Here is a 129,021-nt window from a genome sequence, read left to right on the forward strand (position 1 = left end):
TATTGTCTGTCGTCTCTACTGGACCCCATACTTGCCTAACTCACGACCTCCTGAAAGAGATGAAGGAATCCACAGTCTGGTGGGATAAAGTCTTTATTCTGCCAAGTCTATAGACTTGGACAAGAAAGTCCTATTTTATGTGTCTCAAACTTTTCATCTGTGAATGTTAGTTATTGTTCTGGGAATGATGTTATCAGTGAGCTCATCATCATAATTCTCCTCTGCATTATATTTGATAAAGGCATTTCTTCCATGGTTGTGTATTATTTGGTTTCATGGTTTCACGATGACGAATATGCTGCAACCATCATTATTGGACGCACACCTCTGACCACTCGTGCAGGTGTTTCCATAGCGTAGAGAACTGGAAGTGCAAGTGCCACCTTTAGTGTTGCTATGCTTCTAATGTCGGTAAATCCTGCATATTTGCCCTCCACAGAAGTGGGACTGAATCATACTCCATTTTATTTTCCATTCTTTCAATGTCCCTTTCTTCATTTACTTGCCAACACAGCAATCTTTCTGTACATCTCTCTATGATAGTCTAACTAATAAAGGGAGCAGTGCCCTCCCGACATAACTAAGGGGAAGGACAGCAGAGGGACGTTGTGGGCATTACACAGAGATATTCTCTTGCATATGTTCGAAAACTAAACATTCCACGTTTTTAAAATCCTCCAATAACTGTCATTGTTTTCTCTGCTGACCTAAGTCAACAGGGTCCAGAGAAGACTGCCCAGAGTGACCTCTTTGATAACGTCCTGCCAAGCAACTTATCCAAAGAGAAGAATCTCGCTGATCCCAGAGGTTTTTTCCTTCTCCCCTTTTCTCTTTCATTTATAAAGTTTGGTTATACTTTTAATTTGATGACAACAATCTAATGCCTGTCCTTCCTCCTATAAAATGGGGAATTAGCATGGGAATAAGTGTTTCTATGCTATTCCTTGACAGTTTTGTGTTTGTTTGTTTGTTTGTCTGTTTTTTGGCTGTGACTATAAAAATTAGCCCATCTAAGACACATCGTGGGAGCCAACAGAATCCTGCCCCCCACAGGTTCCTGCTTCAGACCTGGACCCTTAGAGTTATTAGCTCATGTTTGCTCTGTTCTGTTAAATCTCATGTGCAGAAATTGAGCATTTTGGCTTTTTCATACTGTGTTGTTACTGGACAAGGATTTTCTCTCTCTCTCTCTCCCTCTCATTTGTGCATCACTAATTTCTCCTCTCAGTGCGGGATTGTGGTTTTAATTTTAGGAAGTGAACTTCTGGGGATAATCCCTGTTGGGTGGTGGTTGACAGGGATCTATTCGCTTAAGTAGAAGATGACAGCTAATCCGGACCATGAGTCTTTTTTCTCTGATGCTTGTCCTGAGGATTCTGCTATTTCCTGGTCTGTGACACTGCAGCAGCAGTGAGAAGCTGTCCAACTCTTTGTCTTTCCACTATTTGGTAAAAACCACGTGGGCCCAGGCAATCCTTGTGAATAAAGGCAAATGTGTAGTAGTTACAATAAGGATGATCTTAATATGCAGTGGTTTCCTCATAAGGAGCTCCACATTAATAAGGGGGATTAGTACAGGAAGAATATTGAATTTTTAGCATGGAATAGGCAGCTTTCTTTCATTGGTATACTCAACTTTCTAAATAACTGAAAAAATGCAAACAAATGTCCTCTAGGGATTGCTTAAATCAGACTACAGAAAGCAGAGGAAAGACATATCATTGCAAACAAGCAACAAAGTCAGCAACGTGAGCACTTGTGACAGCCCTACAAGTCAAGATTTAAACCTTCCTGAACTGTAAGCCAGTTCGGTCCTTAATACAGATGGATGAGGAGCAATGACTTCATGCACAGATACATACCCTGGAGACTCAATAGCATATCACAGAAGTACTCTGATTTTCATTAATGAGCTTCCTTCAAGGACCTAATGTGGCTCACGTACTTCATTTTGTTTCCCTCACTGTCACTTGCTCTTAATACATATCGTTGCCTCTGCTTTCACCTTAAATAAGGCCCACTAGTGTGATGAATTTTTTTCCCTTTAAATATATTTTCTCAGAAACAAAATAATATACTTTCTCTTCCTTGGGAGAGAATAGACAAATCAGGCCTCTAAAAATTTTAATTAATTAAAAACTAATTCCCCAGGTAATTTCGGGAAAGTAATAATCACTTATATAAATTTAAAATAAGAAAATTAAGAATTTCCTGAAATAATGCTTTGCTACTTATGCTGTCAATGTGGTATTTATATAAGGAAAAATTTTGTTGTTGAATTGGTGACATGGAACAACAACAGATTTAGCTCTAGATTAAATTAATGGTCTTGATTACTTGCAACAACAGTGAGAAATGAAATGAAATTGATTACAAAGATGACCCTTAATACTTTTAAGCAATTTAAATAATTTATACATTTTATATATAATGACATTTAAAATGTTTATGTCATGTGGTGTGTTTTTATCGAGGTTACTCAGAAAACTTAGAGTGGTTTAATAATTTTGGCCTACAAATGACTATATAAACATTTTCAGATTATCTTATAATATAGACAATAATAGTGGTATAGTATTCTGGTATGTAAGTCTTGGCTTTATTTTGGCTTGAACGTCTGACTTAAGTTGGACTTCCTCAATTTCCTATACTGGTTGTACCGGTTAAATAAGCAAACATATCCAATAAGTTTTCAACGTCTAAACATTTAAATTTATGTGTTGAAGTGTATTAAATATACTAGTCAAGTACATTAAATATACTAAAATCTTTAAAGAGGAATGAATACTTGTAATTCTAGAAACCAGACGACTCCATTATTCCACTTACAATTTTTGTGAATATTTTTAGGTGTCATCTAACATATGATTCCATATATACCAACATATGATCCCAGCATTCTCATGTTCCAACATGTGTCAGCTTAAATTACAAATTCAAGATCCTGAGTTAACTTTAACCCTTTGACTAACATTAAATCGATTTAATTAACGAATCATCTTTGGTTGCCTGCAAATTCTCTCTGTCTTTGTCCTTCCCGTTTCCCCTACTTGCCTGATCGTTTGGCTGACAACAGCGCTTTTGTTGGGGAATGCTGCTGTTTTCTGCGTTCACATGCATTTCTATATTTTGTAGGTTTGTGGCTGGTGCTGTGGCTATTCTATGTGTTCCCTTGACAAAAGTGCAGTAGAGTGGCTTATGTTTTCACTGCTCTGACACTTCAAAATCATCACCTTAATGCTGAGCACGGCACAGCTTCTGAAACCGTCTCAAAGTGCCTCCTTGCCTCTTGTTACACGTTCATTTTTTGCATGGCACTTGCTTTTTATCACAGCAAGCACCAAAATCCAGCTTTGCAAAGAATGATATCATTGGAAAGAATGTAGAATAATCTAATGTTGGCAGACTTAACTGTTTAAATTACACCTCAATAAAGCTTACTTTTAAGAAAAAAGGACAAACAAAACCAAATGTTGACAGGATGGAGAGCACTGGAAATTCTTATTCATTTCTGGAAAGGGTATTAAAAAAGTTCAACAGGTTGGAAAAACATTTGACAGCATCAACTGAGGGTCATACATACACAGTTATATGCTGTGGCCCAGAAATCGTACTTTTAGCTGTACTATACCTTTTTCCTGTGCTCTCCAATATGATAGGTACAAGCCACATGTAGCTATGGAACACTTGAAAGTTGCTAGGGATACGGGTTGTAATGATAGTATTTTGATGTAGTAAGTCTCCTAAAACATTCAAGTAGATTAAACTAGAAAATTCAAAACTCCTTGTGACAGGTTTGAAAACTAATAAAGGGAAACGTCACTAAAAGGAAGTTGGGAGACCAGAAGTGGGAGCTTTCATGGGGTACCACTCAAGTTCAAAGACAGGAAGAATCATCAATTACAGACCCCAAAAGAAGAGGCATCAATAGGAAAGAATCATCGATTACAGACCCCAACAGAAAAACATCTACGTTGCATCTCCTGCAAGAAATCACCAACTTGGCAATGAGAAAACATCATCACCCTGAACTTACACTTGTGGGACTTGCCTATGGATTTTGCTATAGCTTGCTTGTCCTGAATTGCAATTCTTCCACTATTCCTGAATAAAACCTTTTTGCTGGAAAAAAACAAAAAACAACCCCCCCAACTTTTATATACTTTTATATATATAATTTTTTTACATTTATTTTGCTTATTTGATTTGGCTGTGTTGGGTCTTCGTTGCTGGGCGAGGGCTTTCTCTACTTGCAGTGATTGGGGCCTACTCTTCATTGTGGTGGTTTCTCTTGTTGCGGAGCATGGGCTCTCGGCACGCAGGCGTCAGTAGTTGTGGCATGAGGGCTCAGTAGTTGTGACTCACGGGCTCTAGAGCGTAGGCTCAGTAGGTGTGGTGCACGGGCTTAGTTGCTCCACTACATGTGGGATCTTCCCGGACCAGGGCTCGACCCCGTGTCCCCTGCCTTGGCAGGCGGATTCTTATCCAATGCGCAACCAGGGAACCCACAAAAGTAGTATTTTTATAGTCAACACTGGCATTATTCTGCTGAAATGGGGTGCCCTAGAAAAATGTGTATGTCCACCAAAAGTCATAAAAAAATGTTCGTACCATTTCAGAATATCCTCAACTGGAAACAACTGAAATGTCCAACAGTAGAAAACTACGTAGAGTTATATTCTTACAAGGAATACACACAGAGACAAAGAATTACGTGAAAAATAGGGTTAAATTTTATAGACGTAATGTTGAGTGAAAGAAGTCAGACCCATGCCCCTCCATCCCCCCAAACCCAGTGCATGCCCTGTGATCCAATTTATGAGAAAGTAACAGGCAGAGAGGTTGGGAGGGGTATGTGTGTGATTACTCTGAGCTCTTGCATGGCAAGAGTCATGAGGAAGCCTTTTGTGGTCTGGTAATTTTCCATACCTTAGTTATTCAGGTTGCTTCATCAGTTATTCACGTTGGTGTACACTGTTAATGGTTTTGGGACTGTACACTCTTTGTACTTTATGCATATTATGCCTCATTGTTTAAAAGTTTAATGCCACTTGGTTATTGTTAAAGTGATGTTGATACTTTTTCTTCTGCTTTGTCCTGGGCTAGGAGGAAAAGTAAGTTCAAAGTAGTTACTGGGATATTTTTGTTGTCCTCAGATTTTTGGCTTCCCTTCGGTATCGGATATCTGACTACTTACTTATAGGCTGCTCACAACCATTACCCTAAGCTGACATTCCACTCTTAATACTGTGTCAAAGAGAGAAGCAAGTGTTCATGATCAAATCTTGCTCTCTTAAGAATCAATATGAGTCAAGGAGGGGGGAGGGTATATGAAATTGAGAAGTTCTGATGAGGAAAGTAGTTCCATTAGGCTTAAGTCACTCAGAGGTGCCAAAGGGAGGACACTGGCAGGTAGTACACAAAGAAAAGCCGCCACATTCATTTCACCACTAAACTCTGAAGAATTTTTGGAGCATCCACACATAGCCCAAATCGTTTAGCTGATTAGTTCGGTACTTCACTAGATTAACCCGTCCAGACTAGGTGTTTGATGGCTTTCAGCTATCTGTTCCTCAAGGAAAGGGAAAACTCCCCTTTCTCATGCTGTGTGTGTGTGTGTGTGTGTGTGTGTTTCCTCTCTTCTCTTTTCTGGCTCTTTTATAAACCCTGTCTTTGTTTAATGACAACATGCTAATAACTGTTTCCCATTTTTATTAGTAACCATGTGAGCTAACTCATTCAGAATCTCTTTACGACTTGAAGTAAGTCAGAAAGAGGAAAACAAATATCGTATATTAACGCATACATGTGGAACCTAGAAAAATGGTTCAGATGAGCCGGTTTGCAGGGCAGAAAGAGAGCCACAGTCGTAGAGAACAAACATATGGACACCAACACGGGGAAAGTGGCAGAGGGGTTCGTGGTGGTGGGGTGAATTGGGAGATTGGGATTGACATATATACACTAATATGTATAAAATTACTAATAAGAACGTGCCGTATAAAACATAAACAAAATTCAAAAATAATCTCTTTACTACTAATGTTGAAGTATGCTTTTCATATTCACATCTGTATACACTATATTGGTAGCTTTGAAATGTATTCTTGGGTGGAGACTGCCATGGAAAGGGAAAGTTTAGGCCTTAAATTGTTGGACGATAGGTCCTTCTTAGTCTTTAAATAGACAGTTTCCAGTTAGTGTGTGTTTAACAAACGCATCGTCATCCTCTCTGCGTCTAACGTCGTTGCTTCTCCAAAGGTCCTGTTTACTCTTCCTCTTCTTCTTCTTCATTTCATTAGTTACTTTGTGGAGTTTTGTAGGCCTGCCTTTCAATCTTCTTTTCCTTTTGAAATCTTGGAGGTTGAACAAGGAAGCGATGCAAAGCTCAGTGAAGTTTTCTCAGTTACCCGTGAGCATGGTGGCCAAGGCGAAGGGCTCTGGAGGCAAAGTGCCTGGGTCTGAGTGCTGGCTGTCACTGTCACGGGGGTGAGACGCTGAAAAGGTTAGCTCAGCTTTTCAGTGCCTCAGTGTTCTCATCTGCAACAAGGGGTGGTAATGTCCTACACTGTCTTCCAGAGTTGTTATGTGGACTTAGTAAGTTATTCCACAGGAAAGCACTGAGGAACAGTGCTGGTCACTCAGTAAAGGTCGAGAAAGCTGGTATTATCGTTATTATGAAGTCTTTTATTTCCCCTTCTAACTGCACCACTGCTGACTTTCAACGTTCCCCAGAACAAACTACGATTGTTTAAATGTTTAGCTGACCTCTTCTCCCTCATATTAGTGACCTGCATGTGGAAGATTGGTTGGTTTGGATGGTGATCTAACTGGTGATCTAAAGGCAGTGGGGGACTGGATCCAACTTCATCAGATTCTTGGACCTTGGGCAGGCATGACGATTGTTTAGCTCATGGTAGACAATCTCTTGCACATGTTCCTCCAGCAAGAGCTTTTCACAGACAGTCAGACATACCTTAAGTATTATAAGACATGTGCAAGTATGTACCAGTGACCTGTCTTTTTGGTTGTTGCTGTTTGAAGAAACCAAAGGAAGAAAATAGAATTTACCTGGAAGTTGTAGATTTCCTCCTTCAGTTAGGACGGAGTGTTTGTAGCAAGCTAGCATTCACCCTGAAAACGACTAAGTCAAGTGTGGATTAAAGGAATTCTGTTTGAAGCCTTTGGAGGAATGCAGCTAGGACCCACAGGATCAGCTCCAGAGAGAGAGAAGCTCACTGGCATGAACCTAATTCTCTCCCTTTTCCCCTTAGGCCCAAAGGGCACTTGCACGAATCCCCGGCTCCCGCGGCTTCTGGGAGCGGAGGAGTCAGCAGGGGCGACCCCTGCAGTCGGGGGCATAGCTGTGGATCCGAGGACTCTGCGGTCGGTGTGGGAGCCCAAAGGCCGACTGTGGGAGGCTCGGGGGTCCTCCGTTCGGGGCAGGCTCGGAACCCTAAAACCAGGGCCTCTCGGAAGCCGCAGTCTCCTTGCCTGAGAGATCTTGGGGCTTCAAGGTTCATTCTTCAGTTTCAAAAGTTGGCGACTTTTTCAAGGATAGCGGTGGCAGGACCTACGGATTTCAGGAATGTGTCACCAAGCTGTCGCACCCGCCGTGTTTCCGTAGTGTAGCGGTTATCACGTTCGCCTCACACGCGAAAGGTCCCCGGTTCGAAACCGGGCGGAAACAAGCGTTCTGCCTTCCTGCGCTTTTTACCTTCGCATTCAAACAACCAAAACGGGCGAAAGGCAGGGGGTGAGGCAGCGGGCGCAGCTGCATTTTCCATCCCCAAGGTACAGGGCAGGAGTTCCGTTGCTGCCTGAGAGCCTGCGCAGCACTAGGAGGCAGCCCTCCTTTCTCCGCTCTGAGTCACTGCGGAGTCCAGGCCACAGCCAGCTGAGCCAAGTGCGCAAAGGACAAGGCTGACTTCGGGTCCTTTTTACATCCGGAAATCCCCTCACCTCCTAAGCGGGAGCCGAAATCTCCTGCACATGTTCACGCGAGTTATGTCTCTGGACACCAAGGAGTTCGTCCCTGGCTTGGCTTCACACAACTTCATCCCCTCACACTTGGCTTTCCCCCACCTCGGCCCACTCACGCAACAGTTTGCTGTGCGTGACGGAACAAAAGAGACCGAGCCCAACTGTGCACCGGGGACTCGAGCCAAAGACACGGAAATGAACAACGTCAGGCTCCACGAATTGAGCTGGTCGCGGAGGGGCAGGAGCCCGTACCGGTGCCGTTAACCAGGAGAGCCCCCAGAGCCAGGGCAGACAGCAGGAAGCGGACGGATCCGCCCATCACCTGCTGACATCCCAGTTGGCACCGGACTCAAGAGAAAACCGAGGTTCAGAAAGAGAGCATGACCTTGGCTCGGCAGCACACAGCGCTGAAGTTAGACCAGGACGGACCTTGTGTCCTGTCTCAGAGCCCAAAGCGTCGCCCAAGACTGGAGAGGTGAAGGGTGATGAGCAGCCGGGCAAGGGCTGGGAGCCTTGCACAGCTGCATTCAGCCCTGGGCTTCTGGGAAATCTCCGCGCCTGCTCTCCGGGTCTCTGAAGTGTAATCTTTACTTTTACGATTTTCATCCGGAGACGCTAGGTCGGGGCTCCTCAATGGTTCCCTGGTGGTCTAGTGGCTAGGATTCGGCGCTTTCACCGCTGCGGCCCGGGTTCGATTCCCGGTCAGGGAAGCCTTTCTTTTCTTTTTTCTTTTTTTTTCCCCTTTTTTCCCCGCCTCAGCGTCTCCACTGGCAGGAGTCTTCCTCTTCCCGCCCCGCCCAGAGCTGTGTTTCACTTCAAGGTTCAGATGCAGAAGAGCTTCTGCACTGAGTCCACAAATACCGGGGAGTTCTGGCCTCAGGGTCCTTGACATCGCGCAGGCTGGAGGAGGTGAGATGTAATGAACAGCCTGGGCTGGCCAGCTCTCGCCTCGGCTCTTTTCTCCCTGCGTGTTACAAACCCGAAGACTTATTTACAGAGTTTTCATCCCAAGGGCATCGGGGACCCGAGTTCCAAAAATTCATTAAAAACCAAAACCAAAACCCTTTGAAACGTACAAAAAATTTGCAAGAGTCATAACAGCGTATATTCTATACGTAAGTGCACAGTAAACATTTTCCCACGTTGGGTTTCTCACTCTCTCTCCGTATAGAAGAATGGCGACACCACTTGAGAGTTCCTTGCAGACGTCTCCACTCAAGAGTGCTCCTTTCGTTTGGCGTGTCTCTCAAAGCCAACTTCTGCGGGACTTGTCCTCCAAGACCAGGGGAAGCCTTTGTCCTCGCGAGGAGGCGCCCTTGCCCTTTCAGGACCCTGAAATCCGTTCTCTTCAGGCTGTAGAGAAGCTTCAGGAGGAGTTTTATTCAGCTCCCCGCGAAGTGCAGGCCAGGCACGTTCTGTGCTAGTAGGAATCCCCCCGGGCCGGCTGCCCTCCGGTCTCCTTCCGGTTGCCTTGGCGGGCAGTGGGGTCTTGGGTCAGCCCGAGCGCTGGAACCGCCTACCTCGGGAAAGGCCCTTCAGGGAAGTGCAGCTGCCCCTTGGCTGTTGCCTGGATCTGTGTGCCCTGCAGGATGCGTAAAGGGTTCTGACAGGACACAGAGGGGACGAATCCTTCCTGTAGTGAGTGGGAGGATGAGAGGACCAGATGGGAAATGCGTCAAAGGGAGGGGGAATATTCTCAAGTGCTTGTCAGAATTGTCTGCATGGGTGGCTGCCCTATGATAATAGTGCTTAGTGTTGTCTTTTCCCGACCTTGACCCAGTCTCAGATCCAGTGTGATTAACTGCTCTAAACCTTCCGTTTTTCCGAGGCTTTGGAACTGGTACCATTTTCCTGCGAGAAAGGCGGCACATCCTGGGAATTAGTAAGTGTCTTCTCCACAGAGAGTCCAGGAGAGTCACGTGTCGCTGTCTCTGTGGCGCAATGGGTTAGCGCGTTCGGCTGTTAATCGAAAGGTTGGTGGTTCGAGCCCACCCAGGGACGGTGGGAGAGGTTTTAGAACCCATTCAGCGTTTTCCGTGTTGATTACCGTTCCCGGTGTTCCATGCTGATTATTACCTGGATATCTGCTCCCACAGAGTTTACCGAACTGCGTTCAGGGGTCCTATCCACCTCACGACTGCTGCCAGTCTTGGGCCACACTCCCCTTCCCAGCTCTATTGTCTGTCGTCTCTATTGGACTCTATACTTGCCTAACTTAAGGCCTCCTGAAAAAGACCGAGGAATCCATGGTCTGGTGGGATAAAGTCTTTATTCTGCCAAAGCTATACACTTGGACAAGAAAGTCCTATTTTATGTGTGTCAAACTTTTCACCTGTGAACGTTAGTAATTGTTCTGGGAATGATGTTATCAGTGAACTCATCATCATAATTCTCCTCTGCATTATTTTTGATAAAGGCATTTCTTCCATGGTTGTGTATTATTTGGTTTCATGGTTTCACGATGACGAATATGCTGCAACCATCATTATTGGACGCACACCTCTGACCACTCGTGCAGGTGTTTCCATAGCGCAGAGAACTAGAAGTGCAAGTGCTACCTTTAGTGTTTCTATGCTTCTAATGTTGGTAAATCCTTCAAATTTTCCTTCCACAGAAGTGGGACGGAATCCTATTCCATTTTATTTTCCAGTCTTTCAATGTCCCTTTCTTCATTTACTTGCCAACACAGCAACCTTTCTGTACATCTCTCTATGATAGTCTAACTAATAAAGGGAGCAGTGCCCTCCCGACATAACTAAGGGGAAGGACAGCAGAGGGACGCTGTGGGCATTACACAGAGATATTCCATTGCATATGTCTGAAAGCTAAACATTCAATATTTTTAAAATCCTCCAATAACTGTCATTGTTTTCTCTGCTGACCTAAGTCAACAGGGTCCAGAGAAGACTGCCCAGAATGACCTCTTTGATAACGTCCTGCCAAGCAACTTATCCAAAGAGAAGAACCTCGCTGATCCCAGAGGTTTTTTCCTTCTCCCCTTTTCTCTTTCATTTATAAAGTTTGGTTATACTTTTAATTTGATGACAACAATCTAATGCCTGTCCTTCCTCCTATAAAGTGGGGAATTAGCATGGGAATAAGTGTTCCTATGTTATTCCTTGACAGTTTTTTGTTTGTTTGTTTGTTTGTTATTTGGCTGTGACTATAAAAATTAGCCCATCTAAGACACACCGTGGGAGCCAACAGAATCCTGCCCGCCCCCCACAGGTTCCTGCTTCAGACCTGGACCCTTAGAGTTATCAGCTCATGTTTGCTCTGTTCTGTTAAATCTCATGTGCAGAAATTGAGCATTTTGGCTTTTTCATGTTGTGTGGTTACTGGACAAGGATTTTCTCTCTCTCTCTCTCTCTCTCTCTCTCTCTCTCTCTCTCATTTGTGCATCACTAATTTCTCCTCTCAGTGTGGGATTGTGGTTTTAATTTTAGGAAGTGAACTTCTGGGGATAATCCCTGTTGGGTGGCGGTTGACAGGGATCTATTCCCTGTTAGGTAGAAGATGACAGCTACTCCGGACCATGAGTCTTTTTTCTCTGATGCTTGTCCTGAGGATTCTGCTATTTCCTGGTCTGTGACACCGCAGCAGTGAGAAGCTGTCCAGCTCTTGTCTTTCCGCTATTTGGTGAAAAACCACGTGGGCCCAGTCAATCCTTGTCAATAAGTGCAAAAGTGTAGTAGCTACAATAAGGATGATCTTAATATGCAATGGTTCCCTCATAAGGAACTCAACATTAATAAGGGGTTATTACAGGAAGAATATTGAATTTTTAGCATGGAATAGGCAGCTTTCCTTCATTGGTATACTCAAGTTTCTGAATAACTGAAAAAATGCAAACAAATGTCCTCTAGGGATTGCTTAAATCAGACTACAGAAAGCAGAGGAAAGACATTTATATCATTAGAAACAAGCAGCAAAGTCAGCAACGTGAGCACTTGTGACAGCCCTACAAGTCAAGATTTAAACCTTCCAGAACTGTAAGTCAGTTCGGTCCTTAATACAGATGGATGAGGAGCAATGACTTCATGCACAGATACATACCCTGGAGACTCAATAGCATATCACAGAAGTACTCCGATTTTCATTAATGAGCTTCCTTCAAGGACCTAATGTGTCTCACGTATTTCATTTTCTTTCCCTCACTGTCAATTGCTGGTAACACATGTCGTTGCCTCTGCTTTCACCTTAAATAATGCTCACTAGTTTGATGAATTTTTTTCCCTTTAAATATATTTTCTCAGAAACAAAACAATATACTTTCTCTTCCTTGGGAGAGAATAGACAAATTAGGCCTCTAAAAATTTAAATTAATTAAAAACGAATCCCCCAATTAATTTCGGGAAAGTAATAATCACTTATATAAATTTAAAATAAGAAACTTAAGAATTTCTGGGAAAAATGCCTTACGACTTATGCTTTCAATGTGGTATTTATATAAGGAAACATTTTGTTATTGAATTGGTGACAAGGAACAATAACCGATTTAGCTGTAGATTAAATTAATGGTCTTGATTACTTGGAACAACAGTGAGAAATGAAATGAAATTGATTACAAAGATGACCCTTAATACTTTTAAGCAATTTAAATAATTTATACATTTTATATATCATGACGTTTAAAATGTTTATGTCATGTGGTGTGTTTTTATCGAGGTTACTCAGAAAACTTACACTGGTTTAATAATTTCGGTCTAAAAATGACTATATATATTTTTTCAGATTATCTTATAATGTAGAAAATAATGGTGGTATCGTATTCTGGTATGTAAGTCTTGGCTTTATTTTGGCTTGAACATCTGAGTTAAGTTGGACTTCCTCAATTTCCTATACTGGTTGTACCGGTTAAATAAGCAAACACATCCAGTAAGATTTCAACGTCTAAACATTTAAATTTATGTGTTGAAGTGTATTAAATATACTAGTCAAGTACATCAAATATACTAATATCTTTAAAGAGGAATGAATACTTGTAGTTCCAGAAACCAGACGACTCCATTATTCCACTTACAATTTTTGGTAAATATTTTTAGGTGTCATCTAATATGTGGATTCATATATACCAATATATGATTCCAACATTCTCATGTTCCAACACGTGTCAGCTTGAATTACAAGTTCAAGATCCAGAGTTAACTTTAATCCTTTGACTAACATTAAATCGATTTAATTAACGAATCATCTTTGGTTGCCTGCACATTCTCTCTGTCTTTGTCCTTCCCGTTTGCCCTAATTGCCTGATAGGTTGGCTGACAACAGGGCTTTCGTTGGGGAATGCTGTAGTTTTCTGGGTTCACATATATTTCTATATTTTGTAGGTTTGTGGCTGGTGCTGTGGCTATTCTTATGTGTTCCCTTGACAAAAGTGCAGTAGAGTGGCTTGTGTTTTCACTGCTCTGACACGTCGGAATCATCACCTTAATGCTGCGCACTGCACAGCTTCTGAAACCTTCTCAAAGCGCCTCCGTGCTTCTTGTTACGCGTTCATTTTTTGCATGGCACTTGCTTTTTATCACAGCAAGCACCAAAATCCAGCTTTGCAAAGAAATGATATCATTGAAAAGAATGTAGAATAATCTAATGTTGGCAGATTTTACTATGTAAATTACACCTCAATAAAGCTTACTTTTAAGAAAAAAGGACAAACAAAACCAAATGTTGACAGGATGGAGAGCACTGGAAATTCTTATTCATTTCTGGAAAGGGTATTAAAAAGGTTCAACAGGTTGGAAAAAAATTTGGCAGCATCCACTGAGGGTCATACATACACAGTTATATGCTGTGGGCCAGAAACCGTACTTTTAGCTGTGCTATACCTTTGACCTGTGCTCTCCAATATGATAGGCACGAGCCACATGTAGCCACTGACCACTTGAAAGTTGCTAGGGCCACGGGTTGTAATGATAATACTTTGGTGTAGTAGGTCTCCTAAAACATTAAAATAGATTAAACTAGAAAATTCAAAACTCCTTGTGACAGGTTTGAAAACTAATAAAGGGAAACGTCACTAAAATGAAGTCGGGAGGCCAGAAGTGGGAGCTCTCATGGGGTACCGCTCAAGTTCAAAGACAGGAAGTATCGTCCATTACAGACCCAAACAGAAGAAGCATCAATAGGAAAGAATCATCGACTACAGGCCCCAACAGAAAAACATGTACGTTGCATCTCCTGCAAGAAATCAGCCACTTGGCACTGAGAGACCGTCATCACCCTGAGCTTTCACTTTTCTCCAATGGACTTGGGTTCAAAACAAGCTCCCTCAGCTTCCTCCTCTTTCTCTGTAAAGCAAGGTTCCTTCCTGTCCTTTGTTTGTGGGACTTGCCTACGGCTTTTGCTATAGCTTGCTTGTCCTGAATTGCAATTCTTCCGCTATTCCTGAATACACCCTTTTTTGCTGGAAAAAAACAAAAAACAACCCCCCCCAACTTTTATATATTTTTATATCTATACATTTTTTACATTTATTTTGCTTATTTGATTTGGCTGTGTTGGGTCTTCGTTGCTGGGCGAGGGCTTTCTCTAGTTGCAGTGATTGGGGCCTACTCTTCATTGTGGTGGTTTCTCTTGTTGCGGAGCGTGGGCTCTCGGCACGCAGGCGTCAGTAGTTGTGGCATGAGGGCTCAGTAGTTGTGACTCACGGGCTCTAGAGCGTAGGCTCAGTAGTTGTGGTGCACGGGCTTAGTTGCTCCACAACATGTGGGATCTTCCCGGACCAGGGCTCGACCCCGTGTCCCCTGCCTTGGCAGGCGGAGTCTTATCCAATGCGCAACCAGGGAACCCCACAAAAGTAGTATTTTTATAGTCAACACTGGCATTATTCTGCTGGAATGGGGTGCCCTAGAAAAATGTGTATGTCCACCAAAAGTCATAAAAAAATGTTCGTACCATTTCAGAATATCCTCAACTGGAAACAACTGAAATGTCCCACAGTATGTAGAGTTATATTCTTACAAGGAATACACACAGAGACAAAGAACTGCGTGAAAAATAGGGTTACATTTTATAGACGTAATGTTGAGCGAAAGAAGTCAGAACCATACCCCTCCAGCCCCCCAAACCCAGTGCATGCCCTGTGATCCAATTTATGAGAAAGTAACAGGCAGAGAGGTTGGGAGGGGTATGTGTGTGATTACTCTGAGCTCTTGCATGGCTAGAGTCATGAGGAAGCCTTTTGTGGTCTGGTAATTTTCCATACCTTAGTTATTCAGGTTGCTTCATCAGTTATTCACGTTGGTGTACACTGTTAATGGTTTTGGGACTGTACACTCTTTGTACTTTATGCATATTATGCCTCATTGTTTAAAAGTTTAATGCCACTTGGTTATTGCTAAAGTGATGTTGATACTTTTTCTTCTGCTTTGTCCTGGGCTAGGAGGAAAAGTAAGTTCAAAGTAGTTACTGGGATATTTTTGTTGTCCTCAGATTTTTGGCTTCCCTTCAGTATCGGATATCTGACTACTTACTTATAGGCTGCTCACAACCATTACCCTAAGCTGACATTCCACTCTTAATACTGTGTCAAAGAGAGAAGCAAGTGTTCGTGCTCAAACCTTGCTCTGTTAAGAATCAGTATGAGTCAAGGAGGGGGGGAGGGTATATGAAATTGAGAAGTTCTGATGAGGAAAGTAGTTCCATTAGGCTTAAGTCACTCAGAGGTGCCAAAGGGAGGACACTGGCAGGTAGTACACAAAGAAAAGCCGCCACATTCATTTCACCACTAAACTCTGAAGAATTTTTGGAGCATCCACACATAGCCCAAATCGTTTAGCTGATTAGTTCGGTACTTCACTAGATTAACCCGTCCAGACTAGGTGTTTGATGGCTTTCAGCTATCTGTTCCTCAAGGAAAGGGAAAACTCCCCTTTCTCATGCTGTGTGTGTGTGTGTGTGTGTGTGTGTGTGTGTGTGTGTGTGTTTCCTCTCTTCTCTTTTCTGGCTCTTTTATAAACCCTGTCTTTGTTTAATGACAACATGCTAATAACTGTTTCCCATTTTTATTAGTAACCATGTGAGCTAACTCATTCAGAATCTCTTTACGACTTGAAGTAAGTCAGAAAGAGGAAAACAAATATCGTATATTAACGCATACATGTGGAACCTAGAAAAATGGTTCAGATGAGCCGGTTTGCAGGGCAGAAAGAGAGCCACAGTCGTAGAGAACAAACATATGGACACCAACACGGGGAAAGTGGCAGAGGGGTTCGTGGTGGTGGGGTGAATTGGGAGATTGGGATTGACATATATACACTAATATGTATAAAATTACTAATAAGAACGTGCCGTATAAAACATAAACAAAATTCAAAAATAATCTCTTTACTACTAATGTTGAAGTATGCTTTTCATATTCACATCTGTATACACTATATTGGTAGCTTTGAAATGTATTCTTGGGTGGAGACTGCCATGGAAAGGGAAAGTTTAGGCCTTAAATTGTTGGACGATAGGTCCTTCTTAGTCTTTAAATAGACAGTTTCCAGTTAGTGTGTGTTTAACAAACGCATCGTCATCCTCTCTGCGTCTAACGTCGTTGCTTCTCCAAAGGTCCTGTTTACTCTTCCTCTTCTTCTTCTTCATTTCATTAGTTACTTTGTGGAGTTTTGTAGGCCTGCCTTTCAATCTTCTTTTCCTTTTGAAATCTTGGAGGTTGAACAAGGAAGCGATGCAAAGCTCAGTGAAGTTTTCTCAGTTACCCGTGAGCATGGTGGCCAAGGCGAAGGGCTCTGGAGGCAAAGTGCCTGGGTCTGAGTGCTGGCTGTCACTGTCACGGGGGTGAGACGCTGAAAAGGTTAGCTCAGCTTTTCAGTGCCTCAGTGTTCTCATCTGCAACAAGGGGTGGTAATGTCCTACACTGTCTTCCAGAGTTGTTATGTGGACTTAGTAAGTTATTCCACAGGAAAGCACCGAGGAACAGTGCTGGTCACTCAGTAAAGGTCGAGAAAGCTGGTATTATCGTTATTATGAAGTCTTTTATTTCCCCTTCTAACTGCACCACTGCTGACTTTCAACGTTCCCCAGAACAAACTACGATTGTTTAAATGTTTAGCTGACCTCTTCTCCCTCATATTAGTGACCTGCATGTGGAAGATTGGTTGGTTTGGATGGTGATCTAACTGGTGATCTAAAGGCAGTGGGGGACTGGATCCAACTTCATCAGATTCTTGGACCTTGGGCAGGCATGACGATTGTTTAGCTCATGGTAGACAATCTCTTGCACATGTTCCTCCAGCAAGAGCTTTTCACAGACAGTCAGACATACCTTAAGTATTATAAGACATGTGCAAGTATGTACCAGTGACCTGTCTTTTTGGTTGTTGCTGTTTGAAGAAACCAAAGGAAGAAAATAGAATTTACCTGGAAGTTGTAGATTTCCTCCTTCAGTTAGGACGGAGTGTTTGTAGCAAGCTAGCATTCACCCTGAAAACGACTAAGTCAAGTGTGGATTAAAGGAATTCTGTTTGAAGCCTTTGGAGGAATGCAGCTAGGACCCACAGGATCAGCTCCAGAGAGAGAGAAGCTCACTGGCATGAACCTAATTCTCTCCCTTTTCCCCTTAGGCCCAAAGGGCACTTGCACGAATCCCCGGCTCCCGCGGCTTCTGGGAGCGGAGGAGTCAGCAGGGGCGACCCCTGCAGTCGGGGGCATAGCTGTGGATCCGAGGACTCTGCGGTCGGTGTGGGAGCCCAAAGGCCGACTGTGGGAGGCTCGGGGGTCCTCCGTTCGGGGCAGGCTCGGAACCCTAAAACCAGGGCCTCTCGGAAGCCGCAGTCTCCTTGCCTGAGAGATCTTGGGGCTTCAAGGTTCATTCTTCAGTTTCAAAAGTTGGCGACTTTTTCAAGGATAGCGGTGGCAGGACCTACGGATTTCAGGAATGTGTCACCAAGCTGTCGCACCCGCCGTGTTTCCGTAGTGTAGCGGTTATCACGTTCGCCTCACACGCGAAAGGTCCCCGGTTCGAAACCGGGCGGAAACAAGCGTTCTGCCTTCCTGCGCTTTTTACCTTCGCATTCAAACAACCAAAACGGGCGAAAGGCAGGGGGTGAGGCAGCGGGCGCAGCTGCATTTTCCATCCCCAAGGTACAGGGCAGGAGTTCCGTTGCTGCCTGAGAGCCTGCGCAGCACTAGGAGGCAGCCCTCCTTTCTCCGCTCTGAGTCACTGCGGAGTCCAGGCCACAGCCAGCTGAGCCAAGTGCGCAAAGGACAAGGCTGACTTCGGGTCCTTTTTACATCCGGAAATCCCCTCACCTCCTAAGCGGGAGCCGAAATCTCCTGCACATGTTCACGCGAGTTATGTCTCTGGACACCAAGGAGTTCGTCCCTGGCTTGGCTTCACACAACTTCATCCCCTCACACTTGGCTTTCCCCCACCTCGGCCCACTCACGCAACAGTTTGCTGTGCGTGACGGAACAAAAGAGACCGAGCCCAACTGTGCACCGGGGACTCGAGCCAAAGACACGGAAATGAACAACGTCAGGCTCCACGAATTGAGCTGGTCGCGGAGGGGCAGGAGCCCGTACCGGTGCCGTTAACCAGGAGAGCCCCCAGAGCCAGGGCAGACAGCAGGAAGCGGACGGATCCGCCCATCACCTGCTGACATCCCAGTTGGCACCGGACTCAAGAGAAAACCGAGGTTCAGAAAGAGAGCATGACCTTGGCTCGGCAGCACACAGCGCTGAAGTTAGACCAGGACGGACCTTGTGTCCTGTCTCAGAGCCCAAAGCGTCGCCCAAGACTGGAGAGGTGAAGGGTGATGAGCAGCCGGGCAAGGGCTGGGAGCCTTGCACAGCTGCATTCAGCCCTGGGCTTCTGGGAAATCTCCGCGCCTGCTCTCCGGGTCTCTGAAGTGTAATCTTTACTTTTACGATTTTCATCCGGAGACGCTAGGTCGGGGCTCCTCAATGGTTCCCTGGTGGTCTAGTGGCTAGGATTCGGCGCTTTCACCGCTGCGGCCCGGGTTCGATTCCCGGTCAGGGAAGCCTTTCTTTTCTTTTTTCTTTTTTTTTCCCCTTTTTTCCCCGCCTCAGCGTCTCCACTGGCAGGAGTCTTCCTCTTCCCGCCCCGCCCAGAGCTGTGTTTCACTTCAAGGTTCAGATGCAGAAGAGCTTCTGCACTGAGTCCACAAATACCGGGGAGTTCTGGCCTCAGGGTCCTTGACATCGCGCAGGCTGGAGGAGGTGAGATGTAATGAACAGCCTGGGCTGGCCAGCTCTCGCCTCGGCTCTTTTCTCCCTGCGTGTTACAAACCCGAAGACTTATTTACAGAGTTTTCATCCCAAGGGCATCGGGGACCCGAGTTCCAAAAATTCATTAAAAACCAAAACCAAAACCCTTTGAAACGTACAAAAAATTTGCAAGAGTCATAACAGCGTATATTCTATACGTAAGTGCACAGTAAACATTTTCCCACGTTGGGTTTCTCACTCTCTCTCCGTATAGAAGAATGGCGACACCACTTGAGAGTTCCTTGCAGACGTCTCCACTCAAGAGTGCTCCTTTCGTTTGGCGTGTCTCTCAAAGCCAACTTCTGCGGGACTTGTCCTCCAAGACCAGGGGAAGCCTTTGTCCTCGCGAGGAGGCGCCCTTGCCCTTTCAGGACCCTGAAATCCGTTCTCTTCAGGCTGTAGAGAAGCTTCAGGAGGAGTTTTATTCAGCTCCCCGCGAAGTGCAGGCCAGGCACGTTCTGTGCTAGTAGGAATCCCCCCGGGCCGGCTGCCCTCCGGTCTCCTTCCGGTTGCCTTGGCGGGCAGTGGGGTCTTGGGTCAGCCCGAGCGCTGGAACCGCCTACCTCGGGAAAGGCCCTTCAGGGAAGTGCAGCTGCCCCTTGGCTGTTGCCTGGATCTGTGTGCCCTGCAGGATGCGTAAAGGGTTCTGACAGGACACAGAGGGGACGAATCCTTCCTGTAGTGAGTGGGAGGATGAGAGGACCAGATGGGAAATGCGTCAAAGGGAGGGGGAATATTCTCAAGTGCTTGTCAGAATTGTCTGCATGGGTGGCTGCCCTATGATAATAGTGCTTAGTGTTGTCTTTTCCCGACCTTGACCCAGTCTCAGATCCAGTGTGATTAACTGCTCTAAACCTTCCGTTTTTCCGAGGCTTTGGAACTGGTACCATTTTCCTGCGAGAAAGGCGGCACATCCTGGGAATTAGTAAGTGTCTTCTCCACAGAGAGTCCAGGAGAGTCACGTGTCGCTGTCTCTGTGGCGCAATGGGTTAGCGCGTTCGGCTGTTAATCGAAAGGTTGGTGGTTCGAGCCCACCCAGGGACGGTGGGAGAGGTTTTAGAACCCATTCAGCGTTTTCCGTGTTGATTACCGTTCCCGGTGTTCCATGCTGATTATTACCTGGATATCTGCTCCCACAGAGTTTACCGAACTGCGTTCAGGGGTCCTATCCACCTCACGACTGCTGCCAGTCTTGGGCCACACTCCCCTTCCCAGCTCTATTGTCTGTCGTCTCTATTGGACTCTATACTTGCCTAACTTAAGGCCTCCTGAAAAAGACCGAGGAATCCATGGTCTGGTGGGATAAAGTCTTTATTCTGCCAAAGCTATACACTTGGACAAGAAAGTCCTATTTTATGTGTGTCAAACTTTTCACCTGTGAACGTTAGTAATTGTTCTGGGAATGATGTTATCAGTGAACTCATCATCATAATTCTCCTCTGCATTATTTTTGATAAAGGCATTTCTTCCATGGTTGTGTATTATTTGGTTTCATGGTTTCACGATGACGAATATGCTGCAACCATCATTATTGGACGCACACCTCTGACCACTCGTGCAGGTGTTTCCATAGCGCAGAGAACTAGAAGTGCAAGTGCTACCTTTAGTGTTTCTATGCTTCTAATGTTGGTAAATCCTTCAAATTTTCCTTCCACAGAAGTGGGACGGAATCCTATTCCATTTTATTTTCCAGTCTTTCAATGTCCCTTTCTTCATTTACTTGCCAACACAGCAACCTTTCTGTACATCTCTCTATGATAGTCTAACTAATAAAGGGAGCAGTGCCCTCCCGACATAACTAAGGGGAAGGACAGCAGAGGGACGCTGTGGGCATTACACAGAGATATTCCATTGCATATGTCTGAAAGCTAAACATTCAATATTTTTAAAATCCTCCAATAACTGTCATTGTTTTCTCTGCTGACCTAAGTCAACAGGGTCCAGAGAAGACTGCCCAGAATGACCTCTTTGATAACGTCCTGCCAAGCAACTTATCCAAAGAGAAGAACCTCGCTGATCCCAGAGGTTTTTTCCTTCTCCCCTTTTCTCTTTCATTTATAAAGTTTGGTTATACTTTTAATTTGATGACAACAATCTAATGCCTGTCCTTCCTCCTATAAAGTGGGGAATTAGCATGGGAATAAGTGTTCCTATGTTATTCCTTGACAGTTTTTTGTTTGTTTGTTTGTTTGTTATTTGGCTGTGACTATAAAAATTAGCCCATCTAAGACACACCGTGGGAGCCAACAGAATCCTGCCCGCCCCCCACAGGTTCCTGCTTCAGACCTGGACCCTTAGAGTTATCAGCTCATGTTTGCTCTGTTCTGTTAAATCTCATGTGCAGAAATTGAGCATTTTGGCTTTTTCATGTTGTGTGGTTACTGGACAAGGATTTTCTCTCTCTCTCTCTCTCTCTCTCTCTCTCTCTCTCTCTCATTTGTGCATCACTAATTTCTCCTCTCAGTGTGGGATTGTGGTTTTAATTTTAGGAAGTGAACTTCTGGGGATAATCCCTGTTGGGTGGCGGTTGACAGGGATCTATTCCCTGTTAGGTAGAAGATGACAGCTACTCCGGACCATGAGTCTTTTTTCTCTGATGCTTGTCCTGAGGATTCTGCTATTTCCTGGTCTGTGACACCGCAGCAGTGAGAAGCTGTCCAGCTCTTGTCTTTCCGCTATTTGGTGAAAAACCACGTGGGCCCAGTCAATCCTTGTCAATAAGTGCAAAAGTGTAGTAGCTACAATAAGGATGATCTTAATATGCAATGGTTCCCTCATAAGGAACTCAACATTAATAAGGGGTTATTACAGGAAGAATATTGAATTTTTAGCATGGAATAGGCAGCTTTCCTTCATTGGTATACTCAAGTTTCTGAATAACTGAAAAAATGCAAACAAATATCCTCTAGGGATTGCTTAAATCAGACTACAGAAAGCAGAGGAAAGACATTTATATCATTAGAAACAAGCAGCAAAGTCAGCAACGTGAGCACTTGTGACAGCCCTACAAGTCAAGATTTAAACCTTCCAGAACTGTAAGTCAGTTCGGTCCTTAATACAGATGGATGAGGAGCAATGACTTCATGCACAGATACATACCCTGGAGACTCAATAGCATATCACAGAAGTACTCCGATTTTCATTAATGAGCTTCCTTCAAGGACCTAATGTGTCTCACGTATTTCATTTTCTTTCCCTCACTGTCAATTGCTGGTAACACATGTCGTTGCCTCTGCTTTCACCTTAAATAATGCTCACTAGTTTGATGAATTTTTTTCCCTTTAAATATATTTTCTCAGAAACAAAACAATATACTTTCTCTTCCTTGGGAGAGAATAGACAAATTAGGCCTCTAAAAATTTAAATTAATTAAAAACGAATCCCCCAATTAATTTCGGGAAAGTAATAATCACTTATATAAATTTAAAATAAGAAACTTAAGAATTTCTGGGAAAAATGCCTTACGACTTATGCTTTCAATGTGGTATTTATATAAGGAAACATTTTGTTATTGAATTGGTGACAAGGAACAATAACCGATTTAGCTGTAGATTAAATTAATGGTCTTGATTACTTGGAACAACAGTGAGAAATGAAATGAAATTGATTACAAAGATGACCCTTAATACTTTTAAGCAATTTAAATAATTTATACATTTTATATATCATGACGTTTAAAATGTTTATGTCATGTGGTGTGTTTTTATCGAGGTTACTCAGAAAACTTACACTGGTTTAATAATTTCGGTCTAAAAATGACTATATATATTTTTTCAGATTATCTTATAATGTAGAAAATAATGGTGGTATCGTATTCTGGTATGTAAGTCTTGGCTTTATTTTGGCTTGAACATCTGAGTTAAGTTGGACTTCCTCAATTTCCTATACTGGTTGTACCGGTTAAATAAGCAAACACATCCAGTAAGATTTCAACGTCTAAACATTTAAATTTATGTGTTGAAGTGTATTAAATATACTAGTCAAGTACATCAAATATACTAATATCTTTAAAGAGGAATGAATACTTGTAGTTCCAGAAACCAGACGACTCCATTATTCCACTTACAATTTTTGGTAAATATTTTTAGGTGTCATCTAATATGTGGATTCATATATACCAATATATGATTCCAACATTCTCATGTTCCAACACGTGTCAGCTTGAATTACAAGTTCAAGATCCAGAGTTAACTTTAATCCTTTGACTAACATTAAATCGATTTAATTAACGAATCATCTTTGGTTGCCTGCACATTCTCTCTGTCTTTGTCCTTCCCGTTTGCCCTAATTGCCTGATAGGTTGGCTGACAACAGGGCTTTCGTTGGGGAATGCTGTAGTTTTCTGGGTTCACATATATTTCTATATTTTGTAGGTTTGTGGCTGGTGCTGTGGCTATTCTTATGTGTTCCCTTGACAAAAGTGCAGTAGAGTGGCTTGTGTTTTCACTGCTCTGACACGTCGGAATCATCACCTTAATGCTGCGCACTGCACAGCTTCTGAAACCTTCTCAAAGCGCCTCCGTGCTTCTTGTTACGCGTTCATTTTTTGCATGGCACTTGCTTTTTATCACAGCAAGCACCAAAATCCAGCTTTGCAAAGAAATGATATCATTGAAAAGAATGTAGAATAATCTAATGTTGGCAGATTTTACTATGTAAATTACACCTCAATAAAGCTTACTTTTAAGAAAAAAGGACAAACAAAACCAAATGTTGACAGGATGGAGAGCACTGGAAATTCTTATTCATTTCTGGAAAGGGTATTAAAAAGGTTCAACAGGTTGGAAAAAAATTTGGCAGCATCCACTGAGGGTCATACATACACAGTTATATGCTGTGGGCCAGAAACCGTACTTTTAGCTGTGCTATACCTTTGACCTGTGCTCTCCAATATGATAGGCACGAGCCACATGTAGCCACTGACCACTTGAAAGTTGCTAGGGCCACGGGTTGTAATGATAATACTTTGGTGTAGTAGGTCTCCTAAAACATTAAAATAGATTAAACTAGAAAATTCAAAACTCCTTGTGACAGGTTTGAAAACTAATAAAGGGAAACGTCACTAAAATGAAGTCGGGAGGCCAGAAGTGGGAGCTCTCATGGGGTACCGCTCAAGTTCAAAGACAGGAAGTATCGTCCATTACAGACCCAAACAGAAGAAGCATCAATAGGAAAGAATCATCGACTACAGGCCCCAACAGAAAAACATGTACGTTGCATCTCCTGCAAGAAATCAGCCACTTGGCACTGAGAGACCGTCATCACCCTGAGCTTTCACTTTTCTCCAATGGACTTGGGTTCAAAACAAGCTCCCTCAGCTTCCTCCTCTTTCTCTGTAAAGCAAGGTTCCTTCCTGTCCTTTGTTTGTGGGACTTGCCTACGGCTTTTGCTATAGCTTGCTTGTCCTGAATTGCAATTCTTCCGCTATTCCTGAATACACCCTTTTTTGCTGGAAAAAAACAAAAAACAACCCCCCCCAACTTTTATATATTTTTATATCTATACATTTTTTACATTTATTTTGCTTATTTGATTTGGCTGTGTTGGGTCTTCGTTGCTGGGCGAGGGCTTTCTCTAGTTGCAGTGATTGGGGCCTACTCTTCATTGTGGTGGTTTCTCTTGTTGCGGAGCGTGGGCTCTCGGCACGCAGGCGTCAGTAGTTGTGGCATGAGGGCTCAGTAGTTGTGACTCACGGGCTCTAGAGCGTAGGCTCAGTAGTTGTGGTGCACGGGCTTAGTTGCTCCACAACATGTGGGATCTTCCCGGACCAGGGCTCGACCCCGTGTCCCCTGCCTTGGCAGGCGGAGTCTTATCCAATGCGCAACCAGGGAACCCCACAAAAGTAGTATTTTTATAGTCAACACTGGCATTATTCTGCTGGAATGGGGTGCCCTAGAAAAATGTGTATGTCCACCAAAAGTCATAAAAAAATGTTCGTACCATTTCAGAATATCCTCAACTGGAAACAACTGAAATGTCCCACAGTATGTAGAGTTATATTCTTACAAGGAATACACACAGAGACAAAGAACTGCGTGAAAAATAGGGTTACATTTTATAGACGTAATGTTGAGCGAAAGAAGTCAGAACCATACCCCTCCAGCCCCCCAAACCCAGTGCATGCCCTGTGATCCAATTTATGAGAAAGTAACAGGCAGAGAGGTTGGGAGGGGTATGTGTGTGATTACTCTGAGCTCTTGCATGGCTAGAGTCATGAGGAAGCCTTTTGTGGTCTGGTAATTTTCCATACCTTAGTTATTCAGGTTGCTTCATCAGTTATTCACGTTGGTGTACACTGTTAATGGTTTTGGGACTGTACACTCTTTGTACTTTATGCATATTATGCCTCATTGTTTAAAAGTTTAATGCCACTTGGTTATTGCTAAAGTGATGTTGATACTTTTTCTTCTGCTTTGTCCTGGGCTAGGAGGAAAAGTAAGTTCAAAGTAGTTACTGGGATATTTTTGTTGTCCTCAGATTTTTGGCTTCCCTTCAGTATCGGATATCTGACTACTTACTTATAGGCTGCTCACAACCATTACCCTAAGCTGACATTCCACTCTTAATACTGTGTCAAAGAGAGAAGCAAGTGTTCGTGCTCAAACCTTGCTCTGTTAAGAATCAGTATGAGTCAAGGAGGGGGGGAGGGTATATGAAATTGAGAAGTTCTGATGAGGAAAGTAGTTCCATTAGGCTTAAGTCACTCAGAGGTGCCAAAGGGAGGACACTGGCAGGTAGTACACAAAGAAAAGCCGCCACATTCATTTCACCACTAAACTCTGAAGAATTTTTGGAGCATCCACACATAGCCCAAATCGTTTAGCTGATTAGTTCGGTACTTCACTAGATTAACCCGTCCAGACTAGGTGTTTGATGGCTTTCAGCTATCTGTTCCTCAAGGAAAGGGAAAACTCCCCTTTCTCATGCTGTGTGTGTGTGTGTGTGTGTGTGTGTTTCCTCTCTTCTCTTTTCTGGCTCTTTTATAAACCCTGTCTTTGTTTAATGACAACATGCTAATAACTGTTTCCCATTTTTATTAGTAACCATGTGAGCTAACTCATTCAGAATCTCTTTACGACTTGAAGTAAGTCAGAAAGAGGAAAACAAATATCGTATATTAACGCATACATGTGGAACCTAGAAAAATGGTTCAGATGAGCCGGTTTGCAGGGCAGAAAGAGAGCCACAGTCGTAGAGAACAAACATATGGACACCAACACGGGGAAAGTGGCAGAGGGGTTCGTGGTGGTGGGGTGAATTGGGAGATTGGGATTGACATATATACACTAATATGTATAAAATTACTAATAAGAACGTGCCGTATAAAACATAAACAAAATTCAAAAATAATCTCTTTACTACTAATGTTGAAGTATGCTTTTCATATTCACATCTGTATACACTATATTGGTAGCTTTGAAATGTATTCTTGGGTGGAGACTGCCATGGAAAGGGAAAGTTTAGGCCTTAAATTGTTGGACGATAGGTCCTTCTTAGTCTTTAAATAGACAGTTTCCAGTTAGTGTGTGTTTAACAAACGCATCGTCATCCTCTCTGCGTCTAACGTCGTTGCTTCTCCAAAGGTCCTGTTTACTCTTCCTCTTCTTCTTCTTCATTTCATTAGTTACTTTGTGGAGTTTTGTAGGCCTGCCTTTCAATCTTCTTTTCCTTTTGAAATCTTGGAGGTTGAACAAGGAAGCGATGCAAAGCTCAGTGAAGTTTTCTCAGTTACCCGTGAGCATGGTGGCCAAGGCGAAGGGCTCTGGAGGCAAAGTGCCTGGGTCTGAGTGCTGGCTGTCACTGTCACGGGGGTGAGACGCTGAAAAGGTTAGCTCAGCTTTTCAGTGCCTCAGTGTTCTCATCTGCAACAAGGGGTGGTAATGTCCTACACTGTCTTCCAGAGTTGTTATGTGGACTTAGTAAGTTATTCCACAGGAAAGCACCGAGGAACAGTGCTGGTCACTCAGTAAAGGTCGAGAAAGCTGGTATTATCGTTATTATGAAGTCTTTTATTTCCCCTTCTAACTGCACCACTGCTGACTTTCAACGTTCCCCAGAACAAACTACGATTGTTTAAATGTTTAGCTGACCTCTTCTCCCTCATATTAGTGACCTGCATGTGGAAGATTGGTTGGTTTGGATGGTGATCTAACTGGTGATCTAAAGGCAGTGGGGGACTGGATCCAACTTCATCAGATTCTTGGACCTTGGGCAGGCATGACGATTGTTTAGCTCATGGTAGACAATCTCTTGCACATGTTCCTCCAGCAAGAGCTTTTCACAGACAGTCAGACATACCTTAAGTATTATAAGACATGTGCAAGTATGTACCAGTGACCTGTCTTTTTGGTTGTTGCTGTTTGAAGAAACCAAAGGAAGAAAATAGAATTTACCTGGAAGTTGTAGATTTCCTCCTTCAGTTAGGACGGAGTGTTTGTAGCAAGCTAGCATTCACCCTGAAAACGACTAAGTCAAGTGTGGATTAAAGGAATTCTGTTTGAAGCCTTTGGAGGAATGCAGCTAGGACCCACAGGATCAGCTCCAGAGAGAGAGAAGCTCACTGGCATGAACCTAATTCTCTCCCTTTTCCCCTTAGGCCCAAAGGGCACTTGCACGAATCCCCGGCTCCCGCGGCTTCTGGGAGCGGAGGAGTCAGCAGGGGCGACCCCTGCAGTCGGGGGCATAGCTGTGGATCCGAGGACTCTGCGGTCGGTGTGGGAGCCCAAAGGCCGACTGTGGGAGGCTCGGGGGTCCTCCGTTCGGGGCAGGCTCGGAACCCTAAAACCAGGGCCTCTCGGAAGCCGCAGTCTCCTTGCCTGAGAGATCTTGGGGCTTCAAGGTTCATTCTTCAGTTTCAAAAGTTGGCGACTTTTTCAAGGATAGCGGTGGCAGGACCTACGGATTTCAGGGATGTGTCACCAAGCTGTCGCACCCGCCGTGTTTCCGTAGTGTAGCGGTTATCACGTTCGCCTCACACGCGAAAGGTCCCCGGTTCGAAACCGGGCGGAAACAAGCGTTCTGCCTTCCTGCGCTTTTTACCTTCGCATTCAAACAACCAAAACGGGCGAAAGGCAGGGGGTGAGGCAGCGGGCGCAGCTGCATTTTCCATCCCCAAGGTACAGGGCAGGAGTTCCGTTGCTGCCTGAGAGCCTGCGCAGCACTAGGAGGCAGCCCTCCTTTCTCCGCTCTGAGTCACTGCGGAGTCCAGGCCACAGCCAGCTGAGCCAAGTGCGCAAAGGACAAGGCTGACTTCGGGTCCTTTTTACATCCGGAAATCCCCTCACCTCCTAAGCGGGAGCCGAAATCTCCTGCACATGTTCACGCGAGTTATGTCTCTGGACACCAAGGAGTTCGTCCCTGGCTTGGCTTCACACAACTTCATCCCCTCACACTTGGCTTTCCCCCACCTCGGCCCACTCACGCAACAGTTTGCTGTGCGTGACGGAACAAAAGAGACCGAGCCCAACTGTGCACCGGGGACTCGAGCCAAAGACACGGAAATGAACAACGTCAGGCTCCACGAATTGAGCTGGTCGCGGAGGGGCAGGAGCCCGTACCGGTGCCGTTAACCAGGAGAGCCCCCAGAGCCAGGGCAGACAGCAGGAAGCGGACGGATCCGCCCATCACCTGCTGACATCCCAGTTGGCACCGGACTCAAGAGAAAACCGAGGTTCAGAAAGAGAGCATGACCTTGGCTCGGCAGCACACAGCGCTGAAGTTAGACCAGGACGGACCTTGTGTCCTGTCTCAGAGCCCAAAGCGTCGCCCAAGACTGGAGAGGTGAAGGGTGATGAGCAGCCGGGCAAGGGCTGGGAGCCTTGCACAGCTGCATTCAGCCCTGGGCTTCTGGGAAATCTCCGTTCCTGCTCTCCGGGTCTCTGAAGTGTAATCTTTACTTTTACGATATTCATCCGGAGACGCTAGGTCGGGGCTCCTCAATGGTTCCCTGGTGGTCTAGTGGCTAGGATTCGGCGCTTTCACCGCTGCGGCCCGGGTTCGATTCCCGGTCAGGGAAGCCTTTCTTTTCTTTTTTCTTTTTTTTCCCCTTTTTTCCCCGCCTCAGCGTCTCCACTGGCAGGAGTCTTCCTCTTCCCGCCCCGCCCAGAGCTGTGTTTCACTTCAAGGTTCAGATGCAGAAGAGCTTCTGCACTGAGTCCACAAATACCGGGGAGTTCTGGCCTCAGGGTCCTTGACATCGCGCAGGCTGGAGGAGGTGAGATGTAATGAACAGCCTGGGCTGGCCAGCTCTCGCCTCGGCTCTTTTCTCCCTGCGTGTTACAAACCCGAAGACTTATTTACAGAGTTTTCATCCCAAGGGCATCGGGGACCCGAGTTCCAAAAATTCATTAAAAACCAAAACCAAAACCCTTTGAAACGTACAAAAAATTTGCAAGAGTCATAACAGCGTATATTCTATACGTAAGTGCACAGTAAACATTTTCCCACGTTGCGTTTCTCACTCTCTCTCCGTATAGAAGAATGGCGACACCACTTGAGAGTTCCTTGCAGACGTCTCCACTCAAGAGTGCTCCTTTCGTTTGGCGTGTCTCTCAAAGCCAACTTCTGCGGGACTTGTCCTCCAAGACCAGGGGAAGCCTTTGTCCTCGCGAGGAGGCGCCCTTGCCCTTTCAGGACCCTGAAATCCGTTCTCTTCAGGCTGTAGAGAAGCTTCAGGAGGAGTTTTATTCAGCTCCCCGCGAAGTGCAGGCCAGGCACGTTCTGTGCTAGTAGGAATCCCCCCGGGCCGGCTGCCCTCCGGTCTCCTTCCGGTTGCCTTGGCGGGCAGTGGGGTCTTGGGTCAGCCCGAGCGCTGGAACCGCCTACCTCGGGAAAGGCCCTTCAGGGAAGTGCAGCTGCCCCTTGGCTGTTGCCTGGATCTGTGTGCCCTGCAGGATGCGTAAAGGGTTCTGACAGGACACAGAGGGGACGAATCCTTCCCTGTAGTGAGTGGGAGGATGAGAGGACCAGATGGGAAATGCGTCAAAGGGAGGGGGAATATTCTCAAGTGCTTGTCAGAATTGTCTGCATGGGTGGCTGCCCTATGATAATAGTGCTTAGTGTTGTCTTTTCCCGACCTTGACCCAGTCTCAGATCCAGTGTGATTAACTGCTCTAAACCTTCCGTTTTTCCGAGGCTTTGGAACTGGTACCATTTTCCTGCGAGAAAGGCGGCACATCCTGGGAATTAGTAAGTGTCTTCTCCACAGAGAGTCCAGGAGAGTCACGTGTCGCTGTCTCTGTGGCGCAATGGGTTAGCGCGTTCGGCTGTTAATCGAAAGGTTGGTGGTTCGAGCCCACCCAGGGACGGTGGGAGAGGTTTTAGAACCCATTCAGCGTTTTCCGTGTTGATTACCGTTCCCGGTGTTCCATGCTGATTATTACCTGGATATCTGCTCCCACAGAGTTTACCGAACTGCGTTCAGGGGTCCTATCCACCTCACGACTGCTGCCAGTCTTGGGCCACACTCCCCTTCCCAGCTCTATTGTCTGTCGTCTCTATTGGACTCTATACTTGCCTAACTTAAGGCCTCCTGAAAAAGACCGAGGAATCCATGGTCTGGTGGGATAAAGTCTTTATTCTGCCAAAGCTATACACTTGGACAAGAAAGTCCTATTTTATGTGTGTCAAACTTTTCACCTGTGAACGTTAGTAATTGTTCTGGGAATGATGTTATCAGTGAACTCATCATCATAATTCTCCTCTGCATTATTTTTGATAAAGGCATTTCTTCCATGGTTGTGTATTATTTGGTTTCATGGTTTCACGATGACGAATATGCTGCAACCATCATTATTGGACGCACACCTCTGACCACTCGTGCAGGTGTTTCCATAGCGCAGAGAACTAGAAGTGCAAGTGCTACCTTTAGTGTTTCTATGCTTCTAATGTTGGTAAATCCTTCAAATTTTCCTTCCACAGAAGTGGGACGGAATCCTATTCCATTTTATTTTCCAGTCTTTCAATGTCCCTTTCTTCATTTACTTGCCAACACAGCAACCTTTCTGTACATCTCTCTATGATAGTCTAACTAATAAAGGGAGCAGTGCCCTCCCGACATAACTAAGGGGAAGGACAGCAGAGGGACGCTGTGGGCATTACACAGAGATATTCCATTGCATATGTCTGAAAGCTAAACATTCAATATTTTTAAAATCCTCCAATAACTGTCATTGTTTTCTCTGCTGACCTAAGTCAACAGGGTCCAGAGAAGACTGCCCAGAATGACCTCTTTGATAACGTCCTGCCAAGCAACTTATCCAAAGAGAAGAACCTCGCTGATCCCAGAGGTTTTTTCCTTCTCCCCTTTTCTCTTTCATTTATAAAGTTTGGTTATACTTTTAATTTGATGACAACAATCTAATGCCTGTCCTTCCTCCTATAAAGTGGGGAATTAGCATGGGAATAAGTGTTCCTATGTTATTCCTTGACAGTTTTTTGTTTGTTTGTTTGTTTGTTATTTGGCTGTGACTATAAAAATTAGCCCATCTAAGACACACCGTGGGAGCCAACAGAATCCTGCCCGCCCCCCACAGGTTCCTGCTTCAGACCTGGACCCTTAGAGTTATCAGCTCATGTTTGCTCTGTTCTGTTAAATCTCATGTGCAGAAATTGAGCATTTTGGCTTTTTCATGTTGTGTGGTTACTGGACAAGGATTTTCTCTCTCTCTCTCTCTCTCTCTCTCTCTCTCTCTCTCTCTCTCTCTCATTTGTGCATCACTAATTTCTCCTCTCAGTGTGGGATTGTGGTTTTAATTTTAGGAAGTGAACTTCTGGGGATAATCCCTGTTGGGTGGCGGTTGACAGGGATCTATTCCCTGTTAGGTAGAAGATGACAGCTACTCCGGACCATGAGTCTTTTTTCTCTGATGCTTGTCCTGAGGATTCTGCTATTTCCTGGTCTGTGACACCGCAGCAGTGAGAAGCTGTCCAGCTCTTGTCTTTCCGCTATTTGGTGAAAAACCACGTGGGCCCAGTCAATCCTTGTCAATAAGTGCAAAAGTGTAGTAGCTACAATAAGGATGATCTTAATATGCAATGGTTCCCTCATAAGGAACTCAACATTAATAAGGGGTTATTACAGGAAGAATATTGAATTTTTAGCATGGAATAGGCAGCTTTCCTTCATTGGTATACTCAAGTTTCTGAATAACTGAAAAAATGCAAACAAATGTCCTCTAGGGATTGCTTAAATCAGACTACAGAAAGCAGAGGAAAGACATTTATATCATTAGAAACAAGCAGCAAAGTCAGCAACGTGAGCACTTGTGACAGCCCTACAAGTCAAGATTTAAACCTTCCAGAACTGTAAGTCAGTTCGGTCCTTAATACAGATGGATGAGGAGCAATGACTTCATGCACAGATACATACCCTGGAGACTCAATAGCATATCACAGAAGTACTCCGATTTTCATTAATGAGCTTCCTTCAAGGACCTAATGTGTCTCACGTATTTCATTTTCTTTCCCTCACTGTCAATTGCTGGTAACACATGTCGTTGCCTCTGCTTTCACCTTAAATAATGCTCACTAGTTTGATGAATTTTTTTCCCTTTAAATATATTTTCTCAGAAACAAAACAATATACTTTCTCTTCCTTGGGAGAGAATAGACAAATTAGGCCTCTAAAAATTTAAATTAATTAAAAACGAATCCCCCAATTAATTTCGGGAAAGTAATAATCACTTATATAAATTTAAAATAAGAAACTTAAGAATTTCTGGGAAAAATGCCTTACGACTTATGCTTTCAATGTGGTATTTATATAAGGAAACATTTTGTTATTGAATTGGTGACAAGGAACAATAACCGATTTAGCTGTAGATTAAATTAATGGTCTTGATTACTTGGAACAACAGTGAGAAATGAAATGAAATTGATTACAAAGATGACCCTTAATACTTTTAAGCAATTTAAATAATTTATACATTTTATATATCATGACGTTTAAAATGTTTATGTCATGTGGTGTGTTTTTATCGAGGTTACTCAGAAAACTTACACTGGTTTAATAATTTCGGTCTAAAAATGACTATATATATTTTTTCAGATTATCTTATAATGTAGAAAATAATGGTGGTATCGTATTCTGGTATGTAAGTCTTGGCTTTATTTTGGCTTGAACATCTGAGTTAAGTTGGACTTCCTCAATTTCCTATACTGGTTGTACCGGTTAAATAAGCAAACACATCCAGTAAGATTTCAACGTCTAAACATTTAAATTTATGTGTTGAAGTGTATTAAATATACTAGTCAAGTACATCAAATATACTAATATCTTTAAAGAGGAATGAATACTTGTAGTTCCAGAAACCAGACGACTCCATTATTCCACTTACAATTTTTGGTAAATATTTTTAGGTGTCATCTAATATGTGGATTCATATATACCAATATATGATTCCAACATTCTCATGTTCCAACACGTGTCAGCTTGAATTACAAGTTCAAGATCCAGAGTTAACTTTAATCCTTTGACTAACATTAAATCGATTTAATTAACGAATCATCTTTGGTTGCCTGCACATTCTCTCTGTCTTTGTCCTTCCCGTTTGCCCTAATTGCCTGATAGGTTGGCTGACAACAGGGCTTTCGTTGGGGAATGCTGTAGTTTTCTGGGTTCACATATATTTCTATATTTTGTAGGTTTGTGGCTGGTGCTGTGGCTATTCTTATGTGTTCCCTTGACAAAAGTGCAGTAGAGTGGCTTGTGTTTTCACTGCTCTGACACGTCGGAATCATCACCTTAATGCTGCGCACTGCACAGCTTCTGAAACCTTCTCAAAGCGCCTCCGTGCTTCTTGTTACGCGTTCATTTTTTGCATGGCACTTGCTTTTTATCACAGCAAGCACCAAAATCCAGCTTTGCAAAGAAATGATATCATTGAAAAGAATGTAGAATAATCTAATGTTGGCAGATTTTACTATGTAAATTACACCTCAATAAAGCTTACTTTTAAGAAAAAAGGACAAACAAAACCAAATGTTGACAGGATGGAGAGCACTGGAAATTCTTATTCATTTCTGGAAAGGGTATTAAAAAGGTTCAACAGGTTGGAAAAAAATTTGGCAGCATCCACTGAGGGTCATACATACACAGTTATATGCTGTGGGCCAGAAACCGTACTTTTAGCTGTGCTATACCTTTGACCTGTGCTCTCCAATATGATAGGCACGAGCCACATGTAGCCACTGACCACTTGAAAGTTGCTAGGGCCACGGGTTGTAATGATAATACTTTGGTGTAGTAGGTCTCCTAAAACATTAAAATAGATTAAACTAGAAAATTCAAAACTCCTTGTGACAGGTTTGAAAACTAATAAAGGGAAACGTCACTAAAATGAAGTCGGGAGGCCAGAAGTGGGAGCTCTCATGGGGTACCGCTCAAGTTCAAAGACAGGAAGTATCGTCCATTACAGACCCAAACAGAAGAAGCATCAATAGGAAAGAATCATCGACTACAGGCCCCAACAGAAAAACATGTACGTTGCATCTCCTGCAAGAAATCAGCCACTTGGCACTGAGAGACCGTCATCACCCTGAGCTTTCACTTTTCTCCAATGGACTTGGGTTCAAAACAAGCTCCCTCAGCTTCCTCCTCTTTCTCTGTAAAGCAAGGTTCCTTCCTGTCCTTTGTTTGTGGGACTTGCCTACGGCTTTTGCTATAGCTTGCTTGTCCTGAATTGCAATTCTTCCGCTATTCCTGAATACACCCTTTTTTGCTGGAAAAAAACAAAAAACAACCCCCCCCAACTTTTATATATTTTTATATCTGTACATTTTTTACATTTATTTTGCTTATTTGATTTGGCTGTGTTGGGTCTTCGTTGCTGGGCGAGGGCTTTCTCTAGTTGCAGTGATTGGGGCCTACTCTTCATTGTGGTGGTTTCTCTTGTTGCGGAGCGTGGGCTCTCGGCACGCAGGCGTCAGTAGTTGTGGCATGAGGGCTCAGTAGTTGTGACTCACGGGCTCTAGAGCGTAGGCTCAGTAGTTGTGGTGCACGGGCTTAGTTGCTCCACAACATGTGGGATCTTCCCGGACCAGGGCTCGACCCCGTGTCCCCTGCCTTGGCAGGCGGAGTCTTATCCAATGCGCAACCAGGGAACCCCACAAAAGTAGTATTTTTATAGTCAACACTGGCATTATTCTGCTGGAATGGGGTGCCCTAGAAAAATGTGTATGTCCACCAAAAGTCATAAAAAAATGTTCGTACCATTTCAGAATATCCTCAACTGGAAACAACTGAAATGTCCAACAGTATGTAGAGTTATATTCTTACAAGGAATACACACAGAGACAAAGAACTGCGTGAAAAATAGGGTTACATTTTATAGACGTAATGTTGAGCGAAAGAAGTCAGAACCATACCCCTCCAGCCCCCCAAACCCAGTGCATGCCCTGTGATCCAATTTATGAGAAAGTAACAGGCAGAGAGGTTGGGAGGGGTATGTGTGTGATTACTCTGAGCTCTTGCATGGCTAGAGTCATGAGGAAGCCTTTTGTGGTCTGGTAATTTTCCATACCTTAGTTATTCAGGTTGCTTCATCAGTTATTCACGTTGGTGTACACTGTTAATGGTTTTGGGACTGTACACTCTTTGTACTTTATGCATATTATGCCTCATTGTTTAAAAGTTTAATGCCACTTGGTTATTGCTAAAGTGATGTTGATACTTTTTCTTCTGCTTTGTCCTGGGCTAGGAGGAAAAGTAAGTTCAAAGTAGTTACTGGGATATTTTTGTTGTCCTCAGATTTTTGGCTTCCCTTCAGTATCGGATATCTGACTACTTACTTATAGGCTGCTCACAACCATTACCCTAAGCTGACATTCCACTCTTAATACTGTGTCAAAGAGAGAAGCAAGTGTTCGTGCTCAAACCTTGCTCTGTTAAGAATCAGTATGAGTCAAGGAGGGGGGGAGGGTATATGAAATTGAGAAGTTCTGATGAGGAAAGTAGTTCCATTAGGCTTAAGTCACTCAGAGGTGCCAAAGGGAGGACACTGGCAGGTAGTACACAAAGAAAAGCCGCCACATTCATTTCACCACTAAACTCTGAAGAATTTTTGGAGCATCCACACATAGCCCAAATCGTTTAGCTGATTAGTTCGGTACTTCACTAGATTAACCCGTCCAGACTAGGTGTTTGATGGCTTTCAGCTATCTGTTCCTCAAGGAAAGGGAAAACTCCCCTTTCTCATGCTGTGTGTGTGTGTGTGTGTGTGTGTGTGTGTGTGTGTGTGTGTTTCCTCTCTTCTCTTTTCTGGCTCTTTTATAAACCCTGTCTTTGTTTAATGACAACATGCTAATAACTGTTTCCCATTTTTATTAGTAACCATGTGAGCTAACTCATTCAGAATCTCTTTACGACTTGAAGTAAGTCAGAAAGAGGAAAACAAATATCGTATATTAACGCATACATGTGGAACCTAGAAAAATGGTTCAGATGAGCCGGTTTGCAGGGCAGAAAGAGAGCCACAGTCGTAGAGAACAAACATATGGACACCAACACGGGGAAAGTGGCAGAGGGGTTCGTGGTGGTGGGGTGAATTGGGAGATTGGGATTGACATATATACACTAATATGTATAAAATTACTAATAAGAACGTGCCGTATAAAACATAAACAAAATTCAAAAATAATCTCTTTACTACTAATGTTGAAGTATGCTTTTCATATTCACATCTGTATACACTATATTGGTAGCTTTGAAATGTATTCTTGGGTGGAGACTGCCATGGAAAGGGAAAGTTTAGGCCTTAAATTGTTGGACGATAGGTCCTTCTTAGTCTTTAAATAGACAGTTTCCAGTTAGTGTGTGTTTAACAAACGCATCGTCATCCTCTCTGCGTCTAACGTCGTTGCTTCTCCAAAGGTCCTGTTTACTCTTCCTCTTCTTCTTCTTCATTTCATTAGTTACTTTGTGGAGTTTTGTAGGCCTGCCTTTCAATCTTCTTTTCCTTTTGAAATCTTGGAGGTTGAACAAGGAAGCGATGCAAAGCTCAGTGAAGTTTTCTCAGTTACCCGTGAGCATGGTGGCCAAGGCGAAGGGCTCTGGAGGCAAAGTGCCTGGGTCTGAGTGCTGGCTGTCACTGTCACGGGGGTGAGACGCTGAAAAGGTTAGCTCAGCTTTTCAGTGCCTCAGTGTTCTCATCTGCAACAAGGGGTGGTAATGTCCTACACTGTCTTCCAGAGTTGTTATGTGGACTTAGTAAGTTATTCCACAGGAAAGCACTGAGGAACAGTGCTGGTCACTCAGTAAAGGTCGAGAAAGCTGGTATTATCGTTATTATGAAGTCTTTTATTTCCCCTTCTAACTGCACCACTGCTGACTTTCAACGTTCCCCAGAACAAACTACGATTGTTTAAATGTTTAGCTGACCTCTTCTCCCTCATATTAGTGACCTGCATGTGGAAGATTGGTTGGTTTGGATGGTGATCTAACTGGTGATCTAAAGGCAGTGGGGGACTGGATCCAACTTCATCAGATTCTTGGACCTTGGGCAGGCATGACGATTGTTTAGCTCATGGTAGACAATCTCTTGCACATGTTCCTCCAGCAAGAGCTTTTCACAGACAGTCAGACATACCTTAAGTATTATAAGACATGTGCAAGTATGTACCAGTGACCTGTCTTTTTGGTTGTTGCTGTTTGAAGAAACCAAAGGAAGAAAATAGAATTTACCTGGAAGTTGTAGATTTCCTCCTTCAGTTAGGACGGAGTGTTTGTAGCAAGCTAGCATTCACCCTGAAAACGACTAAGTCAAGTGTGGATTAAAGGAATTCTGTTTGAAGCCTTTGGAGGAATGCAGCTAGGACCCACAGGATCAGCTCCAGAGAGAGAGAAGCTCACTGGCATGAACCTAATTCTCTCCCTTTTCCCCTTAGGCCCAAAGGGCACTTGCACGAATCCCCGGCTCCCGCGGCTTCTGGGAGCGGAGGAGTCAGCAGGGGCGACCCCTGCAGTCGGGGGCATAGCTGTGGATCCGAGGACTCTGCGGTCGGTGTGGGAGCCCAAAGGCCGACTGTGGGAGGCTCGGGGGTCCTCCGTTCGGGGCAGGCTCGGAACCCTAAAACCAGGGCCTCTCGGAAGCCGCAGTCTCCTTGCCTGAGAGATCTTGGGGCTTCAAGGTTCATTCTTCAGTTTCAAAAGTTGGCGACTTTTTCAAGGATAGCGGTGGCAGGACCTACGGATTTCAGGGATGTGTCACCAAGCTGTCGCACCCGCCGTGTTTCCGTAGTGTAGCGGTTATCACGTTCGCCTCACACGCGAAAGGTCTCCGGTTCGAAACCGGGCGGAAACAAGCGTTCTGCCTTCCTGCGCTTTTTACCTTCGCATTCAAACAACCAAAACGGGCGAAAGGCAGGGGGTGAGGCAGCGGGCGCAGCTGCATTTTCCATCCCCAAGGTACAGGGCAGGAGTTCCGTTGCTGCCTGAGAGCCTGCGCAGCACTAGGAGGCAGCCCTCCTTTCTCCGCTCTGAGTCACTGCGGAGTCCAGGCCACAGCCAGCTGAGCCAAGTGCGCAAAGGACAAGGCTGACTTCGGGTCCTTTTTACATCCGGAAATCCCCTCACCTCCTAAGCGGGAGCCGAAATCTCCTGCACATGTTCACGCGAGTTATGTCTCTGGACACCAAGGAGTTCGTCCCTGGCTTGGCTTCACACAACTTCATCCCCTCACACTTGGCTTTCCCCCACCTCGGCCCACTCACGCAACAGTTTGCTGTGCGTGACGGAACAAAAGAGACCGAGCCCAACTGTGCACCGGGGACTCGAGCCAAAGACACGGAAATGAACAACGTCAGGCTCCACGAATTGAGCTGGTCGCGGAGGGGCAGGAGCCCGTACCGGTGCCGTTAACCAGGAGAGCCCCCAGAGCCAGGGCAGACAGCAGGAAGCGGACGGATCCGCCCATCACCTGCTGACATCCCAGTTGGCACCGGACTCAAGAGAAAACCGAGGTTCAGAAAGAGAGCATGACCTTGGCTCGGCAGCACACAGCGCTGAAGTTAGACCAGGACGGACCTTGTGTCCTGTCTCAGAGCCCAAAGCGTCGCCCAAGACTGGAGAGGTGAAGGGTGATGAGCAGCCGGGCAAGGGCTGGGAGCCTTGCACAGCTGCATTCAGCCCTGGGCTTCTGGGAAATCTCCGTTCCTGCTCTCCGGGTCTCTGAAGTGTAATCTTTACTTTTACGATATTCATCCGGAGACGCTAGGTCGGGGCTCCTCAATGGTTCCCTGGTGGTCTAGTGGCTAGGATTCGGCGCTTTCACCGCTGCGGCCCGGGTTCGATTCCCGGTCAGGGAAGCCTTTCTTTTCTTTTTTCTTTTTTTTCCCCTTTTTTCCCCGCCTCAGCGTCTCCACTGGCAGGAGTCTTCCTCTTCCCGCCCCGCCCAGAGCTGTGTTTCACTTCAAGGTTCAGATGCAGAAGAGCTTCTGCACTGAGTCCACAAATACCGGGGAGTTCTGGCCTCAGGGTCCTTGACATCGCGCAGGCTGGAGGAGGTGAGATGTAATGAACAGCCTGGGCTGGCCAGCTCTCGCCTCGGCTCTTTTCTCCCTGCGTGTTACAAACCCGAAGACTTATTTACAGAGTTTTCATCCCAAGGGCATCGGGGACCCGAGTTCCAAAAATTCATTAAAAACCAAAACCAAAACCCTTTGAAACGTACAAAAAATTTGCAAGAGTCATAACAGCGTATATTCTATACGTAAGTGCACAGTAAACATTTTCCCACGTTGCGTTTCTCACTCTCTCTCCGTATAGAAGAATGGCGACACCACTTGAGAGTTCCTTGCAGACGTCTCCACTCAAGAGTGCTCCTTTCGTTTGGCGTGTCTCTCAAAGCCAACTTCTGCGGGACTTGTCCTCCAAGACCAGGGGAAGCCTTTGTCCTCGCGAGGAGGCGCCCTTGCCCTTTCAGGACCCTGAAATCCGTTCTCTTCAGGCTGTAGAGAAGCTTCAGGAGGAGTTTTATTCAGCTCCCCGCGAAGTGCAGGCCAGGCACGTTCTGTGCTAGTAGGAATCCCCCCGGGCCGGCTGCCCTCCGGTCTCCTTCCGGTTGCCTTGGCGGGCAGTGGGGTCTTGGGTCAGCCCGAGCGCTGGAACCGCCTACCTCGGGAAAGGCCCTTCAGGGAAGTGCAGCTGCCCCTTGGCTGTTGCCTGGATCTGTGTGCCCTGCAGGATGCGTAAAGGGTTCTGACAGGACACAGAGGGGACGAATCCTTCCCTGTAGTGAGTGGGAGGATGAGAGGACCAGATGGGAAATGCGTCAAAGGGAGGGGGAATATTCTCAAGTGCTTGTCAGAATTGTCTGCATGGGTGGCTGCCCTATGATAATAGTGCTTAGTGTTGTCTTTTCCCGACCTTGACCCAGTCTCAGATCCAGTGTGATTAACTGCTCTAAACCTTCCGTTTTTCCGAGGCTTTGGAACTGGTACCATTTTCCTGCGAGAAAGGCGGCTCATCCTGGGAATTAGTAAGTGTCTTCTCCACAGAGAGTCCAGGAGAGTCACGTGTCGCTGTCTCTGTGGCGCAATGGGTTAGCGCGTTCGGCTGTTAATCGAAAGGTTGGTGGTTCGAGCCCACCCAGGGACGGTGGGAGAGGTTTTAGAACCCATTCAGCGTTTTCCGTGTTGATTACCGTTCCCGGTGTTCCATGCTGATTATTACCTGGATATCTGCTCCCACAGAGTTTACCGAACTGCGTTCAGGGGTCCTATCCACCTCACGACTGCTGCCAGTCTTGGGCCACACTCCCCTTCCCAGCTCTATTGTCTGTCGTCTCTATTGGACTCTATACTTGCCTAACTTAAGGCCTCCTGAAAAAGACCGAGGAATCCATGGTCTGGTGGGATAAAGTCTTTATTCTGCCAAAGCTATACACTTGGACAAGAAAGTCCTATTTTATGTGTGTCAAACTTTTCACCTGTGAACGTTAGTAATTGTTCTGGGAATGATGTTATCAGTGAACTCATCATCATAATTCTCCTCTGCATTATTTTTGATAAAGGCATTTCTTCCATGGTTGTGTATTATTTGGTTTCATGGTTTCACGATGACGAATATGCTGCAACCATCATTATTGGACGCACACCTCTGACCACTCGTGCAGGTGTTTCCATAGCGCAGAGAACTAGAAGTGCAAGTGCTACCTTTAGTGTTTCTATGCTTCTAATGTTGGTAAATCCTTCAAATTTTCCTTCCACAGAAGTGGGACGGAATCCTATTCCATTTTATTTTCCAGTCTTTCAATGTCCCTTTCTTCATTTACTTGCCAACACAGCAACCTTTCTGTACATCTCTCTATGATAGTCTAACTAATAAAGGGAGCAGTGCCCTCCCGACATAACTAAGGGGAAGGACAGCAGAGGGACGCTGTGGGCATTACACAGAGATATTCCATTGCATATGTCTGAAAGCTAAACATTCAATATTTTTAAAATCCTCCAATAACTGTCATTGTTTTCTCTGCTGACCTAAGTCAACAGGGTCCAGAGAAGACTGCCCAGAATGACCTCTTTGATAACGTCCTGCCAAGCAACTTATCCAAAGAGAAGAACCTCGCTGATCCCAGAGGTTTTTTCCTTCTCCCCTTTTCTCTTTCATTTATAAAGTTTGGTTATACTTTTAATTTGATGACAACAATCTAATGCCTGTCCTTCCTCCTATAAAGTGGGGAATTAGCATGGGAATAAGTGTTCCTATGTTATTCCTTGACAGTTTTTTGTTTGTTTGTTTGTTTGTTATTTGGCTGTGACTATAAAAATTAGCCCATCTAAGACACACCGTGGGAGCCAACAGAATCCTGCCCGCCCCCCACAGGTTCCTGCTTCAGACCTGGACCCTTAGAGTTATCAGCTCATGTTTGCTCTGTTCTGTTAAATCTCATGTGCAGAAATTGAGCATTTTGGCTTTTTCATGTTGTGTGGTTACTGGACAAGGATTTTCTCTCTCTCTCTCTCTCTCTCTCTCTCTCTCTCTCTCTCTCTCTCTCTCATTTGTGCATCACTAATTTCTCCTCTCAGTGTGGGATTGTGGTTTTAATTTTAGGAAGTGAACTTCTGGGGATAATCCCTGTTGGGTGGCGGTTGACAGGGATCTATTCCCTGTTAGGTAGAAGATGACAGCTACTCCGGACCATGAGTCTTTTTTCTCTGATGCTTGTCCTGAGGATTCTGCTATTTCCTGGTCTGTGACACCGCAGCAGTGAGAAGCTGTCCAGCTCTTGTCTTTCCGCTATTTGGTGAAAAACCACGTGGGCCCAGTCAATCCTTGTCAATAAGTGCAAAAGTGTAGTAGCTACAATAAGGATGATCTTAATATGCAATGGTTCCCTCATAAGGAACTCAACATTAATAAGGGGTTATTACAGGAAGAATATTGAATTTTTAGCATGGAATAGGCAGCTTTCCTTCATTGGTATACTCAAGTTTCTGAATAACTGAAAAAATGCAAACAAATGTCCTCTAGGGATTGCTTAAATCAGACTACAGAAAGCAGAGGAAAGACATTTATATCATTAGAAACAAGCAGCAAAGTCAGCAACGTGAGCACTTGTGACAGCCCTACAAGTCAAGATTTAAACCTTCCAGAACTGTAAGTCAGTTCGGTCCTTAATACAGATGGATGAGGAGCAATGACTTCATGCACAGATACATACCCTGGAGACTCAATAGCATATCACAGAAGTACTCCGATTTTCATTAATGAGCTTCCTTCAAGGACCTAATGTGTCTCACGTATTTCATTTTCTTTCCCTCACTGTCAATTGCTGGTAACACATGTCGTTGCCTCTGCTTTCACCTTAAATAATGCTCACTAGTTTGATGAATTTTTTTCCCTTTAAATATATTTTCTCAGAAACAAAACAATATACTTTCTCTTCCTTGGGAGAGAATAGACAAATTAGGCCTCTAAAAATTTAAATTAATTAAAAACGAATCCCCCAATTAATTTCGGGAAAGTAATAATCACTTATATAAATTTAAAATAAGAAACTTAAGAATTTCTGGGAAAAATGCCTTACGACTTATGCTTTCAATGTGGTATTTATATAAGGAAACATTTTGTTATTGAATTGGTGACAAGGAACAATAACCGATTTAGCTGTAGATTAAATTAATGGTCTTGATTACTTGGAACAACAGTGAGAAATGAAATGAAATTGATTACAAAGATGACCCTTAATACTTTTAAGCAATTTAAATAATTTATACATTTTATATATCATGACGTTTAAAATGTTTATGTCATGTGGTGTGTTTTTATCGAGGTTACTCAGAAAACTTACACTGGTTTAATAATTTCGGTCTAAAAATGACTATATATATTTTTTCAGATTATCTTATAATGTAGAAAATAATGGTGGTATCGTATTCTGGTATGTAAGTCTTGGCTTTATTTTGGCTTGAACATCTGAGTTAAGTTGGACTTCCTCAATTTCCTATACTGGTTGTACCGGTTAAATAAGCAAACACATCCAGTAAGATTTCAACGTCTAAACATTTAAATTTATGTGTTGAAGTGTATTAAATATACTAGTCAAGTACATCAAATATACTAATATCTTTAAAGAGGAATGAATACTTGTAGTTCCAGAAACCAGACGACTCCATTATTCCACTTACAATTTTTGGTAAATATTTTTAGGTGTCATCTAATATGTGGATTCATATATACCAATATATGATTCCAACATTCTCATGTTCCAACACGTGTCAGCTTGAATTACAAGTTCAAGATCCAGAGTTAACTTTAATCCTTTGACTAACATTAAATCGATTTAATTAACGAATCATCTTTGGTTGCCTGCACATTCTCTCTGTCTTTGTCCTTCCCGTTTGCCCTAATTGCCTGATAGGTTGGCTGACAACAGGGCTTTCGTTGGGGAATGCTGTAGTTTTCTGGGTTCACATATATTTCTATATTTTGTAGGTTTGTGGCTGGTGCTGTGGCTATTCTTATGTGTTCCCTTGACAAAAGTGCAGTAGAGTGGCTTGTGTTTTCACTGCTCTGACACGTCGGAATCATCACCTTAATGCTGCGCACTGCACAGCTTCTGAAACCTTCTCAAAGCGCCTCCGTGCTTCTTGTTACGCGTTCATTTTTTGCATGGCACTTGCTTTTTATCACAGCAAGCACCAAAATCCAGCTTTGCAAAGAAATGATATCATTGAAAAGAATGTAGAATAATCTAATGTTGGCAGATTTTACTATGTAAATTACACCTCAATAAAGCTTACTTTTAAGAAAAAAGGACAAACAAAACCAAATGTTGACAGGATGGAGAGCACTGGAAATTCTTATTCATTTCTGGAAAGGGTATTAAAAAGGTTCAACAGGTTGGAAAAAAATTTGGCAGCATCCACTGAGGGTCATACATACACAGTTATATGCTGTGGGCCAGAAACCGTACTTTTAGCTGTGCTATACCTTTGACCTGTGCTCTCCAATATGATAGGCACGAGCCACATGTAGCCACTGACCACTTGAAAGTTGCTAGGGCCACGGGTTGTAATGATAATACTTTGGTGTAGTAGGTCTCCTAAAACATTAAAATAGATTAAACTAGAAAATTCAAAACTCCTTGTGACAGGTTTGAAAACTAATAAAGGGAAACGTCACTAAAATGAAGTCGGGAGGCCAGAAGTGGGAGCTCTCATGGGGTACCGCTCAAGTTCAAAGACAGGAAGTATCGTCCATTACAGACCCAAACAGAAGAAGCATCAATAGGAAAGAATCATCGACTACAGGCCCCAACAGAAAAACATGTACGTTGCATCTCCTGCAAGAAATCAGCCACTTGGCACTGAGAGACCGTCATCACCCTGAGCTTTCACTTTTCTCCAATGGACTTGGGTTCAAAACAAGCTCCCTCAGCTTCCTCCTCTTTCTCTGTAAAGCAAGGTTCCTTCCTGTCCTTTGTTTGTGGGACTTGCCTACGGCTTTTGCTATAGCTTGCTTGTCCTGAATTGCAATTCTTCCGCTATTCCTGAATACACCCTTTTTTGCTGGAAAAAAACAAAAAACAACCCCCCCCAACTTTTATATATTTTTATATCTGTACATTTTTTACATTTATTTTGCTTATTTGATTTGGCTGTGTTGGGTCTTCGTTGCTGGGCGAGGGCTTTCTCTAGTTGCAGTGATTGGGGCCTACTCTTCATTGTGGTGGTTTCTCTTGTTGCGGAGCGTGGGCTCTCGGCACGCAGGCGTCAGTAGTTGTGGCATGAGGGCTCAGTAGTTGTGACTCACGGGCTCTAGAGCGTAGGCTCAGTAGTTGTGGTGCACGGGCTTAGTTGCTCCACAACATGTGGGATCTTCCCGGACCAGGGCTCGACCCCGTGTCCCCTGCCTTGGCAGGCGGAGTCTTATCCAATGCGCAACCAGGGAACCCCACAAAAGTAGTATTTTTATAGTCAACACTGGCATTATTCTGCTGGAATGGGGTGCCCTAGAAAAATGTGTATGTCCACCAAAAGTCATAAAAAAATGTTCGTACCATTTCAGAATATCCTCAACTGGAAACAACTGAAATGTCCAACAGTATGTAGAGTTATATTCTTACAAGGAATACACACAGAGACAAAGAACTGCGTGAAAAATAGGGTTACATTTTATAGACGTAATGTTGAGCGAAAGAAGTCAGAACCATACCCCTCCAGCCCCCCAAACCCAGTGCATGCCCTGTGATCCAATTTATGAGAAAGTAACAGGCAGAGAGGTTGGGAGGGGTATGTGTGTGATTACTCTGAGCTCTTGCATGGCTAGAGTCATGAGGAAGCCTTTTGTGGTCTGGTAATTTTCCATACCTTAGTTATTCAGGTTGCTTCATCAGTTATTCACGTTGGTGTACACTGTTAATGGTTTTGGGACTGTACACTCTTTGTACTTTATGCATATTATGCCTCATTGTTTAAAAGTTTAATGCCACTTGGTTATTGCTAAAGTGATGTTGATACTTTTTCTTCTGCTTTGTCCTGGGCTAGGAGGAAAAGTAAGTTCAAAGTAGTTACTGGGATATTTTTGTTGTCCTCAGATTTTTGGCTTCCCTTCAGTATCGGATATCTGACTACTTACTTATAGGCTGCTCACAACCATTACCCTAAGCTGACATTCCACTCTTAATACTGTGTCAAAGAGAGAAGCAAGTGTTCGTGCTCAAACCTTGCTCTGTTAAGAATCAGTATGAGTCAAGGAGGGGGGGAGGGTATATGAAATTGAGAAGTTCTGATGAGGAAAGTAGTTCCATTAGGCTTAAGTCACTCAGAGGTGCCAAAGGGAGGACACTGGCAGGTAGTACACAAAGAAAAGCCGCCACATTCATTTCACCACTAAACTCTGAAGAATTTTTGGAGCATCCACACATAGCCCAAATCGTTTAGCTGATTAGTTCGGTACTTCACTAGATTAACCCGTCCAGACTAGGTGTTTGATGGCTTTCAGCTATCTGTTCCTCAAGGAAAGGGAAAACTCCCCTTTCTCATGCTGTGTGTGTGTGTGTGTGTGTGTGTGTGTGTGTGTGTGTGTGTTTCCTCTCTTCTCTTTTCTGGCTCTTTTATAAACCCTGTCTTTGTTTAATGACAACATGCTAATAACTGTTTCCCATTTTTATTAGTAACCATGTGAGCTAACTCATTCAGAATCTCTTTACGACTTGAAGTAAGTCAGAAAGAGGAAAACAAATATCGTATATTAACGCATACATGTGGAACCTAGAAAAATGGTTCAGATGAGCCGGTTTGCAGGGCAGAAAGAGAGCCACAGTCGTAGAGAACAAACATATGGACACCAACACGGGGAAAGTGGCAGAGGGGTTCGTGGTGGTGGGGTGAATTGGGAGATTGGGATTGACATATATACACTAATATGTATAAAATTACTAATAAGAACGTGCCGTATAAAACATAAACAAAATTCAAAAATAATCTCTTTACTACTAATGTTGAAGTATGCTTTTCATATTCACATCTGTATACACTATATTGGTAGCTTTGAAATGTATTCTTGGGTGGAGACTGCCATGGAAAGGGAAAGTTTAGGCCTTAAATTGTTGGACGATAGGTCCTTCTTAGTCTTTAAATAGACAGTTTCCAGTTAGTGTGTGTTTAACAAACGCATCGTCATCCTCTCTGCGTCTAACGTCGTTGCTTCTCCAAAGGTCCTGTTTACTCTTCCTCTTCTTCTTCTTCATTTCATTAGTTACTTTGTGGAGTTTTGTAGGCCTGCCTTTCAATCTTCTTTTCCTTTTGAAATCTTGGAGGTTGAACAAGGAAGCGATGCAAAGCTCAGTGAAGTTTTCTCAGTTACCCGTGAGCATGGTGGCCAAGGCGAAGGGCTCTGGAGGCAAAGTGCCTGGGTCTGAGTGCTGGCTGTCACTGTCACGGGGGTGAGACGCTGAAAAGGTTAGCTCAGCTTTTCAGTGCCTCAGTGTTCTCATCTGCAACAAGGGGTGGTAATGTCCTACACTGTCTTCCAGAGTTGTTATGTGGACTTAGTAAGTTATTCCACAGGAAAGCACTGAGGAACAGTGCTGGTCACTCAGTAAAGGTCGAGAAAGCTGGTATTATCGTTATTATGAAGTCTTTTATTTCCCCTTCTAACTGCACCACTGCTGACTTTCAACGTTCCCCAGAACAAACTACGATTGTTTAAATGTTTAGCTGACCTCTTCTCCCTCATATTAGTGACCTGCATGTGGAAGATTGGTTGGTTTGGATGGTGATCTAACTGGTGATCTAAAGGCAGTGGGGGACTGGATCCAACTTCATCAGATTCTTGGACCTTGGGCAGGCATGACGATTGTTTAGCTCATGGTAGACAATCTCTTGCACATGTTCCTCCAGCAAGAGCTTTTCACAGACAGTCAGACATACCTTAAGTATTATAAGACATGTGCAAGTATGTACCAGTGACCTGTCTTTTTGGTTGTTGCTGTTTGAAGAAACCAAAGGAAGAAAATAGAATTTACCTGGAAGTTGTAGATTTCCTCCTTCAGTTAGGACGGAGTGTTTGTAGCAAGCTAGCATTCACCCTGAAAACGACTAAGTCAAGTGTGGATTAAAGGAATTCTGTTTGAAGCCTTTGGAGGAATGCAGCTAGGACCCACAGGATCAGCTCCAGAGAGAGAGAAGCTCACTGGCATGAACCTAATTCTCTCCCTTTTCCCCTTAGGCCCAAAGGGCACTTGCACGAATCCCCGGCTCCCGCGGCTTCTGGGAGCGGAGGAGTCAGCAGGGGCGACCCCTGCAGTCGGGGGCATAGCTGTGGATCCGAGGACTCTGCGGTCGGTGTGGGAGCCCAAAGGCCGACTGTGGGAGGCTCGGGGGTCCTCCGTTCGGGGCAGGCTCGGAACCCTAAAACCAGGGCCTCTCGGAAGCCGCAGTCTCCTTGCCTGAGAGATCTTGGGGCTTCAAGGTTCATTCTTCAGTTTCAAAAGTTGGCGACTTTTTCAAGGATAGCGGTGGCAGGACCTACGGATTTCAGGGATGTGTCACCAAGCTGTCGCACCCGCCGTGTTTCCGTAGTGTAGCGGTTATCACGTTCGCCTCACACGCGAAAGGTCCCCGGTTCGAAACCGGGCGGAAACAAGCGTTCTGCCTTCCTGCGCTTTTTACCTTCGCATTCAAACAACCAAAACGGGCGAAAGGCAGGGGGTGAGGCAGCGGGCGCAGCTGCATTTTCCATCCCCAAGGTACAGGGCAGGAGTTCCGTTGCTGCCTGAGAGCCTGCGCAGCACTAGGAGGCAGCCCTCCTTTCTCCGCTCTGAGTCACTGCGGAGTCCAGGCCACAGCCAGCTGAGCCAAGTGCGCAAAGGACAAGGCTGACTTCGGGTCCTTTTTACATCCGGAAATCCCCTCACCTCCTAAGCGGGAGCCGAAATCTCCTGCACATGTTCACGCGAGTTATGTCTCTGGACACCAAGGAGTTCGTCCCTGGCTTGGCTTCACACAACTTCATCCCCTCACACTTGGCTTTCCCCCACCTCGGCCCACTCACGCAACAGTTTGCTGTGCGTGACGGAACAAAAGAGACCGAGCCCAACTGTGCACCGGGGACTCGAGCCAAAGACACGGAAATGAACAACGTCAGGCTCCACGAATTGAGCTGGTCGCGGAGGGGCAGGAGCCCGTACCGGTGCCGTTAACCAGGAGAGCCCCCAGAGCCAGGGCAGACAGCAGGAAGCGGACGGATCCGCCCATCACCTGCTGACATCCCAGTTGGCACCGGACTCAAGAGAAAACCGAGGTTCAGAAAGAGAGCATGACCTTGGCTCGGCAGCACACAGCGCTGAAGTTAGACCAGGACGGACCTTGTGTCCTGTCTCAGAGCCCAAAGCGTCGCCCAAGACTGGAGAGGTGAAGGGTGATGAGCAGCCGGGCAAGGGCTGGGAGCCTTGCACAGCTGCATTCAGCCCTGGGCTTCTGGGAAATCTCCGTTCCTGCTCTCCGGGTCTCTGAAGTGTAATCTTTACTTTTACGATATTCATCCGGAGACGCTAGGTCGGGGCTCCTCAATGGTTCCCTGGTGGTCTAGTGGCTAGGATTCGGCGCTTTCACCGCTGCGGCCCGGGTTCGATTCCCGGTCAGGGAAGCCTTTCTTTTCTTTTTTCTTTTTTTTCCCCTTTTTTCCCCGCCTCAGCGTCTCCACTGGCAGGAGTCTTCCTCTTCCCGCCCCGCCCAGAGCTGTGTTTCACTTCAAGGTTCAGATGCAGAAGAGCTTCTGCACTGAGTCCACAAATACCGGGGAGTTCTGGCCTCAGGGTCCTTGACATCGCGCAGGCTGGAGGAGGTGAGATGTAATGAACAGCCTGGGCTGGCCAGCTCTCGCCTCGGCTCTTTTCTCCCTGCGTGTTACAAACCCGAAGACTTATTTACAGAGTTTTCATCCCAAGGGCATCGGGGACCCGAGTTCCAAAAATTCATTAAAAACCAAAACCAAAACCCTTTGAAACGTACAAAAAATTTGCAAGAGTCATAACAGCGTATATTCTATACGTAAGTGCACAGTAAACATTTTCCCACGTTGCGTTTCTCACTCTCTCTCCGTATAGAAGAATGGCGACACCACTTGAGAGTTCCTTGCAGACGTCTCCACTCAAGAGTGCTCCTTTCGTTTGGCGTGTCTCTCAAAGCCAACTTCTGCGGGACTTGTCCTCCAAGACCAGGGGAAGCCTTTGTCCTCGCGAGGAGGCGCCCTTGCCCTTTCAGGACCCTGAAATCCGTTCTCTTCAGGCTGTAGAGAAGCTTCAGGAGGAGTTTTATTCAGCTCCCCGCGAAGTGCAGGCCAGGCACGTTCTGTGCTAGTAGGAATCCCCCCGGGCCGGCTGCCCTCCGGTCTCCTTCCGGTTGCCTTGGCGGGCAGTGGGGTCTTGGGTCAGCCCGAGCGCTGGAACCGCCTACCTCGGGAAAGGCCCTTCAGGGAAGTGCAGCTGCCCCTTGGCTGTTGCCTGGATCTGTGTGCCCTGCAGGATGCGTAAAGGGTTCTGACAGGACACAGAGGGGACGAATCCTTCCCTGTAGTGAGTGGGAGGATGAGAGGACCAGATGGGAAATGCGTCAAAGGGAGGGGGAATATTCTCAAGTGCTTGTCAGAATTGTCTGCATGGGTGGCTGCCCTATGATAATAGTGCTTAGTGTTGTCTTTTCCCGACCTTGACCCAGTCTCAGATCCAGTGTGATTAACTGCTCTAAACCTTCCGTTTTTCCGAGGCTTTGGAACTGGTACCATTTTCCTGCGAGAAAGGCGGCACATCCTGGGAATTAGTAAGTGTCTTCTCCACAGAGAGTCCAGGAGAGTCACGTGTCGCTGTCTCTGTGGCGCAATGGGTTAGCGCGTTCGGCTGTTAATCGAAAGGTTGGTGGTTCGAGCCCACCCAGGGACGGTGGGAGAGGTTTTAGAACCCATTCAGCGTTTTCCGTGTTGATTACCGTTCCCGGTGTTCCATGCTGATTATTACCTGGATATCTGCTCCCACAGAGTTTACCGAACTGCGTTCAGGGGTCCTATCCACCTCACGACTGCTGCCAGTCTTGGGCCACACTCCCCTTCCCAGCTCTATTGTCTGTCGTCTCTATTGGACTCTATACTTGCCTAACTTAAGGCCTCCTGAAAAAGACCGAGGAATCCATGGTCTGGTGGGATAAAGTCTTTATTCTGCCAAAGCTATACACTTGGACAAGAAAGTCCTATTTTATGTGTGTCAAACTTTTCACCTGTGAACGTTAGTAATTGTTCTGGGAATGATGTTATCAGTGAACTCATCATCATAATTCTCCTCTGCATTATTTTTGATAAAGGCATTTCTTCCATGGTTGTGTATTATTTGGTTTCATGGTTTCACGATGACGAATATGCTGCAACCATCATTATTGGACGCACACCTCTGACCACTCGTGCAGGTGTTTCCATAGCGCAGAGAACTAGAAGTGCAAGTGCTACCTTTAGTGTTTCTATGCTTCTAATGTTGGTAAATCCTTCAAATTTTCCTTCCACAGAAGTGGGACGGAATCCTATTCCATTTTATTTTCCAGTCTTTCAATGTCCCTTTCTTCATTTACTTGCCAACACAGCAACCTTTCTGTACATCTCTCTATGATAGTCTAACTAATAAAGGGAGCAGTGCCCTCCCGACATAACTAAGGGGAAGGACAGCAGAGGGACGCTGTGGGCATTACACAGAGATATTCCATTGCATATGTCTGAAAGCTAAACATTCAATATTTTTAAAATCCTCCAATAACTGTCATTGTTTTCTCTGCTGACCTAAGTCAACAGGGTCCAGAGAAGACTGCCCAGAATGACCTCTTTGATAACGTCCTGCCAAGCAACTTATCCAAAGAGAAGAACCTCGCTGATCCCAGAGGTTTTTTCCTTCTCCCCTTTTCTCTTTCATTTATAAAGTTTGGTTATACTTTTAATTTGATGACAACAATCTAATGCCTGTCCTTCCTCCTATAAAGTGGGGAATTAGCATGGGAATAAGTGTTCCTATGTTATTCCTTGACAGTTTTTTGTTTGTTTGTTTGTTTGTTATTTGGCTGTGACTATAAAAATTAGCCCATCTAAGACACACCGTGGGAGCCAACAGAATCCTGCCCGCCCCCCACAGGTTCCTGCTTCAGACCTGGACCCTTAGAGTTATCAGCTCATGTTTGCTCTGTTCTGTTAAATCTCATGTGCAGAAATTGAGCATTTTGGCTTTTTCATGTTGTGTGGTTACTGGACAAGGATTTTCTCTCTCTCTCTCTCTCTCTCTCTCTCTCTCTCTCTCTCTCTCTCTCATTTGTGCATCACTAATTTCTCCTCTCAGTGTGGGATTGTGGTTTTAATTTTAGGAAGTGAACTTCTGGGGATAATCCCTGTTGGGTGGCGGTTGACAGGGATCTATTCCCTGTTAGGTAGAAGATGACAGCTACTCCGGACCATGAGTCTTTTTTCTCTGATGCTTGTCCTGAGGATTCTGCTATTTCCTGGTCTGTGACACCGCAGCAGTGAGAAGCTGTCCAGCTCTTGTCTTTCCGCTATTTGGTGAAAAACCACGTGGGCCCAGTCAATCCTTGTCAATAAGTGCAAAAGTGTAGTAGCTACAATAAGGATGATCTTAATATGCAATGGTTCCCTCATAAGGAACTCAACATTAATAAGGGGTTATTACAGGAAGAATATTGAATTTTTAGCATGGAATAGGCAGCTTTCCTTCATTGGTATACTCAAGTTTCTGAATAACTGAAAAAATGCAAACAAATGTCCTCTAGGGATTGCTTAAATCAGACTACAGAAAGCAGAGGAAAGACATTTATATCATTAGAAACAAGCAGCAAAGTCAGCAACGTGAGCACTTGTGACAGCCCTACAAGTCAAGATTTAAACCTTCCAGAACTGTAAGTCAGTTCGGTCCTTAATACAGATGGATGAGGAGCAATGACTTCATGCACAGATACATACCCTGGAGACTCAATAGCATATCACAGAAGTACTCCGATTTTCATTAATGAGCTTCCTTCAAGGACCTAATGTGTCTCACGTATTTCATTTTCTTTCCCTCACTGTCAATTGCTGGTAACACATGTCGTTGCCTCTGCTTTCACCTTAAATAATGCTCACTAGTTTGATGAATTTTTTTCCCTTTAAATATATTTTCTCAGAAACAAAACAATATACTTTCTCTTCCTTGGGAGAGAATAGACAAATTAGGCCTCTAAAAATTTAAATTAATTAAAAACGAATCCCCCAATTAATTTCGGGAAAGTAATAATCACTTATATAAATTTAAAATAAGAAACTTAAGAATTTCTGGGAAAAATGCCTTACGACTTATGCTTTCAATGTGGTATTTATATAAGGAAACATTTTGTTATTGAATTGGTGACAAGGAACAATAACCGATTTAGCTGTAGATTAAATTAATGGTCTTGATTACTTGGAACAACAGTGAGAAATGAAATGAAATTGATTACAAAGATGACCCTTAATACTTTTAAGCAATTTAAATAATTTATACATTTTATATATCATGACGTTTAAAATGTTTATGTCATGTGGTGTGTTTTTATCGAGGTTACTCAGAAAACTTACACTGGTTTAATAATTTCGGTCTAAAAATGACTATATATATTTTTTCAGATTATCTTATAATGTAGAAAATAATGGTGGTATCGTATTCTGGTATGTAAGTCTTGGCTTTATTTTGGCTTGAACATCTGAGTTAAGTTGGACTTCCTCAATTTCCTATACTGGTTGTACCGGTTAAATAAGCAAACACATCCAGTAAGATTTCAACGTCTAAACATTTAAATTTATGTGTTGAAGTGTATTAAATATACTAGTCAAGTACATCAAATATACTAATACCTTTAAAGAGGAATGAATACTTGTAGTTCCAGAAACCAGACGACTCCATTATTCCACTTACAATTTTTGGTAAATATTTTTAGGTGTCATCTAATATGTGGATTCATATATACCAATATATGATTCCAACATTCTCATGTTCCAACACGTGTCAGCTTGAATTACAAGTTCAAGATCCAGAGTTAACTTTAATCCTTTGACTAACATTAAATCGATTTAATTAACGAATCATCTTTGGTTGCCTGCACATTCTCTCTGTCTTTGTCCTTCCCGTTTGCCCTAATTGCCTGATAGGTTGGCTGACAACAGGGCTTTCGTTGGGGAATGCTGTAGTTTTCTGGGTTCACATATATTTCTATATTTTGTAGGTTTGTGGCTGGTGCTGTGGCTATTCTTATGTGTTCCCTTGACAAAAGTGCAGTAGAGTGGCTTGTGTTTTCACTGCTCTGACACGTCGGAATCATCACCTTAATGCTGCGCACTGCACAGCTTCTGAAACCTTCTCAAAGCGCCTCCGTGCTTCTTGTTACGCGTTCATTTTTTGCATGGCACTTGCTTTTTATCACAGCAAGCACCAAAATCCAGCTTTGCAAAGAAATGATATCATTGAAAAGAATGTAGAATAATCTAATGTTGGCAGATTTTACTATGTAAATTACACCTCAATAAAGCTTACTTTTAAGAAAAAAGGACAAACAAAACCAAATGTTGACAGGATGGAGAGCACTGGAAATTCTTATTCATTTCTGGAAAGGGTATTAAAAAGGTTCAACAGGTTGGAAAAAAATTTGGCAGCATCCACTGAGGGTCATACATACACAGTTATATGCTGTGGGCCAGAAACCGTACTTTTAGCTGTGCTATACCTTTGACCTGTGCTCTCCAATATGATAGGTACGAGCCACATGTAGCCACTGACCACTTGAAAGTTGCTAGGGCCACGGGTTGTAATGATAATACTTTGGTGTAGTAGGTCTCCTAAAACATTAAAATAGATTAAACTAGAAAATTCAAAACTCCTTGTGACAGGTTTGAAAACTAATAAAGGGAAACGTCACTAAAATGAAGTCGGGAGGCCAGAAGTGGGAGCTCTCATGGGGTACCGCTCAAGTTCAAAGACAGGAAGTATCGTCCATTACAGACCCAAACAGAAGAAGCATCAATAGGAAAGAATCATCGACTACAGGCCCCAACAGAAAAACATGTACGTTGCATCTCCTGCAAGAAATCAGCCACTTGGCACTGAGAGACCGTCATCACCCTGAGCTTTCACTTTTCTCCAATGGACTTGGGTTCAAAACAAGCTCCCTCAGCTTCCTCCTCTTTCTCTGTAAAGCAAGGTTCCTTCCTGTCCTTTGTTTGTGGGACTTGCCTACGGCTTTTGCTATAGCTTGCTTGTCCTGAATTGCAATTCTTCCGCTATTCCTGAATACACCCTTTTTTGCTGGAAAAAAACAAAAAACAACCCCCCCCAACTTTTATATATTTTTATATCTGTACATTTTTTACATTTATTTTGCTTATTTGATTTGGCTGTGTTGGGTCTTCGTTGCTGGGCGAGGGCTTTCTCTAGTTGCAGTGATTGGGGCCTACTCTTCATTGTGGTGGTTTCTCTTGTTGCGGAGCGTGGGCTCTCGGCACGCAGGCGTCAGTAGTTGTGGCATGAGGGCTCAGTAGTTGTGACTCACGGGCTCTAGAGCGTAGGCTCAGTAGTTGTGGTGCACGGGCTTAGTTGCTCCACAACATGTGGGATCTTCCCGGACCAGGGCTCGACCCCGTGTCCCCTGCCTTGGCAGGAGGAGTCTTATCCAATGCGCAACCAGGGAACCCCACAAAAGTAGTATTTTTATAGTCAACACTGGCATTATTCTGCTGGAATGGGGTGCCCTAGAAAAATGTGTATGTCCACCAAAAGTCATAAAAAAATGTTCGTACCATTTCAGAATATCCTCAACTGGAAACAACTGAAATGTCCAACAGTATGTAGAGTTATATTCTTACAAGGAATACACACAGAGACAAAGAACTGCGTGAAAAATAGGGTTACATTTTATAGACGTAATGTTGAGCGAAAGAAGTCAGAACCATACCCCTCCAGCCCCCCAAACCCAGTGCATGCCCTGTGATCCAATTTATGAGAAAGTAACAGGCAGAGAGGTTGGGAGGGGTATGTGTGTGATTACTCTGAGCTCTTGCATGGCTAGAGTCATGAGGAAGCCTTTTGTGGTCTGGTAATTTTCCATACCTTAGTTATTCAGGTTGCTTCATCAGTTATTCACGTTGGTGTACACTGTTAATGGTTTTGGGACTGTACACTCTTTGTACTTTATGCATATTATGCCTCATTGTTTAAAAGTTTAATGCCACTTGGTTATTGCTAAAGTGATGTTGATACTTTTTCTTCTGCTTTGTCCTGGGCTAGGAGGAAAAGTAAGTTCAAAGTAGTTACTGGGATATTTTTGTTGTCCTCAGATTTTTGGCTTCCCTTCAGTATCGGATATCTGACTACTTACTTATAGGCTGCTCACAACCATTACCCTAAGCTGACATTCCACTCTTAATACTGTGTCAAAGAGAGAAGCAAGTGTTCGTGCTCAAACCTTGCTCTGTTAAGAATCAGTATGAGTCAAGGAGGGGGGGAGGGTATATGAAATTGAGAAGTTCTGATGAGGAAAGTAGTTCCATTAGGCTTAAGTCACTCAGAGGTGCCAAAGGGAGGACACTGGCAGGTAGTACACAAAGAAAAGCCGCCACATTCATTTCACCACTAAACTCTGAAGAATTTTTGGAGCATCCACACATAGCCCAAATCGTTTAGCTGATTAGTTCGGTACTTCACTAGATTAACCCGTCCAGACTAGGTGTTTGATGGCTTTCAGCTATCTGTTCCTCAAGGAAAGGGAAAACTCCCCTTTCTCATGCTGTGTGTGTGTGTGTGTGTGTGTGTGTGTGTGTGTGTGTGTGTTTCCTCTCTTCTCTTTTCTGGCTCTTTTATAAACCCTGTCTTTGTTTAATGACAACATGCTAATAACTGTTTCCCATTTTTATTAGTAACCATGTGAGCTAACTCATTCAGAATCTCTTTACGACTTGAAGTAAGTCAGAAAGAGGAAAACAAATATCGTATATTAACGCATACATGTGGAACCTAGAAAAATGGTTCAGATGAGCCGGTTTGCAGGGCAGAAAGAGAGCCACAGTCGTAGAGAACAAACATATGGACACCAACACGGGGAAAGTGGCAGAGGGGTTCGTGGTGGTGGGGTGAATTGGGAGATTGGGATTGACATATATACACTAATATGTATAAAATTACTAATAAGAACGTGCCGTATAAAACATAAACAAAATTCAAAAATAATCTCTTTACTACTAATGTTGAAGTATGCTTTTCATATTCACATCTGTATACACTATATTGGTAGCTTTGAAATGTATTCTTGGGTGGAGACTGCCATGGAAAGGGAAAGTTTAGGCCTTAAATTGTTGGACGATAGGTCCTTCTTAGTCTTTAAATAGACAGTTTCCAGTTAGTGTGTGTTTAACAAACGCATCGTCATCCTCTCTGCGTCTAACGTCGTTGCTTCTCCAAAGGTCCTGTTTACTCTTCCTCTTCTTCTTCTTCATTTCATTAGTTACTTTGTGGAGTTTTGTAGGCCTGCCTTTCAATCTTCTTTTCCTTTTGAAATCTTGGAGGTTGAACAAGGAAGCGATGCAAAGCTCAGTGAAGTTTTCTCAGTTACCCGTGAGCATGGTGGCCAAGGCGAAGGGCTCTGGAGGCAAAGTGCCTGGGTCTGAGTGCTGGCTGTCACTGTCACGGGGGTGAGACGCTGAAAAGGTTAGCTCAGCTTTTCAGTGCCTCAGTGTTCTCATCTGCAACAAGGGGTGGTAATGTCCTACACTGTCTTCCAGAGTTGTTATGTGGACTTAGTAAGTTATTCCACAGGAAAGCACTGAGGAACAGTGCTGGTCACTCAGTAAAGGTCGAGAAAGCTGGTATTATCGTTATTATGAAGTCTTTTATTTCCCCTTCTAACTGCACCACTGCTGACTTTCAACGTTCCCCAGAACAAACTACGATTGTTTAAATGTTTAGCTGACCTCTTCTCCCTCATATTAGTGACCTGCATGTGGAAGATTGGTTGGTTTGGATGGTGATCTAACTGGTGATCTAAAGGCAGTGGGGGACTGGATCCAACTTCATCAGATTCTTGGACCTTGGGCAGGCATGACGATTGTTTAGCTCATGGTAGACAATCTCTTGCACATGTTCCTCCAGCAAGAGCTTTTCACAGACAGTCAGACATACCTTAAGTATTATAAGACATGTGCAAGTATGTACCAGTGACCTGTCTTTTTGGTTGTTGCTGTTTGAAGAAACCAAAGGAAGAAAATAGAATTTACCTGGAAGTTGTAGATTTCCTCCTTCAGTTAGGACGGAGTGTTTGTAGCAAGCTAGCATTCACCCTGAAAACGACTAAGTCAAGTGTGGATTAAAGGAATTCTGTTTGAAGCCTTTGGAGGAATGCAGCTAGGACCCACAGGATCAGCTCCAGAGAGAGAGAAGCTCACTGGCATGAACCTAATTCTCTCCCTTTTCCCCTTAGGCCCAAAGGGCACTTGCACGAATCCCCGGCTCCCGCGGCTTCTGGGAGCGGAGGAGTCAGCAGGGGCGACCCCTGCAGTCGGGGGCATAGCTGTGGATCCGAGGACTCTGCGGTCGGTGTGGGAGCCCAAAGGCCGACTGTGGGAGGCTCGGGGGTCCTCCGTTCGGGGCAGGCTCGGAACCCTAAAACCAGGGCCTCTCGGAAGCCGCAGTCTCCTTGCCTGAGAGATCTTGGGGCTTCAAGGTTCATTCTTCAGTTTCAAAAGTTGGCGACTTTTTCAAGGATAGCGGTGGCAGGACCTACGGATTTCAGGGATGTGTCACCAAGCTGTCGCACCCGCCGTGTTTCCGTAGTGTAGCGGTTATCACGTTCGCCTCACACGCGAAAGGTCTCCGGTTCGAAACCGGGCGGAAACAAGCGTTCTGCCTTCCTGCGCTTTTTACCTTCGCATTCAAACAACCAAAACGGGCGAAAGGCAGGGGGTGAGGCAGCGGGCGCAGCTGCATTTTCCATCCCCAAGGTACAGGGCAGGAGTTCCGTTGCTGCCTGAGAGCCTGCGCAGCACTAGGAGGCAGCCCTCCTTTCTCCGCTCTGAGTCACTGCGGAGTCCAGGCCACAGCCAGCTGAGCCAAGTGCGCAAAGGACAAGGCTGACTTCGGGTCCTTTTTACATCCGGAAATCCCCTCACCTCCTAAGCGGGAGCCGAAATCTCCTGCACATGTTCACGCGAGTTATGTCTCTGGACACCAAGGAGTTCGTCCCTGGCTTGGCTTCACACAACTTCATCCCCTCACACTTGGCTTTCCCCCACCTCGGCCCACTCACGCAACAGTTTGCTGTGCGTGACGGAACAAAAGAGACCGAGCCCAACTGTGCACCGGGGACTCGAGCCAAAGACACGGAAATGAACAACGTCAGGCTCCACGAATTGAGCTGGTCGCGGAGGGGCAGGAGCCCGTACCGGTGCCGTTAACCAGGAGAGCCCCCAGAGCCAGGGCAGACAGCAGGAAGCGGACGGATCCGCCCATCACCTGCTGACATCCCAGTTGGCACCGGACTCAAGAGAAAACCGAGGTTCAGAAAGAGAGCATGACCTTGGCTCGGCAGCACACAGCGCTGAAGTTAGACCAGGACGGACCTTGTGTCCTGTCTCAGAGCCCAAAGCGTCGCCCAAGACTGGAGAGGTGAAGGGTGATGAGCAGCCGGGCAAGGGCTGGGAGCCTTGCACAGCTGCATTCAGCCCTGGGCTTCTGGGAAATCTCCGTTCCTGCTCTCCGGGTCTCTGAAGTGTAATCTTTACTTTTACGATATTCATCCGGAGACGCTAGGTCGGGGCTCCTCAATGGTTCCCTGGTGGTCTAGTGGCTAGGATTCGGCGCTTTCACCGCTGCGGCCCGGGTTCGATTCCCGGTCAGGGAAGCCTTTCTTTTCTTTTTTCTTTTTTTTCCCCTTTTTTCCCCGCCTCAGCGTCTCCACTGGCAGGAGTCTTCCTCTTCCCGCCCCGCCCAGAGCTGTGTTTCACTTCAAGGTTCAGATGCAGAAGAGCTTCTGCACTGAGTCCACAAATACCGGGGAGTTCTGGCCTCAGGGTCCTTGACATCGCGCAGGCTGGAGGAGGTGAGATGTAATGAACAGCCTGGGCTGGCCAGCTCTCGCCTCGGCTCTTTTCTCCCTGCGTGTTACAAACCCGAAGACTTATTTACAGAGTTTTCATCCCAAGGGCATCGGGGACCCGAGTTCCAAAAATTCATTAAAAACCAAAACCAAAACCCTTTGAAACGTACAAAAAATTTGCAAGAGTCATAACAGCGTATATTCTATACGTAAGTGCACAGTAAACATTTTCCCACGTTGCGTTTCTCACTCTCTCTCCGTATAGAAGAATGGCGACACCACTTGAGAGTTCCTTGCAGACGTCTCCACTCAAGAGTGCTCCTTTCGTTTGGCGTGTCTCTCAAAGCCAACTTCTGCGGGACTTGTCCTCCAAGACCAGGGGAAGCCTTTGTCCTCGCGAGGAGGCGCCCTTGCCCTTTCAGGACCCTGAAATCCGTTCTCTTCAGGCTGTAGAGAAGCTTCAGGAGGAGTTTTATTCAGCTCCCCGCGAAGTGCAGGCCAGGCACGTTCTGTGCTAGTAGGAATCCCCCCGGGCCGGCTGCCCTCCGGTCTCCTTCCGGTTGCCTTGGCGGGCAGTGGGGTCTTGGGTCAGCCCGAGCGCTGGAACCGCCTACCTCGGGAAAGGCCCTTCAGGGAAGTGCAGCTGCCCCTTGGCTGTTGCCTGGATCTGTGTGCCCTGCAGGATGCGTAAAGGGTTCTGACAGGACACAGAGGGGACGAATCCTTCCCTGTAGTGAGTGGGAGGATGAGAGGACCAGATGGGAAATGCGTCAAAGGGAGGGGGAATATTCTCAAGTGCTTGTCAGAATTGTCTGCATGGGTGGCTGCCCTATGATAATAGTGCTTAGTGTTGTCTTTTCCCGACCTTGACCCAGTCTCAGATCCAGTGTGATTAACTGCTCTAAACCTTCCGTTTTTCCGAGGCTTTGGAACTGGTACCATTTTCCTGCGAGAAAGGCGGCACATCCTGGGAATTAGTAAGTGTCTTCTCCACAGAGAGTCCAGGAGAGTCACGTGTCGCTGTCTCTGTGGCGCAATGGGTTAGCGCGTTCGGCTGTTAATCGAAAGGTTGGTGGTTCGAGCCCACCCAGGGACGGTGGGAGAGGTTTTAGAACCCATTCAGCGTTTTCCGTGTTGATTACCGTTCCCGGTGTTCCATGCTGATTATTACCTGGATATCTGCTCCCACAGAGTTTACCGAACTGCGTTCAGGGGTCCTATCCACCTCACGACTGCTGCCAGTCTTGGGCCACACTCCCCTTCCCAGCTCTATTGTCTGTCGTCTCTATTGGACTCTATACTTGCCTAACTTAAGGCCTCCTGAAAAAGACCGAGGAATCCATGGTCTGGTGGGATAAAGTCTTTATTCTGCCAAAGCTATACACTTGGACAAGAAAGTCCTATTTTATGTGTGTCAAACTTTTCACCTGTGAACGTTAGTAATTGTTCTGGGAATGATGTTATCAGTGAACTCATCATCATAATTCTCCTCTGCATTATTTTTGATAAAGGCATTTCTTCCATGGTTGTGTATTATTTGGTTTCATGGTTTCACGATGACGAATATGCTGCAACCATCATTATTGGACGCACACCTCTGACCACTCGTGCAGGTGTTTCCATAGCGCAGAGAACTAGAAGTGCAAGTGCTACCTTTAGTGTTTCTATGCTTCTAATGTTGGTAAATCCTTCAAATTTTCCTTCCACAGAAGTGGGACGGAATCCTATTCCATTTTATTTTCCAGTCTTTCAATGTCCCTTTCTTCATTTACTTGCCAACACAGCAACCTTTCTGTACATCTCTCTATGATAGTCTAACTAATAAAGGGAGCAGTGCCCTCCCGACATAACTAAGGGGAAGGACAGCAGAGGGACGCTGTGGGCATTACACAGAGATATTCCATTGCATATGTCTGAAAGCTAAACATTCAATATTTTTAAAATCCTCCAATAACTGTCATTGTTTTCTCTGCTGACCTAAGTCAACAGGGTCCAGAGAAGACTGCCCAGAATGACCTCTTTGATAACGTCCTGCCAAGCAACTTATCCAAAGAGAAGAATCTCGCTGATCCCAGAGGTGTTTTCCTTCTCCCCTTTTCTCTTTCATTTATAAAGTTTGGTTATACTTTTAATTTGATGACAACAATCTAATGCCTGTCCTTCCTCCTATAAAGTGGGGAATTAGCATGGGAATAAGTGTTTCTATGTTATTCCTTGACAGTTTTTTGTTTGTTTGTTTGTTTGTTATTTGGCTGTGACTATAAAAATTAGCCCATCTAAGACACACCGTGGGAGCCAACAGAATCCTGCCCCCCCCCACAGGTTCCTGCTTCAGACCTGGACCCTTAGAGTTATCAGCTCATGTTTGCTCTGTTCTGTTAAATCTCATGTGCAGAAATTGAGCATTTTGGCTTTTTCATGTTGTGTGGTTACTGGACAAGGATTTTCTCTCTCTCTCTCTCTCTCTCTCTCTCTCATTTGTGCATCACTAATTTCTCCTCTCAGTGTGGGATTGTGGTTTTAATTTTAGGAAGTGAACTTCTGGGGATAATCCCTGTTGGGTGGCGGTTGACAGGGATCTATTCCCTGTTAGGTAGAAGATGACAGCTACTCCGGACCATGAGTCTTTTTTCTCTGATGCTTGTCCTGAGGATTCTGCTATTTCCTGGTCTGTGACACCGCAGCAGTGAGAAGCTGTCCAGCTCTTGTCTTTCCGCTATTTGGTGAAAAACCACGTGGGCCCAGTCAATCCTTGTCAATAAGTGCAAAAGTGTAGTAGCTACAATAAGGATGATCTTAATATGCAATGGTTCCCTCATAAGGAACTCAACATTAATAAGGGGTTATTACAGGAAGAATATTGAATTTTTAGCATGGAATAGGCAGCTTTCCTTCATTGGTATACTCAAGTTTCTGAATAACTGAAAAAATGCAAACAAATGTCCTCTAGGGATTGCTTAAATCAGACTACAGAAAGCAGAGGAAAGACATTTATATCATTAGAAACAAGCAGCAAAGTCAGCAACGTGAGCACTTGTGACAGCCCTACAAGTCAAGATTTAAACCTTCCAGAACTGTAAGTCAGTTCGGTCCTTAATACAGATGGATGAGGAGCAATGACTTCATGCACAGATACATACCCTGGAGACTCAATAGCATATCACAGAAGTACTCCGATTTTCATTAATGAGCTTCCTTCAAGGACCTAATGTGTCTCACGTATTTCATTTTCTTTCCCTCACTGTCAATTGCTGGTAACACATGTCGTTGCCTCTGCTTTCACCTTAAATAATGCTCACTAGTTTGATGAATTTTTTTCCCTTTAAATATATTTTCTCAGAAACAAAACAATATACTTTCTCTTCCTTGGGAGAGAATAGACAAATTAGGCCTCTAAAAATTTAAATTAATTAAAAACGAATCCCCCAATTAATTTCGGGAAAGTAATAATCACTTATATAAATTTAAAATAAGAAACTTAAGAATTTCTGGGAAAAATGCCTTACGACTTATGCTTTCAATGTGGTATTTATATAAGGAAACATTTTGTTATTGAATTGGTGACAAGGAACAATAACCGATTTAGCTGTAGATTAAATTAATGGTCTTGATTACTTGGAACAACAGTGAGAAATGAAATGAAATTGATTACAAAGATGACCCTTAATACTTTTAAGCAATTTAAATAATTTATACATTTTATATATCATGACGTTTAAAATGTTTATGTCATGTGGTGTGTTTTTATCGAGGTTACTCAGAAAACTTACACTGGTTTAATAATTTCGGTCTAAAAATGACTATATATATTTTTTCAGATTATCTTATAATGTAGAAAATAATGGTGGTATCGTATTCTGGTATGTAAGTCTTGGCTTTATTTTGGCTTGAACATCTGAGTTAAGTTGGACTTCCTCAATTTCCTATACTGGTTGTACCGGTTAAATAAGCAAACACATCCAGTAAGATTTCAACGTCTAAACATTTAAATTTATGTGTTGAAGTGTATTAAATATACTAGTCAAGTACATCAAATATACTAATATCTTTAAAGAGGAATGAATACTTGTAGTTCCAGAAACCAGACGACTCCATTATTCCACTTACAATTTTTGGTAAATATTTTTAGGTGTCATCTAATATGTGGATTCATATATACCAATATATGATTCCAACATTCTCATGTTCCAACACGTGTCAGCTTGAATTACAAGTTCAAGATCCAGAGTTAACTTTAATCCTTTGACTAACATTAAATCGATTTAATTAACGAATCATCTTTGGTTGCCTGCACATTCTCTCTGTCTTTGTCCTTCCCGTTTGCCCTAATTGCCTGATAGGTTGGCTGACAACAGGGCTTTCGTTGGGGAATGCTGTAGTTTTCTGGGTTCACATATATTTCTATATTTTGTAGGTTTGTGGCTGGTGCTGTGGCTATTCTTATGTGTTCCCTTGACAAAAGTGCAGTAGAGTGGCTTGTGTTTTCACTGCTCTGACACGTCGGAATCATCACCTTAATGCTGCGCACTGCACAGCTTCTGAAACCTTCTCAAAGCGCCTCCGTGCTTCTTGTTACGCGTTCATTTTTTGCATGGCACTTGCTTTTTATCACAGCAAGCACCAAAATCCAGCTTTGCAAAGAAATGATATCATTGAAAAGAATGTAGAATAATCTAATGTTGGCAGATTTTACTATGTAAATTACACCTCAATAAAGCTTACTTTTAAGAAAAAAGGACAAACAAAACCAAATGTTGACAGGATGGAGAGCACTGGAAATTCTTATTCATTTCTGGAAAGGGTATTAAAAAGGTTCAACAGGTTGGAAAAAAATTTGGCAGCATCCACTGAGGGTCATACATACACAGTTATATGCTGTGGGCCAGAAACCGTACTTTTAGCTGTGCTATACCTTTGACCTGTGCTCTCCAATATGATAGGCACGAGCCACATGTAGCCACTGACCACTTGAAAGTTGCTAGGGCCACGGGTTGTAATGATAATACTTTGGTGTAGTAGGTCTCCTAAAACATTAAAATAGATTAAACTAGAAAATTCAAAACTCCTTGTGACAGGTTTGAAAACTAATAAAGGGAAACGTCACTAAAATGAAGTCGGGAGGCCAGAAGTGGGAGCTCTCATGGGGTACCGCTCAAGTTCAAAGACAGGAAGTATCGTCCATTACAGACCCAAACAGAAGAAGCATCAATAGGAAAGAATCATCGACTACAGGCCCCAACAGAAAAACATGTACGTTGCATCTCCTGCAAGAAATCAGCCACTTGGCACTGAGAGACCGTCATCACCCTGAGCTTTCACTTTTCTCCAATGGACTTGGGTTCAAAACAAGCTCCCTCAGCTTCCTCCTCTTTCTCTGTAAAGCAAGGTTCCTTCCTGTCCTTTGTTTGTGGGACTTGCCTACGGCTTTTGCTATAGCTTGCTTGTCCTGAATTGCAATTCTTCCGCTATTCCTGAATACACCCTTTTTTGCTGGAAAAAAACAAAAAACAACCCCCCCCAACTTTTATATATTTTTATATCTGTACATTTTTTACATTTATTTTGCTTATTTGATTTGGCTGTGTTGGGTCTTCGTTGCTGGGCGAGGGCTTTCTCTAGTTGCAGTGATTGGGGCCTACTCTTCATTGTGGTGGTTTCTCTTGTTGCGGAGCGTGGGCTCTCGGCACGCAGGCGTCAGTAGTTGTGGCATGAGGGCTCAGTAGTTGTGACTCACGGGCTCTAGAGCGTAGGCTCAGTAGTTGTGGTGCACGGGCTTAGTTGCTCCACAACATGTGGGATCTTCCCGGACCAGGGCTCGACCCCGTGTCCCCTGCCTTGGCAGGAGGAGTCTTATCCAATGCGCAACCAGGGAACCCCACAAAAGTAGTATTTTTATAGTCAACACTGGCATTATTCTGCTGGAATGGGGTGCCCTAGAAAAATGTGTATGTCCACCAAAAGTCATAAAAAAATGTTCGTACCATTTCAGAATATCCTCAACTGGAAACAACTGAAATGTCCAACAGTATGTAGAGTTATATTCTTACAAGGAATACACACAGAGACAAAGAACTGCGTGAAAAATAGGGTTACATTTTATAGACGTAATGTTGAGCGAAAGAAGTCAGAACCATACCCCTCCAGCCCCCCAAACCCAGTGCATGCCCTGTGATCCAATTTATGAGAAAGTAACAGGCAGAGAGGTTGGGAGGGGTATGTGTGTGATTACTCTGAGCTCTTGCATGGCTAGAGTCATGAGGAAGCCTTTTGTGGTCTGGTAATTTTCCATACCTTAGTTATTCAGGTTGCTTCATCAGTTATTCACGTTGGTGTACACTGTTAATGGTTTTGGGACTGTACACTCTTTGTACTTTATGCATATTATGCCTCATTGTTTAAAAGTTTAATGCCACTTGGTTATTGCTAAAGTGATGTTGATACTTTTTCTTCTGCTTTGTCCTGGGCTAGGAGGAAAAGTAAGTTCAAAGTAGTTACTGGGATATTTTTGTTGTCCTCAGATTTTTGGCTTCCCTTCAGTATCGGATATCTGACTACTTACTTATAGGCTGCTCACAACCATTACCCTAAGCTGACATTCCACTCTTAATACTGTGTCAAAGAGAGAAGCAAGTGTTCGTGCTCAAACCTTGCTCTGTTAAGAATCAGTATGAGTCAAGGAGGGGGGGAGGGTATATGAAATTGAGAAGTTCTGATGAGGAAAGTAGTTCCATTAGGCTTAAGTCACTCAGAGGTGCCAAAGGGAGGACACTGGCAGGTAGTACACAAAGAAAAGCCGCCACATTCATTTCACCACTAAACTCTGAAGAATTTTTGGAGCATCCACACATAGCCCAAATCGTTTAGCTGATTAGTTCGGTACTTCACTAGATTAACCCGTCCAGACTAGGTGTTTGATGGCTTTCAGCTATCTGTTCCTCAAGGAAAGGGAAAACTCCCCTTTCTCATGCTGTGTGTGTGTGTGTGTGTGTGTGTGTGTGTGTGTGTGTGTGTTTCCTCTCTTCTCTTTTCTGGCTCTTTTATAAACCCTGTCTTTGTTTAATGACAACATGCTAATAACTGTTTCCCATTTTTATTAGTAACCATGTGAGCTAACTCATTCAGAATCTCTTTACGACTTGAAGTAAGTCAGAAAGAGGAAAACAAATATCGTATATTAACGCATACATGTGGAACCTAGAAAAATGGTTCAGATGAGCCGGTTTGCAGGGCAGAAAGAGAGCCACAGTCGTAGAGAACAAACATATGGACACCAACACGGGGAAAGTGGCAGAGGGGTTCGTGGTGGTGGGGTGAATTGGGAGATTGGGATTGACATATATACACTAATATGTATAAAATTACTAATAAGAACGTGCCGTATAAAACATAAACAAAATTCAAAAATAATCTCTTTACTACTAATGTTGAAGTATGCTTTTCATATTCACATCTGTATACACTATATTGGTAGCTTTGAAATGTATTCTTGGGTGGAGACTGCCATGGAAAGGGAAAGTTTAGGCCTTAAATTGTTGGACGATAGGTCCTTCTTAGTCTTTAAATAGACAGTTTCCAGTTAGTGTGTGTTTAACAAACGCATCGTCATCCTCTCTGCGTCTAACGTCGTTGCTTCTCCAAAGGTCCTGTTTACTCTTCCTCTTCTTCTTCTTCATTTCATTAGTTACTTTGTGGAGTTTTGTAGGCCTGCCTTTCAATCTTCTTTTCCTTTTGAAATCTTGGAGGTTGAACAAGGAAGCGATGCAAAGCTCAGTGAAGTTTTCTCAGTTACCCGTGAGCATGGTGGCCAAGGCGAAGGGCTCTGGAGGCAAAGTGCCTGGGTCTGAGTGCTGGCTGTCACTGTCACGGGGGTGAGACGCTGAAAAGGTTAGCTCAGCTTTTCAGTGCCTCAGTGTTCTCATCTGCAACAAGGGGTGGTAATGTCCTACACTGTCTTCCAGAGTTGTTATGTGGACTTAGTAAGTTATTCCACAGGAAAGCACTGAGGAACAGTGCTGGTCACTCAGTAAAGGTCGAGAAAGCTGGTATTATCGTTATTATGAAGTCTTTTATTTCCCCTTCTAACTGCACCACTGCTGACTTTCAACGTTCCCCAGAACAAACTACGATTGTTTAAATGTTTAGCTGACCTCTTCTCCCTCATATTAGTGACCTGCATGTGGAAGATTGGTTGGTTTGGATGGTGATCTAACTGGTGATCTAAAGGCAGTGGGGGACTGGATCCAACTTCATCAGATTCTTGGACCTTGGGCAGGCATGACGATTGTTTAGCTCATGGTAGACAATCTCTTGCACATGTTCCTCCAGCAAGAGCTTTTCACAGACAGTCAGACATACCTTAAGTATTATAAGACATGTGCAAGTATGTACCAGTGACCTGTCTTTTTGGTTGTTGCTGTTTGAAGAAACCAAAGGAAGAAAATAGAATTTACCTGGAAGTTGTAGATTTCCTCCTTCAGTTAGGACGGAGTGTTTGTAGCAAGCTAGCATTCACCCTGAAAACGACTAAGTCAAGTGTGGATTAAAGGAATTCTGTTTGAAGCCTTTGGAGGAATGCAGCTAGGACCCACAGGATCAGCTCCAGAGAGAGAGAAGCTCACTGGCATGAACCTAATTCTCTCCCTTTTCCCCTTAGGCCCAAAGGGCACTTGCACGAATCCCCGGCTCCCGCGGCTTCTGGGAGCGGAGGAGTCAGCAGGGGCGACCCCTGCAGTCGGGGGCATAGCTGTGGATCCGAGGACTCTGCGGTCGGTGTGGGAGCCCAAAGGCCGACTGTGGGAGGCTCGGGGGTCCTCCGTTCGGGGCAGGCTCGGAACCCTAAAACCAGGGCCTCTCGGAAGCCGCAGTCTCCTTGCCTGAGAGATCTTGGGGCTTCAAGGTTCATTCTTCAGTTTCAAAAGTTGGCGACTTTTTCAAGGATAGCGGTGGCAGGACCTACGGATTTCAGGGATGTGTCACCAAGCTGTCGCACCCGCCGTGTTTCCGTAGTGTAGCGGTTATCACGTTCGCCTCACACGCGAAAGGTCTCCGGTTCGAAACCGGGCGGAAACAAGCGTTCTGCCTTCCTGCGCTTTTTACCTTCGCATTCAAACAACCAAAACGGGCGAAAGGCAGGGGGTGAGGCAGCGGGCGCAGCTGCATTTTCCATCCCCAAGGTACAGGGCAGGAGTTCCGTTGCTGCCTGAGAGCCTGCGCAGCACTAGGAGGCAGCCCTCCTTTCTCCGCTCTGAGTCACTGCGGAGTCCAGGCCACAGCCAGCTGAGCCAAGTGCGCAAAGGACAAGGCTGACTTCGGGTCCTTTTTACATCCGGAAATCCCCTCACCTCCTAAGCGGGAGCCGAAATCTCCTGCACATGTTCACGCGAGTTATGTCTCTGGACACCAAGGAGTTCGTCCCTGGCTTGGCTTCACACAACTTCATCCCCTCACACTTGGCTTTCCCCCACCTCGGCCCACTCACGCAACAGTTTGCTGTGCGTGACGGAACAAAAGAGACCGAGCCCAACTGTGCACCGGGGACTCGAGCCAAAGACACGGAAATGAACAACGTCAGGCTCCACGAATTGAGCTGGTCGCGGAGGGGCAGGAGCCCGTACCGGTGCCGTTAACCAGGAGAGCCCCCAGAGCCAGGGCAGACAGCAGGAAGCGGACGGATCCGCCCATCACCTGCTGACATCCCAGTTGGCACCGGACTCAAGAGAAAACCGAGGTTCAGAAAGAGAGCATGACCTTGGCTCGGCAGCACACAGCGCTGAAGTTAGACCAGGACGGACCTTGTGTCCTGTCTCAGAGCCCAAAGCGTCGCCCAAGACTGGAGAGGTGAAGGGTGATGAGCAGCCGGGCAAGGGCTGGGAGCCTTGCACAGCTGCATTCAGCCCTGGGCTTCTGGGAAATCTCCGTTCCTGCTCTCCGGGTCTCTGAAGTGTAATCTTTACTTTTACGATATTCATCCGGAGACGCTAGGTCGGGGCTCCTCAATGGTTCCCTGGTGGTCTAGTGGCTAGGATTCGGCGCTTTCACCGCTGCGGCCCGGGTTCGATTCCCGGTCAGGGAAGCCTTTCTTTTCTTTTTTCTTTTTTTTCCCCTTTTTTCCCCGCCTCAGCGTCTCCACTGGCAGGAGTCTTCCTCTTCCCGCCCCGCCCAGAGCTGTGTTTCACTTCAAGGTTCAGATGCAGAAGAGCTTCTGCACTGAGTCCACAAATACCGGGGAGTTCTGGCCTCAGGGTCCTTGACATCGCGCAGGCTGGAGGAGGTGAGATGTAATGAACAGCCTGGGCTGGCCAGCTCTCGCCTCGGCTCTTTTCTCCCTGCGTGTTACAAACCCGAAGACTTATTTACAGAGTTTTCATCCCAAGGGCATCGGGGACCCGAGTTCCAAAAATTCATTAAAAACCAAAACCAAAACCCTTTGAAACGTACAAAAAATTTGCAAGAGTCATAACAGCGTATATTCTATACGTAAGTGCACAGTAAACATTTTCCCACGTTGCGTTTCTCACTCTCTCTCCGTATAGAAGAATGGCGACACCACTTGAGAGTTCCTTGCAGACGTCTCCACTCAAGAGTGCTCCTTTCGTTTGGCGTGTCTCTCAAAGCCAACTTCTGCGGGACTTGTCCTCCAAGACCAGGGGAAGCCTTTGTCCTCGCGAGGAGGCGCCCTTGCCCTTTCAGGACCCTGAAATCCGTTCTCTTCAGGCTGTAGAGAAGCTTCAGGAGGAGTTTTATTCAGCTCCCCGCGAAGTGCAGGCCAGGCACGTTCTGTGCTAGTAGGAATCCCCCCGGGCCGGCTGCCCTCCGGTCTCCTTCCGGTTGCCTTGGCGGGCAGTGGGGTCTTGGGTCAGCCCGAGCGCTGGAACCGCCTACCTCGGGAAAGGCCCTTCAGGGAAGTGCAGCTGCCCCTTGGCTGTTGCCTGGATCTGTGTGCCCTGCAGGATGCGTAAAGGGTTCTGACAGGACACAGAGGGGACGAATCCTTCCCTGTAGTGAGTGGGAGGATGAGAGGACCAGATGGGAAATGCGTCAAAGGGAGGGGGAATATTCTCAAGTGCTTGTCAGAATTGTCTGCATGGGTGGCTGCCCTATGATAATAGTGCTTAGTGTTGTCTTTTCCCGACCTTGACCCAGTCTCAGATCCAGTGTGATTAACTGCTCTAAACCTTCCGTTTTTCCGAGGCTTTGGAACTGGTACCATTTTCCTGCGAGAAAGGCGGCACATCCTGGGAATTAGTAAGTGTCTTCTCCACAGAGAGTCCAGGAGAGTCACGTGTCGCTGTCTCTGTGGCGCAATGGGTTAGCGCGTTCGGCTGTTAATCGAAAGGTTGGTGGTTCGAGCCCACCCAGGGACGGTGGGAGAGGTTTTAGAACCCATTCAGCGTTTTCCGTGTTGATTACCGTTCCCGGTGTTCCATGCTGATTATTACCTGGATATCTGCTCCCACAGAGTTTACCGAACTGCGTTCAGGGGTCCTATCCACCTCACGACTGCTGCCAGTCTTGGGCCACACTCCCCTTCCCAGCTCTATTGTCTGTCGTCTCTATTGGACTCTATACTTGCCTAACTTAAGGCCTCCTGAAAAAGACCGAGGAATCCATGGTCTGGTGGGATAAAGTCTTTATTCTGCCAAAGCTATACACTTGGACAAGAAAGTCCTATTTTATGTGTGTCAAACTTTTCACCTGTGAACGTTAGTAATTGTTCTGGGAATGATGTTATCAGTGAACTCATCATCATAATTCTCCTCTGCATTATTTTTGATAAAGGCATTTCTTCCATGGTTGTGTATTATTTGGTTTCATGGTTTCACGATGACGAATATGCTGCAACCATCATTATTGGACGCACACCTCTGACCACTCGTGCAGGTGTTTCCATAGCGCAGAGAACTAGAAGTGCAAGTGCTACCTTTAGTGTTTCTATGCTTCTAATGTTGGTAAATCCTTCAAATTTTCCTTCCACAGAAGTGGGACGGAATCCTATTCCATTTTATTTTCCAGTCTTTCAATGTCCCTTTCTTCATTTACTTGCCAACACAGCAACCTTTCTGTACATCTCTCTATGATAGTCTAACTAATAAAGGGAGCAGTGCCCTCCCGACATAACTAAGGGGAAGGACAGCAGAGGGACGCTGTGGGCATTACACAGAGATATTCCATTGCATATGTCTGAAAGCTAAACATTCAATATTTTTAAAATCCTCCAATAACTGTCATTGTTTTCTCTGCTGACCTAAGTCAACAGGGTCCAGAGAAGACTGCCCAGAATGACCTCTTTGATAACGTCCTGCCAAGCAACTTATCCAAAGAGAAGAACCTCGCTGATCCCAGAGGTTTTTTCCTTCTCCCCTTTTCTCTTTCATTTATAAAGTTTGGTTATACTTTTAATTTGATGACAACAATCTAATGCCTGTCCTTCCTCCTATAAAGTGGGGAATTAGCATGGGAATAAGTGTTCCTATGTTATTCCTTGACAGTTTTTTGTTTGTTTGTTTGTTTGTTATTTGGCTGTGACTATAAAAATTAGCCCATCTAAGACACACCGTGGGAGCCAACAGAATCCTGCCCGCCCCCCACAGGTTCCTGCTTCAGACCTGGACCCTTAGAGTTATCAGCTCATGTTTGCTCTGTTCTGTTAAATCTCATGTGCAGAAATTGAGCATTTTGGCTTTTTCATGTTGTGTGGTTACTGGACAAGGATTTTCTCTCTCTCTCTCTCTCTCTCTCTCTCTCTCTCTCTCTCTCTCTCATTTGTGCATCACTAATTTCTCCTCTCAGTGTGGGATTGTGGTTTTAATTTTAGGAAGTGAACTTCTGGGGATAATCCCTGTTGGGTGGCGGTTGACAGGGATCTATTCCCTGTTAGGTAGAAGATGACAGCTACTCCGGACCATGAGTCTTTTTTCTCTGATGCTTGTCCTGAGGATTCTGCTATTTCCTGGTCTGTGACACCGCAGCAGTGAGAAGCTGTCCAGCTCTTGTCTTTCCGCTATTTGGTGAAAAACCACGTGGGCCCAGTCAATCCTTGTCAATAAGTGCAAAAGTGTAGTAGCTACAATAAGGATGATCTTAATATGCAATGGTTCCCTCATAAGGAACTCAACATTAATAAGGGGTTATTACAGGAAGAATATTGAATTTTTAGCATGGAATAGGCAGCTTTCCTTCATTGGTATACTCAAGTTTCTGAATAACTGAAAAAATGCAAACAAATGTCCTCTAGGGATTGCTTAAATCAGACTACAGAAAGCAGAGGAAAGACATTTATATCATTAGAAACAAGCAGCAAAGTCAGCAACGTGAGCACTTGTGACAGCCCTACAAGTCAAGATTTAAACCTTCCAGAACTGTAAGTCAGTTCGGTCCTTAATACAGATGGATGAGGAGCAATGACTTCATGCACAGATACATACCCTGGAGACTCAATAGCATATCACAGAAGTACTCCGATTTTCATTAATGAGCTTCCTTCAAGGACCTAATGTGTCTCACGTATTTCATTTTCTTTCCCTCACTGTCAATTGCTGGTAACACATGTCGTTGCCTCTGCTTTCACCTTAAATAATGCTCACTAGTTTGATGAATTTTTTTCCCTTTAAATATATTTTCTCAGAAACAAAACAATATACTTTCTCTTCCTTGGGAGAGAATAGACAAATTAGGCCTCTAAAAATTTAAATTAATTAAAAACGAATCCCCCAATTAATTTCGGGAAAGTAATAATCACTTATATAAATTTAAAATAAGAAACTTAAGAATTTCTGGGAAAAATGCCTTACGACTTATGCTTTCAATGTGGTATTTATATAAGGAAACATTTTGTTATTGAATTGGTGACAAGGAACAATAACCGATTTAGCTGTAGATTAAATTAATGGTCTTGATTACTTGGAACAACAGTGAGAAATGAAATGAAATTGATTACAAAGATGACCCTTAATACTTTTAAGCAATTTAAATAATTTATACATTTTATATATCATGACGTTTAAAATGTTTATGTCATGTGGTGTGTTTTTATCGAGGTTACTCAGAAAACTTACACTGGTTTAATAATTTCGGTCTAAAAATGACTATATATATTTTTTCAGATTATCTTATAATGTAGAAAATAATGGTGGTATCGTATTCTGGTATGTAAGTCTTGGCTTTATTTTGGCTTGAACATCTGAGTTAAGTTGGACTTCCTCAATTTCCTATACTGGTTGTACCGGTTAAATAAGCAAACACATCCAGTAAGATTTCAACGTCTAAACATTTAAATTTATGTGTTGAAGTGTATTAAATATACTAGTCAAGTACATCAAATATACTAATATCTTTAAAGAGGAATGAATACTTGTAGTTCCAGAAACCAGACGACTCCATTATTCCACTTACAATTTTTGGTAAATATTTTTAGGTGTCATCTAATATGTGGATTCATATATACCAATATATGATTCCAACATTCTCATGTTCCAACACGTGTCAGCTTGAATTACAAGTTCAAGATCCAGAGTTAACTTTAATCCTTTGACTAACATTAAATCGATTTAATTAACGAATCATCTTTGGTTGCCTGCACATTCTCTCTGTCTTTGTCCTTCCCGTTTGCCCTAATTGCCTGATAGGTTGGCTGACAACAGGGCTTTCGTTGGGGAATGCTGTAGTTTTCTGGGTTCACATATATTTCTATATTTTGTAGGTTTGTGGCTGGTGCTGTGGCTATTCTTATGTGTTCCCTTGACAAAAGTGCAGTAGAGTGGCTTGTGTTTTCACTGCTCTGACACGTCGGAATCATCACCTTAATGCTGCGCACTGCACAGCTTCTGAAACCTTCTCAAAGCGCCTCCGTGCTTCTTGTTACGCGTTCATTTTTTGCATGGCACTTGCTTTTTATCACAGCAAGCACCAAAATCCAGCTTTGCAAAGAAATGATATCATTGAAAAGAATGTAGAATAATCTAATGTTGGCAGATTTTACTATGTAAATTACACCTCAATAAAGCTTACTTTTAAGAAAAAAGGACAAACAAAACCAAATGTTGACAGGATGGAGAGCACTGGAAATTCTTATTCATTTCTGGAAAGGGTATTAAAAAGGTTCAACAGGTTGGAAAAAAATTTGGCAGCATCCACTGAGGGTCATACATACACAGTTATATGCTGTGGGCCAGAAACCGTACTTTTAGCTGTGCTATACCTTTGACCTGTGCTCTCCAATATGATAGGCACGAGCCACATGTAGCCACTGACCACTTGAAAGTTGCTAGGGCCACGGGTTGTAATGATAATACTTTGGTGTAGTAGGTCTCCTAAAACATTAAAATAGATTAAACTAGAAAATTCAAAACTCCTTGTGACAGGTTTGAAAACTAATAAAGGGAAACGTCACTAAAATGAAGTCGGGAGGCCAGAAGTGGGAGCTCTCATGGGGTACCGCTCAAGTTCAAAGACAGGAAGTATCGTCCATTACAGACCCAAACAGAAGAAGCATCAATAGGAAAGAATCATCGACTACAGGCCCCAACAGAAAAACATGTACGTTGCATCTCCTGCAAGAAATCAGCCACTTGGCACTGAGAGACCGTCATCACCCTGAGCTTTCACTTTTCTCCAATGGACTTGGGTTCAAAACAAGCTCCCTCAGCTTCCTCCTCTTTCTCTGTAAAGCAAGGTTCCTTCCTGTCCTTTGTTTGTGGGACTTGCCTACGGCTTTTGCTATAGCTTGCTTGTCCTGAATTGCAATTCTTCCGCTATTCCTGAATACACCCTTTTTTGCTGGAAAAAAACAAAAAACAACCCCCCCCAACTTTTATATATTTTTATATCTGTACATTTTTTACATTTATTTTGCTTATTTGATTTGGCTGTGTTGGGTCTTCGTTGCTGGGCGAGGGCTTTCTCTAGTTGCAGTGATTGGGGCCTACTCTTCATTGTGGTGGTTTCTCTTGTTGCGGAGCGTGGGCTCTCGGCACGCAGGCGTCAGTAGTTGTGGCATGAGGGCTCAGTAGTTGTGACTCACGGGCTCTAGAGCGTAGGCTCAGTAGTTGTGGTGCACGGGCTTAGTTGCTCCACAACATGTGGGATCTTCCCGGACCAGGGCTCGACCCCGTGTCCCCTGCCTTGGCAGGCGGAGTCTTATCCAATGCGCAACCAGGGAACCCCACAAAAGTAGTATTTTTATAGTCAACACTGGCATTATTCTGCTGGAATGGGGTGCCCTAGAAAAATGTGTATGTCCACCAAAAGTCATAAAAAAATGTTCGTACCATTTCAGAATATCCTCAACTGGAAACAACTGAAATGTCCAACAGTATGTAGAGTTATATTCTTACAAGGAATACACACAGAGACAAAGAACTGCGTGAAAAATAGGGTTACATTTTATAGACGTAATGTTGAGCGAAAGAAGTCAGAACCATACCCCTCCAGCCCCCCAAACCCAGTGCATGCCCTGTGATCCAATTTATGAGAAAGTAACAGGCAGAGAGGTTGGGAGGGGTATGTGTGTGATTACTCTGAGCTCTTGCATGGCTAGAGTCATGAGGAAGCCTTTTGTGGTCTGGTAATTTTCCATACCTTAGTTATTCAGGTTGCTTCATCAGTTATTCACGTTGGTGTACACTGTTAATGGTTTTGGGACTGTACACTCTTTGTACTTTATGCATATTATGCCTCATTGTTTAAAAGTTTAATGCCACTTGGTTATTGCTAAAGTGATGTTGATACTTTTTCTTCTGCTTTGTCCTGGGCTAGGAGGAAAAGTAAGTTCAAAGTAGTTACTGGGATATTTTTGTTGTCCTCAGATTTTTGGCTTCCCTTCAGTATCGGATATCTGACTACTTACTTATAGGCTGCTCACAACCATTACCCTAAGCTGACATTCCACTCTTAATACTGTGTCAAAGAGAGAAGCAAGTGTTCGTGCTCAAACCTTGCTCTGTTAAGAATCAGTATGAGTCAAGGAGGGGGGGAGGGTATATGAAATTGAGAAGTTCTGATGAGGAAAGTAGTTCCATTAGGCTTAAGTCACTCAGAGGTGCCAAAGGGAGGACACTGGCAGGTAGTACACAAAGAAAAGCCGCCACATTCATTTCACCACTAAACTCTGAAGAATTTTTGGAGCATCCACACATAGCCCAAATCGTTTAGCTGATTAGTTCGGTACTTCACTAGATTAACCCGTCCAGACTAGGTGTTTGATGGCTTTCAGCTATCTGTTCCTCAAGGAAAGGGAAAACTCCCCTTTCTCATGCTGTGTGTGTGTGTGTGTGTGTGTGTGTGTGTGTGTGTGTTTCCTCTCTTCTCTTTTCTGGCTCTTTTATAAACCCTGTCTTTGTTTAATGACAACATGCTAATAACTGTTTCCCATTTTTATTAGTAACCATGTGAGCTAACTCATTCAGAATCTCTTTACGACTTGAAGTAAGTCAGAAAGAGGAAAACAAATATCGTATATTAACGCATACATGTGGAACCTAGAAAAATGGTTCAGATGAGCCGGTTTGCAGGGCAGAAAGAGAGCCACAGTCGTAGAGAACAAACATATGGACACCAACACGGGGAAAGTGGCAGAGGGGTTCGTGGTGGTGGGGTGAATTGGGAGATTGGGATTGACATATATACACTAATATGTATAAAATTACTAATAAGAACGTGCCGTATAAAACATAAACAAAATTCAAAAATAATCTCTTTACTACTAATGTTGAAGTATGCTTTTCATATTCACATCTGTATACACTATATTGGTAGCTTTGAAATGTATTCTTGGGTGGAGACTGCCATGGAAAGGGAAAGTTTAGGCCTTAAATTGTTGGACGATAGGTCCTTCTTAGTCTTTAAATAGACAGTTTCCAGTTAGTGTGTGTTTAACAAACGCATCGTCATCCTCTCTGCGTCTAACGTCGTTGCTTCTCCAAAGGTCCTGTTTACTCTTCCTCTTCTTCTTCTTCATTTCATTAGTTACTTTGTGGAGTTTTGTAGGCCTGCCTTTCAATCTTCTTTTCCTTTTGAAATCTTGGAGGTTGAACAAGGAAGCGATGCAAAGCTCAGTGAAGTTTTCTCAGTTACCCGTGAGCATGGTGGCCAAGGCGAAGGGCTCTGGAGGCAAAGTGCCTGGGTCTGAGTGCTGGCTGTCACTGTCACGGGGGTGAGACGCTGAAAAGGTTAGCTCAGCTTTTCAGTGCCTCAGTGTTCTCATCTGCAACAAGGGGTGGTAATGTCCTACACTGTCTTCCAGAGTTGTTATGTGGACTTAGTAAGTTATTCCACAGGAAAGCACTGAGGAACAGTGCTGGTCACTCAGTAAAGGTCGAGAAAGCTGGTATTATCGTTATTATGAAGTCTTTTATTTCCCCTTCTAACTGCACCACTGCTGACTTTCAACGTTCCCCAGAACAAACTACGATTGTTTAAATGTTTAGCTGACCTCTTCTCCCTCATATTAGTGACCTGCATGTGGAAGATTGGTTGGTTTGGATGGTGATCTAACTGGTGATCTAAAGGCAGTGGGGGACTGGATCCAACTTCATCAGATTCTTGGACCTTGGGCAGGCATGACAATTGTTTAGCTCATGGTAGACAATCTCTTGCACATGTTCCTCCAGCAAGAGCTTTTCACAGACAGTCAGACATACCTTAAGTATTATAAGACATGTGCAAGTATGTACCAGTGACCTGTCTTTTTGGTTGTTGCTGTTTGAAGAAACCAAAGGAAGAAAATAGAATTTACCTGGAAGTTGTAGATTTCCTCCTTCAGTTAGGACGGAGTGTTTGTAGCAAGCTAGCATTCACCCTGAAAACGACTAAGTCAAGTGTGGATTAAAGGAATTCTGTTTGAAGCCTTTGGAGGAATGCAGCTAGGACCCACAGGATCAGCTCCAGAGAGAGAGAAGCTCACTGGCATGAACCTAATTCTCTCCCTTTTCCCCTTAGGCCCAAAGGGCACTTGCACGAATCCCCGGCTCCCGCGGCTTCTGGGAGCGGAGGAGTCAGCAGGGGCGACCCCTGCAGTCGGGGGCATAGCTGTGGATCCGAGGACTCTGCGGTCGGTGTGGGAGCCCAAAGGCCGACTGTGGGAGGCTCGGGGGTCCTCCGTTCGGGGCAGGCTCGGAACCCTAAAACCAGGGCCTCTCGGAAGCCGCAGTCTCCTTGCCTGAGAGATCTTGGGGCTTCAAGGTTCATTCTTCAGTTTCAAAAGTTGGCGACTTTTTCAAGGATAGCGGTGGCAGGACCTACGGATTTCAGGGATGTGTCACCAAGCTGTCGCACCCGCCGTGTTTCCGTAGTGTAGCGGTTATCACGTTCGCCTCACACGCGAAAGGTCCCCGGTTCGAAACCGGGCGGAAACAAGCGTTCTGCCTTCCTGCGCTTTTTACCTTCGCATTCAAACAACCAAAACGGGCGAAAGGCAGGGGGTGAGGCAGCGGGCGCAGCTGCATTTTCCATCCCCAAGGTACAGGGCAGGAGTTCCGTTGCTGCCTGAGAGCCTGCGCAGCACTAGGAGGCAGCCCTCCTTTCTCCGCTCTGAGTCACTGCGGAGTCCAGGCCACAGCCAGCTGAGCCAAGTGCGCAAAGGACAAGGCTGACTTCGGGTCCTTTTTACATCCGGAAATCCCCTCACCTCCTAAGCGGGAGCCGAAATCTCTTGCACATGTTCACGCGAGTTATGTCTCTGGACACCAAGGAGTTCGTCCCTGGCTTGGCTTCACACAACTTCATCCCCTCACACTTGGCTTTCCCCCACCTCGGCCCACTCACGCAACAGTTTGCTGTGCGTGACGGAACAAAAGAGACCGAGCCCAACTGTGCACCGGGGACTCGAGCCAAAGACACGGAAATGAACAACGTCAGGCTCCACGAATTGAGCTGGTCGCGGAGGGGCAGGAGCCCGTACCGGTGCCGTTAACCAGGAGAGCCCCCAGAGCCAGGGCAGACAGCAGGAAGCGGACGGATCCGCCCATCACCTGCTGACATCCCAGTTGGCACCGGACTCAAGAGAAAACCGAGGTTCAGAAAGAGAGCATGACCTTGGCTCGGCAGCACACAGCGCTGAAGTTAGACCAGGACGGACCTTGTGTCCTGTCTCAGAGCCCAAAGCGTCGCCCAAGACTGGAGAGGTGAAGGGTGATGAGCAGCCGGGCAAGGGCTGGGAGCCTTGCACAGCTGCATTCAGCCCTGGGCTTCTGGGAAATCTCCGTTCCTGCTCTCCGGGTCTCTGAAGTGTAATCTTTACTTTTTTTTTTTTTCTTTTTTTTTTTATTTTACAAATTTAATCAGTTATACATATACATATGTTCCCATATCCCCTCCCTTTTGCGTCTCCCTCCCACCCTCCCTATCCCACCCCTCCAGGCGGTCACAAAGAACCGAGCTGATCTCCCTGTGCTATGCGGCTGCTTCCCACTAGCTATCTACCTTACATTTGGTAGTGTATATATGTCCATGCCGCTCTTTCACTTTGTCACAGCTTACCCTTCCCCCTCCCTATATCCTCAAGTCCATGCTCTAGTAGGTCTGTGTCTTTATTCCTGTCTTACCCCTATGTTCTTGATGACATTTTTTTCTTAAATTCCATATATATGTGTCAGCATACAGTATTTGTCTTTCTCTTTCTGACTTACTTCACTCTGTATGACAGACTCTAGGTCCATCCACCTCATTACAAATAGCTCAATTTCATTTCTTTTTATGGCTGAGTAATATTCCATTGTATATATGTGCCACATCTTCTTTATCCATTCATCCGATGATGGACACTTAGGTTGTTTCCATCTCCGGGCTATTGTAAATAGGGCTGCTATGAACATTTTGGTACATGTCTCTTTTTGAATTATGGTTTTCTCAGGGTATATGCCCAGTAGTGGGATTGCTGGGTCATATGGTAGTTCTATTTGTAGTTTTTTAAGGAACCTCCATACTGTTCTCCATAGTGGCTGTACCAATTCACATTCCCACCAGCAGTGCAAGAGTGTTCCCTTTTTTCCACACCCTCTCCAGCATTTATTGTTTCTAGATTTTTTGATGATGGCCATTCTGACTGGTGTGAGATGATATCTCATTGTAGTTTTGATTTGCATTTCTCTAATGAGTAAAGATGTTGAGCATCCTTTCATGTGTTTGTTGGCTGTCTGTATATCTCCTGTGGAGAAATGTCTATTTAGGTCTTCTGCCCATTTTTGGATTGGGTTGTTTGTTTTTTTGCTATTGAGCTGCATGAGCTGCTTATAAATTTTGGAGATTAATCCTTTGTCAGTTGCTTCATTTGCAAATATTTTCTCCCATTCTGAGGGTTGTCTTTTGGTCTTGTTTATGGTTTCCTTTGCTGTGCAAAAGCTTTGAAGTTTCATTAGGTCCCATGTGTTTATTTTTGTCTTTATTTCCATTTCTCTAGGAGGTGGGTCAAAAAGGATCTTGCTGTGATTTATGTCATAGAGTGTTCTGCCTATGTTTTCCTCTAGGAGTTTGATAGTGTCTGGCCTTACATTTAGGTCTTTAATCCATTTTGAGCTAATTTTTGTGTATGGTGTTAGGGAGTGATCTAATCTCATACTTTTACATGTCCCTGTCCAGTTTTCCCAGCACCACTTATTGAAGAGACTGTCCTTTCTCCACTGTACATTCCTGCCTCCTTTATCAAAGATAAGGTGACCATATGTCCGTGGGTTTATCTCTGGGCTTTCTATCCTGTTCCATTGATCTATCTTTCTGTTTTTGTGCCAGTACCATACTGTCTTGATTACTGTAGCTTTGTAGTATAGTCTGAAGTCAGGGAGCCTGATTCCTCCAGCTCCATTTTTCGTTCTCAAGATTGCTTTGGCTATTCGGGGTCTTTTGTGTTTCCATACAAATTGTGAAATTTTTTGTTCTAGTTCTGTGAAAAATGCCAGTGGTAGTTTGATAGGTATTGCATTGAATCTGTAGATTGCTTTGGGTAGTAGAGTCATTTTCACAATGTTGATTCTTCCAATCCAAGAACATGGTACATCTCTCCATCTATTTGTATCATCTTTAATTTCTTTCATCAGTGTCTTATAATTTTCTGCATACAGGTCTTTTGTCTCCTTAGGTAGGTTTATTCCTAGATATTTTATTCTTTTTGTTGCAATGGTAAATGGGAGTGTTTCCTTGATTTCACTTTCAGATTTTTCATCATTAGTATATAGGAATGCCAGAGATTTCTGTGCATTAATTTTGTATCCTGCAACTTTACCAAATTCATTGATTAGCTCTAGTAGTTTTCTGGTAGCATCTTTAGGATTCTCTATGTATAGTATCATGTCATCTGCAAACAGTGACAGCTTTACTTCTTCTTTTCCCATTTGGATTCCTTTTATTTCCTTTTCTTCTCTGATTGCTGTGGCTAAAACTTCCAAAACTATGTTGAATAAGATGGTGAGAGTGGGCAACCTTGTCTTGTTCCTGATCTTAGTGGAAATGGTTTCAGTTTTTCACCATTGAGGACGATGCTGGCTGTGGGTTTGTCATATATGGCCTTTATTATGTTGAGGAAAGTTCCCTCTATGCCTACTTTCTGCAGGGTTTTTATCATAAATGGGTGTTGAATTTTGTCAAAACCTTTCTCTGCATCTATTGAGATGATCATATGGTTTTTCTCCTTCAACTTGTTAATATGGTGTATCACATTGATTGATTTGCGTATATTGAAGAATCCTTGCATTCCTGGAATAAACCCCACTTGATCATGGTGTATGATCCTTTTAATGTGCTGTTGGATTCTGTTTGCTAGTATTTTGTTGAGGATTTTTGCATCTATGTTCATCAGTGATATTGGCCTGTAGTTTTCTTTCTTTGTGACATCCTTGTCTGGTTTTGGTATCAAGGTGATGGTGGCCTCATAGAATGAGTTTGGGAGTGTTCCTCCCTCTGCTATATTTTGGAAGAGTTTGAGAAGGATAGGTGTTAGCTCTTCTCTAAATGCTTGATAGAATTCGCCTGTGAAGCCATCTGGTCCTGGGCTTTTGTTTGATGGAAGATTTTTAATCACAGTTTCAATTTCAGTGCTTGTGATTGGTCTATTCATATTTTCTATTTCTTCCTGAGTCAGTCTTGGCAGGTTGTGCATTTCTAAGAATTTGTCCATTTCTTCCAGGTTGTCCATTTTATTGGCATAGAGTTGCTTATAGTAATCTCTCATGATCTTTTGTATTTCTGCAGTGTCAGTTGTTACTTCTCCTTTTTCATTTCTAATTCTATTGATTTGAGTCTTCTCCCTTTTTTTCTTGATGAGTCTGGCTAATGGTTTATCAATTTTGTTTATCTTCTCAAAGAACCAGCTTTTAGTTTTATTGATCTTTGCTATCGTTTCCTTCATTTCTTTTTCATTTATTTCTGATCTGATTTTTATGATTTCTTTCCTTCTGCTAACTTTGGGATGTTTTTGTTCTTCTTTCTCTAATTGCTTTAGGTGCAAGGTTAGGTTGTTTATTCGAGATGTTTCCTGTTTCTTAAGGTGGGATTGTATTGCCATAAACTTCCCTCTTAGAACTGCTTTTGCTGCGTCCCATAGGTTTTGGGTCGTCGTGTCTCCATTGTCATTTGTTTCTAGGTACTTTTTAATTTCCTCTTTGATTTCTTCAGTGATCACTTCGTTATTAAGTAGTGTATTGTTTAGCCTCCATGTGTTTGTATGTTTTACAGCTCTTTTCCTGTAATTGATATCTAGTCTCATAGCATTGTGGTCGGAAAAGATACTTGATACAATTTCAATTTTCTTAAATTTACCAAGGCTTGATTTGTGACCCAAGATATGATCTATCCTGGAGAATGTTCCATGAGCACTTGAGAAAAATGTGTATTCTGTTGTTTTTGGATGGAATGTCCTATAAATATCAATTAAGTCCATCTTGTTTAATGTATCATTTAAAGCTTGTGTTTCCTTGTTTATTTTCATTTTGGATGACCTGTCCATTGGTGAAAGTGGGGTGTTAAAGTCCCCTACTATGATTGTGTTACTGTCGATTTCTCCTTTTATGGCTGTTAATATTTCCCTTATGTATTGAGGTGCTCCTGTTTGGTGCATAAATATTTACAATTGTTATATCTTCTTCTTGGATTGATCCCTTGATCATTATGTAGTGTCCTTCTTTGTCTCTTGTAGTAGTCTTTATTTTAAAGTCTATTTTGTCTGATATGAGAATTGCTACTCCAGCTTTCTTTTGGTTTCCATTTGCATGGAATATCTTTTTCCATCCCCTTACTTTCAGTCTGTATGTGTCTCTAGGTCTGAAGTGGGTCTCTTGTGGACAGCATATATATGGGTCTTGTTTTTGTATCCATTCAGCCAGTCTGTGTCTTTTGGTGGGAGCATTTAGTCCATTTACATTTAAGGTAATTATTGATATGTATGTTCCTATTCCCATTTTCTTAATTGTTTTGGGTTCGTTATTGTAGTTCTTTTCCTTCTGTTGTGTTTCTTGCCTAGAGAAGTTCCTTTAGCATTTGTTGTAAAGCTGGTTTGGTGGTGCTGAACTCTCTCAGCTTTTGCTTGTCTGTAAACGTTTTAATTTCTCCATCAAATCTGAATGAGATCCTTGCTGGGTAGAGTAATCTTGGTTGCAGGTTTTTCTCCTTCATCACTTTAAGTATGTCCTGCCACTCCCTTCTGGCTTGTAGAGTTTCTGCTGAGAGATCAGCTGTTATCCTGATGGGGATTCCCTTGTGTGTTATTTGTTGTTTTTGCCTTGCTGCTTTTAATATGATTTCTTTGTGTTTAATTTTTGACAGTTTGATTGATATGTGTCTTGGTGTATTTCTCCTTGGATTTATTCTGTATGGGACTCTCTGTGCCTCCTGGACTTGATTAACTATTTCCTTTCCCATATTAGGGAAGTTTTCAACTATAATCTCTTCAAATATTTTCTCAGTCCCTTTCTTTTTCTCTTCTTCTTCTGGAACCCCTATAATTCGAATGTTGGTGCGTTTAATGTTGTCCCAGAGGTCTCTGAGACTGTCCTCTGTTCTTTTCATTCTTTTTTCTTTATTTTGCTGTGCAGCAGTTATTTCCACTATTTTATCTTCCACCTCACTTATCCGTTCTTCTGCCTCAGTTATTCTGCTATTGATCCCATCTAGAGTATTTTTTATTTCATTTATTGTGTTTTTACTCGATGCTTGATTCGTCTTTAGTTCTTCTAGGTCCTTGTTAACTGTTTCTTGCATTTTGTCTATTCTATTTCCAAGATTTTGGATCATCTTTACCATCATTATTCTGAATTCTTTTTCAGATAGACTGCCTATTACCTCTTCATTTGTTAGGTCTGGTGGGTTTTTATCTTGCTCCTTCTCCTGCTGTGTGTTTTTCTGTCTTCTCATTTTGCTTATGTTACTGTGTTTGGGGTCTCCTCTTTGCAGGCTGCAGGTTCGTAGTTCCCGTTGTTTTTGGTGTCTGTCCCCAGTGGCTAAGGTTGGTTTAGTGGGTTGTGTAGGCTTCTTGGTGGAGGGGACTACTGCCTGTGTTCTGGTGGATGAGGCTGGATCTTGTCTTTCTGGTGGGCAGGTCCACGTCTGGTGGTGTGTTTTGGGGTGTTTGCGGACTTTTTATGATTTGAGGCAGCCTCTCTGCTAATGGGTGGTGTTGTGTTCCTGTCTTGCTAGTTGTTTGGCATAGGGTGTCCAGCACTGTAGCTTGCTGGTCGTTGAGTGAAGCTGGGTGCTGGTGTTGAGATGGAGATCTCTGGAAGATTTTCGCCGTTTGATATTATGTGGAGCTGGGAGGTCTCTTGTGGACCAGTGTCCTGAAGTTGGCTCTCCCACCTCAGAGGCACAGCACTGACTCCTGGCTCCTCAATTTGGGATGATTTGTTGTCTATTCATGTATTCCACAGATGCAGGGTACATGAAGTTGATTGTGGAGCTTTAATCCGCTGCTTCTGAGGCTGCTGGGAGAGGTTTCCCTTTCTCTTCTTTGTTCTCACAGCTCCTGGGTCTCAGCTTTGGATTTGGCCCCGCCTCTGCGTGTAGGTCGCCGGGAGGGCGTCTGTTCTTCGCTCAGACAGGACAGGGTTAAAGGAGCAGCCTCTTCGGGGACTCTGGCTCACTCAGGACGGGCGGGAGGGAGGGGCACGGAGTGCGGGGTGAGCCTGCAGCGGCAGAGGTCGGCGTGACGTTGCACCAGCCCGAGGTGCGCCGTGCGTTCTCCCAGGGAAGCCGCCCCTGGATCCCGGGACCCCGGCAGTGGCAGGCTGCACAGCCTCCCGGAAGGGCGGTGTGGACAGTGTCCTGCGCTCGCACACAGGCTTCTTGGCGGCGGCAGCAGCAGCCCCAGCGTCCCACGCCCGTCTCTGGGCTCCGCGCTTTCAGCCGCGACTCGCGCCCGTCTCTGGAGCTCCTTTACGCGGCGCTCTTAATCCCCTCTCCTCGCGCACCAGGAAACCAAGAGGGAAGAAAAAGTCTCCTGCCTCTTCGGCAGCTCCAGAGTTTTCCCGGACTCCCTCCCGGCTAGCTGTGGCACATTAGCCCCCTTCAGGCTGAGTTCTCGCCGCCAGTCCCAGTCCTCTCCCTGCGCTCTGACCGAAGCCCGAGCCTCAGCTCCAGCGCCGCCCGCCCTGGCGGGGGAGCAGACAAGCCTCTCGGGCTGGTGAGTGCCGCTCGGCACCGCTCCTCTGTGCGGGAATCTCTCTGCTTTGCCCTACCGAGGTATGTGGGGAGTTTCTTGCCTTTTGGGAGGTCTGGGGTCTTCTGCCAGCGTTCAGTAGGTGTTCTGTAGGAGTTGTTGCACGTGTAGCTGTATTTCTGGTGCATCTGTGGGGAGGAAGGTGATCTCCGCGTCTTACTCTTCCGCCATCTTACCCCTAATCTTTACTTTTACGATTTTCATCCGGAGACGCTAGGTCGGGGCTCCTCAATGGTTCCCTGGTGGTCTAGTGGCTAGGATTCGGCGCTTTCACCGCTGCGGCCCGGGTTCGATTCCCGGTCAGGGAAGCCTTTCTTTTCTTTTTTCTTTTTTTTTCCCTTTTTTCCCCGCCTCAGCGTCTCCACTGGCAGGAGTCTTCCTCTTCCCGCCCCGCCCAGAGCTGTGTTTCACTTCAAGGTTCAGATGCAGAAGAGCTTCTGCACTGAGTCCACAAATACCGGGGAGTTCTGGCCTCAGGGTCCTTGACATCGCGCAGGCTGGAGGAGGTGAGATGTAATGAACAGCCTGGGCTGGCCAGCTCTCGCCTCGGCTCTTTTCTCCCTGCGTGTTACAAACCCGAAGACTTATTTACAGAGTTTTCATCCCAAGGGCATCGGGGACCCGAGTTCCAAAAATTCATTAAAAACCAAAACCAAAACCCTTTGAAACGTACAAAAAATTTGCAAGAGTCATAACAGCGTATATTCTATACGTAAGTGCACAGTAAACATTTTCCCACGTTGCGTTTCTCACTCTCTCTCCGTATAGAAGAATGGCGACACCACTTGAGAGTTCCTTGCAGACGTCTCCACTCAAGAGTGCTCCTTTCGTTTGGCGTGTCTCTCAAAGCCAACTTCTGCGGGACTTGTCCTCCAAGACCAGGGGAAGCCTTTGTCCTCGCGAGGAGGCGCCCTTGCCCTTTCAGGACCCTGAAATCCGTTCTCTTCAGGCTGTAGAGAAGCTTCAGGAGGAGTTTTATTCAGCTCCCCGCGAAGTGCAGGCCAGGCACGTTCTGTGCTAGTAGGAATCCCCCCGGGCCGGCTGCCCTCCGGTCTCCTTCCGGTTGCCTTGGCGGGCAGTGGGGTCTTGGGTCAGCCCGAGCCCTGGTACCGCCTACCTCGGAGAGACGCTTCGGGGAAGTGTAGCTGCCCCTTGGCTCTTGCCTGGCTCTAGGTGCCCTGCAGGGAGCGTAAAGTTTTTTGATAGAACACAAAGGTGAAATATCCTTCCCTTTGGTGGGAGGATGAGAAGACCAGGTGGGAAATGCGTGAAACCGAGGGGGAGTATTTTCAAGAGCTTTCCAGAATTGCCTGCATGGGCGCTGTCAGGTGGTTGGCTTCCCTATGATAATAATGCTTAGTCTTGTCTTGTCCTGGCCTTGACCCAGTCCCAGGTCCAGTCTGAGTCCAAGTTCAGAGGCATCTCGTTTTACTGTACACATTCCATTGTGCCTCCCTCCAAAGTGAGGTAGTGATCCAACTTCTGTTTCCAGAATCCTAGTGGATAGCAAACATGGGTTTTTTTTTTTTCCTTGAACTTTCTGTTTTGCTGAAATGTACCTCAGGAAATGAAAAAAAGGTTTCGCTTTAGATAAATTAGTGCTCTCCATGCTAGGTATAAGAAAACAAATTCAGGTTGATAATTAGGATGAATCTTGAATACTTTTAACACTCTAGAGAATTCTAATAATTGATGTATAATTGCATAGAAAATATTTATGTCCTATCATACTTCCAGAGAGAACTGCTTGTATGCATCACAGTGGTTTAATAATTTTGGTCTAAAATCTACTTTATGTTGTCTTCCAGATTTTCTAACAATGTGGAAAATATGGGTGGCACAGTATTCTAGTTTGTATAAGTCTTGGATTTATTTTCTATTCAAAATCCCAATGAAAGTGAACTCCCTAAATTTCCTGTATTGGTTTTAGTATTCCTTAAGCAAACTTTAATTCCAATAAATATTTATGTTTACAAAATTTAAAATTATTTGTTCCACTCTACTCAATACTGTGTAATGACATATATGGGGAAAGAATCTAATAAAGAGTGGATATATGTATATATATAACTGATTCACTTTGCTGTACACCTGAAACTAACACAACATTGTAAATCAACTATACTCCAATAAAAGTTAAAAAATTATGTTCCAGTATATTAAATATACCATATAATATCTTTTAAATGAATATTAACTCTTATAATTCTAGAAATCATAGTGACTTAATTATTCCACTTACAATTTTGGGGTAAATGTTTTTAGGTATCATCTATATGTGATTCCAACTTGCATTTCTCTGTTATAATTCAGCTCAATTTGTGATTTTAAGATCTATCATTATCTTTAAGTTCTTTGACTGATACTAAAGCGGGTTAATTAATGTGTAATCTTTGCCTGGAGAATTTCTAAATAAGGTAGAAATAACAAAACACTGTTTTAATATGCTGCCTCATATTTTTATAGATTATAGAGTGGCCAAAGGTTAAAAGATTAAGATGTGTGGGAACCTTTAGGAGATGTTGATGAATGTAGCCATCATGTCACTTGAAGAAGTGTAAAACACATGGACTGTCTAAGCCAGGAAGTAAGGAAGTGTTGTTTATCTGAGGTCCTTGTTTGTTTTTTAAAAAATCCTTATTCTTGGTTACTTGCCTTCTAGATCTGAAGTCACCCATTTTCCCCTGTGCTATGCATCTCTTGTTTCACTCACTGCTGTTGCCCTTAGGCTCTGGCAGGTGGATAAGCCTGGGAAAGACATGACAGGGTTTGCTCCCGCTGTGATTCTTATTTTTGATGACTCCAGATGTGGAGTCATCCAGATATGGATGCAGTAGGGGCAGGGACCTGAGTTTGCTCCTGATGCAGCATCTCTCCTGGAGAAGGGTCTGGTACCGTAAGCACCTAATAAGTGCTTGCTGATTGAAGGCATCCTAATGCAAGGTCCTGGAAAGCTGAAGAGGAGGAGAAGAAAGTGGGTAAGATCCGCAGCTGCCTAGAGTATAAGGGACAGAGAGAGACAGATAGGCAAACACTCAAAGAGAGAGACAGGGAAATATCCTAGAACCTAGAAACATCCTAGATTTAGTATGTGAAAACCAAAGAGCTCTTGTTTGCTCATGAAATTCAACAGAGGAATCAATCAATGGAAGTTGAACCAATAACTTTAAGGATCCAGGTTTGCACAAGAGGCATTATTGGGTGCAGAATTCTGTAGGTTGCAACAATCTGTCTCAAATGGGATAATTTTTGCAGAAATAGCCACATACTGTCAAGAAATCAGATAAAGACAGTCATGGGCATGCAAATGCACCCTGGTATAGGAGGGAGACCAGTCATTAGATCGTGTGCATCCAACCAAAGCAAATATGAAATTTATAAAGAAAAGGGAAGAGGAAGGAATAAATGTCTGGGACCAGTGTCTTTTTGTTTTTTGTTTTTTGGTTTTTTCCTCTCTAACTGATAAGCTGCTTGACAGGAAGCAATCCAGAGTCATTCTGGCTGGTCATCTCTGGATTCAGTTAAGTAGGTCACCACTGAAAACAATTACAATTATTGGAAGACTTTCCAAACATCTTGAGAATATAACTGCTGAACATATGCAATATGGTATCTCTGGGTAATGCCCACATTGTCCTTCTATTGTACCTCCCACTTAGTTGAGTCAGTAGGGCACCACTCCCCTTGTTAGAGTAACAGATAGATGTACAGAAAGTTTGTTGTGATGGCAAGACTATGAAGAAAAAGGCTCTTTCCTTGAGTTGGAAAAACACACTGGAATATAAATTAGCCCACCTACTGCAGTAAAAATAAGAACATAAAGAGATGCCTTCAGCTTCTGACAAAGGTGGAGTGACAGAAATCAGATTTACCCTCCTGCCTAAATCTCACTCTCCCCCTTTTCCCCACCCCTAAAGGGAAAAAAAAGGACAAAAGACATGAAATACTGGTTTTCAAGACACTGGAAATCAGAAAGCAAAGGACAGCAACCCTTGAGAGATGAGAAACAAACAAGATGAGTCCTGCCATTGGCCCAGCTTACTGCTTCCAGAGAGTTTCCAGGCTGGGCCCCAGGAGGGGGATCTGAGGTCAATTCCTTGGACTGTGGGGATGAAGCTGAGTGTTGGTGGAGAGCAAGGCAGCTGGAGTTCACGGGACAAAGATCCAGTGATAAGAGGGAGAGGGAGAGAGATAATGCAGGGATATGAAAGGGTCTCCCTCAAGTACTCAGCAGAGTAATGAGCAGGGTATACTTATGAAGAAACTGCCTGAGGCTAAGGAAAGAAACTTTTAAAAAGATCATGGAACAATGCCTGGTGCTCACTCAGGACAGGCAATTGTACTTGCTCCCCCGAGCCAGACTGGACTACACATAATTCATGGGCTATTAGGAAGAACATCCAGGAAACTCTTGTTTCAGTGGTGGGGATAATCAGCCCTGGACTGACCTACCTAAAATATCATCAAAGCAAGATCCAAAGGGATCAAACTATTTACAAGTCACTTAACTGTATCCCAGAACAAAACTCAAGAAGTTTTATAGGAATACCAAAATAGCCAGTGCCCAAGAAGGGAAACTTTGACAATGTCTGGTATCCAATCAAAGAATGCCAGGCATGCAAAGAGGCAGGAAAATATGATGCATAAGGAGGAGACTAATCAATCAATCAAAACTGAACCACAACTGACATGATGTAAAAATCAGCAGAGAGGACTTCAAACAGTTATCATGACTGTTACATATGTCCAAAAAGTTAACTAGAAATGTGGAACATACAAAAATGGCCAAAAGTAAACTTTAGAGATGGAAACTATAACATCTAAGACAATAAATTCACCAGGTTGAACAGCAGATTAGACATTGCAGGAAAAAGAAAGATTAGGGAACACAAAGCCATGAACAACTGACAAGATCCAAAATGAAACTCACTGTCGAAAAAAATGTTTTTAATGAACATAGTGTCATTGAGTGGTAGGGCAACGTTAAAAGACCTGATACACGCGTGACTGAGGTCCCTAAAAATACATAGGGAGAAGAAACAATCTTTGAAGAAACAATATCAGAAAATTCCCGTCGTAGTAAAGATTATAAACCCACCGATCCAATGAGCCAAATGAACAAAATGAATGAGCACAAGAAACATGAAAAAACCACATCTAGTCACATCATAATTAAATTGCTCAAATCTATTGAAAAAGAATAAAATCCCCAAAGGGACCATTGGAAAATGATAGGGTACATACGGAAACAAAAATAAATGTCAGATTTCTCATCAGAAGCAGTGAAAGTGAGAAGACAGTGGAGCAACCTCTTTAAAGGACTGAAGGCAAAAAAGGCAAGGTAGAATTTTATGACTCCTCCCCACAAAGTCTTTCCAAAATGAAGGTGAATAATGACATTTACAGACATACAAATGCTGAAAGACTTCATCACCAGCAGACCCACATCACAAGAAATGTTAAAGGAGTCCTCCAGGAAGAGCAACACTGACACCAGACGGAAATCTGGATGTGCACAAAGGGATGAAGGAAAACAGAAATGGTATCAGCATGGGAAAAATATAAGATTTTTTCTTATTTAAATCTCTTTAGAAACGTGGGACAGATTTTTAAAAATAACGATGGATTGTGGGGTATATAACATATGCAAAGTAAAATGCATGACAACAATAGCAATAAAGGCAGGCAGAAGAGAAATGTGAAGAGATACAGTTGCTAGTTGCACTCTTTCAGGAAATTCTGGACTCCCAGTGACTTGCTGTCCTGGCAATCTCTTCTTCGATGCTCTTGGCTTAGGCTCTCCTCTTATGCCCCAGACACATACAGGAGGGTCCTACTGGCGGAGTCTTTTCCGGAAAGTATGCTCAGTGTAGGAAAAAAACACAATGCCTTTGAGTATTTCCTAAAAAGGAGTAACCTTTCGATTAACCGCGACATGCTAACCCATTTCTCCACAGAGACAAAGGAACATTATTTTCCCAGCTTCCTCCGGGATGAACAATCACTCCTTCCGCTCTGGGCGGAGCCTCTCGCCTTTCCCAGGACAGCGGCGCCGGCTCCAAAGCCTCGGACAACAGGAGAGGTGGAGTCCACGCAGCGCGTTCGTCCCGTGGAAAAGCCGTGCGTCGGGCGATTCCGAAGGCAGAAGGGCAGCCGAGCGTCCCTGCCGCAGATGCCAGCGCCCCGGAGACGCCCCCGGGCCTGAGCCGAGTGGGGCCCAAGGGAAGTTGAGGGCCCGATGGGCTCGTAATTGTTCTTTCTGTTCTTTGCTCCGCCTTCACCCGATCTTCTGCGCGGGGGGCGCTGCCCTCCCTCCGCTCGGCCGCGATAGGTGGGGCAGGAGCCTGAACCAGGGGGTGGGGAAGGTTGGTCCAAAGGGGCAAACGCAAGAGGCGGGAAAGAAGCCGGCGAGTTGGGGACGAGGACAACGAGACTTCCCAGAAAGCAGGTGCCGGATCTGGGGAGATGAGAATTGGTTTTTGGTTTTCTTTTGTTCTATCATCATTTATCAGAATTTAAAGGAAAAGAGGGGAAACCTGTGCTCGGGCATGAGAGAGAATACGAATACCTGCAATTTCCAAGAATAAAGCGGCGCAGTGACTGGAATCCTTTTATGTCACATGACATACATCAAGGGTAGTTGTTGTCACTTGGAATATGGAGCGCCGTGATCGTATAGTGGTTAGTACTCTGCGTTGTGGCCGCAGAAACCTCGGTTCAAATCCGAGTCACGGCATTACCCTTACACCTGGTGTCTGCTTTCCGTTTTCTTACACCCAGTAGTGGTCTACACTGGGTTCTCAGACATGTGACCGCCAATTTTTATCCAAAAAGGAAATTATTTAGGTGTATTAACAGAACGAAACGCACACATCATTAACGGACAGCTATTTGATGTGAAATCATCACGAGGATTACGACAGAAAATTTTTACAAACCAAGTATGGATGAAACACTTTGATACGTGGATGAAGCCCTTTGACACACTTTCCAGGTAATGCCTATCCATCCGCTGCTACTTGAAACTATTCTGATGTCCACCCCTCAGGTTAAGCTTGTTCTTTCTTCAAATTCACGTAAATGAATATATACTTTTTACTATCTAGGTATTATCAAGCAGAGATTCTGAAGTCGAGTTTCCCACTAGTAGGGGAATCACAGAGGTCAGCACGTCATGAAGGCAATGGAGAAGACTTTGCCCTGGAGAAAGCACCTTCAAGATCATGGTACTTCTCCTGCCAGGTAACTCTAAGTACATACCCCACAGGCCACCATCTTTCACTCAGGGTCATCATCCTCCCCTCCACCTGAACCGAACCACTCTCCGCAAAGAAATTCTAGTGAAGATCTCCCAATCCCCCCGCCCCTCCCCCCACACGCAGAACACACGCGCCCGCCCACCAGACTGACCGCCTTTTGGCAGCGGCTCCAGAATCACAGACACCCGCAGCCACTGTGCTGTCTCATCTACTGTTGCCTCTGCTGGCTTGGTCCGCCCCGCTCCCCCTCCTCTTGCCTTACAGTGGACATAACATTTATCCTAACAGGTCTTCTGAGCGAGTGTCCAAGGGAGAAGGGAAAACGTGCCCATTGCCTGGTAGAGACCACGGGGATTCAAAACAACAGCAGCTGGAGAAGTTGGGGCATTTACCTAGATCACCATCCTATTGATATTCTGGGTTGATTTTTACACCTCTCTTCTGCTTATGTCCGATAACAGCTTTCCCTTGTGGTAGTGAGATGAACTGGAAACTCAAATTACTCAGGGAAATGAATGTGAATGAGTGGATTGAAAGAGACTATTTAAAAAATATATTCCACCCTCGCTCAACTGACGAGTGCATGGAGATGGCAAAGGCCTGGGAGGCCCAGCACGTCCGCTGATGCTGGGCCAGTCATTGGATCTGAACCTGTTGCTACTCGGAACACCTCGAGCCTGGGTCTCTGTCTCTGAGAGATGCTTTGGAGGATCCATCTGCATGGCAGCGACCAACCACACCACCCCGTTTCCTTTTCCTGGGGAGGCTAAGCCGGGTCTTCCAGGATCACAAAGGTAGATATTTTAATGACCAAAAGTTATAAGAAAATATTCTTGACATTTTTACTCATCAGGGAAATAAGCATTAACACTATAAGGAGTTATCATTACACACCCTCCAGCATGGCTGTAACTTAAAAGAATTCGTGCTTCAAATGCTGACACAAGTATGGAGCAATTGCATCTGTAGTATAGCTGGTTTGAAATCATTCTAAAATACTGTTGGCACTTTCTAATAAAGTTCATCTTGTACCTACTCCATGACCCAGCAGTTGCAATACTTCTATGAATGCACAAGTATACGAAAAGATTGATATGGAATATTCATCAAAACACCAAGAATAGGGCCTCCCTGGTGGCGCAAGTGGTTGAGAGTCCGCCTGCCGATGCAGGGGATACGGGTTCGTGCCCCGGTCTGGGAGGATCCCATATGCCGCGGAGCGGCTGGGCCCGTGAGCCATGGCCGCTGAGCCTGCGCGTCCGGAGCCTGCGCGTCCGGAGCCTGTGCTCCGCAACGGGGGAGGCCACAACAGTGAGAGGCCCGCATACCGCAAAAAAAAAAAAAAAAAACAAAAAAAACACCAAGAATATTCATCAAGAACACCAATTAACACCACCCCCCACCAAAATTACTCCAATAATACCAAAATTAATAAGTGATATACATAATATGAATATGTTTAATGAACAAAATGTTGCATGAAACAAAAGTCAGTTACCAAAAATGTACATTCATTCATTTGAATTTCAAGAGCAGGCAACAGTAATCTATTGCAATAAACTTCAGAATAGTAATTAACTAATGATTTAGTGTAGGAATTGCCTAGAAAGGGGCTCAAGTGACATTTTTAGGATGATGGCAATTTTCTATAACTTGATCTGGGTGGCGATTACATTTGCCAAATTTCAACAAACTGTGCCTATGCCCTAAAGATTTGTGCTTTTTACACTATGTGAACCATAGTTCAATGATTTACTGTTCCCATAAAAATCAGTGGATGGTGGATGAAGGCAGGTTGGTGTAGACCATGACAACTAGTTTGCATTTTATTGTAAACTCATTAAAAACTCGTTCTCCTTTAGTGTAAAAAATCCCACTGACATTTGAAATATCTTTACTGGAAAAAAGGGCAATCACCATGTCATTTCGTTAGTGCAAGCTATAGACAAGTCTCCTTGAGAGGCGGTATTTCAACTTTGGGAATATGTTCTGCTCAATAGTGAGACAAGGAACCATCCTAGGTTTCACTTTGACCGGCGCCCGCGGGTTTGTGCACTGTGGGATTTACTCCTTCTCACCGCATCGTGCTCTGCGGCCAGCGGCAAACTCTGCTCTCCAACCACTCCTAAGGGGCATAGCTGGTGCTGGCGTTAAAAGCAAATGGATGGAATATTATTCAGCCATAAAAAAGGAGATATTGCCATTTGCAGCAGCATGGATGACCTAGGGATTATCATACTAAGTGAAGTAAGCCAGACAAAGACAAATATCATATGATATCACTTATATGTGGAATCCAAACAAAACAAAACAAAAATGATACAAATGAACTTATATAAAAAACAGAAGTAGACCCACAGAGGTAGAAAACAAACTTACGGTTACCAAAGGGGAAAGGTGGGGAGGGATAAATAGGAGTTTGGGATATACACAGTGCTATATATAAAATAGATAACCAACAAGGACCTACTGTATAACACAGGGACCTATACTCCATATTTTGGAATAACCTATAAGGAAAAAGAATATGAAAAAATAGATATGTATGTATAACTGAATCACTTTGCTGTACACCTGAAATGAACACAACAGTGTAAATCGACTATAGGTCAATTTTTTTAAAAAAGCAAATTATAGCTTGGATTTGAACTGAGGTTGCTGCAGCCGCTATGCAGTGTTATCCACTATACAATCACAATGCACCACAGGCCTGCAGGTGACTTTCCTGACATAAATATATTCACACTGCTTTTGCTGTTTTATTCTTGGACACCTACAGATGTTCGTGCTTTTCTCTCTTTCATGCTCTTCTCCGATTCTCCCTCCCCATTCTGCTACTTAATAAAAACAACTCTCATCTCAGAATCTGGCCCGAGCCTCCTCACAGGCTTCCTGGGAGGTCTCGCTGTCTCATCCATGCCTCTGCTTGCTTTCGCTGCTTTTCACGTTTTCTCTTTGGACCTGATCTCTTTCCCGCTGCCACCATACCGAGCACACCTACTAAACCTGCGGGGCAGATGGTCGGGTGAAGGCGGAGCAAGCCGGGAGCCGTCACAGAGCCCACCGGGCGTTCAGCTTGCCTTGGGACCCACTCGGCTCAGGCCCCGGCCGTCTCTGGGGCGCTGGCATCGGCGGGTGTGGAGCAACGCGCAGTGGGGACGGTCGGCTGCCCTTCTGCCTTCGGAATCGCCCAACGCACGGCTTCCCCATGGGACAAACACGCTGCGTGGACTCCACCTCTCCGGCTGTCCGAGGCTTGGAGCCGGCGCCGCTGTCCTGGGAAAGGCGAGAGGCTCCGCCTAGCTTGGTAGGCATGCTTGCTCTCCGTGGGCCTGAGGACAGAAGGCTGCTCGTGTCTCTGTGGCGCAATCGGTTAGCGCGTTCGGCTGTTAACCGAAAGGTTGGTGGTTCGAGCCCACCCAGGGACGCGACTCACCCTTTTAGAAGGTAAAGGATGTACCAAGGTTTCTAGTTTGCGCATCCTCTCCCATGCTCCACTACTAGGCTCCTGTCCCCTGACACAGGAGGACCTAAGTCCAGATAATCGCTGAGCCTCAGAGAGGATCTCTGGAGGAAAGCACTGGGAATCCCGGAATTCACGAAAGAGCAGACTCATCTTTATCCTGTAAACTCCTTTTATCAATGAAGTTTCTTACACTGTTTGTACTAGTCTTTATTTAACCTTTTCCATATACTTTTGCAATTCATTTGGTACTATGCTTTTCCTATTACAAATAATGCTACAGTCATCATTCTTGTACACATGGCTATAGGGTAGAATCTTGGAAGAGCAATTACTCTATCATAGCTTATACATGGTTTTGTATATAATTCCATTTTCTCGCCTTTGTTGGCTTACTAGTTATAACTCTTTCTCTTGTTATTTCATTGATTGCTTTAGGCTTTAGAGCAGACATCTGTAACTTACCACAGTCTGCCTTCAAGTGGTGTCATACCTCTTCACATTTCTTGCTTGCCTGCCTTTATGCTTTTGTTGTCATGCATTTTACTTTGCATATGTTATGAACCACAAATCCAAGGTTATTACTTTTCCTTAAACTCTCCCATGTTTTAAAAGAGATTTAATTGATAATAAAAAATCATATATTTTCCCATGCAGATACTATGTCTCTTGTCCTTTCATTCCTTTGGTTTTTTATTTAAATTTTTTTATTGAAGTGTGGTTGATTTATAATGTTGTGTAATTTCTGCTGTACAGTAAAGTGATTCAGTTTATATATATATCATATACATATATATATATATATACAAATATATATGTATATATGCTTTTTCGTATTCTTTTCCATTATGGTTTATCTCAGGATATTGAATATAGGTCCCTGTGCTATGGAGTAGGACTTCATTCCTCTGTGTACATCCAGAATTCCATCTGATGTGAGCTCTCTTCTTCTTGGAGGACTCCTTTAACATTTCTTGCACTATGGATTTGCTGGTGATGAAGTCTTTCAGCATTTGTATGTCTGTAAATGTTGTCATTCACCTTCATTTTTCAAAGAGTGATTTTGGCGGGGAGGAGGCATAGAATTCCACCTTGACTTCTTTTTTCCTTCAGTCCTTTAAAAATGTTGCTTCACTGTCTTCTCACTTCCACTGCTTTTGATGAGAAATGTGACATAATCTTTTTGTTTTCTGTATGTACTGTGTCTTTTCTCTCTGGCTGCACTGGGGAATTTTATTTTCTTTTTCAATGGATTTGAGCAGTTTAATTATAATGTGACTAGGTATGGTTTTCTTTATGTTCCTTGTGCTCAGGGTTCATTTGGCTCCCTGGACTGGCAGGTTTATAATTTTCGTTATGATTGGAATATTTTCTGTCATGTTTCTTCAAAATTGTTTCTGCAAAAAATTTCTCCTGGTATTTTCAGAGACTCCAAACACTCCTATATTAGGCCTTTTAAATTTGCTCTACGATTCAATTATGCTATGTTCAGTAAAAAAAAAAAAATTTAACTGGAGTTTCATTTTGGATATTTTCAGTTGTTCAAGGCTTTGTGTTCCCTAATCTTTTTTCCTGCAATGTCTAATCTGTTGTTGATTCACAGATGTTATAGTTTTCATCTCTAAAGTTTGCTTTTTGCCATTTTTGTATGTTCCACACTTCTAATGAACTCTTTGTACATATGTAACATAGTCATGATAACTGTTTAAACTCCCCTCTGCTGATTTTTACATCGTGTCAGTTCTCGTGCAATTTTGATTGATTATATTCTTCCTTTCGCATCATATTTTCCTGGCTCTTTGCATGCCTTGCATTTTTTTGCTTGGATGCTGGACATTGTCAAAATTTCCCTTCTGGATACTAACTATTTTGGTATTCCTATGAATTATCTTGAGTTTCATTTTGGAGTACAGTTAGGTGACTTGTAAATGGTTTGATCTCTTTGGATCTTGCTTAATGATTTTTTAGGTAGGTCAGTCTGGGGCTGATTATTCTAGGGCTGAGTGTTCTCCCCAAAGGCTCATGAATTATATGAGTAGTCTAGTCTGGCTGGTGGTGGTAAGTACAATTGCCTGTCCTGTGTGAACACCAGGCACTGTTCCATGAGCTTTTCAAAAAATTCTTTTCTTGGCCTCAGGCATTTCTTCACAAGCATGCTCTTATCAGAACTCTGCTTAGTGCTTGAGGGAGACTCTTTCATATCCTTGGATTCTCTCTCTCTGTCTCTCTCTCTCTCATCACTGGACCTTTGTTCTGTGAAGTCTAGCTGCTTTGCTCTCCACCAACACTCAGCTTCATCTCCACAATCTATCTTGGTCTCAGATAGCCCTCCTCATGCCCAACCTGGAAACTCTCTGAAAGCATTAATGTGGGCCAATGGCAGGACTCAGCTTTTTTCTCATCTCTCAGAGATTGCTGTCCTCTGTTGCCCAATTTTCTGCGTCTAGAAAACTGACATTATGTATTTGCCTTTTTTTCCCCCTTTGGGGGCAGGCAAGAAGGGGAGGGTGAAATTTCAGGCAGGAGGATAAATCTGGCTTTTGTCATTCCACCTTTGTCAGAGGCTGAAGGCATCTCCTTATGTGTTCCTAGTTTGATTTCAGTAGCAGGTGTGCCAATTTTATTCCCATTTTTCCAGCTCCATGAAAGAGCTTTTTTCTTCATATTCTTGCCATCACAACAAACCTTGTATACATCTATATGATACTCTAACAAGGGGAGTTGCACCCTCCTGATTCAACTAAGCCAGAGGTACAACAAAAGTCCAATGTGGACATTACTCAGAGATACCTTATTGCACATGTGCAGCAGCTAAACTTGCAAGATGTTTAGAAAGTCTTCCAATAATTGTAATTATTTTTGGTGGTGACCTACTTATTCAGGTGCAGAGAAGACTGACCAGAATGACTTCCAATTGCTTCATACTAAACAGTTTATGGATAGGAGGGGGAAAAAACACTGGTCTCAGACATTTATTCTTCTTCCCTTTTCTTCATGAATATATTTTTGCCATCTTGGATGCACACATCTAATGATTGGTCACCCTCTTATTCAAGGCTGTGTTAGCATGCTAATGACTGTCTCTATATGATTCCTTGACAGTGTTTGGCTGTTTCTGCAAAAATTATCCAATTTGAGACAAATCACTGTAACCAACAGGATTCTGCACTTGACAATCCATCTTGTGCAGACCTGGATGCCAAGAGTTATTGGTTGACCTTCCCTGGGTTCTTCTGTTGAATCTCATGAGCATACATGAGCTCTTAGGCTTTTACACACTAAATCTAGTTCTTGGACATACTCTCTACTCTCTTAGTGTGTGTCTTTGTCTGTCTTTCTCTGTCCCTCATACTCTAGGCCTCCACCAATCTACCTATTTTCTTCTCCTTTTCAGCTTTCCAGGACACTGCACTAGATTGCCTTCAATCACTGAGCACTTATTAGGCACTTACTAGATGCCAGGCCTTGCTATGGGGGGAGGGGGAGAGAGATGCTGTATCATGAGCCAACTCAAGTTCTCTGCCCTGTAGAGCCCACATCTGGAAGCATCGAAAAAGGCAGTGCAGCGGGAGCATAATTTGTTCCTGGCAGTTTTTCCCAGGCTTATTTGCCCACCTTGGCCTAGGGGCCCTAGAAGTGATAGAGACAAGAGAAGCATAATGAAGAACAGTAAGATGGATGACTTCAGGCCTAGAGGTAGGTAACCTAGAACCAGAAACATTGTTTTATTAAATAAACAAGCACTTTAGGAAAACAGGAGGCTTTCAGTGACAGCTCCCTACTTCCTGGAGCAGATATTCCATGCGTTCTACAATTCTTGCAGTTACATTGATGGCCACAGTCACCAACCTCCCATAAACGTTACCTGAGCCTCCTCTCAACGTGTTCACATATGGCCATTCTCTAATCTATAAAAATATGAGGCGGCATCATAGTAGAACAGTGTTTCTCATTTCTCTCTCAATTATAAATTATACAGGCAAAGACCACACATCAATTAATTTAATATCAATCAAAGAACTTAAAGATAAAAATAGACCTTAAAATCAAAAGTTGAGCTAACACATAATAGAGAAAGGCATGTTGGAATCATACAGTAAATGATATCCCAAATTGTAAGTGGAATAATTAAGTTACTCTGATTTCTAGAATTATAATAGTAAATCTCCATTTAAAATATATTATATGGTATATTTAATTTATTGGAAAACATGATTTTAAATTTCCTAAACTTAAATATTTATTGGATTTAAAATTTCTTGTTAAACAAGTAAAACCAGTATAAAAATTTCGGCAGTTCAATGTTATTAGAATTTTGAAGAGAAAGTAAATCCAGGACTTGTGAAACTAGAGTACTATGCTACCCATATGTTCCCTATTATTGTAATATTTGTAAAACAACATAAAGTAGTTTTTAGACTGAAATTATTAAACAGGTGTGATGCATACAAGGAGTCATCTCTAGAAATGTAACATTTTCTATACAATCATATGTTAATTATTAGAATTCTCCAGAGTGTTAAACGTATTCGAGATTTATCCTTACTATCAACTTGAATTTTTTTCTTGTATCTAGCACACTAGGTACATACTAATTTATCTCTATGATACAGTAAAGCTAAACTTTTTGGTTTTTCTTCGGAGTTACATTTCAGAAAGAAAGTTCAGTGAAAAGCACCTTGGATGCTATCCACTGGAATCCTCAAAGTATAGAGGCTCTATCAGAGCACCACTTAGGGGAGTGACACAGTGGAATGAATACATAACTACAAATCAGGATGCCAGCGAAAGGATACTTCCCTGACCGGGAATTGAACCCGGGTCACAGTGGTGAAAGCACCGAATCCTAACCATTAGACCACAAGGGAGCCACGCAAAACATCCAACTTAGTGTCTTCAGGTGGAAACTGTGAAAGTAAAAATTAAATTCCTGAGACGCCTAGAACAGGAAAGGAGGCGATTCCCAGCAGCCCAGGGCTGAAGGCAGCTGTGCAAGTCTCCCAGCCCTTGCCCCGCTGCTCATCACCTTTCACCTCTCCTGTTCTGGGCGATGCTTTGGGCTCTGAGGCCAGGCCACTAGGTAACTGGCTGGGTTCCATCCTGGCCTAGCTTTAGCGCTGTGTGCGGCAGAGCCAAGGTCATGCTCTCTTTCTGAACCTCGCTTTCCTTATGTGTCAGGTGCTGACTTGGTTCTCAGCGGCTGATGAGCGATTCCGTCTACTTCCTGATCTCTGACCTCACTACAGGGGCTCTCCTGATAATGGCACGTGTAAGGACTCCTTTACGTGCCCCTACCAGCTGCAGTTCTGGAGCCTGAAATACGTCTACGTGTCTTTGGGTCGAGCACCCGGTGCGGAGTTGGGTCGGTCTCTTTTGTTCTGTCACGCAAATCAACGTGTTCCGCAAGTGTGCTGAGGTGGGGTAAGCAAGTGAGCTTCACAGGGATAAACTTCTTGTTTCCAGAGACAAAATACGTGTCAGCGTGTAGAGGAGATTTAGGCGCCACATGAGAAGGTGAGGGGATTTCCGCATGTAAAGATAACCTTAACTTGGCTTTGTCCTGTGCCCTTCTTGGTCTGTCTGTGGCCTTGTCTTCAAAGTGACACAGAGCAGACAAAGGAGGGATGGTTCCTAGTGCTGAGCAGGCTTTCAGGAAATAAGGGAATTCCTCCTGTATTTCCGGGGGCTAAAAATACAGCTGCACGCGCTACCTCAATCCATCCCACTCGCCCCGTTTTTCGGTGTTTAAACGTGAACGATAAGTTTCAGAAAAGAACCCGTGTATTTCCGCCTGGTTTCGAACCAGGGACCTTTCGCGTGTTAGGCGAACGTGATAACCACTACACCACGGAAACACCTCTCTTTCCCATCTCTAATGCCACATTCAAGAACTGTATCTCTTGCCACGACTGGCCACAAATATTTTCGAAAGGAAAGGACCCTGGGAGCACAGGCGAGCCCTCAGGTAAGGAGATTGCAGCTCCCGAGAGGCCCTAGTTTAGGGTTCCTCGCCTTCCCCGAAGCGAGGTCTCTGGGGCCCCCACAGCTTCACTTCCCGATCCCGCATCCAACACTCAGCTATGCACCGAGTGCAGGGGTCGCCCCCGCGGACTCTCCAGCTCCCGGAAGGCCCAGGAGCCGGGGGTTAGGTGAGCCTGAGCCCCAGGCGACCTCGCATCCCAGCAGCGTGGACACCGCCCCTCCAAATCTGCAGACCCGCGCCTCGGTGGCCCTTTTCACGGCGCAGGCGGTCAGTGCTCTGGGCTCTCGGAAATGATCCATGCTTAGAATCCACCCGGGAACCATAGGACCCATCCTCCCCTCCCTCTCCTTCCTCCCCTCCCTCCCGTCTGCTCTGGTGCGCCTGGCCCGCGCGCTCCTTCCTCGAAAGCCCTTTCATAGCAGCCCTTCTCTGGCGTTTCCCGGCAAAGGGGCTTCCTCAGGTTCCTGCCGCTGTGGCTTATTCTAGTCGTCTAGTTGAAGTTCAGTACTTTAATCACACTTTCACGTTTAGCAGGAACCGTAGCAAGGGCTGACGTCTCAGGTCATTTGGCTGTTGCAAAAACACCGAACATCAACCCAGGCCGAGCCGCGCTTCCCGGCCTGTACTGACTTCGTTTGAAGACCAGGCCCAGCAGAAAGCCGCGGAGGACGCAGGCGCGGTCCACGCCGATCTCAAGGCTGTTCATTCCTCCCGCATCGTACTTGACATTCTTCTTGAGGAACAGTTTTGTTTTTACTTTTTACAATGTCTGAAACGTCTTTTATTTGCCTTTTACAATTTTCCAGTTCAACAGGTCATGGAGAGCGAATTTTAACCTAGGAAGACAAAGAGGTAAAGGCGGTTTTCCCAGAAAGCCGGTGTCTGGAGGGGGTTTCGTGTTCATCTCACAGCACACGGCCAGCAGGAAGACGACTTTCTTTTTGCTGAAAGACTTTAATGCAACGTTGTCTGTCTGTGTGTCTGTGTCTCCCTGTCTGGTTTCCTTTAAAAGTAAAGCTTTACAAGTTTGGGGAAGCATGTGTCACTTTCTCCAGCGGTTGCTTTTCTTCTTTCTTATTGTGGCGGTCACCGCGTTTCTTTCACGCGTGAGGTTCAGGTGCTGTGACCCCGAGGAAGGCGCGGGCAGCGTGCGCACTGACCCCCAAGCCGCGGGGCTCTGCCTTGTTCCGCGTCGACTCCAAGTGCCGTCGAGGGTGCGACCGGACTGCAGCATCCTCGCCAGCGCTGGAGGGCTGAGTCCCCAAAGAGGCGGACTTGAAAATAGCTTTAGATCAGGACATTTCATGAGATTTCTCCCCTTTTCCCTCCCCTTCAGGTTCCAGTTTTCACCTCCCACGCGCAGCCAGAGGAACGGATTCGCCGTCTTTCGGTCGCGTCCGGCGCGCTGCCGTCCCACGTGCACAGGACGAGAGGGCGGTCGTCCTTTCCCCGACAGGGGCGGAGGGACAGCGTGCCCCCGAGGGACCACAAACACACACCCGCGCCGCTGGGGCCCGCAAACCCGATCAGGCGGCCCCTGGAGCCTCCCTGCAGTCGCAAGGGAAGGCGCGGGGCTCCAGAGCCGGGGAGAGGAGCGCGCTGACGGCACCCGGCCCCCGGCCCCGGCCATGGCCTTCAGGACGGGCCCGGAAGAGGGACGCAGCCCAGGAAAAAGCTCAAGGGTCGCCCAACGCCCCCATCCGAGGTTCAGGGTGAAGGAGCCGAGCGTTACACTGATTTCCCCGCCTTTATCAGGAGAGTCGTTTGCCCAAGTCCAGAGTCACGAAAAGGAGGGACTGTGTAGGGCAAAGTCCACCTGGACCGAGAAGCAAACACGAAGTCCTAACTAACTGCATGTGGGGTCTGAGGAAAACGCTGCGTCAGAGACAACTCTTGGTCGGAGCATTAGGACCTGGAGTTGGCGTTATCATAGCGGGAGAATGGCAGGCGCCGCAGGTAGTGAGGGGAAGACCCGGAATCCAGGTCTGGGGAGAGGTCATGCTCTCTTTCTGAACCTCAGATTCCTTATGAGTCAGGTTCCAGCGGGTGATGAGCGGATCCATCTACTTCCTGATCTCTGACCTGACGCTGGAGGGTCTCCTGATAATGGCATGTTTACGGGCTCCGTTTCCTCCGCGGCCAGCTCAGTTCTCAGAGCCTGACGTTCTTCATCTTTGGGTCTTTGGCTCGACCCCCGGTGCAGAGTTGAATTCGTTCTCTTTCATTCTGTCACGCAAATCAAATTGTTCCGCACGTGTGCTGGGGTGAGGGAAAGCCAAGTGTGCTTCACAGGGATGTGCTACTACTTGGTTTTCAGAGACATAATACATATCAGCGTGTAGCGGAGGTTTAGGTGCCAGAGGAGGAGGTGAAGGGATTTCTGAATGTAAAGGTACACCGAAGTCGGTCTTGTCCTGTGCCCTCCTTGGATTAACTGGCTGTGGCTTGGTCTGCAATATGACTAAGCAGAGAAAGGAGGGCTGGTTCCTAGTGCAGATTAGGCTTTCAGGTAGTGACGAAACTCCTCCCAAGTATCTTGGGCCAAGGAAAATGCAGGTCCGCCCGTTGCCACACACCTTCTGCCCCCCTTTTTAGTTTCTTGAATGGGAATATAAATGTCAGGGAAAAGAAATATGTTCCCACCCGGCTTCGAACCGGGGACCCTTCATGTATGAGGTGAATGTGATAACTGCTACACTATGGAAACAGTCACCTACGTATGGGTTCAAACCTATGTCCATGAAAAGCTCAGGTCCTGCCACCACTATCCTAGTCACCAACCTTTTAAACTAAAGAATAAACCTGGAACCACCAGTGATCTATCAGCGGAGGAAATTGTGGCTCCCGAGAGGCCCAGCTTTAGGGTTCCTCACCCCACCCCCCGCCCCGTTTTACAGATGAGGTAGCTGAGGTAACTCAGACTCTGGAAAGTTAAGTATATTTGCCCAAGGTCACACAGCTAGAAGCCACATTGCTAGTATTCCAACCCAGGCATGTGTCTCCATTTTATTCATATAGTATTTGAGGGAGAATCCAGAGGCCTAACTAGTCCACCATCCAGTTCCCACAGCCCCACAGGCTGTCTTTGTCTAGTTCTGGGCCTGCCGTGTACATTTCTGCCCTTCTCCTTGCACAGATTTGCTCTTTATTCTATCAGCCTGGGCTTCCCCACTTCACACACTTTCCCACACAGCTTCCTCCTTACCCAAGCCTTGCAGCCGGTCTCATCTTCTCTGCCAGCTCCCCCTCCTCAAGCAGCACTTCCTCCTCCAGCACAGATTCAATGAGGTCTTTGTACTCTTCACACTCTGGGGAAAAGGAGACGCTGCCTCAGGGGAAAGCTGGACAGGCTGCTGTGGTCACTGCCTTCAAGGGAGGAGGCAGGGTCCATCCTGGGGACTGATGTAACCTTGGAAGCAGGCTCTACGCAGGGATTTCCACATCTGATTCCTCAGCCTCCCAACTACTTGGCATTTGATTCCTCCCCATGTTAGAGCTGAGGAAAGAGAAGCTCACAGGCAGGTATAATAACTTGCTCAAGATGACTCAACTGGAATGAAGCAAAGTCAGAATTCACATACCCTGAATTCTGACTCCAAAACTTTACCAAGCCTTGCAGCCTCTTAAGTAGAATATTAACCTGGGGCATGGAGTAGGAATTTCCCGTGTTTTGGGGAAGGCTCCAAGGACTGTAGGGCTGACAGTTGTCCCACATTGAGTGTTTCTGTAATTCCCCAATATTTAAAAGATTTAAAAAATTTTTTATTTATTCATTTATTTTTGGCTGTGTTAGGTCTTCATTGCTGTGCGTGGGGTTTCTCTAGTTGCAGTGAGCGGGGGCTACTCTTCATTGTGCGGGCTTCTCATCGTGGTGGCTTCTCTCACTGTGGAGTACAGGTTCTAGGTGGGCGGGCTCAGTAGTTATAGTGCCCGCTCTTAGTTCCTCCGCGCCATGTGGGATCTTCCCCGACCAGGGCTCAAACCCATGTCCTCTGCATTGGCAGGTGGATTCTTAACCACTGCGCCACCAGGGAGGTCCCTAAAAAGTTTTAAAGTTTATCTGGATACAAACTGTGTAAAAATGTGTATGAAGGGAAAAAAGTCTGAAAGACATATGCTCAAATGCTAACAGGTGCTGTGTGTTAGTCTGGAGGCAGAACTAATACACAGTGTTTGCCAAGGCCCTCTTCTAGTAGATTTTCGAGAATTATCATCCTGTGATCATCACCGCTACCTGAGGAGGTAGATACTAGTCCTAGTAGCATTACAGATGCAGAAACTGAGGCAGAGATAAGATAAATAACTTGGTTTTAAATCCAGGAAGTCTGGTGCCAGGGTACATGCTCTTAATCACTGCACTGTATTACCTTTACACAAAGATGTTGGATGATACCTTTATTCTTCTGCAGTTTCAAAAAAAGCTGCATTATGATTATAATAATTGATACTAAAATCCTAACATTCCCACACCCCAAAGCTTGTCTTTTCACTTCTTTGACAAGTAGGCTTTAATTTCTACTTTTCGGCCCATGTCAGTAAGTTGGATAGCAAATTTTATACTCCATTGGTTTATTGAAAAATACTGGTAGAAATTTGAAAGCAAACTCAATTTCAGGGTCAGTAAGAATCCTCCCCTTATATCCCTGTCCCTCTAGTGCCCTTGCTCCCCTGTTCCTCAGTCACTACAGCTCCACCCCTCCACTCTGTTATTGATGTTCTCATCTCCGGATATCTGTGGTGCACTTGGGAACAGAGAGCTTTAAACTCCTTTAAGGTAGATGGGGTCTCCTATCACTTCTTTCTCCCTGAGTGCAGCTAGAACTGTGCTTTGCAAACGGGTGCTCATAAAAGTTTGAATTAAATTCTGACATGTTTAAGCCAACAAGAATCTGACACGTATTCCTGGGAGAGAAAAGAAAGTTTAGTGCCTGAACCGAGATCTCAGCCTCTATTCCTCCATACACTCTCACTGCAAACTTTACTCCTTTGTGCCTCAGTGTTTCCATCCTCTGCAAAATGAGGGTAAACTACCCACTTCCACCTTTCTAGGAGTACAGTAAGGATGAGAGTTATTTGATTTGATTTGATGAAGAAGAGAAAAGAAAGTCTGGAGGGTGTTTAGGTGCTTGGAGGGAAGATGGACAATCATTTATCACTCTGGTGACTGTGAACCCATAAGACTTACTGTATTTCTGCAGCTAGCAGTAGCTTGGGACATGAGGAATTTCTCTGTGAGGTCTCGAACTCCTGTTTGCTTTTTTCCAGATGGAAGCACAAGTACTGGTTGGTTTCCAGGATGCTCATTTCTGTTCTCTGACCAGAGAAAGTGGTGCGAGATACTGCCATGCTGAAGCTTATGGTGGAAGAAGTAGAGCCGAAACCTGGGGAGAAGAAACCCAAACAAATAATAAATTAAAAACAAGTGATGGATTCTGGTGATGGCCGCACTGCCTGGTAAATTACTAAAATCACTGAAGCATACAATTATATTGGGTGAGTTTTATAGTATGTAAATTATACCTCAATAAGGTTTCATTAAGTGAAAAAATGTATTTAAACAGGTGTAAAGAATGCAGATGTAATTCATTACTTAGTTCACGCCAGACTTTGTCAGCAGTCCACAACTGAGAATCCTTAACCACAAAAATAAGGCACAAGATGGCAAAGCTCAGAGGTTAGGCTCTGACAAGAGTGCCCGAGGGAGGGCCCAGTGTGCAGGTAACCATGCGGCGTCGCAGTAACAGAAATGGAAGGTGGCGCTGTCATGGAACCTTGGGAGCCCCTGTCTTCTAGTTGCCTAGGCCACACTGAGACTCAAGGCCACCGGGTCTGTTCTGAAGGTCACCACTGATGGGGACAACCCCTCAGCAGCTAGTCTCTCTTGTACTGAAACCACAGACCTGTCTCTTTCTAAAATTCAAGCCTATTTTATACTGTTTATTCTTACAAGCATAGAAAACATCAAGGGATCGAGATTAACCCAAATTCTTTCATTGTCTTAAGGACTGTCATGAAGACACTTTTCTTACAGAAAAATTGAAAACTTTTAGTTATATTAAGGGGGTAAATACACAGTCAAAATTATTTTATTATTTTTAAAGGAATAAAAATGAAGTATTAGCCTAACAAGCAAGAAAAAGAACAAAAACGTGCAACTTCAAAGAAAGCAGAAAAGAGAAAATAATAAAGCAAAAAACTTTAAATGATGAATCGAATGGCTGCAAAATTTTGTGAATATACTAAAAATCACTTAACTACATACTTTAAAATGGTGAATTTTGGGTATATGTAAATTATATCTCAAAGCTCTAATAAAAAGAAGTAAGGAGTCAGTAAAGAGAAAAGCAGTAGAATGAAAAATGAAATAAACTTTAAAATCTGGTTCTTTTGAGAAAAAAATAATGAAATACAGTAAAATTGGCAACTTTCTGGAAAATTTAATCAAAGAAAAAAGGAGAGAAAAATAAACTTTAAAAAGGGAAAAGGGATAAAATAAATATGAAAAAAATTTAAATTATAAATGATACTACATGTCAACCCTTACACAAATTTTAAAATTTCAAAAAAAGAAAAATTGAAAACTTTTAGATAGTCTTGGTGTTCTTCTTTGATTCTCTAGTTTTTTCCACACCATTTTAATATTGTGGGGGAAAAATCCTGAGTATAATTCTGTGCTCCGTGTGTGCATAATTAATTTATAAGGATTACCAGCCAGATTGTGTCTTATTTACCTTCTTGCTGGAGACCAATGTTATGGTGGCTTCTTTTCACTGACTGGGGAAGCGTGTAGGCTTCTCATTAAACTTGAAATCAGGTTTGACTTCCCTGCCTCCAGTCCCACCCTCCTCTTCTCCTGTAGGTTGCTTTGTGTTTTAATCTATATATAAGATGTCATGCTTGTCACCTGTAAATGTCATCCTAGCACCACAGGGTTTCTTTCTAACTTGTCAAAGTCACTGAAATACTTTTTATATGTTTCTTTCAATACATGCAGTGGCCACCTAATTTGGGATGACTAGGAAACGAATGCTGTTCCTTATGCCCAGAGCAGTTTTCGTAGAACTCTGACTGATAGTTTGTGTTGACCCAAAGCTATTGACCTGTGGTTGTATTCTCAGCCAGAGCACAGTAAACATTAAGATCATGGGTCTATGGTTGTTGGTGGTGACCCATAGCACTCCTGTGCAGTGGGATCTAGTGACATAGAAGCTGAGGTTTTAAAGAGAGGCACAGACAGGCAGGACAGAAAGTGATCTGACCTCTGCTTACTTCCTATGTATCAATTCGTCCCTGATTTTGTGAGGCTGAGACTAGGGCAACTTCCCTGAAATATCTGTCTCTTCTCTTCAGCTGCCTAGCTTTTCCAGGCTGATGCCCTATACATAACATGTGGGACCACGGCCACCTCCGTAAGTGCCACTGAACATTCATGACAAAGTGAAGGAAGGAGGACAGACTACCCAACCCGCTTGCCACCCTGCTTCTACACTGTAGTGTTGGTGTGTGAGATGTCCCAAATTGTATATGACTTCAACCCCTTTAAATGTATTTTAGCTTATTTTATGTCTTAGTGAATAGTCTCCTGGAGAATGTTCTCAGCGCACTTGAGAGAAATACTATTCTGCTCTTGTTGGGTGGAGTGTCTATACATGTCTGTTAGGTCACATTGTTTAAATCTTGTGTCTCCTTCTGCTCTTCTGCCTGGTTGTTCTATCCACTGCTGAAAGTGTGGTACTGAAGTCTCCCATAATTATTGTTGAATTGTCTGTTTCTCCCTTTGATTCTGTCAGTTTTTGCTTCATGTATTTTGGGACTCTGTTAGGTGCACTGTGTTTAAAACTATTACATCATCCTGATGGATTAACCCTTTTATTGTTATAAAATAGCACTCTGTATCTCTGGTAACATTTTATTGTTGCAAAGTCTCCTGTCTATTTTGTCTGGTGTTAGTATAGCCACTCCAGCTTCTTTATGGCTATTATTTGCATAACTATGTTACATTACGTGGCAAGAGGTACTTTGCCGAGGTAATACAGTTGACCTTAAAATGGGGAGACTATCCAGGTGGACTGATCTAATCACAGGAACCCTTTAAAATCTGGGTCAAGAGGTCAGAACTAGAGAGTTGGAGAGAGTCCAAGCTTGTGAGGGATTCAGTGAGGCTTTGCTGGCTTTGAAGGTTGGGGGAGCCTCAGGCAAAGAAACAAATTCCTCAGTCCTACAGCTTCATAATTACTGCTACCTATATACATTCACTGTCACCTTCCAAAATGCATTTATAGTGCGTGCTATACAGATTCAGATGGATTCCCACTGCCTCTGACCATCCTTGTCTTCTTGCAGGTTACTGCATCTGTCTAAATTGGGGAACACAACTGCCAGGGCTTTGTTCAGCCTCTTCTCTTCTCTCACGTGTGTATGGCTCTCTGGAGCCAATGATACTGTTGAGGGCAGGGTGCTGAGCACAGGCTGCTGGTGTGCTTGGAAGCCACAGGCTCCTGATACATCTAGACTCTGAACACCACTTACCTGGAAAGCCCAGTACCCTCCTCAAGCTTCCTGTCAGCAATAAATAGATTAGTACATTCAAGCCTTGCCCTTCCATGCACCCCTGAGGCCATGGCCTCTAACATCGCAGACACTTTTGCATGGATATGTCCCACCCAAGGGCTACTCTCCTTCCTGCAGGTTCACTTCCTTCATCCCTACAGCACACTGAGAAGCTACCAGTGACCAGCCCAAGGGCCAGCTTGCAAATCAGGGTTAAACAGTGACCTGAGGATGCTTTGTCTAGATCAGCCAGAGATGTAGGTGAATATGCCAAGGAGATTATTTCCACATGTTCCACACTACAGAAACACCCCAGAACCGACTTCCCACCATGGAATATACAACCTGGAGGAGCGTTTGTTTCACCTCAGGCCAAGCACTAATCCCTGCAGGATCACAACCTGGCCCCCAAGGCTGCCAAGCTACTGTTTAGACAAACTCTTGAATATCTTTTATTCCAAAATCACGGCTGGGTTCTCCACAATTTCTTCAGTTGACAGCATCATTGCTCCTGGCTGCTGGATCTCTGCATGGAACAGACTTACCCGTGCAATAAACAGTCCAGCAGAGATAGTAAAAAGGGTGACTCTTCTAATCTTGCATGCACAATAAAGATTCCCACACATGCTCTGCAGAGGCAGAAAATAAACTGTGGCAGAGTGAATGGCAAACACATACCTTGGCCAGGAGTCAAAACCGGGTACTGCACATGAAACCGCAGATACTGCCATTGAACTACCGATGTTCTAATTTCAAGGTTGGGTGCAAGCTCATAACACTCTCAATAGTTCACGTTCTGCAACCACCATATCTGGACTTGGGGACACCACAGCTGCCAACTACACTGAGAGCCCTTGTGGTTTGGGAGCGTGGTGTGGAAAGAAGCAACTGGACCAGAACTGCAACTAGGATCCAATTCCTCCTCAAGGCTACAAATTCCCACCTGGGGTCTGGAATCCAAAACTGTGCCTGTACAAAGGTCAGGGTACTCCAATGACACCTCTGAGACTTGACTACTAACGTTCCTCTAGTGAGTTTCCCTAGAGGGATCTTTAGGGGCCTCCATGCCAGCTGCCAGAGAACTGAGTTGAATGAATTCAGAAGTCAGAAGTTCAGGCACATCAGAGGACTGCTGTTGGTCAGTTACTCCTTTGATTAGTGTGGTCCAGATGCTTTCAGGACCTTGACTGATAGTTGAAAAGCAAACATTCGAGTGGTGCAAACCTTTGGAATTTTGTCTTCCAAAAAAGGAGGTGGGGGACGGGAGGCTCCCAGAGTGAGACCCAGGATCTCCAATATCATAAAGGACGACGGATGTGGGAACGGGGACGACCTGGGTGGAAAAGGCTTTCAAGGAAGGCCCCAGGGCTCTGAACGAAATTCCGGGTGTTTCCCCTAAAACCTGCGGCAATTGCAGCTTTCCAGCCTTAGTTGATGATCCGTATGCTCAGGCCAATTTGTCAGAAAATCGTATTTTTTCTTTGATTAATTGCACACTTTGAGCCACACTTTATTTATTTATTTATTTATTTTTGCGGTACGCGGGCCTCTCACTGTTGTGGCCTCTCCCATTGCGGAGCACAGGCTCCGGAAGCGCAGGCTCAGCGGCCATGGCTCACTGACCCGGCCTCTCTGTGGCATGTGGGATCTTCCCGGACCGGGGCACGAGCCCATATCCCTTGCATCAGCAGGCGGACTCTCAACCACTGCGCCACCAGGGAAGCCCACACACATATTTTTCTTGGTCTGATTTTGGCCCTCGACTCTCCTGATAAAGGCGTGGAGATTGATTCAACTCGCAACCCTCGGTCAGCCAAGGGTTCAGGGTTTGAGACCTTTAACCTCCGGAGCGTGGGGTCGGGCCGCGCTTGAGCCCTTTCTTGGCTCCGCCGGTCCAAATTGGCCTCTTCTGGGCCTGTCCTCGAGGGCCGGGGGCAGGGCCGGGCCGCCTCAGTGGGGCCCCTTTCGCCAGGTCGGGAGCCCCACACCTCACGTGGCGCCGGAGGGACAAAAATTTGACCACTGTCCTGCAACTGCTGATATGACTGCCTTACTCTCTTCCCAGCTGCCTTCCAAAACAAGGAAATCCCTGCAGTATACAACATAGGCGCCTGCAGAGTGCTGCAGCGATAATAATCAAACGTGGAAGGAAAGGAGGGAAGCTCGACCCCTAGGTAGAGCTGTGTGACTAGCCAAGGCAGCTGAGACCCCTCTGTGAGAGAGCAGGACTGGCTGAGGCTCTTACTCCCTTGGTGAAGGTGTCTGGATCTGATGAGGAAGCAAAGGCAGCTGCACAGCCGGCCCCACCCCGGAGTACCCGCGGCTGGATTGACATTCAACTGTATCTAAGCAGATGGAGAAAGGCATTCAGAATTGTTATTAGATGTGAGATCTTATGAAATCTGTTTATCGCTACAGGGAAATAAAGCAGATGATTTTATGGTATAATGGTTATTCTCTAACCTGTGCTGTCTTATAATGTAGCCAATAGCCACATGAGAGTATTTAAATTTAAATTAATTACATATTATGAAGTAAAAAAAAGAAATATTCAACATCTCCACACTAGCGGCATTTCAAGCACTCAGTTGCCACGTGTGTGTAGTGGCCACTGTATTAGATAATGCAGATCAAGGTCATTCATCTAGCGAGTCAGTACACATAAGATTTTTAAATTTCAAGGCCCTGACTTCTCACTCAACATTACATTCATTCTAGTCCATTTCGTTCATCCCTAGTACCAGTAGCTCCTGGGTCTATACTGATCTCTATGTGGTCTCTGAGCTTTGATTGAGAGAACCACTTTAGAGGTTCCCTCGGCTGGAAAAGAAGCAGCAGTCCATACCCTAAGGGCTACTATAGGGCAGTGGTAAACCAGGCACAACCAGGGTTTTCTCACATTGGTCACTGCATCCCCAGTGCTGCTCTAGATTGCTCTAAAGACCTCCCTGCCCAGACCTCCAGGGAATGTTTGTGCAAACTCACGAGCTCTGCTTATTAACTCTGCTATTAGCCATAATAACACCTGTTTTCTTTTTATTTAATTTTAGAATTACATCCTGCTTGTGGCAATTCATAGTGGTATTTCAGTTGTGGTAGTGAGATGTAATTCATTTTCAAAATAAATTTTCCAAGTAAAAATGTGAATCAAAGCATGAAAAATGTCAGGCAATCAATGATAAAGGTACATGAATATGGCTAAATATGAAAGTGACCTGTTCATTAATGAACTTAGAAAAGCATGCTTTTGTCTGATTTCTATGGGATGTCCTCCCTACCTCTTTTTCCTCGAGGAGCACTTCTTCTCACCTGAAGTCAAGAAGGAAGGAATGCTTAGCTGTTCCCTCTAAACTTGAACACGGAAGGCACTGTCACTTTTTCTGGGAGCCCCTCTGGGAACTCCCTAGTTCAGATCAGGAAAATCAAGGCCCATAAAGTCATCTGGTTAGAGATGTGATTGCATCCTCCCCAGAGGCATAGAGTCTGTTTCTTGGGAAGACTAAATGGTTCTGTTTAGTCTCTCTCCTCTTCTTCATTGCATTAATTGCTTCTGAGTGTTTTGTAGGCCTTCCTTACAATCTTCGTTTTCTCTTTGAAATCTTGGAGGTTGAACAAGAAGAAGGGGATGCAAATCTTTGTGAAGTTTTCTCAGTTACCCCTGAGCATGATGGCCAAGGGAAAGGGCGCTGGAGGCCGACTGCCTGGGTCTGAGTGCTGACTCTCACTGTCACGGGGGCGGGACCCTTAAAAGGTTAGCTCAGCTTTTCAGTGTTCTCCTCTGCAACAGGGGGGTGGTAATATCCTACACTATCTTTTAGGGTTGTTATGTGGACTTAATAAGTTCTTGCACAGTAAAGCCCCGAGGAACAGTGCTGGTCACACAGTGAAGCTCCGAGAAATCTGGTATTATTTCCACTTCTAACTGTACCACTGCTGACTTTCAACATTCCCCAGATAAATGAGTGTTTAATGGTTTAACTGATCTCTTCTGCCCCATATTAGTGATCACCATCTGGAAAAGTGGTTGGTTTTGATGTTGATCTAAGTGATGATCTAACTGCAATTGGGGGAACTGGATCTAACTTCATCAGTTTCTTGGACCTTGGACAGGCATGATGACAGTTTAGTTCATGGTAGACAATATTTTGCACATGCTTCCAGCAAGAACTTTCAATATACAATCAGGTAAGTATTATAAGAAAAGTCCAAGTATGTACAAGTGACCCAGTCTTTTTGGTTGCTTTTGTTTGTTTGTTTGTTTGTTTTGTAAGAAATCAAAGGAGGGAAATATAATTTATTTGGAAGTTTAGAGGAATACCAAAATAGCCAGTGCCCAAGAAGGGAAACTTTGACAATGTCTGGCATCCAATCAAAGAATGCCAGGCATGACAAGAGGCAGGAAAACATGAGGTGTAAGGAGGAGACTAATCAATCAAAACTGAACCACAACTGACATGATGTTAAAATTGGCAGAGAGGACTTTAAGACAGTTATTATGACTGTGTCGCATATGTCCCATGAGTTAAGTAGAAATGTAGAACACATACAAATGGCCAGAATCAAACTTTAGACATGGAAATGATCACATCTGATATTATGTAATTCACCAGATAGAATTAATAGCAGATTAGACACTGCAGGGGGAATAAAAAAAAAGAAAGAAAAAAAAAAAGGATCAGGGAACGTAAAGCCATGAACGACTGACAGTATCCTAAAATGAAACTACATACAAAAGAAGCTTTTTAATGAACATAGCATCACTGAGTGGTAAGGTAAGTTTAAAAGGCCTAATATATGAGTAATTTGGAGTCCCTGAAAAGACCAGAAGAGAAGGAACAATTCTTGAAGAAACACTGACAGAAAAATTTCCAAAGAGCCAAATGAACACTGTGAGTACAAGAAACACGAAGCAAACCACAATTAGCCACATCATAATTAAACTGTGCATTGCTTTGTGACCGACTGGAGGGGTGGGATAGGGAGGGTGGGAGGGAGGGAGACGCAAGAGGGAAGCGATATGGGAACAGATGTATATGTATAACTGATTCACTTTGTTATAAAGCAGAAAGTAATACACCATTGTGAAGCAATTATACTCCAATAAAGTTGTTTAAAAAAACTCCATTGAAATAGAACAATATCTTCAAAGCAGTCAGAGGGAAAAGACACAGTACATACACAAAACAAAAATAAAGATTATGTCAGATTTCTCCTCAGAAGCAGTGAGAAGACAGTGGAGCAACATCTTTAAAGAACGTGGAATTCTATGCCTCCTCCCCAAGAAATGTCTTTCAAAAATGAAAGTGAGTAATGGCATCTACAGACATACAAATGCTGAAAGAATTCATCACCCGCCGACCCACACTATAAGAAATGTTAAAGGAGTACACTGACACCAGATGGAAATCTGGAGGTACACAAAGGGGCGAAAGACAATAGAAAAGGTATCTGCCTGGGAAAATACGTAAGATTTTTCTTATTATTTAAGTCTCTTTAGAAACATGGGACCGATTTTTCTAAAGTAATAACGATGGATTGTGGGGTTTAGGACACATGCAAAGTGAGATGCATGATGACAATAGCATAACGGCCGGCAGGGAAGAAATGCGAAGAGGTGTGGCATCGCTTGAAGGCAGACTGTGGTAAGTTACAGAAGTCTGTTATAAAGACTCAAGCAGTCGCTAAAATAAGAAAAGAAAGAGTGATACCTAATAAGCCAACAAAGGAGCGGAACTGGAATCATACGAACCATGTCAGCACTATGTGATCGAGCAACTGCTTCTCCAGGACTCTTCCCTCTAAGAAGACCTTGTACAAGGGGCCAAAGATACCTGTACAAGAAGGATGACTGCAGCATTCTTTGTAACCGTGAAATCGTAGGACCAACTTAATTTCAAAAGTATATGGAAATGGGTTAAATAAATACTAGTACGTGCAAATACGGACAGAAGAAAGTCCATCGTGAAAAGGAATTCAGAAACTAGTGATGACAGCGGTACTCTTTCGAGGATTTCCAGGCGACCTCTTCCGATCGCACCGATCGCACCTTACGTCCTCGTGCTGTGAACGAGACACGGGGGACAGGAAGGTAGTAGTGGAGGAGCCTTTTTCGGCCGTTACGGGAGAGGTGGTGCAGAGCAGAAAGAACCACGAAGCTTTTACTTTCTAAAAGAGGCAGGAGAAAGGCGTCCCTGGGTGGGCTCGAACCACCAACCTTTCGGTTAACAGCCGAACGCGCTAGCCGATTGCGCCACAGAGACACACGTGCACTGCTGCCCTCTCACCCTGTAGAGATCAAACACCGCTTCCGCGCCAGGCGGAGTCACTCGCCTTTCGCAGGACAGCGGCGACGGCATCAAAGCCTAGGACAACCGCAGACGTGGAGTCGACGCAGCGCGTTCGTCCCGTGGAAAAGCCGTGCGTCGGGCGATTCCGAAGGCAGAAGGGCAGCCGAGTGTCCCCGCCGCAGATGCCAGCGCCCCGGAGACGCCCCCGGGCCTGAGCTGAGGGGGCCCCCGAGGGAAGCTGAAGGCCGGGTTTGGCTCCGTGACGGCTCCGCGTTCCCTCCGCGCGCGCTGCCCGCCCTCCGCTCGGCCGCGGTCGGTGGGGCGCGAGCCGGAACCAGGGGCTGCGGAGGGTTGGTCCAAAGGGGCAAACGCGAAGAGGCGGGAAGGAAGCCGGCGAGGTGGGCACGAGGACAACTTGACTTCCCAGGAGGCCTGTGCAGAGGCACGTGCCGGATTTGGGGAGATGAGAATTGGGTTTTGGTTTGCTTTGGTTTGTTTTGATCATCATGTATCAGAATTGAGAGAGAGGGAGTGGAAAACGGAGAGCGGGCGGGAGAGAAGACTTTGAATACCTACATTTGTCCAGGCACAGCGCAGTAATTGGAATGATTTTACGTCAACATCGTAAGAGCAAGAATTCCTGCCGCCGCGGGGACCGTGGCGCGCCGTGATCGTATAGTGGTTAGTACTCTGCGTTGTGGCCGCAGCAACCTCGGTTCGAATCCGAGTCACGGCACCCTCCTTTGTCTCACGTGGCACGCCGGCTCCCCTTTTACTTTGTCTTGAAACTTGCACCGGCCTGGGGGCCAGAGAGCACTGCTTTCCCCAGGCCACCTGGCGGCAGGAGGTCAGGAGAAGGGAAGGAAACCCCACACAGGGCACTCACCTCGTGTCTGAGCAGAAGGAAACCCAGGGCAGTGGTTTCTCTTCGGTCCTGCTCCAAAATAGGGAAGCCCTGCAAGGAGCCTCCTGTGCTGTAACTGGTGAAAAATGTTGTCGCTGTGTTACTCAAAATCTGCAGGATCTTAAAGACCAGATAAAACATTTTATCAGATAGGCGACTCCCCCTGCCTAGACCTGTTTTGCTGGTTTAATCTTGGCTCCTGGGAATCTCTGCTCCGAGGACTTTTTCAATCCTTGGCTATTGTTCCCTTCAGAGTCACCGAAGTAAACCTCTAGTACCTTTCTATACTCTCAAGGATTTTAAATGCCTGTCGGCAGCCACTCACGAGACAAATGGTATCCATCAGGACTGGACAACTGGAAGACCTTAACAGTCACCGCAGAAATGATGATAACGGTGACTACAGCACCCTCCGCCCTGACGACCCAGCTAGTGGAGACGGCGAATATGTGTGATTCTTCTGCCTGACTACATCAATGCTGTTACCCGAGAGTACCGTTAGACTGAGAGCGTGACCAAAAGCGGGGAATAGTTAAAAATCAGACACAAATGGAGATCACACTTGAAACTTCCCTGAGCAGACAAACCCGTTTAGTCATACAAGGAAGAGCTCATTTAGCTTATTTTGCAAAACAAGTGAAACTTACCTTGGGCCCCTTCTTGTTTATGCCTCTGAAAATCATAAACAAAGCCTAAAACTGTTCGCCGAAATTGATGGGAGGTAACCACTTTTAACCAATTCCCTATCACGAGGAAAACTCTAATGTTATAACCGACCACTGCGAAGGACAAAACAGCCACCGCCACCTCACGATATAAGTTGCTTTCTAACAGTGTACCACCTCTGAGCCTCCTTCCATATTCCGTTGGAGTGCTCCCAGTTCCTGAACGGTAAACCCTTTTGTGCACGGTAAACCTTCACTAATTGCTGTTTCGGTGGTCACCAGTGGTTTAACGTCTGCTATATCTGAACTTTGACGGTGCCTTGACATTTTCATCTACCAGACTGGACCAACAAGGGAACTCCACATCATGCTGCTGTTGTCCCATGTGCCTGGACTTAGTGACTACTCAGTCAGTCATGCAGAGTCATTAAAATCATTGCCATTGTCCTCTGTTTTATTTGTTAACCATCACTGTCCAGACTCCTTTCACTTTACCTTTGACTCTTCTAGAATGTCATGGAAATGGGATCATAGTGCACACACTCTTGCCTGCACACCTCTTCATCTTTGCACAACGTCTCTGACTTTATCGATTGTTGAGTAAAGCAGATGTCATTCCTCTTTCATTGCTGAGTTGTATTCCATGGCAGTCACATAGCACAGTCTGTTTACCATTCACTCGATAATGAGCATTTGAGCTGTATCCAGTATTGGCTATTGTGAATAAAGCTGCTTGGAACAGTCTTTCCAAAAGAGATTTTGTGGACGTAGGTTTTCATTTCTCTCGGTGAAGAATAGCTGGTACCAAAGAGTAGTATATGCTCCACTTCATAAAAACCACCAAAGCTTTTCCCAAAGCAGTTGTACCATTTTATGTTACCACCAACAATATGACAGTTGTGGTTATTTGACATCTTTGCCAAGATTGTTGGTGTTTCCTCTCCTTATAATTTTAACCACGCTGCTAAGAGTAGTGGTATCTCAACATGGTTTTAATGTCCTTTTCTCTGACAGCTAAACATATTGAGGACTCCTGGTATGCTTTTTAGGCCATGTGCGTATCTTCTTATCTGAAGTATCTGTGTATATTTTTTAACCCATTTGGGAAAAAATGGGGTTTTTGATCTTTGAAAAACTTGTTACTGGGTTGGAGGAGCTCATTATGCATTATAATGACAGGCGGTGAGGGTTGTCAGCTATGTGTTGTGAATATTTTCCCCCTGTCTCTCGCTTGCTTTTCCATTTTAGTGGCCTCCTTGGATGAGAAGATGCGGCTAACGTTGATGAACTCTAATTTATCATTTATCTTTGTTTTATACATTCTTTGGGTCCTGGTTAGTAAATCTTTGCCTACCACCAAATCACGAGGTATCCTCAAAATGCCTTATACCTTTAACTTCTATGTCTTGGTCTATGATGCACTTCAGATTAACTTTTGTGTGTAGTGTGAGATAGAAACACAGCTGCCGCCCCTCCCAATAAGGAACCTATTTCCTTTCCCCATTGAACTGCTTTTCTTGAAAACTCATTCACTAATTGAGCTATGGGTCGGTTTCAGGTCTCTGAACTCAGTCCATTTTCCAGTTGTGTACCCTGATGCCACTTGCACACTGCTGGTCTATGTTGGGGGTGGGGCGGTCACAGTAACTCTTAAGGTCAGGTAGTGCAAGTCTCCCCATTCCGTTCTTTTCCACAGAGAGCGATACATTTTGCAACATGTAATAACTCAAGTAACCATCCCCCAGGTCAAGATATGCATGCCATCACATCATGCTTCTCATTTCCTTGTGGGACGCAGGCCCTCCCTCCCATGTACTGGCTGCCCCCTTGTGGCCAAAGAGCCTCTATTGTACTCTCTGGGGATAACAAACGCCCAGTTGCCTGCAGGGCAGCTGAACCTTGCCAGAAAGTTCTACAAGACTCAAAACAGTCGGAATTTTCGGATGCAGGGGCGGGGGCGGCGCGAAGTTAGCTCACTTTTCAGGCCTTTGGTCTTAGAGAAAGTTTCCTTTAGTAATTCCGAACCGTGGAAAGTACAAAGCTTTGTGCTGCTTAGCATTTCCTCTTCTTTCTAGGCAGAGAGAGTCCCACAGAGCATACCTAATTTGCGAAATTGTTCGCTGGGTGCGATGTTGAAAACTGGAGGCTGAGGGAGAGCTCTATCATGTTTTGTTTTGTGTGAATAGAAGAAAATGAGGAAGAAGCGGAGATACAGAGAGGGGAATAATAGGCTGGATCCTGAAAAGCGATCGTAGGGTCTGGCCCTGGATGTCAGATTTTGGAGAAAGAGAAGACATTGATGAGCATATCCAGGGAAGGACTTCGTTGGAAAGAGCAGACACTTAAGGCTATTTTATGACGTTTTCCATTCGTTTATATGTACTTCTCCTTTCCCATCTTTGTAGATAAGGCACAGGTGAGCTTGATTCGTTCGTTGCTTTTTGGAATGCATGCTTAAACAAAAGTGACTACCATGCTTCAAATATTCATCTGTGAACCTCCTAGACTCCTCTTAGGTGCCACCAGCTGTGCATTAAAAGTAAAATGGGTCCAACCTGGGTACTCTACCTGGGAAAGTGCAATTCATTTTAAGGGGGTGGGTGAGAGAGAAATGAGACGGTCTCAACAATGGTTGCTTCCCTTACTGCAGTGGTTTTCTTATATGCTCCACACCCGATCGATCGATCCTTTCCTCAAATCCTTTCCTCCTTTGCTCAAGCTGTTGAGAAAAAGAATTCAGTGAGTTGCATCCTGGAAATGCACGGATTTCATGGCTATGGAAGTTCAAGTACTCCCAAGTGGGAAGACTGGGGACTGCCTACTCACTGGTACCCGGGCCATCGTTGTCTGCTGTGTCTACTTGGACTGGACTGAACAAGGGGACTCCACTCGACTTCGCCAGCCAGGGGGAGGACGCGGTTCCAGAGGCGGTCAACTTCATGGTGACTCCAGATCCTGAGACTTCATAGGATTTTTCTTCACTTTCCCTTTCATGTCTCTTCTGCCTGCCCAGTAAGAGAGGATTCCCTGCCTTTCTCTCTCAGTCAGGACCCTTTTGGGGGTCCCTTGTGGACAGGACTGAAGTGGGCCTCTGGTTCCCCCTTGGTGTCTCTCCTGGCTTGGGCGTCTCCGGAGCTCAGGCTGGCCCAATACGGAACCCCCGGCTGGTGGGACCGCGGGGAGCCCAGAAGGCTGCACTAGCGGTGGTGGAGGTGTGGGCCCCAGGCGGCAGGTGCCACAGTCAAACCCTATTCTTCCCCGTGCACCTCCTCCTCGCGGATGCTCGGGGCAGCTGGAATAAAGCGGCCCCTAAAGCTTCTCTGTGGGCTGAACCCAAAGAGGCGTGAAGTTTCAGAAGGGGCAAGAGGAACCTCACTGAGCAGACTCAGACTTCTTCCTGGCTGCCTCTCCTGGGCAGGCTCAAAAGAAGCTGATGTCGAGGATGGAGCCAAAGAAAAGGCTTCATGGCAGAAATCCCCGCGATCTCGATGGACATGAAAGTCTTAAAATCCTAACGTCTAGATGAGCAGGGGGCCAAGTTGAAATCCACCCCTGTGCCCTGATCAGGAGACTCATCTGCATTAGTTCAGAGGCCAGGAACAGGAGCAACTGTGCACATCTCTGGTTCTCAAACGGGGGCAATTTGGGCTCCCACCTTCATCCCCGGCCGCCTCTGTGACACTGGGCCTTGTCTGGACACATTTTTTTTTATTGTTATTATTGTTAAGACTGGGAGAAGGGGGACGGAGAGTTTCCACCTGGCATCCAGTCAGCAGAAGCCAGGGGTGTCACTAAACATGCTTCCGTCCTCAGGCACAGCCCTCCCCCACAAAAAATGATCCCGTCCAAAATATCAACACTGCAGAAGTTGAGAAACCCCGGTGTAGATCAATGTCCACACACTTGAGAGAGGAGAAAACACGAATTCCTGACTACTTGGATGTGGGGACCCAGCAGGCCTCGCGGGCATTCGGGTTCCGTTTTTGGAGGAAGCACGGAGGGAACGGCCTTAGGGAAGGCTTTCTGGAACGACGGATGACCCTTAAGGAAGGCTCAAGGCCTTCCAGAGCAAAGGGAAAAGGTCACTGTAGTCAGAAGCACGAGAAAAGCCATCCACCTGCAGCTCCCTGGTGGTCCCGTGGCTAGGTTTCTGCGCTTTAACCGCCGCGACCGGCCCAGGTATGACTCCCGGTCAGGGAATCCTTTTGGGCAGCTTTCCATCCCCTGAATTGTGTTGCTGTGTGTTCCCCGCTCCGAGAAAAACCAGAGTGGCCGATTCCCAGGGCACCTAGGTCGTGCTTATCTCCAGGGTAGCCCTACCCAACCTGCGCCCGCACAGCGCCACATCCCCTCATCTCCACCGCACAAGTGGCTTTCCAGGGCTTCCGAGCATCTTGCTCCGGTTTACACAGCCCTGCAGAGGTTCAGCTCCCTGTGGGGTTCAAACCCACGCCTGTTGCCACCCGGGGTGCAGGTCATGTTGAGCTCTGAATAACCGAGAGAGGCCAAGCCAAGTCTTGGTGTTAGTATCAATAGACGCCCTGGATGAAATGCTTATTAGGCGCTCGGCAGAGGTGCCTGGAGGCGATATCCACGAGGGTTGAGAGGAAGGTGAGCTCTGGGTCGGATCCTGGAGGGTTGTTGCACTTGTAGATTAAGCGGTGTAGGGAGCTAACATAGTTAACTGACCCAACAAAGGCAGCAGGTGAAGTACGCACAGAATGGAAAACTGTTACACTGCTGCCATAAGCAGAAGGTAGGAGTAAAAATCAACACCGCTACGTCAAAACGATGCTACCCACCACAATCAAGTCCCACGGTTTCTACAATGGCTGTTGCATTTAAACCCTGCACACTCTTCCAGGCACTGGGTGCGTTTTCCCTCTTCCCTTCAACGCTCACTCCGAAGACCTGTTGGGATAAGTGTTGCGTCCACTGTAAGGCAACAGGAGAGAGCGAGAGCCGTGGCAGGTGTTGCGGAGGGATCCTCAGAGGCAGCAGGTGGCGTGTGTAGATGATGAGACAGCGCAGTGGCTGCGGGTCGGTGGGTTGGGCGCCACTGCTGAAAGGCGGTCAGTCTTGTGGGCCGGGCAGTGGGATCTCCTGTGTGTTGGGCAGGCGGGAGTGGGCGATCGGTGGCTTTTCGGAGATCGGTTTGGAAGAACAGCGAGGGGAGGGGAGGGCAGGGTGTTGACCGTGCCTGCGGGGTGTACGCTCATAGTTACGGGGCTCGGGAGAGACTGTGGTCACGAAGGTAGTTTTCCCAGGACGAGGCTCGTCTACTGCACTCGGGGCGTGCTGATGTAGGGATTTGTGCTCATGAGAGACTGCGTTCGTGCTCTCCCCTGATACCCCTCGGTTCATGACAGACGACGTCTCTTCCGTGGTGTCTCGCGGCGCTCTGCTCCCCGGGCGCAGGGCGAGAGGAGCACCCCCAGCCGGCGCTCCACAGTTTGGGAAATCGAGTCTGCATCCGCATCTTCCCGGCTTTCCTGTTGCGTGACCAGAGTGTGTGGATAGGTCCTGCGTCTTGAGCCACGCCTCCTGTCTGTTCACAAGTGCGGGACGTGCCTTCTCCTCCAGCCCGCTGCCGGCCACGAGCGTGTGTGTGCGCGCGCTGGGACCCGCCCACTGGGCCCTGCTCTGGTCTGGGCAGTTCCCGCAGGCTGGCCGGCAGGCATCTGCAGGAGAAAGGCCACGCGGCCGCGGTGTTGCGAAAGCGTGAGAACGTCGCCTGAAGGCCTCGCGCTCCACAGTCCCTTGGGGGCCAGATGGGAAAGAGGCACCCCTTCCAGGAGCAAGGAGGCCCGAGGCCTGCCTTCGCAAGGAGGCTCCCGGAGCCGGCGCGCAGTAGCCTTGCCTGGGCTAGCCAGCCCTTCTGGCCTTCCACCCGGCCTCGCCTTCCGCCATCTCCTCTTCCACCCCAGCCGTGTTCCTGCGGAGAGTTAGCGCTCCCTCCACCCGCCCCTCGGCGCCCCCCGCCCACCCCACCCCACCCCACTCCCCCAGCCCTCAGAAATGATCTAGCTGCCTCTCCGGTGCTTACGGCGGGAGTTGGATCAGTGTTTTCCTGCAACGGGAGGAGAGAGAACCTGCGGCGGCAGGAGGCAACCCGTTCCCTTGCTGGTTCTCTGGGCTCAGCCCATCGAGGGGCCTAGCTCAGGGGCCTGGGTCTCGCGCGGCCCGAGGAGCCGGCCAAGTTGGCGTCCCTCCCACTGCTCCTCAAGAAACAGCAGGAATATCCTGTGGGGTCCACTCTTACCCAGGAGAGGCACCCGGGAAATCATCCAACACAAGGCCGGACGCTGCGCGATGGACCACTTCGGAGCAACGCTTCCGTCGGTCTGTCCTTCCCTCCTAGGGCTTTGGGGAGCGGAGAAATCATCTAGCACGACGCGCTCTTCAGCGTCCTGTCTGAGACAAAAGAGGGAAGGAGGGTGTCTTCCAAGAAGGCAGCAGCGCCGAAGCCTGTGGTCGCAGAGAGGCTTGTGGAGCAAGAACGCCCTTTCTCGACCAGGGTTATCCAGCTGCTGCGGAAAACTCACCTGGCTGAGGCCTCCTTCTCCGCCTCCTCCCCCTCCTCCCTTTCCTCCCCCTCCTCCCCTCCTCTTCCACCCCCTCCTCCCCTCCTCTTCCACCCCCTCCTCCCCTCCTCCCCCTCCTTCCCTCCTCCCCGTACTCCCCCTCCTCCCCCTCCTCCCCTCCTCCCCTCCTCTTCCACCCCCTCCTCCCCTCCTCTTCCACCCCCTCCTCCCCTCCTCCCCCTCCTTCCCTCCTCCCCGTACTCCGCCTCCTCCCCCTCCTCCCCTCCTCCCCTCCTCTTCCACCCCCTCCTCCCCTCCTCTTCCACCCCCTCATCCCCTCCTCCCCCTCCTTCCCTCCTCCCCGTACTCCGCCTCCTCCCCCTCCTCCCCTCCTCCCCTCCTCCTCCCCCCCTTCCTCTTCCCCCCTCTTGTTTTCTATCCTGGGGTTCCTTGAGTGCCTACCTTCCTTTGTGCCAGCGGACGTCTCACCTCCGCGGAGGGCTGCAAAACATACAAACAAACAATGAAACAAAACCAAAAACATATCCTGTTGAGGGCAATTTCTTGAAGTCTTCTGGGGAATTAACTAAATGGGCACACTTGCCATTTTCCTCCCTTTACTGCCATCCCCAATACCGTGAAGAGAGCATGTTTTTCAAGCTCCAAGTGTGTCTGCTGGATCTCTACTGTTTGGAATACTTGAAACTGAAACCATTTTTACTATTATCCTTTCTTCTATCCTATCCTTGGGCTACATTGCACTTGGAGTGGGGATGAAGAAATGAAGGTCACTGAAGGACTGTAGCTGTGACGGGAGGGGCCTCAGGGGCCCGGGGAGGGGGACATTTCTGGGGAGGAACTCGTGCGGAGATGAAGGAAGTTGGGGAGTGGGGCCTCTGACCTTGGTACACCTGAGTTTGCCGGTCTTGGTATAATTCAGGATAAGGAACGACCTATCTGTGCCAAGGATATTGCCCATGGAAAAGGGGAGAGGCAACCGAAGAAAAGCAAGCACTGGCCTGGAATCAAACCCGGTTCTACCGCATGGAAGGTGAGAATTCTACCATTGAGCCACCAATGTTTCCACCTGTGCTGCTCGACTAGGATTTCTCTGGAAGAGGCTCAGGAAGGACTTTGAAAAGAGTTCTGAAAACAACAGGCCTCTTTGGTAGACATGCAGAACAAACTGAAAAAACAAACAAACAAACAAAAAAAACACCCAGAGCAAAGGCTTGCATAGGAGGCTTAAGTCAGGCAATACCATCAAGCTGTGGCTTTCACATCAAAATACTGTGGGCTTCATTTCCTCACTGATGATGCAATCATTCTCTTTGCCCCCCACATCGCTTGGTGCCTCCCAAACCTGTCGAGGCAGAGGGTGGTGTGTGATGCTGACAGGGAACTCACTGGTGTGTTGAGTTTTAGCATTTGTGACTCTGAGACGCATGGGGGCATTGATTTGTGATTTAGGAGTTGTGAGTTTAAAGTGCAGGTTTGTAGTTTAGAAAGGGGTGTGGGAATACATGTAGATCTGGTTGATGTCGGTGGTAAATGAAAGCGTGATGGCCAGAGCTGGCATGTGTCTTGGGTGTTGGGCAGAGGGCAGATAGAACCAAAGCTCTTCAAGGTCAAGGGGATGGTCGTTTTCCTTGTTGAGTTCAAGTTTCTGACTCAGCCTCCACCTAGCTTGGCTTCTCCGCAAGAGAAGCATGACTGCACGTCTGCAGCTCCTATCTTTCAGAAAGTCATAATGGTTCCTAAGTTCCAACATGTGGGGGAGCCACCCCGCCAGGTTCCTTTCTTCAGTGTAATTTCACCCAGGAAAAATTGGGAAAGAAATCTCTCTGTATTTCAATTTCATCAGAGGGCCAATATGTTAACCTCGACACTATTCTAAAAATTAGTCTGCTCCTTATATAATCAAAACACCAAAGCCTACACCCCACGTGCATCTCAGAGTCACAAATGCTAAAACTCAGCACAACATGGAGTCCCATTTGGGAGATTAGCTTCTCCCATATAATCAAACATTGGTTGCAAACAATAGTAATTAATCTTTTAATAATTATGATATATCACATATCCTTCCAAATGCTTTGAACACCTTAAAAAGCAGATGCATAATATTGTTATAATGGTTACAAAAATGACTCACTATTCTTGTACAAAACAATGGTGTGTTTCTTCGTTATCTCTTGATTCTGGCCCTTTCCTTCCTCTAATTCCAGTCTAATTCTGCTTCTGTTTCTTATTTCTTGCCTGGATGAGAATTTCACTTGCCCAACCTAGCAAGTTGGATTATTTTCTCAGACTCTCTAAGGTAAGAGTTTGAGGTTGACAGTTGCAGGTATAGGGTCATAAACAAGGGAACTGGATGAATTTCCGATGTTTTTTCGGCAGGGGTCTGTAGTACGGTTACAAAGAGCCTTTTTCAGAGTTGTGGTGTGGGCTGACAAAGCCGATATT

At 45.0% G+C, this 129,021-nt stretch overlaps 1 long non-coding RNA gene and 20 other non-coding genes across 21 annotated transcripts; 19 read left to right on the top strand and 2 right to left on the bottom strand.

Annotated features, from left to right (window-relative positions):
- Positions 1-7,617: 7,617 nt before the first annotated feature.
- TRNAV-CAC (transfer RNA valine (anticodon CAC)) lies at positions 7,618-7,690 on the top strand. The gene has a single exon. It is a non-coding gene; the product is annotated as a tRNA-Val (tRNA).
- Positions 7,691-9,910: 2,220 nt separating this feature from the next.
- On the top strand, positions 9,911-9,984 carry TRNAN-GUU (transfer RNA asparagine (anticodon GUU)). Its single transcript has one exon. It is a non-coding gene; the product is annotated as a tRNA-Asn (tRNA).
- A 7,911-nt stretch (positions 9,985-17,895) lies between these two features.
- Positions 17,896-17,968, top strand: TRNAV-CAC (transfer RNA valine (anticodon CAC)). Its single transcript has one exon. It is a non-coding gene; the product is annotated as a tRNA-Val (tRNA).
- A 2,220-nt stretch (positions 17,969-20,188) lies between these two features.
- On the top strand, positions 20,189-20,262 carry TRNAN-GUU (transfer RNA asparagine (anticodon GUU)). The gene has a single exon. It is a non-coding gene; the product is annotated as a tRNA-Asn (tRNA).
- A 7,895-nt stretch (positions 20,263-28,157) lies between these two features.
- On the top strand, positions 28,158-28,230 carry TRNAV-CAC (transfer RNA valine (anticodon CAC)). The gene has a single exon. It is a non-coding gene; the product is annotated as a tRNA-Val (tRNA).
- Positions 28,231-30,450: 2,220 nt separating this feature from the next.
- Positions 30,451-30,524, top strand: TRNAN-GUU (transfer RNA asparagine (anticodon GUU)). Its single transcript has one exon. It is a non-coding gene; the product is annotated as a tRNA-Asn (tRNA).
- A 7,919-nt stretch (positions 30,525-38,443) lies between these two features.
- TRNAV-CAC (transfer RNA valine (anticodon CAC)) lies at positions 38,444-38,516 on the top strand. Its single transcript has one exon. It is a non-coding gene; the product is annotated as a tRNA-Val (tRNA).
- Positions 38,517-40,736: 2,220 nt separating this feature from the next.
- Positions 40,737-40,810, top strand: TRNAN-GUU (transfer RNA asparagine (anticodon GUU)). The gene has a single exon. It is a non-coding gene; the product is annotated as a tRNA-Asn (tRNA).
- Positions 40,811-48,731: 7,921 nt separating this feature from the next.
- Positions 48,732-48,804, top strand: TRNAV-CAC (transfer RNA valine (anticodon CAC)). Its single transcript has one exon. It is a non-coding gene; the product is annotated as a tRNA-Val (tRNA).
- Positions 48,805-51,024: 2,220 nt separating this feature from the next.
- TRNAN-GUU (transfer RNA asparagine (anticodon GUU)) lies at positions 51,025-51,098 on the top strand. Its single transcript has one exon. It is a non-coding gene; the product is annotated as a tRNA-Asn (tRNA).
- Positions 51,099-59,017: 7,919 nt separating this feature from the next.
- On the top strand, positions 59,018-59,090 carry TRNAV-CAC (transfer RNA valine (anticodon CAC)). Its single transcript has one exon. It is a non-coding gene; the product is annotated as a tRNA-Val (tRNA).
- A 2,220-nt stretch (positions 59,091-61,310) lies between these two features.
- Positions 61,311-61,384, top strand: TRNAN-GUU (transfer RNA asparagine (anticodon GUU)). The gene has a single exon. It is a non-coding gene; the product is annotated as a tRNA-Asn (tRNA).
- A 7,900-nt stretch (positions 61,385-69,284) lies between these two features.
- TRNAV-CAC (transfer RNA valine (anticodon CAC)) lies at positions 69,285-69,357 on the top strand. Its single transcript has one exon. It is a non-coding gene; the product is annotated as a tRNA-Val (tRNA).
- A 2,220-nt stretch (positions 69,358-71,577) lies between these two features.
- On the top strand, positions 71,578-71,651 carry TRNAN-GUU (transfer RNA asparagine (anticodon GUU)). Its single transcript has one exon. It is a non-coding gene; the product is annotated as a tRNA-Asn (tRNA).
- A 7,913-nt stretch (positions 71,652-79,564) lies between these two features.
- On the top strand, positions 79,565-79,637 carry TRNAV-CAC (transfer RNA valine (anticodon CAC)). Its single transcript has one exon. It is a non-coding gene; the product is annotated as a tRNA-Val (tRNA).
- Positions 79,638-93,325: 13,688 nt separating this feature from the next.
- Positions 93,326-95,124, top strand: LOC132482052 (uncharacterized). The gene is made up of 3 exons (XR_009530862.1): positions 93,326-93,914; positions 94,027-94,162; positions 94,468-95,124. It is a non-coding gene; the product is annotated as an uncharacterized LOC132482052 (long non-coding RNA).
- TRNAH-GUG (transfer RNA histidin (anticodon GUG)) lies at positions 93,585-93,656 on the top strand. Its single transcript has one exon. It is a non-coding gene; the product is annotated as a tRNA-His (tRNA).
- A 2,409-nt stretch (positions 95,125-97,533) lies between the features above and the next one.
- On the top strand, positions 97,534-97,607 carry TRNAN-GUU (transfer RNA asparagine (anticodon GUU)). The gene has a single exon. It is a non-coding gene; the product is annotated as a tRNA-Asn (tRNA).
- Positions 97,608-103,424: 5,817 nt separating this feature from the next.
- On the bottom strand, positions 103,425-103,497 carry TRNAV-AAC (transfer RNA valine (anticodon AAC)). The gene has a single exon. It is a non-coding gene; the product is annotated as a tRNA-Val (tRNA).
- A 14,864-nt stretch (positions 103,498-118,361) lies between these two features.
- On the bottom strand, positions 118,362-118,435 carry TRNAN-GUU (transfer RNA asparagine (anticodon GUU)). Its single transcript has one exon. It is a non-coding gene; the product is annotated as a tRNA-Asn (tRNA).
- Positions 118,436-119,126: 691 nt separating this feature from the next.
- On the top strand, positions 119,127-119,198 carry TRNAH-GUG (transfer RNA histidin (anticodon GUG)). Its single transcript has one exon. It is a non-coding gene; the product is annotated as a tRNA-His (tRNA).
- Positions 119,199-129,021: the final 9,823 nt, after the last annotated feature.

The sequence above is a fragment of the Mesoplodon densirostris genome, chromosome 2 (assembly GCF_025265405.1).
Source record: "Mesoplodon densirostris isolate mMesDen1 chromosome 2, mMesDen1 primary haplotype, whole genome shotgun sequence".
NCBI classification, from domain to species: domain Eukaryota; kingdom Metazoa; phylum Chordata; class Mammalia; order Artiodactyla; family Ziphiidae; genus Mesoplodon; species Mesoplodon densirostris.